Here is a 116,833-nt window from a genome sequence, read left to right as displayed (position 1 = left end):
ACTGAGGTCATCTGTACTTTCCTTTTTCCCCTGGAGCTCCTCATAGACAGTGTCCCTCAACCACACACTCATACACCATGACTTGCTGTGGATCAGCTCATCTGGTACATTTCATGGGGATTCTTATCACTGTTACTACGAACATAGCGTTATTTTCAGTTCTTGGCAGCTCCTCACCCTTAGGATGTTGACCAGCATACTTTGTCCTATTTTTCTCTCAGAATGCATAAGTTTTTTCATAAGGTTCACATTATCTACTATTCGCCTTTCCATTTTTGTTTGCTCTATTGAATAACTTCCTATTCCTTGGGACCTGACCTGACCTATGGAAGTGTTCTGAAATTCCTTTCGCAAGTACACTCCACCATCTTGTTTGACAGCTTAAGTCAGTTGGAGCTATCCTTTCTTCCCAGTCCAGATGCTTCCTCTCACATTGTGTGAATCAAATGTCTTACTCCAGGTACTCTCTCACCTGGGGGGCTATTGATCGAATTCGTTGAAACCTGTCGTAATTAAACTTTTGATTTACAGGGTAGACCTTATGGTGGCTGATAATTTTGTTGAGATCCTAATTACTTCCCCTAGGAACCTATCGTCCCTCATTATTTTGGTATAAGCTTAATCAGTTTTGGGTGTTTTTACAAATTTTTCAATTTTTTGACATTCAATATTATTTTATATTAATTTTAGGTGTACAGCATAGTGGTTAGAATTTAAGTAATTTAACAAAGTGATTCCCCTGACTCATCCAGTACCCACCTGGCACTATACATAGTTATTGTCATAGTATTAACTATATTCCCCATGCTTTACATTACATCCCCGTGACTATTTAGTAACTACCAATTTGTACTTTTTAACCCCTTCACCTTTTCCACCCTGCTCCTAACTCCTCTCCCACCTATCACCCTAAATTACCTAGTACTCATCTGATGCCATGTGTTGTTATTGCAATATCATTAATACATGCCTTATACTAAACCCTGGATCCCCATGACTACTTTGTAACGACCAATTTGTACTTTTTAATCTCTCCCCTTTTAACCCCCAGCTGGCAACCAACAAAATGTCCTTTGTATGTATGAACTTTTTTCTGTTTGTTTGTTCTCTTCTTCAATCCCACTTAGAAGCACAATCACAGTGCATCTTTCTCGGTCTGACACACTCCACTCAGCACTGTACCCTCCAGGTCCATCCACACCGCCACAGATGGCCAGAGCCCATTTCCTTCTGTGGCCAAGCAATATTCCATTGCATACATGTATCATCTCTTCTTTATCCATTCATCCATTGATAGGCTGCATGCCCATCTTGGCCATTGTAAAGAATCCTGCAGTGAACATATTGATGTACACATCGCTTCGAATTGGCATTTTTCGGTTTCTTTGGATAAATTCTCTGAAGTGGGATATCTGGGTCATTCTTCAACTCTTGTGATAGCCTTTGTTTAAAAGTCTATATTGTGTGATACAAGTATTGCTCCCACAGCTTTTTAAATTTTATTTTGTTTTCATGAAATATCCCTTTAATTTCAGTCTCTGTGTCTTTTGATCTGAAGCAAGTCTGTTGTAGGGAGCATATGTAAGGATCTTATTTTCTTATCCTTTCAGCCACCCTGTGTTTTGATTGGAGAATTTAATCTATTTACACATAAAGTAATTGTGCATAGATATGTAGTTACTGCTATTTTATGATTGATATTTTTGTTCTTCCTTTTTTGTTCCTTTTAAAGAAGTCCCTCTACTATTCCTTGTAATACTGGTTTGGTACTGATGAACTCCTTCAGTTTTTTTTTTTTTTTCCTCCAGAAAGCTCTTGATCTGTCCTATGATACTAAATTATAGCTTTGCTGGGTAAAGAAATCTTAGTTGTAGGCATGTCTTTCATCACTTTGAATATTTTGTGCCAATCCCTTCTGGCCTACAAAGTTGCTCTTGAGAAATCACCTGCTAGTCTTATGGGTGCTCCTTTACAGGTTACTAACCGCTTTTTTCTTGCTGTTTTAAAAAGTCTTTATTTGCCTATAAACTTTGGCATTTAATTATGACGTATCTTGGTATGGGCCTGTTTGGGCTCATCTTCTTTGAAATTCTGGGCTTATATGTCCATTTCCTTTACCAAGTTAGGGAAGTTCTCAGTCATTATCAAGTACATTTCGAATTCCTTCATTTCTTCTTCTCGTAGTACCCCATATGATAATGTTGGTATGCTTGACATTCTCAGAGGTCCCTTAAACTGTCCTCATATTTTGGATTCTTTTTGCTGTTCTGACTGGGTATTCTCTGCTACCGTATCTTCTAAATCACTCATTCGATTCTCTGCTTCATCTAGTCAGTTTTCATTCCCTCTAAGACATTCGCTTTTTCAGTTATTTTATTCTTTACTTATGACTGGTTCATTTTTATGTTTTCTATCTTCATTTTTATGTTTCCTATGTCTTAGTGGAAGTTCTTCTTGAGGTCCCTGAGCATCCTAATAACCAGTGTTTTGAACTCTGCATCTGATAGATTGCTTGTCTCTATCTTGCTCAGTATGTTTCTGGAGGTTTCTTCTGTTCTTTTATTTGGCATGTTTCTTTGACTCCCCATGTTGGCTCCCTCCTTCTGAATGTTTCTGTGTATGAGGTAGGACTGCTGTGTCTCCCAGGCCTATTTGAGTGGCCTTATATAGTAGGTGTCCTGTGGGGCCGTGTGGCACAGCCTCCTTGTTACCCAGAGCCGGGGGCTGCAGCTCTGCCCCTTGTGTGAGTCCTCTGTGCTCTCCTGTTGTAGTGCAGCCTTGGCTGCTGTTTGCATGTCAATGGGAGGGTTGATCCTCAGACTGTGTGGTTGTGAGGACTGACCATGACTACAGTGGAGGAGCTGTTTTGCAGGGGCTGCCCCTATAGAGCAGGATTTGCTTTAGCAGGGCACTGGTGTCTGCCCTGTGTACACTTTGGTTGTGTCTTTCTGGGAGGCACCAGAGCGGTGATGCTCCTGCTCTGTCCAAAGATGGCCACCAGGTATGTCAGCCCTAGGGACTCCTAGAAGTGGCCCACCCCCAGGCCTAGTTCAGCCGCAGCCTATGTCCTGCAGAGGGCCACCTAGCTTGACCACAAAGCAGGATGCAGATGGCTGCCACCTGCACCGGCTTTGGAGGTGCCTCAAGAGTTGCAGTTATGAACCAAAGACAGCTTCCATTAGTGCCATCTTGGGTCTACACAGCAAGAAGTAAAGGACAGCTGAGGCCACATAACGCTTGTTTAGGTTTTGTGAACCTTTGAGAGATTTTAGGCAAGTCTGCAGCATGAGCCAAGACAGGATGTTTTTTTTTTGGAAAAGTCACTGAAAGAAGCTTGGGTTGGCTCTCAAGTTAGGTGGGGCAGGTTCTCAGGGAATCACCAGGGTGGGTGGACAGTGTTAGCCAGGTTGATGTAGACTCAAGAGATGGAGGCCGTCTATGTCTCACACTGCAGCAGGTGATGGATCAGTACAGAAACAATGGATTCCACAAGCACCTCTGTGTGGGAAGAAGCTCCCCTCCAGCCATCACCCTAAAGGCAAAAAGCTTAGTTCCTCCCCTTATATCCCTGAACTACTGCCCAGTGTTAGAGTTCAGGGCAAATGAATCTGTCAGTTAGTAAGCCCATTCCAAGCCCTATAAAAGAATCAACTGGGACTCTAGCCACCCTTTTCATCTCACCCAACCAGAATGACCAGTGGTTTCCACAGCCAGAAGCTATGGGGACATCTCTCTCTAGCATTGGAATCCTGGGCTAGGATGCCTGGTGTGGAGCTGGGACCTCTCACACCCCTAGTGGACCTCGACAAGCAAGCTATCCCTCTAGACTTCTGACAGTCGCACAAGGGTCTGGCATCAGCTCGTTCTGTTTTTTCTGCTCCTCCTACCAGTCTCGAGGTGACTTCTTCTGTATGTCCCTAGAGGTAGGACGACTTTGGTTGAGCTAGACTTCAGGTGATGCTCAGTGATGATTGTTCTGTAGTTTAGTTGTAATTTTGATGTGGTCGTGAGAGGAGGCAAGCATGGCATTTACCTACTCTGCTATCTTGACCACAAATCCCCAATTTTTCAATTTTTGATACCTTAATATAATAGATTTCTCTATAAAGCTGTGATGTGACAACTCATGGAACTCACATTCATGTAAGACTCCTTATCAACACATTATCATGTCACTCATATGAAAAGTATGTTAGCAACATAATGTGACTTAATTGACAAGAAGTCTAGACAAAAATTTTTTTTCAAAGTTTCTTTGGCCACAAGAAGGACCATCAGAACAATCTTCTGTTTCCCTTGATGGGCATGACTGTCTAATGAAATTGCTTAGACCTGGCTACTGTGACTGAAAGACACCAGCTGGAAGGTACATCTATGTCATTGGTCCACCTCAGGGGTCACAATGCGATCTTATGATGGGAAATCCTAGGGAGCCTCTCCTACATAGGACAGGAGGATGGCAGAGGAATGTTGTTCTGCTTAGGAAAGATAGTGACACGGTTTTCACTGTCCATCAGGAAATTGTCATCCTGGATGACACATCAATCTTTTCTGACATCAAACTGTTAAATCTTTAAAGGCGTATGATTAACTCAAGTGAATGGAAAAAGATTAGTTTCTAAACTTGCAAAGCTAGAAGCACTATGTTACTATGTAAGGACTTGATTGGGCATTCATTTCTACTTTTACACTGGCATCTCTTTTCTTTTTCAAAATCCAACAAAGAGAAAAGTATATTCTTTTCAGGAAACATTTGCCTAATGACCCAGTATGCGTTAATGATGAAGAAAACAAATTAGAACATTAAAAGTAATTCATTCTCCAAATCTCACTAAAGGGTTTAGATTTCAAGGGAAATTTAGAATTCTGGATCAAATCATTACTCAAATGCCTGGACTCAAACAGATATTTGTAGTCCAATGTTTGTGGCAGCATAAATAGCAACAGCCAACAGTTGGAAAAACCCAAATGTTGGACACACGAAAGGATAAATGAAACATGGTGTATATCAAATGTTGCCTTTAGACTATCACAATCTTTTTCTATAAAAATCTTACTACAAAAATCATTAATTTTATGAACTGAGATTTCTTTCTCTGTGGAGAGGAATTACGTTACTCCCAGCAAGTAGTATCAACATGAATACAGTACTTTTATTAATGAGACTGTTCTTATTGTCTAAAATATCCTTATATGGTACTATGACAGACATAGAAATTCCTTTGCAGTATGACAGAAATGAAGAGATTCACTTACCAAACTTGTACCTGACAGGTGCCTGAGAAGCTGTTCGATTATGCCCACTAGCTTTTGAATTGTCAGTATTAGGTCAGTATTTTTAGCTGCAAGCCTAAAGTGAATATTTTGACATAATTATTCTCACACATTGACTTTAAAGCATACCACATAATCACTGAACAAATATCTATTGTGCAACTACATAAAATCTTACAATTTGAAAAGCGCATGATTTGGCAATTGTGCTATTTTTCTAGTTGTGAATTTTGCATAATATGCAAAATTAGAGATAATGTACACAAATTATTCTTTTCAAGGTAGCTCAAAGCTGCCATTTTGACCCAGCTTCACACTCACGTGTTTAATGTTATAACTGATCTAATGGTCATACTACACTACACATCTGCTTTATAAATACTCAAGTTATTTTCTGTGCTGCTTTAACTTATACTTTTGCACGTGATCTTGCATCTTCTCAGTGCATCGTGCATCCTCTGGATGTTGAGCTCCTGCTTCTTGCAGCTAAAATAAAGAAAAAGTTATGTTTACTGATGATCTATGACATCTGACAATTAAGTTCGCAAACTTGTTGCAATGATGTTGCTCCCCTTTTTTTATATATATGTGAGGGACTGTTCATTATGAATTTCTACCAACTGGACCCACAGTTAACCAAGTTTACTCTTTGGAATTGCTTAAAAGATTGTGTGAAAAAGTTAAGATGACCTGAACTTTTAGCCAACGACTCATTGCTCTTGCATCACGACAATGCACCAGCTCACAGGGCACTGTGTCTGAGGGAGTTTTTAGCCTGTAAACAAATAACTGTATTGCAACACCCTCCCTACTCACCTGATCTGGTCCCCAGTGACTAAATATGTCATTATCCAAAGATAAAGAAAATATGGAAAGGAAGACTATTTGATGACATTCAGGACATCAAGGGTAATATGATGACAGCAATGATGGCCATTCCAGAAAAAGAGTTCCAATGTGCTTTGAACTGTGAACTAGGCGGTGGCATTGGTGCAGAGTTTCCCAAAGGGAGCTTTGTGACCGCAGTGATATTCAGCAACGAGGTATGGAGCACTTTTTCTTGAATGAGTTCTCACAATTATCATACTTGTGGTACAAATGACCCAAGAAATCAAACATACTGTATTCCAAGCATCCCATCAACTCTAATTTTAAATATTCACATACGTGAATTACCAGGCTAGTCCAGTGATTATGAAAGTTAACAGGCTACTCTTGGGGGCAGTCAGATAGTCATGGAATAGTTTGAGGGGCAGTAACTAAATAAGAGCCAAAATGCCTGGGTTTTTATCCCAAGTCCACCAGTTATTAGCTGGGTGACCTTGAGCAAAATACTTAAATTTTTGGGGTCTCAGCTTCTTCATGTATAAAATGAGACAATAGTGGCATCTACCTCACTGGGATATTGGGAAGATTAAATTAGGGAACATATGTAATAGAAAAGGACATGGCACACAGTAAAATCAAAGGGTTTGCAGTTAGCATTATTGTTGCTGTATTTTAGGTTCTAATAAAATTTGATATTTTACACAGATGGGATGCGAATGGAAGTGGTCTCTTACACCAGTTACACTGAAATCATTCATCAAACTATCAGCAATGTCAAAAAATGGGGAGCATTAAGCCCAGAATATAACCCCAGTACTAAAATCCTTTTACCAATTCCAAGAGCCAACAGTACATTTTCTCTGCTTGTAATCATGTATACGTTCCTATGTACACTCAGTGTAGTCCATAATGAGTATGGACTACAATGCAAATACCACCTCCTGGATTGAGCATACAATTTATATGACCGTGAGAGGCAGGGTAAAGCCACTGAAACAAATCTATAAATTATGATCCTCTCCTATTTGTTCCAGTATAAGAGTTTGAAAACATACTAATTAAATTATAATCTTAGGTAAGTAACATAAAACAATTGTGATACATATGATACAGACTTCATATTGTAACAATGTAAGGTTCTTATAATTAAAGTATTATTAATATCCACTTAAGATTGTTAGTATCAAACATATTAAATATCAGCTATAAACCAGAGATTAGTATCCAAGGTACGTCTCAGCAGCAACTGATAAGGATGCCCACACCTTTTCTATAGGGAAAACAATATGGAAGCTCCTCAAAAATTTGAAAATAGAACTACCAGGTGGCATAGCAATCCCACTTCTGGGTTTTTCTCCGCAGAAATCCCAAACACTGATTTGAAACATGTATGCATCTGTATGGTTCTATTTACATTATTTACAATACTCCAGATAAAGAAATAACTGAAGTATCCATCGTAGTGGATAAAGAAGAAGTGGTACATATACACAACAACATACTACTTGGCTGTAAACAAAGAACAAAATCTTACCATTTGCGACAATGTGCGTGGACCTAGAGGGTATTATTCGAAGTGAAAAAAGTCAGATAGAGAAAGGCAAATACCACATGATTTCACCTATTGGTGATATGTAAAAAAAAAATAAATGAACACAGTAAAAAGAAACAAACTCATAGGTGCAGAGAACTAACTGATCTTTGCCCAGAGGGAAGAGTATTGGGGAACAAATTGAAAAGGTTAAAGGGTTAAGAAGTACAAATTGGCAGTTATAAAATAGTCATGTAGATGTCAAGTATAGCACGAAGATATAGTAAATAACACTGTAATAACTAAGTATGGTGTCAGGTATACCACACTAATCAGGGTACCACTTTACACATTATATAAATGCCTAACCACTATGCTGTACACCTGAGGCTGACATCATTGAATGTCAACTGTAACAGAAATGAAAAATTTTACATTTAAAACTAAAAACTTTCTGAAATTTGATACTTTATTATGTAGTTTTTAAGAATCTCTGCTTTTCACCAGAGTAAAGAAAGGATCCTGTCTTCTGCAGACACAGATCCTTTCTTTACTTTGGTCAATGCATCATGGTCAATGGGCATAAAATCTCATGGACATGTTTTTATAGGGAGCAGCTAAGAGCATCATCAGCTTTGGAGCCAAGTGGATTTTGCATCAAACCCTCAAACTTCTCCCTGGCTACTGCAAGACATGCTGCCTAGATTGCCTTGGACTCCATTTCCTTATCTCTGAACATGAGGATTCCCTTTCTTGACAAGGCTATTCTGAGGATTAAATCAGATCATGCTTGTTACAGAATAGGTACAGAACAAGTGTTGATTTGACTATGGAGTATTTCAGCATATCAGTTAAATGAAAATCTGTGTCGCTCTTGCTTATACGGACGCAGGGGCCCACGCATCAAAAACCATGTAATCAAACACGCCATTAAAACACTAAACTTGAAAAAAAAAAGAACCTCTGCTTTTCAAATTGGTTATTATTTTATACAAAACATATACTCTTCAATTAGATAAAGACATTTAAATATATTCACAATGCAATGATTTAGAACATAGTGGAATCCCTTTGTAATATGGGTTTTGAGATGGAGAACATGAATTCTAAACTTTCAAAACTTCTACTAGTATTTTAAGTCTAAATGATGAACCTGGTATACCGGAAACTAATATAAAATAATATGGAATGTCCACGGGATGTAAGTGAAAAAATAATGGAGAAAACACTCCCTCCTAACAAGTATACCATACCAACATACAAAGCTTAAAAAAATAAAACTATATGTCATATGCTATATAGTTTTAAAACTGAAAGGTATCAGGAAGAATTCATGACTGTTACAATGAGTACCTGAATCCATTAAAGATTTCATTTCGGCACGAGTATGATAAAAGTCATGCTGGTATAACGTAAAAGTCACATTAAGAATCCTTACCTTTAACCAAATTGCATATCTCCGTCACTGTGGGAAAACTCCCTATAGAATTTTACTATCACTATACATTTCCCAGACCCTTCTTTTCTCAGCTCCCATTTTCGATACTTACTAAAGTTAAAAGAACAACAACAAAACAATGAAGTGTCAAATGGTCATATGTTATAAAATGGTTCACGCTGACCAATTTTCCATAAAAAACATAAAACAATGATAGGTGGAGCACTACTAAATTTTACAACTCGGCGCTACACAAAACTAAATTAAGAGCACAACAGTTAATTTCACACAGGAGCCTTTTACCTTGGTACCAACATCGAAGAGTCCATCGTCTGACGTACACCATAAATCATCACTGCCAGGTTTCCAGGAAAGACTTCCGGGGAAAGATACACAACAGACACAAGTGAGTTCATTTCTTTACAAAGGCAGCAACAACAACAACAAAAGGAGTGCAATTCAGCTATCTGCATATGAAATGAAGTTTCTTGATATGATTAAAATTTAGACGATGTTCTAGAAAAGCTATCAGTTATCTATTGCTGCCTTCACCACTCCCAACTCGTGCAATATTTAATGAAGATACACTCTAAGTTTCCATAACAAAGAATGACAGCAAACATGTTGGCAACACCTGAGAGTACCTTGTTTTCACCAAAAGTCCTAAAGGCTGAAATGAAAATGCAATTAATAGCTGACAATAGGAACCTGAACTGGGACAAAAGCAATGAGCTAAATCAAGGTAGAATGATACACTGACCCTTCTCCACTGTCTGTCCCTGGTTCAAAGATTAATCTGTTTGGGTCAAAAACGGCAGTCTTGCTTCTTTAACATAGAAAGCAGTTACTAAACTTACCCCATTCCTTGTTTTCACTCAAAAACACTACAGTGAGGTCCCTGAAATGCATGAAATGTTTGCAACTTACATGTACAAAAGTCAAAGAACAAATATGTACGTTGTTAGCCTCCCCACTCCCAGATCACTTGTCCGCACAGCTTCCTGGCAATCTCCAACCTTGAAAACTTCAGCCTACGAAGGCATAGACTCCTGAAACAAGGTTGGGCTCAAATGACCCACAGTAGGAGTTCTCTATTTCGCTGTTCCTGGAAAACAAGCTAAATGGAGCCTCAGTCATCCACTCCCAACACAGGCATGTTACCACCTACCCAACTCCATTACTGTTTTCACAATCAGTCCTCCCACTGCCCAACCCTCCATCTCCATGGGAAGGACATCAGCGCGTTGGGCAAAGAGGTAGAGGTGACGAGACACCTGCCGTGGGCCATAGATCTATGTAGTTCAGCAATCTCCAGTGCCTTTGGACTCGAGGGGACCCCCTCTGTAATTCCGGGTGCAGGTGGAAGATACCACATTCCTACTTGCTATAAAGAGAATGTTTCCAGAGGCTCAAAGGTTTAATATGTTTTCATACAAACCTTAAATTTTGCTGGTTCCTCCAATTCAACAAACAAAACAGCAGCAACCTGTTCAGGCAGGATGCCCTTGAGCCCCTTATTTTAATCTGCTTTTTTAGACAACTACCAACATCCTGTGTCCTTCCTTCCTGTAATTTCTCTTTACCTTGTCATACCCTACCATTCTGATCTCTTTTCCCTCATCTGATCCCTAATCTCTGCTCTAAGAGCCTTATTCCTATCCCAACCTGTGTTGTTCCTTTGAAACGTGGATTCCCCTGCTAATTCCATTCTTAGCCTCTTCCATTGCATTCACTAGACCTTTCCATAATTAAAACACTCACCCAAAGGATGATAAAGAAGGAAGTGTACTGGGCTTAGAAACCTACACTTAATCTCATTTCATCACTCACTGTAGTCAAAGAAGTCACTTCAATCTCTTGGAGTTCAAACTCCTCATGTGATCAACCACTTGACCAAAACATTAATGGCAGCATGAAGTACTAGGGGTGTTTGCAATAATTAATTGATAACATTCCTTCAACACCTGGAATTCTATGTACCTTTGATTCTGTCAAGAAAAATGGAGAATACTTAGCTGGCAGAAGTGGAAAAAAAATAACACAACAACAGCAACAAAACTACCCCGAGTAAAGCAGAGAAAAAGGTAAAAAATCAAGAAAAGTCATGGAAGAAGGAAGAAAGACTCTGGAAAAAGAGAAAAAACTTCCTAGAACAAGGTAAAGGTATTAGCCAGAAGGAAAACACAGGCTGAGGAGTCAGTAAGTAGAGAAATCAATTAGAAATATCCTCTCAATTTGTGCTGAATTAGCACAACAGTCTATACAGAGATGATCTTCACTTACAGAACGACGATTCGTCCCAAGAAGTGTACGTCGCATTATACCTGAAAACATTTATCTGATTAGGTCTTGCTTATGTAAACCTGTGGTTCTGTGGCCATAGCGAACTGACATCTGCCCTCAACACTGATGGTGAAAACAAGGTTCTCGTGACTGCTGCAACTGTCAAGTACATTTAGACAGAGCTTGGGCTACCTGGGCTTGATAGGAAACTTCTAAATCACCACTAAGGCATCACTAAACGGGACTCTCTGAGGCCACCTGACGTGCACCTGAATCTTGAATCCAGTCCTGTCCAGGCACTTCTCAGTACAGGCTGAGGGACAAGAGAACGGACTTGGGAAGCCAAGCAGGCTGAAGATCACATCACGGGTCAGCCACTTGGTAACTATGGAACCAAGGGTCAATTAATCCACCTCCTGGAACCACACTCCTCTAATGAATAAAAACGGCCGAACAGCACAGCTACTTTGCAAATCTACTGTGCCGACGACCTGGGATAACCAATGTTAGGCACATAGTATAGGGTCTAGCCCAGAGCAGAACACTCATTAAAGCTTACTGGCTTCTCTCCGCAGTCTCTTAGTTAACATGCAATTTTAGAAATCCATAAAATTCTACCTGCTTGCAGGGTCGCATTGAGAACACTCATCCACTGTTAAAAGAAAAAAGTCAAATACATTGTAAATACACAATAGAAAAACACAGAACTTTGAAAGCGTCAGATTGAAGTGATGTAAAAATATTTCTTTGGGAACACCCCTGAAGACTATAGTAGAGTGAATGTTACTCATACAACTGGTGGGCAATTAATACATGAAGAACTTTTACTTCCTCTGCTCTATGTCTGTGTGTGTGTGTGTGTGTGTATTTATATTTATATATTAATATATATACACATACACATATACCAAATATATATATAAATATATACATATGTACCTATATATGTGTGCATGTATGCATATATACTCCCCAGTGTACGCTAAATACTAGTCTAAATGGAATCACACTTTCTCCTTATTCCCTTTCTTATTTCCTTATGTTACTCTGATTGAGGAAGAATGCCAATGTCTTGCTAAAAGTTATTTTATTTGGCTGTGAGTTGCGTAAACATAAAGCAGATTTTGCTACAAAATGACTGTAGGAAATTCATAACTACGATCAACCTACAGAGAGGTGGGCTAGGGTTGAACTCTTTCTGTTTTTTTTATTTCCTTCTTTGCTTTCTCTGTTTTCTTGTAGCTGTGATTCACACAATTCACGGAGCAAAGAATTATGTAAGAGAAACACACCTACAATCTGAGTCTTTCGTTTGTCTATTACGGCCATCTGTCCAAACTCTGTGGATGCTGACAGAGGTTTTCTCATTGAGTGCGTGGCAAATGGCCTTTTATCACCAAATTTGGAATCCCCGGATCTTTGACAAGTTCCATGATTGAGAGTCAAAGAAGTAGAAGCCCAGCTGGTGATGCCCTGGACGAGGTGACAGAAATACGCACAGGCCACATTCATCACACAGCCCTGCCTTCCCTATTTGAGCTGTGACACAGATACAGCAGTTTCCTTGAAACAAAGCCCCTCTGAAGGACCAGGGAAAGTCCGCACGTTGGGCCATCCTTCCTCAGTGTCTTCACACTATCAGTGTTCCACACTAAGCTTTCCCCATGATCAGGTGACCAAGCTGAGGGGCCAGAGGTCTGTGCGCCTCCCAAGCCAGCTCAGAACATTCTGGGTCGACGGCCATGTGACCACTTGGCCAAAAACAAGCTTCCCTTTAAGTGACTTACTCTGGATGAGCAGTTCATGCACATGACCCAGGAAAGTAGCCGTCTGTGCTGCTGCTTTGGTAGATAGTTCAATGAATTATGGCTCAGACCTCCCTGTGTGCAGACTACTGATGTGAGCACTCATCTGGGAAGCCTGAACTCAGGCCTGACTTAGAGGGGAAGTGGCAGCACCAGCTCTGAGTGTCCCCTTCCCTGCCCAGGGACCTCCTCACTACGTCACAGCCTCTAAAACTGCCTCATCCCACCCGACCCGGAAGAAGCAGGGGGCAGAGTCCCGTTCCTCTGAGAGGGTCCCTTACTTAGTCATAGCCAGTGACCCTCCCTGAGAACTACCCAGACCCTCGTAATCCGAGTTCTTTGCACCCACTCGAGGCAAGGGCATGTCGCACTGACCTCCCAGGAAGAACCCACACAGACACGTCCCCTGTGCACTTCAACCCATGGATTCCCACCATCTTGTGTCCATCTATTCTTAAAACCTCTGGACTAAGACTGCTGATGTCAGGTGTTGGATTTTACAACTGCAGTCAGAGGAGTTGCCCTGACCCCGACCCAGTGAAAGGGGCATGTCTGTGCCTGCGCTTGATCTATTCTCTTGAAGAATGAGTGCAAAACTGGCACTAGGAAATGCTCCACTTTTCTAAGTTTAGGGAAATAAATGTCAGCCCTCTGGTTGGAGGAATCAGAAATGTCAATTAAGTGATACAACTAAACTACAGATGAATTTATCACTCCACAGACAAATTGGGAATGGTGGAAAGGACTTTAAAAAATGAGGAAAATATTTGCAGTCAAAGGTGAGCAGCCTGCTGAAGGAGCAGCATTCAGGCGATCAGTGGGAACGTACCTCCACAGCAGTTGAGATTTCCCATCGCTAGGATCTGAGGTGTGAGAGCTTAAGAAGGTCTCACCTCTTTCCTCTCAGTACACAGAGTGACAGTTGGAAGGGAAGGCAGTTGGGCATCATCATGTGACCCGTCCTCATAGAACTTTCAGGGAGACCACTGTCTACACTACCACAGGGGCCCAACTTCTGCTTTCTAGACTAGTGTGTGTTTACATGGACACATGTGGCATTTAAGAGTGCGTGTTTGGTTTCAAACACTGAATCCCCTCATTATTATGCATGTCATGGAAATAGGTTACACGAGAAAAGTGACCTGCCCACCTAAAATATTTGATAGAGGAAATTACAGGGTGAACACGAACAAGGCCAACATGTTGATAATCACAATTAATTCCATTCATGTTTGATATATGACTCCTAACCATGTTCACTATTCCTGAGACTCCAGACTTTCTAGAAAGAACAGCTTGAAATCAGTTCCACATAAAAAGCAGAAGTGATAGAAACTCAGTTTTAAAGTCATATTTCTGTCTAAGCATATAATTATCAAATTATATAATCCTTGCCTCATTCTTTATGCATATTACTTATTTTTCTCTGCATGCAATGAAATCTATATACTTATTCATGTCTCCATCTCTGCCAATTCTCTGAACAGTTTCCTGACATTCTATGTTTTCAAGAGTGGCTCTTCACAGAGTAATTCAGAAAAACGAATCACTATATTTTACCAGTGGGTTGGGTAAATATATATAATCAATGCCTTTCTAAATGAATTTTGCCTAAGTCAAAACTCTAGGAGTCTAGATATTTTATGGTTTCAGATCTTACATTTAAGTCTTTAAGCCATTTTGAATTTGTTTTTGTATATGGTGTAAGGAGGTGGTCCAGCTTCATTTTCTTGCATGTGTCCGTCCAGGTTTCCCAACACCACTTATTGAACAGACTATCTTTACCCCATCGTACATTCTTGCTTCCATTGTCGTAGATTAGATGGGCATATAGGCATGGATTTACGTCTGGACTCTCTATTCTGTTCCATTGATCTATGTATCTATTTTTATGCCAGTACCATGTTGTTTTGATTACTGTAGCCTTGTAGTATAGTTTGAAATCAGGTATCGTTATACCTCCCACTTTGTTCTTATTTCTCAAGATTGCTGAGGCTATCCGGGGTCTTTTATGGTCCCATATAAATTTTAGGATTATATGTTCTATTTCTGTGAAAAACGTCGTTGGTAGTTTGATAGGAATTGCGTTGAATATGTATATTGCCTTAGGCAGTATGGACATTTTAATTATATTAATTCTTCCTATCCATGAACATGGAATGTGTTTCCATCTATTTATGTCTTCTTTCATTTCTTTCTTCAGTGTTGTATAATTTTCTGAGTACAGATCCTTTACATCTTTGGTTAGATTTATTCCCAGATATTTTATAGTCTTTGGAGCAATTGTAAATGGAATTGTTTTTTTAATTTCTCCTTCTGCTATTTTATCATTGGTATATACAAATGCAACTGATTTCCGAATATTAATTTTATATCCTGCTACTTTACTAAATTCATCTATCAGTTCTAATAGTTTCTTGGTGGAGTCTTTAGGGTTCTCTATATATAGTATCATATCATCTGCATATAATGATAATTTTACTTCCTCCTTACCAATTTGGATGCCTTTTATTTCTTTCTCTTGTCTGATTGCTGTGGCTAGAACTTCCAGCACTATGTTGAATAGAAGTGGAGAAAGTGGGCAACCTTGTCTTGTTCCTGATCTTAGGGGGAATGGTTTTAGCTTTTCCCCATTGAGTATGATGTTAGCTGTGGGTTTGTCATATATGGCCTTTATTATGTTAAGATATGATCCCTCTATTCCCACTTTCTTAAGGGTTTTTATCATAAAAGGTTGTTGTATTTTATCAAATGCTTTTTCTGCATCTATTGATATGATCATGTGATTTTTATTTTTCATTTTGTTAATGTGGTGTATCACATTAATTGATTTGCGGATGTTGAACCACCCCTGCATACCAGGGATGAATCCCACTTGATCATGGTGTATGATCTTTTTAATGTATTGCTGAATTCTGTTTGCTAATAATTTGTTGAGAATTTTTGCATCTATGTTCATTAGAGATATCGGCCTGTAGTTTTCTTTCTTTGTGGTGTCTTTGTCTGCTTTTGGGATCAGGGTGATAGTGGCTTCGTAAAAAGTGTTTGGGAGTCTTCCTTCCTTCTGGATTTTTTGGAAGAGCTTGAGGAGAATAGGTGATAATTCTTTTTTGAACGTTTTGAAAAATTCACCTGTAAAGCCATCTGGTCCAGGGCTTTTGTTTGTTGGGAGATTATTGATTACTGATTCAATTTCCCTGGTGGTAATCAGACTGTTCAGGCTTTCTGTTTCTTCTTGAGTTAGCTTTGGAAGGTTGTGCGCCTCTAGAAAATTGTCCATTTCTTCAAGGTTGTCAAATTTGTTGGCATATAGTTGCTCATAGTAATTTCTTACAATTTTTTGTATTTCTGTGGTGTCTGTTGTCACTTCTCCTCTTTCATTTCTGATTTTATTAATTTGGGTCCTCTCTCTCCTTTTTTTAATGAGTAAATCCCTTCTCTTTTTGACTTCAGACAGTTACAGAAACCCAAATATCTTTGGTAAGACTAGCTTCCTGAGGGAAACTCTACAGCGGCAAGGGTACATGGAACAACGTCTGTCAGCTGCTGATTTTCGGAATAATCACAACCAAAAGCATCTCGTTTCATGTTGTCCTATTATTTCCAACCATATGCAATGTACCCTCTTTTAATTTTCTTGCAATAATATCGGATGCCTTTTACCTTCCTGGTACTTCTTTTTCTGCAGTCTTGGGTTGAAGGTTATGGCCCCACAAGACGATGGGCACAAAAAACCCTGCTGGTGGGCAGGTGAATGTCTTTTCCCAGGAAGCAGATGAGACTTCAAGATAGATTTAGGCATCCTTTTCTCCCATGGAACTCTTGCCAGCGGCCATCTCTGTCTTCCCCGTGAAAACAGCCCGAAGGTAATGGAATGGTATGCAGAAAGTTCATTTGCAGCAACATGGATGGACCCAGAGAACACCATGCTAAGTGAAATAAGTCAGACAGAGAAAGACAAATACCATCGGATCCCACCCACATGTGGAATTGCGTGTGAATCCTTGATATTCTTTTTTTTTAAATTGGGGAATCTTGGGGAACAGTGTGTTTTTCCAGGACCCATCAGCTCCAAGTCAAGCCGTTGTTTTGAATCTAGTTGTGGAGGGCACAGCAACCTGAACCCTGTCCAGTGCTGACCCACGCTGGTCATGAAATGACTGTAGATGCAGGAAGCCGTGGGCTTTCCTAATTGTCCTGGATAAGGAGCCCAACTGCAAGCAAAATGCGAAACCCCAGGACGCACATAGCTGTACAAACACAAGCACTAGACAATGCAGCATCTTCCATCACCATGGATTTTATACTGATCCTCCTGAATATATGAAGTCCGGTAGCTTCCACCTGCTGCGAAGGAGATTATTAGTCTTGAAAATCTGGCATCATGTGAAGCTTGCAAGTCTTCTCCTCTCCGGAATGGGTCTGAGCGAGCAAGTCTGGGATGAAGACATTACCTTGGCTTCCGTCTGGCACGTGTACAATTGCTCCCGGATGACTGGGCCAGGCTGAGTGTGTGCCAGGCTGTTCCACTGAAAAAGGGTGAGTTCGGAGACGATCTCTTAAATTGCCTTCTGTGGTCACAGTCTGTGAATTTACAGATTTATGCAGACGCTCTCGGTCCAGGCGATGTGAAGAATAACAGCCAACCGGCATGCAAAGACTGCTCGTGCCAGGCTCTCCAAATGTAGTTATAAAAACAGAAGAGTGTGCCTGTCAGTCTGTGATGCACTCCCAAGCAGACCACTGTGACGAGGCATCACTGTGAATCTGACACTCGGGCTTCGTAGACGAGGAACACCCTGAATATTCAGGGCACGTTCCACATGCTTGGCAGCCCAGCCTCTCGTGTTCAAGTGAGTCTCGCGTGGCCAAAAAGCTCTCAGCAGAGTGTGTGGGGATGACAGGTGACTGTCTTTCGTTTCAGCAGAGGACCCCGGAACGTGGTGTTGGCGCAGGCTGCCGAGGACACATTTCCGTGCGTCTTCTCACTACACCCAGGGACAGTGCCCACGTGCAGGCCACCGCGGCTCTGCCACCACAGACTCTGGCTGCGTGGACTTGTCTGTGCTTAAACTTTCCATGGCACGCCATCGCTTTAGACCAGGTCGGCCCTGGAGTTGGCCCAAGGCTTCCCGCGTTGGTCGGCTGGGCCGTCCCTGGGGATTCTGGTGAAATGCAGCGTCTGCTTGAGGACACCTGCTTGAGGACACCTGGCCTGCGAATGCTCCTTTGTCATCGGCTGCCTGGAGGGAGCTGTCCCGGGAAGATGGCCCTGGACCACAGAGTGCGGGCGCCGTGGAAGGATGAAGGGATGAGCGTTTCTCCGTCTGTGTCCTGATGTACACTTCACCTTGTCCTCGCTCAGCGCTGGTGGCCGTAAGGAATTCATGGCCTCACGGGGTCGCGCTCTGCTTAGGCATTAGGGTGTTTCGGGATCAGCCGTCTCCAAGGCTAGGAATGAGGTTAAAAACAAAACCTGTCTCTGCGTCATCACATCCCTGGCTCTTGCTTAGTGCTGTGGGAGAGGCCAGGCGACGGGCACCCCGAAGAGGGGAGAAAGCAAAAGCCCCAGGTCAAGGCCATTTGGGAAGCTCCCTTCCTCTATTTGGCGTAAGGCAGACAGTCTCACATTTTTCAGACTCTCTTCTGCAGCTTCAGTGAGAAGTAAATCTATCCTTTCAAAGAAGGACCTGGAGACCCATCAACCAGGAAGTCTGCGAGCCCGCCAGGCTTGCAGATTGGGATTAAACAGGGAACACATTGCTCCTGGAAAAGAAATATTTGTCAGGGTCCTTTGAATTTTTTTTGGGGGGGACAGGGGATGTCAGCCAGCTTGGCCACCGGACTTAACAGTGGGTGTCTGGTGAAGGCTCGCTACGGCAGGAGCTTTACAATTGAGCAGCTGAGTCACCTGGGAAGCTCAGAGAGGTTGTGCCACCTGCCCAAGGTCACACAGCACAAGGCCGACTAAGGCCGTGAACGATGCCCAAGCACTTTCCAATCCAGTCCAGCCTTTGCAATAATACGTAGGTGAAAATCGTAGGCCTTGAAACCAAAAGGTGCGCGGCATCCGGGGCCAAAACCTAGTCCCCGGAGCCCGCCCTCGGAGACAGAGGGACCGCCCCGAGGGAGGGGAAAAGGAGAGGAACCACTTCCGGAAAACACACGCCGGGGCGCCGAGCACTTCCGGTGCGCGGCAACGGAGGGTCGTTCGTGGTCAGCGGGCTCGCAGGTGAGGGCCGCCCCGCAGGTGGCGCTAAACGGCGCACAGGCACTCAAACGCATCCCTAGGTGTCCGAAGACAATATGCCTGCAGACGCGAAAGTCCTGCATCTTACCCGCACTCGGGGACGCCCGGGTGGAGCGGCCGCGTGCGCGCCGCTTGGAGTCCAGCCATTTAAATAGAGCAGGCGGGGCCTAGCGGACCTGAGGTTACTTTTTTGAAGGAACACTAAGTGAGGCTGATGGGAGAGATGGCGTGACTTGCTTAGGGTCACTGAAGTGACCGGGTGTAATAATTCATTAAGTTCTAACAGGTTTGGTATGCTTTTCTATGGATGTGTTTTATTTACATAAAACATTTAAAAGGAAATCAGTAGTAAATAAATACATTCATGTAAAAGTCTCTAGATGTAAACATAAAACATAGACCTAAATCTATACATTCAGGGATGAATTAACCACCACTATATGTGCTGGGCTGGGAGAGGAGGAACAGGAAGGGGGCTCCTGTTCCTTGGCCTCATGGAATCCCCTGACGTTGTGCCAACTCCACCCCTCTGAGACTCAGGCCGAGGCCCCAGGTCTCGGCCTGCACAGGTATTGGTACCAGCTGTGCAAGGAGAACACGGCTGCTGGACTGCTGAGGAGTCACAGAGACGGTGGAGGGAACCTGGTGAGGGTGTGTGGGACCCAGGAGGCTCCTCACACCCCGCAGAAGTGCCCATGGGCCCTGATTTCCCCAGGGGTCAGGTTCACGGGGCACTGAGGCCTGTGTGCTGCTCTCGGCTGAGGGTGAGGTCTCTGGCCTGGACTGTCTATAAATGTCTGACAGGAGTCAACTGAACCTGGACATTTAGCCAGGCCGGCTTCAGGTGACTGGTCCCCTGCTCAGCGAGACTGATGAAGAAGAAAGAGGGGGACTCCAGGTTTAGGAAGGAAACACCAAGTACGGCCCCTCCCGTGCTCTGTGAAGAGCAGGAGGCGCGATGACAGGTGAGAGTGGTGACCCTGCCCCTCCACCCACACTCAAAGCCACCCAGCATGAGAGCAGCACAGTAAATGTGGACAGGCTCCTGGAATTCTTCCCTTTTCCTTTTTTAAATTTCAGTCTTTTTAGACTGGCTATCATCAGCAAGGCAAATATTAACAAGTGTTAGAGAGGCTGTGGAGCAAAAGGAACCCTCATACACTGTTGGTGGGAATGGGAATCTTTTTTTGTTTCTTTTAACATCCTGAAGCTTTCTCTGTGCCTTGCAATTTAAACACAATGATGTTGTGGTAATCATAATATTAATAATTATTTTATTATAAAAGAAATTTTGGCTTAGTGTAGTCTGGAGTGAAAAGATCACAGATGACACAGCTGTTTTAAATGTAATGAAACCAATTATACTTCTTATACAGACTTAAAAATTGGAAAAGAAAAAAAGAACATAGGCAGATTGTAATCAAACCTTACCATATCCTAACAGAGCACTGCCCTGAGTTTTCAATATTTTTGTATTTTGATTGATTTGTTACATATATGTGAAAATCCAATAGACACTCAACCTGAAAAATGGTGCAATGAGGTGACCCTGGCTCTCCACAGGGCTTTACAGAGGCTCAGAGGTCCCCACTGGTTGGCCTCATGTTTATTTGCACATACAGTTACAATGAACCTAGCCCACAATGAACAACCAGTTTAGGTTTTCACATGCAGAGTCTCCCTCCTCCTACCGGAAGTGGTCTTTGATGACTTGCTGGGTCAATATATCAAACCTGGCATCAGCAGGATCAAAACATATAAAGGAATTAATCTTTGGCCAATTACCTAACTGCACCTCCCACTCTCATACTTGATTTTCCCAGAGCCGTCACCTTACCTGCTTGACAACCCGATTGCTCCTTGTCCTTCACCTGCGCTGTGCATTCCTGTGACTCAGATCCTTCGTGTTGACATTTAGTCAGGGCTAACTCCATCCCTGCTCCCAGTCCGTTTCCTAGGGCCCCATGCTTGAGCTTTAATGCTCTGCCCTTGACATCTTGAAATTTGAATTCGTGTTTGCCAAGTGAAGTCAGGCGGAAGCCAGATGGGACAATGGTACATGAACTGGAAATGTGGACACTTGGCTGACAGGCTGTCTCTCTTTCTGCCATGACTCCAGAGTACCTTCGCAGCAGCCCGACTCCCATTCCCTGGGGCCCGCACCCTGCTTGGCCTTCTCTCTCGCTTCTTTACACACACAATGATGGCTGCTGCTCTCCACCCCTGACAGAGTCCTGGATATGAGTGTGGGGAGGGCTGAGTTAGGTACCAGCATTACACAGCATCTCACTGCAAGGACTGGTGTTCCCTCCACATAGGCTGGAAGCACCACCCTGCATCTGGTGGGCAACCATCCAGAGGTAGCTTCTTGAATGCCATGAGCCTCTCACCCACCCCCACTCAAATAACTAGTGTGCCCCGGTGCAGAGGTTGAAATCCTTAGGAACCATCCATCCACCAAGGGTAGTGACAATGGGCTCATGAGAAAACTCCTGGCTCACATTCCTCACACTCCTCCCCAGCTGGGGTGTGGAACGTCATTTTGGTGGCTGGCAGACTATTGCGTTTGTGAGGGTTTGCACTGGCCTTGAAATGACCTCTCTACCTGGATCTTTCAGTCCACTACTTGCCTGCAGGGATCCTTTGTTCTCCTTCCAATGCTCTTGATTCTGACCTGTGATTTTTCTCTTCTGTCCTGCTAGGTGCACCCTCCAAGATCAGACACAAGATATACATTGTTTAATTTTGCTGGTTCTGCATCAAAGTTAAATGCTCTGATATTTGCATTTAAAACCGGCATGATTTTAGGTGAACCAGGAGCAATAAAAATTCATCCTAGTAGTTTAAAATGTGAATCTTTATTTACTTAGAACAACATTAAATAGCAAACATAAAACACTATATGTCAAGATAGCAAGGCCATAGAAGAAAGACAAAGATTCATGCATACCTTTAATGACACTATGTTTTTATGGGTTTTAGAGAAGTAACTCCACAATTTATATTTGTTCTGGATCCTATAAATTACATAGTTAAATTACATGGTGTTAAATCCTGAAGTTACGTTTTAATGTTATGTGCTGCCTTGATATCTAGTAAAACTGGGAGGGACTCAATTGTTTTAACTTAAATGAGTTCTCTTCCCTATTCTGCTCCAATGGATAAGGTCCCAAACAACCCCGCCAAAGCACGGGGCCGGACACCGTTCCTGCTTATCCCTGAGTAGATTTCCCTGCCAGTCTGTGGACTTATTCACACAAGCCAATCACATCTTCCTGCAGGAACCAGGGAGCGTTCTTCCTCTAGTACTGCAAAGCCTGCCCTCCACAGCCCCTGTTCACTCCGTTCCCAAGTACAATTCCTGTGGGACCTGCATGGCACGCAATATCTTCTACCCAGCTGTGCATGCGACTCTTAAACTGTTGTTATCTCATGTTTCTAGTGTCCACTGTCATGCGCTCATTCATGCTTATAACGTTAGTCTAGAAATCTCTCCCTCACGAATGGAGCGAAGAAGTGCCAAGCACAACTGCCTGCTTTTGGTGTACAACAGAAATCATCTTTCAGCTTAGCTTCTAGTCACTGACCGTGTTAGTTTTCTATTGCAGTCTAACAAATTAGCTCCAAATCTAGTGGTTTGAAACAACAAATGTTTTTTAACTCCCAGGGTCTGTGCTCAAGAACCTGGGTGTGCATTAGTTATGTAACTCTGGTTGAAGATTTTTCAAAAGTTTGTAGTCAAACTACTGTCCAGGACTGAGGATTCATCTGGGGTTCCGCATGGGTGGATCCACTGCCAAATCCTCTCACACGGCTAGGGACTGGCTTTATCCCCCGCAGCACGTCTCTCAGTGCCTCTCCCTCCCCAGGGCTGCCTCAGGTAAGGGCAGCTTGATTCTCCTAGGGCAAGAAATCTGAGAGAACAAGAGAGAGGGGGAAAAATCCGAGATTGAAGGTGAAGTCCTTTAAAATCGAACCTCAGAAGTGACATCCTATCATCTATACAGTATATTTGTAAGAAGCAAGTTGCTAAATCCAGCTCACACTCACATGGCGGGAACTGTGTATATTAGGAGGTTAGGATCACTGGGGGCCATGTCAGTGGCTACTTACCACAGTCACCTCCCCGGTTCCCAATGATTCACGTCTCTCCTACAGGCAAAATATACTCTCTCCCTTCTAAGGTTTCTGGGCTAGTTTCCTATGGCTGCTGTAACAAAATACTACAAAATGGACGTCTTAAAACAACATAAATGCATTATTTTGTAGTTAGGCAGACAAGAAGTCTGAGTCAAGGTGTTGGCAGGGCCATGTTCCCTCTAATGCTTCTAGAGGAATATCCCTCCTTTCCTCTCCTACTTTCCGGTAGCCTGAGATGTTTCTGGTTTATGACAGCATAACTCTTACTGCCCCCATGGCTGTCTTCTCTTTGTGTGTCTCCTTGTTTTCACATGCATTTTCCTCTCCGTGTTTCTTTTCTTCTTATAAAGACGCCACTCAGACTGGATCAGGTGCCCACCCTGTCCCAGTCTAACCTCATCTTAACTCATTACGTTTATAATAAGATCACATTCTGAGGTACTACGGGTACAACATATCTCTAGGAAATACCTTCAACCAATAAGATATCCAAATATACTTTAATATTATGAAAAACAGTTTTCTTATTTTAAAAGCTTTTTTACATTTGTTTTATGTAAATTAACACATTTTACTAAATCCAACGGATAAAAATAAGGAAATATATAATAAATGTATAACTTATGAACAAACTAATAATGTAACGCCAATCAATGACAAATACATTCCAGAAGAGTTCCTGAAACTTACATGTAGATGTACCCTATATCAATATCTGGCAATCCATAATAGAAGGGAGGAATACTAACATAAACACATTCATAGTTGACTGAGAGAAAGTGGATGTTAATTCTTATACACAAATTCACACTTGACTTTTATTGAGAAAGAAGCTTTTAAAAGATAGAAATAAACGTTTACATATGCAGTAAGCCAATTTATTTAGGTTTTGTTTCAGCTAAGACTGTGTTCTGATTTAGGTAACAGAAAATCTAACCTGCAATAGCTTAAAAAACAAGTATTCTTTTTCCTCACATAACACAAAATCTAGGAGTTAACATAATTTGCATAAATTCAGCCTATCAAAGATGCCAGACTGGGTCTCGCACGGCATTGTCCCATACAAAGCTTTTAGGAATAAATGGCTTTATTCTGCACGCTTGTTACTTTTGTTCACAAGACAACTTTTCTGCTGCAAAATATACATTCATTTTCAAGACAGAATGACAGAGAAAAGAGGGCAGTGCCATGTATGTCTGCCTTGTTTTTGGAGGACAAGCAAAAGAAAGACACACTTTCTAAAAAGCTCTCACTGAAAACAGGTATGTCTCAGGGGCCAGAGTGAGTCACATGGTCACTAGACTCACTGAACTGAAGTGGCAAATGGCCACCTTCATCACCGTAGAGATCAGTATTCAGTGAAAGTGTTGATTTCACTAACTCATTCTCCAATATTTAAAACAAATTTATTTCAATACAAAATGAAGTAAAGAATAAAAACAAACAAACAAAAAAATCTGTAATTCAAAAAAGTGACTTTTTGACATATTAAGCAATTCGTACTAATGCAAATGTCATCAGTGGTTCACCTTGCGTGATAGAAAGAAGGCACTGTTTTCTAGTCCCAATATCTTGTACAATACTTTCCTGTAAGGAATATCTAGGTTCTATCACATCCCTAGAAAAATCTCAGACATTAGCCCTGAGGAGAACCTCGATGAGAGACAAAAGATGTTCAAATAAAGCTCCGACCTTCTTTGGCAAAGGAGAAAAATTGAGAATTTATTTTTGGCATATTATTGGGTCCAGGAAGAAAGTGGTGTCATGGGGCACTAAGTCCCCATGAGGCAGACAACCCATCAATATTTCAAGTTTAGAATGTGACTGAAGTTCAACAAGACAGAGTGACTGAGGATGATTTAGTCTCTCTCTCTCTCTTTTTTTTTTTTTGAGAGAGAGATTAAGCATGTTTTCTTTTGGAATAGCAAGATTTAAATTGTATTACGCAGGATGATGTTATTGCTGTACATTTTTAAAGATTTGAGTTCCTGAATAGTTTAATTGGCTAGAGTGGCTATGATTGATTGGTACTCTGTCCCCTATCCATCTTGCATCTAGTGAACTCCCCGTCACATAGAGGATGAAAATCTGAAAACTTCTTATCTTGGGTTGTTTGTAATTGGCATGCTTGGTACTAAATTGGGTTTTATCACTAAGAAGCAGCGACTAAAGTTTGAGATGACAGAACTGTCAATTTTCTGTTGCTTTTTCCTATGTCTGCAGGACATTGGATGGATTCACTTATTCCCTATTCATACATGTCCAGGGATAATTGCAGTCGTGGTGGTGGTGACGTGTTATACCATGACATCCTCATCTTTGGAGAGCAACTGCACAATGGTATGAATTTTTTTCACAAGAGTTCTAGTGACAGCCTCTGGGGAATATTCCTCCAAGGCTTTCAATAATTTTATAACCACTGAGTTCTCATATTAGATGTCTTTTGCTCCTTAATATTCTTTGGATGGTTGAGGTTTCAGTCACTGAATCCTGACGGATCCAGTTTAAGTATGTGTGTTGACATTATGGTCAAAACAACTGCAGAATGTAAACAGAATGTATATTTTTCGAGGCAATGAATGTGAGAAAACAAAATGACAAACTGCTCAATTGAAAAGAAGACAAGAAAAGAAAGGAAATATAAGAAACGGTACAAATAGGAAGTTCAAAATTTGAGTATACAGAAAGGTCTAAATGCAATACTATTTAAAATAATGGTAAATACACAGAATTCTAGATTTACTAAATTTACATTAACAGAATAGACTAAGGAAAATCCAACTACATGCTGTTTACAAAAAAAAACCTAAATATAATTTAAAATATGTGTCACTAAAATATGAGCAAAATATGTCACATAAACACCAACCAAATGAAAATTCTTATAGCTGATCCTTTATGCTGTAACATATATTCAATATATATAAATCAAAAGTTGATAGAAATACATGAATAAATTAAGAAATATATAAATATATCGAGCGATTTGAAGATAACTTTCATACCTAATTAACTCCTCGGACATACATATTAGCATATGCACAAAAACATCCATAAGCAGCATTTACAATCAAAGAACATAATTGACACAATAAATTTAATGGACTCCAAGTTGATGCCTGAAACTTCGGATAATGCCAAACCTTAAATATAGAATGATTTTTCTTATACATATTATATATACCGATGATAAAATTTAATTTAAAAAGTAGGCACAGTGAGGGATCAACAAGAACTGATAATAAATTACAATTATAACAATATACTGTAATAAAAGTTACGTGAATGTGGTTTCTATCTCAAATTATCTTGCTTCACAAATATATTTTTTTAATACCGTAGATCTTACTAACCTGGGTATATGGCTTTTTTTCCCCTTATTAAATCAAGAGCTTGCACCTTTTCACTTAAAGGGAGCACTTTACAACTTTTCTTTGGCCTATCTGAATTGCCAGCATTACTAATCTTGCACTTTGGGGGCATTCAGTAAAACAAGGGTGACTTGAACACAAGCACTGCCATACCATGATGGTCCATCTAATAATTGAGGTGGCTAAGTGAGTGATGGGGGGTATTGTATACAGTGTGATGAACAAAGGGGTGGTTCACATCCTGGGCAGCATGTGTTGGAGTGGGACAGCATGAGATTTAATCACACTACTCAGAATGGCCTGTAATTTAACTTATGAATTGTTAATTTCTGGAATTTTCCATTTAATATTTTTCTACCAGGGCTTACTGCAGGTAACTGAACCTGTGGAAAGTGAAACTTTGTGTGTGTGTGTGTGGGGGGGGGGTTGCTACCATTGTTTCATAGTAAATTTTGAAATTGGGAAGTTTGAGTCCTCCTACTTTATTCTTCTTTTTCAGGATTGATTTGGCTATGCTGGGTCCCTTGCAATTCCGAATGGATTTTAGAATCAGCTTGTCAATTGCTGCACAAAGAATTAGCTGGGATTCTTAGAAAGATTCCTGTTGAATTTGTTGATTAGGTTGTGTAAGGCTTGAGGCGAGATAATGAAGCTAAGAGAGTCAGGCAGCTTGAGAAAAGTGAGGGCTTTATTCTGCGCTCCCAGGTAAGGTTCAGCGGTCCGCAGACGGGGCTGGTGAAGTCGCTCCCAGGGCAGAGGAGGGAGGCAGATATGCGATTTGGGGGAGGGGGTTGGCTGAGTGAGGTGGCAGATGAGCAAGCCCGCACCCCCAGTGCAGATAGGGCCCCAGTGGCTGTGTCTGGAGTTGTTTATTGCACCAAGGTCTGCTGCCTCTTCTGGGAAATGCCAGGGGCCCCAGTTTCCATCATGCGAGGAGGGGTCTGACTTGGCAGAGGGGTATGACTTTGCTCCCGGCCTCGGCCTCTTTGACCATGCCCGTATCTGACCTAATAGGTTGAGGAATATGGCCATGTTAACAGTGTTCAGACCAAAATCGTGGAATATTTTCGCAATTAGGTTGTCTTTAATTTATTTCCATCAGTTTTGCAGTTTTTAGAGAATAAGTTTGGCTCTTATTTTGTTAAATATATTCCTAAGTATTCTATTATTTTTGATGCTGTTGCAAATTGAGTTGAAGTATGCAGAAATGCAATTGATTTTTATATATTGATCTTGAATACTGCAAATCTGCTGACTTATACATGCAAATACAGCTGGGCCTTGGTCAGAGTTGTTTCCTTATAACTTGCATGAGTTGTGGCAGGAATGCACCTCTTGTTTATAGCAGTCAGCCTATGGTAAAATTGGTTTCCTTATATGTGGTTTCACTTAAAGCGTAAAACTTACCCATGATGTTAAGTGAGGACTTACTGTAGTTCTTAAGCGGAATTCTCATAATGTCGTATACTACAGGTTATGTAATCTGTGAATAGAGAGCATTTTGCTTCTGTCTTTCCAATATGAATGGCTTTTATTTCCATGTCTTACCTAATTGCTCTGGATAAAATATTCAGTACAATATTGAATAGAACTGGCCACAGTTGTCATCCTTTCGAGTTCACTGTCTTAGGAAGAAAGCATCCAGGCTTTCACTCTTAAATATTATGCAAGTTATAGCTGTTCTATAGATGCTCTTTTCAGGTTTAGAGAATTATCTCACATGCTTAGTTGGTTGAGGTATTTTTGTTGTTGTTGTTGTTGATTGTTTTTGTTTTTTGTTTGTTTTGTTTTTCATGAAAAGGCATTGAATTTTGTTAAATGCTTTTACTGAAGTTGTAGCAATGATCATGATAGTGTTTTTTGTTTAATTAATATGATGTGTTACATTAAGTGATGTTTGAGTTTTAAATCAACTTTGTATTTCAGGGATATCTCACATGGTCATGGAATATGCTTTTTTTCTGTATTTTGCTGAATATGATTTGCTAGTATTTTGCTGAGGATTTTTACATCCACTTTCATAAGAAATATTAGCCTTTAGGTATATTTTCTTTTGATGTGTTTGGTTTGGAATCAGTGTAACACTGGTCTCATAAAATGAGTTGAGATACGTTCCCTTGTCTACCTTTTGGAATAGTTTGTGAAGAATTGGCATTAATTCTTTAACCTTTGGTAGAATTCAGTAGTGAGAACTTCTGGGCATTTCTTTATGACTCATTTTTCGTTACCTATTCATATCTTTACTTAATCGGTTTATTTCTTCTTGAGTCAACTTTGTTAGTTTGTGTCTGTCTAGGAATTATTATTTCATCAAGTTATCTTATTTGTTGGTGTACAGTTTTTCATAGTATTCCTTTATTATCTTTTTATTTCTGTAAGGTAATGCCCCCTTTTTTGATTATGATTCTAGAATTGAGTCTTCTCTCTTTTTCTCTTGATCAATATAGCTAAATGTTTATCAATTTTGCTGACATTTTTATTGATTTTTCTCTATTATTTTTCTCTTCTCTCTTACACTAATTTCTGCCCTAATATATATTATTTCCTTCACAATTTCTTTAGGTTTAGTTTGTTCCTCTCTTTTCAGCATTTGAGGAGGAAAGGTTAGATTATTGACTTGAGATATTTCTTTTTCTTAATATACATATTTTATAGCTGTATATTTTCCTCTAAGTACTGTTTTAGATGCATCAGAAAACTTTATTTATTTTGTCTTTATTTTTATTCACTTCAAAATATTTTTTATTTTTAGGATTTCCTTTGTGATTTATATTTTGACCGATTAGTATATATTAGTGTGTTGTTCTGCTGCTAGTTCTGCTTTTATTCCATATTGTCAGAAAACATAATTTGTGTTATTTCTTTTCTTTTAAATTTATTTTAATTTTTTTATGGCCTAGCACAATGTCTATCCTAGAGAATGTTCCTTGGGTACCTGAAATGAATGTCTAACCTGCTATTGATGTATTGTTATGGTTATTGGCTTATTTGCGTGTTCAGTACATGTTTGCATTACTTTCCTGAAGCCTATTTTTCCTCCCCCACTGTTAAGCCTCTATTGTTACTCCCCAAGGAGGTGCAGCTTTGCATGTAACTACAGTCACCATAGGATGACAATGGTTTTGGTCGTGAATTTTTGATCTCTGAACTCGAACCCGAACTCGAACTCAAACGCGGACAATCCGAACCTGTAGGAAACCGTGCTGAAGTGCTAGCAGGTATTGCTTTGTGAAATGTTGAACCTTTGACTTCCTTGAGTGGTCTGTGCCCCCAACAAGGCAAAACTTGCTACTCTGAGAACACAGAACCAGACTAGGTCAGGAAGTGTGGAGCTGGCCAAAAAACAGGCCCTTGTGTATTACCTTTATTGTAACTACTAGATTGCAGACAGTTCTGTTACTTTTTGATGCCCAGAGGATACAAGCTGCAAAAATAAACTTGGGCTGAGGCATTCTACTTAGATCTGAGGCAGTCTACTTAGAACTGCGGCAGTCTACTTAGAATTGCCTGCCCTCCCGATCCCATCTTTGTCTCTCTTCTTTTCTCTCAATCCTCACTCCCCACTTCAGGGACTGTTCCTCTCGTGGGCAGGCACCGACAAGTGGCGCCCGAACAGGGACCTGAATACTGGGGATAAAGTGAAGGACACCGCACGGAGCTGAGACGCGTCGCATAAGGTAAGGGGTGAGGTGAGATACCACGGTCAGGAGTAAAAAATCATGGGACAGGGTAACAGCAGAATGTCTTTTACTCAAATGTTAAAAAGTGTGCTAGGGGAAATCCGGATCAAAATGGCGGCGTGAGGTGAGCCTCTGTAAAGCTCTCCTGGAATTTACAACTAATTAGACAACAATAACTCCACAAAACACTCCCTGCACAGCAGACAGGCAAGACGAAGAGGTCCACTACTGAATTCACCTCCAGGTGGGTGAATCGCGCGAGCGGGGGAGGAGGGAAGGGAGAAGTGCGGGACGGAGCCCCGCGGGCGCAGGACAAAGACCTAGCTCAGTGCTCCGAGCTCGCTGCATCCCGGAACTACCGCAGCTGCGGGAAAGGGAAGGACTCGGACTGCTAGGGCTCCGCTTACGGCCCACAGGGCTGAGGGGGCAGCATATAGCACAGCTGAACCCAACGTTCACGGCAGACCTCGGAGAAAAGACTGAGGGAAGAAGGCTGAAAACTGTGATTAAGCCCTCACTGCTGAGCGGAGAACGGAAGCCTTAGGCACTGAGACTAGCCGCCCCTCCCTACCCTCCCAGAGCTCGCCCCACCCCCACCTGCCCGGTGCTAGAAGCGATAAACTAGCAGTGTCAGATCACAAGGACAGGATCTTTGCTGTTCTGAGAACTGTGGACTGCAGAAACAGATTCGCAGCCCAACTAGTTACGGCAAAGGGGAGGGAGCTGTGGAAGCAGGACCGGCTGTGGTGGTGGTCGCCGCCATTGCTCTGGGCCACCTCTCACAACTCACCCCGCCCCTGGCCCCACCTATCTGGGCGGATCCCTGCAGGAGTAAACAGAACTGCTGAAACATACGGGCTCTGAATCGGGTGCAGAAAGAGCTTTGGAACTTCAAAAGCTCTCCGCACCCCCACAGGGACGTGACGCCCTATGACCCAGGTGAACTGTTAACAGAGGAGAGGCCCGTCTCCCAGGGAATCCCCCCATCGTGTGAGAAGCTGGAAAAGTGCAGAGAAAATATAGCACTACTGTGTCAGAGAGACCTCTTCCTATCAACCTGTTGAATAAACCACTCCTGTAGATGTCTAGGAAGAGAAATAATAAATCAGTAATTGCCATGAATAACCAAGGCAACAAGACAGCTCAAAAAGAAAGTGAAAAGTCTCCAGAAAAGGAACTTAGAGATATGGAAATATGTGACTTAAATGATAGAGAATTCAAGATTGCAGTTCTGAAAAACCTCAAAGAGATGCAAGAAAACACAGAAAGGCAATTTAATGAACTGAGAAACGCAATCAAAGAACAACATGAGCATTTTACGAAAGAGATTGAAATTTTAAAAAAGAACCAAATGGAATTTCTGGAGATTAAGAACTCAATAGAAGAAATTAAGAATGAAATAACCAGCTTAGGTAGTAGAGTTGACCAGATGGAAGAAAGAATCAGTGACATCGAAGATAGAAACCTGGAAATTACACAGATGGAAGAAGAAAGAGACTTGAGACTTAAAAGAAACGAAAGAACTCTACAAGAACTTTCTGACTCCATCAGAAAGAGCAATATAAGAATAATGGGCATACCAGAAGGAGAAGAAAGAGAGAAGGGAACAGAGAATATACTCAAAGAAATTGTCAATGAGAACTTCCCAAATTTGTGGACGGAACTGGATCCTCGAATCCAAGAAGCAAATAGAACACCTAATTACCTCAATCCCAACAGGCCTTCTCCAAGACACATTGTTTTCAAGCTGTCTAAAATTAACTCCAAAGAAAGAATCCTCAAGGCAGCCAGGGAAAAGAAGACGGTAACCTACAAAGGAAAGCCCATTAGATTATCATCCGATTTTTCAGCAGAAACTCTACAAGCCAGGAGGGAGTGGAACCAAATATTCAAACTATTGAAAGAGAGAAATCATGAGCCAAGAATAATATATTCAGCGAAGATATCCTTTAGATATGAAGGAGGAATAAAGACCTTTCCAGACATACAGAAGCTGAGGGAATTTTCTAATACACGACCTGCACTACAAGAAATACTAAAGGAGGCTATTAGACCACCATCAACAGGGACAATTTGTGGCAACCGAAACATAAAAAGGGGGAGCGTAAAGGCCTGAACCGGAATATGGGAATGGAGAAAGTAAGCGTGCTGAAGAAAATGGAATACTCTAAATATCAAACTTACTTTTACATAATCTTAAGGGTAACCACTCAAAAAAATTCCAGAACTGAAATATATATTGTAATAAAAGAAGAAACAGAGGGAAACATCATAGAATACCACCACACAGAAATAATCGACAACAACAAAAAGGCAAAGAAACAATGGAGACACAGCCTTACCAGAAAACTAAAGCTAGAATGACAGGAAATCCTCACGTATCAATAATCACCCTAAATGTAAATGGACTGAACTCACCAATAAAAAGGCACAGAGTAGCAGATTGGATCAAAAAACTAAACCCAACCATATGCTGTCTCCAAGAGACACATCTCAGCTACAAGGACAAGCATAGACTCAAAGTGAAAGGGTGGAAACTGGCACTCCAAGCAAATGGTACCCAGAGAAAATCAGGTGTAGCCATAATGATATCAGATGAAACAGACTTCAGGGTGAAAAAGATAACAAGAGACAAAGATGGACATTTCATAATGGTAAAGGGGACTATACAACAAGAAGACATAACAGTCATCAATATTTATGCCCCCAATCAGGGAGCACCAAAATACACCAAGCAACTACTAACAGAACTAAAGGGAGAAATTGACCAAAACACAATTATACTAGGGGACTTAAATACATCATTGACAGCTATGGATAGATCATCCAAACAGAAAATAAATAACGAAATTGCAGCCCTAAATGACACATTAAATGAAATGGACATCATTGACATATATAGAGCACTTCATCCTAAAACATCAGATTATACATTCTTTTCGAGTGTACATGGAACATTCTCAAGGATAGACCATATATTGGGACATAAAAGCAGCCTCAGCAAATTTAAGAAGATTGAAATCATACCAAGCATATTCTCTGATCACAAGGCTTTGAAATTGGATATCAACTGCAAAAAGAAAGCAGGAAAAAACACAAATACATGGAGATTAAACAACATACTTTTAAAGAACGACTGGGTCAAAGAAGAAATTAGAGGAGAGATCAAAAGATATATAGAAACAAATGACAATGAAAATACATCCTACCAAAATTTTTGGGATGCGGCGAAAGCAGTTATAAGAGGGAAATTTATATCATTACAGGCCTATCTCAAGAAACAAGAAAAATCCCAAATAAACAACCTCATGTTACACCTCAAAGAACTAGAAAAAGAAGAACAAGTGAAACCCAAAGTCAGCAGAAGAAAGGAAATAACAAAAATCAGAGCAGAGCTAAATGAAATAGAGAACAAAAAGACAATAGAAAAAATTAATGTGACAAAGAGCTGGTTCTTTGAAAAAATTAATAAAATCGACAAACCCTTGGCTAGACTCACTAAGATAAAAAGAGAGAAGACACTAATTAACAAAATCAGAAATGAGAAAGGGGAAGTTATCACGGACACCACAGAAATACAAAGGATCATCCAAGAATACTATGAAGGACTATATGCCACCAAATTTAATAACCTAGAAAAAATGGACAAGTTCTTAGAAACATATAGCCTTCCAAGGCTGAACCATGAAGAACTGGAAAACCTAAACAGACCGATCACCAGTAAAGACATTGAATCAGTCATCCAAAACCTTCCCAAAAGCAAAAGTCCGGGACCAGATGGCTTCACTAGTGAATTCTACCAAACCTTCAAACAGGACCTAATACCAATCCTGCTCAAACTCTTCCAAAAAATTGAAGAAGAGTCAGTACTCCCTAACTCATTTTATGAGGCCAACATTACCCTGATACCAAAACCTGGTAAGGACAACACAAAAAAAGAAAACTACAGACCTATATCTCTGATGAATACTGATGCAAAAATCCTAAACAAAATTTTAGCAAATCGAATACAACAATGCATTAAAAAGATTATTCATCATGACCAAGTGGGGTTCATCCCCGGGGCACAAGGATGGTTCAACGTCCGCAAATCCATCAATGTGATACATCACATAAACAAAATAAAGGACAAAAATCATATGATTATATCAATTGATGCAGAAAAAGCATTTGACAAGATACAACATCCATTTATGATTAAAACACTTAATAAAATAGGTATAGAAGGAAGATACCTCAACATAATAAAGGCCATCTATGACAAGCCCTCAGCTAATCTCATAATTAATGGTGAAAAACTGAAGCCCTTTGCTCTACGTTCAGGAACACGACAGGGCTGTCCCCTATCACCTCTGCTTTTCAACATAGTGTTGGAAGTCCTTGCCAGAGCCATCAGGCAAGAGAAAGAAATAAAAGGCATCCAAATTGGGAATGAAGAAGTTAAAATATCACTCTTTGCAGATGATATGATGCTATATATAGAAAACCCTAAAGACTCCACCAAAAAGCTGTTAGAAACAATCAATGAATACAGTAAAGTTGCTGGCTACAAAATCAACGTACAAAAGTCCATTGCATTCCTATATACTAACAATGAAATCTCAGAAAAAGAAATACAAAAAACAATTCCCTTTGCAATTGCAGCAAAAAGAATAAAATACCTAGGAATAAATTTAACCAAGGATGTCAAGGATTTATATGCTGAAAACTATAAGACATTTTTGAAAGAAATTGAAGATGACACAAAGAAATGGAAGGACATTCCGTGCTCATGGCTTGGAAGAATCAACATAGTTAAAATGGCCATATTACCCAAAGCAATATACAGATTTAATGCAATCCCCATCAAAATCCCAATGGCATTTTTTAAAGAAATAGAACAAAAAATCATCAGATTTGTTTGGAACCACAAAAGACCCCGAATAGCCAAAGCAATCTTAAGAAAAAAGAACAGTGCTGGAGGTATCACACTGCCTGACTTTAGCTTGTACTACAGGGCTACAATAATCAAAACAGCATGGTATTGGCGGAAAAACAGACACGTAGACCAATGGAATAGAATTGAGAACCCAGAAATAAAACCACATAAATATGGACAGATAATTTTTGACAAAGAAGCTAAAAACATACAATGGAGGAATGACAGCCTCTTCAATAAATGGTGCTGGCAGAATTGGATAGCCACGTGCAAAAGAATGAAACTGGACTGCTATCTGTCACCATGTACCAAAATTAATTCAAAATGGATCAAAGACTTAAGCATAAGACCTGACACAATAAACTGCATTGAAGAAAACATAGGTACTAAACTTATGGACCTTGGGTTCAAAGAGCATTTTATGAATTTGACTCCAAAGGCAATGGAAGTAAAAGATAAAATAAACAAATGGGACTATATGAAACTTAAAAGTTTCTGCACAGCAAAAGAAACCATCGACAAAATAAAGAGGGTACCGACTGAATGGGAGAAGATTTTTGCAAATAGTTCCTCCGATAAGGGTCTAATATCCAAAATATACAAGGAACTCATGAAACTCAACAACAAAAAAACGAACAACCCAATTGAAAAATGGGCAGAGGACCTAAAGAGACATTTCTCTAAAGAGGACTTCCAAATGGCAAATAGACATATGAAAAAATGCTCAACATCACTAATCATCAGAGAAATGCAAATAAAAACCACAATGAGATATCACCTCACCCCAGTCAGAATGGCTATCATCAACAAGACAAATAGCAACAAGTGTTGGAGAGGCTGTGGAGAAAAAGGAACCCTCATACACTGTTGGTGGGAATGCAGACTGGTGCAGCCGCTATGGAAGGCAGTGTGGAGGTTCCTCAAGAAATTACGAATAGAATTACCATATGACCCAGCAATCGCTCTCCTGGGTATCTACCCCAAAAATATAAAAGCATTTCTCTATAGAGACACGTGTACTCCAATGTTCATTGCAGCTTTGTTTACGGTGGCCAAGACATGGAAACAACCAAAATGTCCTTCGATAGATGACTGGATAAAGAAGTTGTGGTACATATACACAATGGAATACTATTCAGCGTTAAGGAAAGATGATATAGGAACATTTCTGACAACATGGATGGATCTTGAGAATATAATGCTAAGCGAAATAAGTCAGACAGAAAAAGCAGAGAACCCTATGATTTCACTGATATGTGGTATATAAACCAAAAACAAGACAAACAAATGAGAAACAAGAACTCATAGACACAGACATAGTTTAGTGGTTACCAGAGGGTAAGGGGGGTGGGGGGAGGGAGATGAGGGTAAGGGGGATCAAATATATGGTGATGGAAGGAGAACTGACTCTGGTTGGTGAACACACAATGGGATTTATTGATGATGTAATACGGAATTGTACACCTGAAATTATGTAATTTCATTAACAATTGTCACCCCAATAAATAAATTAAAAAAAAAAAAAAAAAAAAAAAAAAAAAAGTGTGCTAAACAGACTGGACCCCCAGGATGAGGAGGGCCTAGATGGGGAGGGGCCAGTGAGGGTGGTAGACGGTGCAGTGACAAGACAGCAGAGTGGGGCTGAGACATGGCAGAGGGGCCGGAAGAGGCCCAAGGCCACCGTCCCGGGCGGGGCGAAGGTGGAGGAGACCAAGAGCCCGTCACTTCTCTGACGGGCCCTCCTGCTGCCACCCCGCATCCCTGGGACGAGCCGCGGGCCTCGCCTCCACGACGGCCACCGCCGAGGAGTGGGAGCCACAGTGCGAGCCTGTGAAGCGCGGGGATGCGATATCCAGCTCCGGGGCAGGGCTGCCCGAGCCGGCGGGCTGCGAGACGCTGGAGGCCAGAGGCCACGGCGTCACGGGAGAAACCCGCGCAGCTGAGCGCCCGCGAGGACTCCCGGCAGGTGCACGCGTGGTTGTGGCAGTCTTATTGCGGCCACTCACCTGGCACAGCGGCCTGGCCGCCTTCCCAGCTTACTGTGGCCCCGCAACAATGCTATGGGGCGCTGCCGCAGTTGGTCCCCCACCAGGGAAATCCATTCAGGAACTCTTCCGACCAACCCCAGGCAGCGCAGGATTGGACCTCAGTAGCGCCGCCTACACAGTACTAACACCTGAGATGGGAATGCGAGCTATTCCTACAGGGGTCTTTGGGCCTCTGCCTCCACAGACTGTGGGACTCATCCTAGGAAGGAGTAGTATTACCATGAAAGGGATATAGGTTGCTCCGGGAGTTGTGGATATGGATTATACAGGAGAGATCAAGATTATGACACATTCGCCTGGAGGCATTTCAGTGATCGATAAGGGCCAACGCATAGCACAATCATTGTTAATTCCATATGTCAAAGCGGGTAAAACCGCAGGCCGTAAATCCCGAGGCGACGCGGGCCTTGGTTCATAGGATGCTTATTGGGTCCAGGCCATTCACCACCAGGCCAGAATTACCACTATCCATTAATGGCCGTTCCTTCATGGGCCTTTTAGACACGGGGGCCGATGTCTCTGTTTTAACTGCAGATCAGTGGCCTAGCCACTGGCCAAAGCAGCAAACAGTAACCCAGTTAAAAGGCATAGGACAATCTCAGTCACCAGAACAGAGCAGTGATATATTGTTGTGGAAAGATCAAGAGGGACATGAAGGATCCTTTCAACCATACATAGTGGCAGGATTGCCTGTCAATCTATGGGGCAGACGTGTCATGAGTCAGATGGGAGTTTACCTGTACAGCCCTAATCAACAGGTCACTAAGATGATGTTCCATCAGGGACTCCTGCCTAGAGATGGCTCAGGTCCCTCTGGACAAGGGAGAAAAGAGCCTATCTTTCCCTCGCCCTTACCACAGAGAGCTGGCTTGGGATATTTTTAACGGGGGTCACTACTCCTCCTGTACCCCATGCAGATGCTATCACTTGGAAAAGCGACACACCTGTTTGGGTAGAACAGTGGCCCCTATCATCAGAAAAGATACAGACTGGAAGGTTGCTGGAACAGGAGCAACTCGATAAGGGACATACAGCACTTTCTAACTCTCCATGGAACTCTCCCATATTTGTAATTAAGAAAAAATCAGGTAAATGGAGGTTGTTACAAGATTTGAGAAAAATAAATGAGACTATGGAGCTCATGGGGGCTTTACAACCGGGATTGCCTAATCCTTCTGCTATACCCCAAAACACATATAAGAGAATCCTGGCTTTAAAGGATTGTTTTTATACCATACCATTGTGCCCCAAGGATTGTAAAAGGTTTGCTTTAAGTAACTTACAAGAACCTATGAAGAGATATCAATGGCTGGTGCTGCCTCAAGGTATGGCTAATAGCCCTACTCTATGTCAAGAATGTGTGGCAGCGGCGTTAGAGTCTACCCTGTCTCCCCACATACAATCCTTAATCACACTCTTTGTTCTAAATTTTTTAAACCTGGATGCGCGTGGCAGATCTGCCGCAGATCGCTTCTGGCATCCTAACACTCAACAAGATTATGCCCAAGTGAGATGGCAGGATCCAGTTACTAACCAGTGGCATGGGCCAGACCCAGTCCTAATTTGGGGACGAGGGCATGTTTGTGTTTATTCACAGGACAATGGAGGTGCGCGGTGGCTGCCTGAGAGGTTGGTGTGGCTTGCTGATGAGCGTCTTCGAGATCCTGCTGGTTGCGCAGATGCCTCAGGGTGAGACATACTGGGCATATGTTCCTGACCCTCCCATGCTACACCCCACTGTGTGGAACGGGCCTGAAGTCATTGGTGGGACAAATGACACTAGGCTGTTAGGACATCCATTCGCTCCTGCCGTCCTACAAGCTGTTGGATTCAATCATAGCGGCTTGGGCATAGGACTCCTCATATGCTTCGCGATAATGTCAGCATTACTGGATGTTTCCGTGTGGGCAGCCAGACAATTCACGGAGACAACCTAGGACAGAGTGTCACATTCCATCAGCCAGCAGGATGGAAAAACATCAGGGATAAAAACCCACCTCCACCACAAGCCCATGATCCTTGCAGTGAGGAGAACAGAAAAAATAGCAGATCCATCCTTTGGAGACAATGTTATAAAGAACCCGGGGAATATAGTGTCCCTGGGTTTAATCAAGCTGTTATAGATGGTCCGGAGGCCATGACACAGGTGCTGATGTCCAACACGGGACTAAGACTGGAGTGGTTGTGGGATTATGGTATACCTCCCGGCCCCAAAGACATATTTGGAAACTAGTGGGAGCAGTGGATACAGTGACTATGAGTATGGACGAGGGACGAGGCAAGGTAGAAGGCAATACCACTGCTTGTGTCAAGGCTCCATATGTGCTTATGATTGGAAATTTTAACATCACCCATATTGACAGGGTCCAGTTTAATGTATCTTGTATACAGTGTAACCTAAGTAATAGCATCAATTGGTCAAATGACAAAAGTAGAGCTGTAGTTCTCCACCGACCCTCTTTCGTTATGGTACCTGTTAACATTTCAGGTCCTTGGTACTCGGACCTCAGAGGAGAATTCCCCTCCTTTCTAGCTCTGTTCCATTTGCTACTGCCTTTTGTAATAATCTTTGTTGGTGTTCCTCTATTCATGTGGTTTACTCCGTTGCTCAGAAAGGTAATACTCAAGGGCTTCATCGATCTCCAAACAAAGGTTCATGAGTTGAGATTATCTGCCCAGGTCCACCGTGTCGCTGACACCCGTGTATAAAGCCCCTACAATGGGTCGGCAGCCAAAGATGGGTAAGGATTTGGTAAGAATGTACATAACCTAAGACAGGAACCGTTCGCTAGAGGGATGGTCTCCTATGACGGGTAAATGGACATATCTGTACCAACCACCTAAGCCAGGCGCAACCCTTGTGTTAATTTTATATAAAAAAGGGGGACCTGTGGGAAACCGTGCTGAAGTGCTAGCAGGTGTTGTTTGTGAAATGTTGAACCTTTGACTTCCTTGAGTGGTTTGTGCTCCCAGCGAGGCAAAACTTGCTACTCTGAGAACACAGAACCAGACTAGGTCAGGAAGTGTGGAGCTGGCCAAAAAACAGGCCCTTGTGTATTACCTTTATTGTAACTACTAGATTGCAGACAGTTCTGTTACTTTTTGATGCCCAGAGTATATAAGCTGCAAAAATAAACTTGGGCTGAGGCATTCTACTTAGAACTGCAGCAGTCTACTTAGAATTGCCTGCCCTCCCGATCCCATCTTTGTCTCTCTTCTTTTTTCTCAATCCTCACTCCCCACTTCAGGGACTGTTCGTCTCGTCGGCAGGCACCGACAGTTAGTGTAGCCACAGCAGTTATATTAGTGGCCAGTGGCTCACTGGTTACAGCTGACGGCCAACTAGTCACAGCTGACGGCCATCCAACCACAGTTGATGGCCATCTACTACCTGAGCCAGCACCCCTCCACGTGAGGCCGAGAGCCTGGAAACTGCTCTCTGGGGCTCTGTCGTGCGGGGTACCCTGCTCGCTGCGCCATTTGTCGTGCAGGGTCTCAGCTCCCGCTCCCCGCCCAAGAACGCAGGACACGGTAAGGCCAAAAAGGAACACCCACGGAGCCATAGATAGGGGAGTCAAACCAATATATTCTCGCTGGCGGCTGGGCTGGAGACACAGGAAGTAGGATCTACATAATCTGCCTAACAGCAGTCCGCGCTTGCCAGCCACCATCTTCTTGCTAGCCCCTATTCCTTTTTGCTAGCATAGCCACAGCCGTTATATTCGTGGCCAATGGCTTACGGGTTACAGCTGACGGCCAACTAGCCACAGCTGCTGGCATCTGATCACAGTTTATGGCCATTTACTACCCGAGCCAGCACCTTTCTATGTGAGGCCGAGAGCCTGGAAACTGTTTTTTGGGGTTTTGTCCCCACACTCCACCCCTACAGGTTCTCGCCTCACAATCTACGCGACAAGTGTCTTCCGCGAGGGTCCCTGTGCGAGGAGCCTGGAGGTGAATGCAATATCCTGGACACAGCCAGGCTCTCTGAGCACAGCCAGGGTTTCTCAGGGCACCACCAGTACTTCTGGGCACAGCCAGACTTCCTGGGCTTCTTAAGGTACCACCAGTCTCCCCGGGCACAGCCAGGGTTTCTCAGGGCACCACCCCAGTACTTCTGGGCACAGCCAGACATCCTGGGCTTCTTAGGGTACCACCTGTTTCCCCGGGCACAGCCAGCTTTTCTCAGGGCACTGCCACTCTCTCTGGGCACAGCCAGACTTCCTGGACACAGCCAGGGCCTCTCAGGGCACTGCCACTCTCTCTGGGCACAGCCAGACTTCCTGGACACAGCCAGGGCTCACAGGGCACTGCCACTCTCTCTGGGCACAGCCAGACTTCCTGGACTCAGCCAGGGCCTCTCAGGACACTGCCACTCTCTGGACACAGCCAGACTTCCTGGACACAGCCAGACTTCCTGGACACAGCCAGGGCCTCAGGGCACTGCCACTCTCTCTGGGCACAGCCAGACTTCCTGGACACAGCCAGGGCTCTCAGGGCACTGCCACTCTCTCTCTGGGCCTCTCGGGGTACCGTGCTGGAACAACAGTGGCTCACATAAAGGTGCTTACATATTATCAATGGTGGCCAGTCAAGACACAAAAGCAAACATCCGCCAGTCCCACTACATGATGGTATGTTCCCAAACAGTCAAGCGTCCATTAAATCAGGGATAGAAGGCAATTCCTCATAGTCCATAGTCATTCGCCAGGGCTGTCCTGGGGGTGAGGGATGACCTTGACCTCACCCTCATCTCACAATGAGGACTCAGCAAGCGTTTCCTCCTGGGACAAGTCCCGCATCCAGGCTGCGTCAGCAAGCAGTTCCCAGCCCACAGGGCCGCAACAACCTTCGCTTTCTCCGCTTTCTCCGGCCTCTGCTGGTTGGGGAACCATCCACATCTTCCCACCGCTCCACGGAAATCGAGCTCTCCGGCAGCTGCTCCTCCTGGTCTTCCTCAGACTGAGCTTTCATACGCACAAACTGCTCCACTGCCCTTCGGAGAGCTTTGGCCAGCACCGTATCCTGCCGACTACGCCATGTGTCATGCGGTGGACCCTGCTCGCTGCGCCATTTGTCGTGCAGGGTCTCAGCTCCCGCTCCCCGCCCAAGAACGCAGGACACGGTAAGGCCAAAAAGGAACACCCACGGAGCCATAGATAGGGGAGTCAAACCAATATATTCTCGCTGGCGGCTGGGCTGGAGACACAGGAAGTAGGATCTACATAATCTGCCTAACAGCAGTCCGCGCTTGCCAGCCACCATCTTCTTGCTAGCCCCCATTCCTTTTTGCTAGCATAGCCACAGCCGTTATATTAGTGGCCAATGGCTTACGGGTTACAGCTGACGGCCAACTAGCCACAGCTGCTGGCATCTGATCACAGTTTATGGCCATTTACTACCCGAGCCAGCACCTTTCTATGTGAGGCCGAGAGCCTGGAAACTGTTTTTTGGGGTTTTGTCCCCACAGGCTCTGTCCCCACAACATATGATACAAAAATATTTTCCTGTAATAAGGATTTCACATGCCATATATTTTGGGATACAATTAACATGTTGTTTAAACAGCCCAGTAAATACACTTGTACTATTTATATTTTAGAGCTTATACTTTTTTTTCAAATCGTAGACGATTTCTAGTTTTATATTCTCAAGTAGATTATCAATAGGTGATAGAGGAACTTTTCGATTGAATTCAGATTCAAATTCAGCAGGAACTGGAAAGAAAAAGACAGAATTATGTTCTTTAAAATACAACTAAGTATAAGTGTTAAGAAGAATGAGAAAACCTCTAGATGAGGCCACAGCTCACAACAGGAGATCATATTCAATACAGTTTGCCCACGGCTGCACACTGACTTGACTGCTATTGTGGCCAAGTATCAGAGCTTCTGGTTGTCTCATCCTTCATTCATTTATAAACAAGGTCGTACGACAAGCACTGAAGTTACAAGACGAAGATGACACGGTCCAGCCCTGACCCATCATCTACTATAAGCTGAAGGAACAGATGAACAGGCAATTTCCATTCAGAGGCCCCTATACCATACAAATGCACAACAGGACGCGAGTGGGACCCACAAAAGGGACATCCCAGTATTGATTGTCTGCTCTCTGGTGGAGGTGACATGGATGTTGATGCCTGAAGGACAAGGACAGAGGATGCCAGAGAGAGGGAAGACGCAGATGCGAAGACTAGTGTGGGGGAGAAGACTACGGAACGAGAAGTAGTCTGGTTTAGCTAGATGCTAGAGCAAAGGGGCAAACGAGGGTTGGTAGCAAGATATAGGCTGAGATGTTTGGTGAGAACTACATTGATTTGGGTGTTTTCATTCCATGCAAAGCAATGTGGAGTTTCTCCTGAGGGTACATGGTAAACTAATGACAAAGTAAATGACTGGAGATTTAAATGTCACCCATCAGGTGACAGCTACAGTGTTTCCTCCAAAAATAAGACTAACCAGAAATTAAGCCCTAATGCGTCTTTTGGAGCTATAATTAATATAAGACCTGGTCTTATTTTCGGGGAAATATGGTAGCTTGGCCCTTCTAGGAGGTACCGTATTTCCCCAAAAATAAGACCGGGTCTTATATTCATTTTTGCTCCCAAAGACACATTAGGTATTATTTTCCGGTTAGGTCTTATTTTCGGGGAAACACCATATATGAACAGTAATTGCTTAAGTATCACTAGATAAGTCTGGTTATTGGGCCTCATATCACTGGCAAAAACATAAAAGTTGATGAAGCCCCGTTTTCAACGTGCAGGTGGAAAGTTCCATAGGGATGGCAGAAGAAAGGAAGGGGACAGGCCAGAAATAAAAAGAGATACATAGACTCTTGAGATATTACTCATATGACCTTGTCTTCACTATGAATGTTTATGCTTTCACCTTTTTTATTTGCTAAGGCCAAGAAAATATTTAATGTAGTATCTATTATCAGAACATGGAAAGGGATGCCATTTAATATTTACATTTTATTCCAGAAATCAATGATATCTAACTTGAATTAATACATTTTGGCAACATACCGTCTTTGTATAGTTCTTTAGTTTTTTTTTCCTGGTACTCCAGCAGCGACTGAAATAAATCAAATCTTATTATAGCATTTAAGGTAAACAAGAGACTTTATTGTAGAAATGATACATCTTATGAAATGTGCTCTTTAAATAATGCCTTTAGAGAATAGACTTAACGTATGATTTATATAAATACAAAAAAGTTTAAAAATGAATAACATAAATTACTGCTTATTTTGATTGTACATAATAGAGACCATCTATATGAGATGCTATTTAGATTAATCTGACCAACAGTGCAATTGATATTGGTCTACCTAAGATACATAATTTCAAAAGAGTGACGTTTGATTTGATTGGTACAATGAAGTTTAAACAAGTCAAGTCATATTTTACACTGAATGCATTACTTTGCAATTTTTAGAAAAATTGTCCTTTATAAATGTTTCTTGTTCTTTGTTTTTACTTTAATGGACTTTTCCTTAAAATGAGCTTTCCATTCTTGCACTTCTAGAAAAGTAATCTTAAGGTGTATTCTAGGCTCTTCATTTTTCAGCATAGAACCTTAAAGACATAAAATGATGAAAGTGGTACTGTGCCGTCATGTGAAAATTCTACTGACAGAAACAATAACCAAAACGATTTTGCAGTCTATGACTGAAACATTACCGTATTCGTATGCACAGAAAGATTTCCGAAAAGCTGCTTGAATAAAGTATGACCTAGAGCCAGTTTTCAAATTTACTTTCTCATTTATGACTTTGTAGAGTTAGAAACAAAAAATAATATATAATTTTTAAATGTGACTTTGTTCCTTAGAAATCAGGTCCAATTTTCGAAACACTAAAATAGCTGTAGTTATAGTCTATTTAATTATGAAATGTGTGGGAGTATTTCAAACTATATTACAAGTGTCCCAGTCTAGAGTGGTCTTACTGAAACCTTTCTTCTGAAAGCTATCCTCTCACAAAATGTCCAAAGTAGTGCTTAAAATAATATCCAGAAACTAATAGACACTATGGTGACAACAATGTGACAGCCAATCCTTGTACAAATTTAGGGGGAATGTGGGAAACCGTGCTAAAGTGCTAGCAGGTGTTGTTTTGTGAAATGTTGAACCTTTGACTTCCTTGAGTGGTTTGTGCTCCCAGCAAGGCAAAACTTGCTACTTTGAGAACACAGAACTAGACAAGGTCAGGAAGTGTGGAGCTGGCCAAAAAACAGGCCCTTGTGTATTACCTTTATTGTAACTACTAGATGGCAGACAGTTCTGTTACTTTTTGATGCCCAGAGTATATAAGCTGCAAAAATAAACTTGAGCTGAGGCATTCTACTTAGATCTGAAGCAGTCTACTTAGAACTGCGGCAGTCTACTTAGAATTGCCTGCCCTCCCGATCCCATCTTTGTCTCTCTTCTATTTTTTCTCAATCCTCACTCCCCACTTCAGGGACTCTTCTTCTCGTCGGCAGGCACCGACAGGGGAAGACAAATTTGTTTTCCAATATTTGCATAACACTTTTTTTTGTGAATGGCTTGATAGAAAGGGCTTATAACGTGAATAATGTGACAACAACATCACCAGACAGGCCGTGTAAAATCAATAACTAAATACCATAGGAAGGGAGAGGACTTTCATGAAACAGTTTTAAGTTATTGTTAATCAACAATATAAAATGTAAATCACATTTTTACACGACTTGAATTAAGGAACTACCAATGTAGCGTTATTATTTTCCCCCAAAACAGCTCTTTTCTTAAATATTTACTTCAGCACTTTCTGTCGTGTTTCCCTGAAAATAAGATGTAGCTGGACCATCAGCTCTAATGCGACTTTTGGAGCAAAAATTAATATAAGACCCGGTCTTATTTTAACATAATATAAGAATGGGTCTTATGTAATATAAAATAATATCAGACCAGGTCTTATACTAATTTTTGCTCCAAAAGACACATTAGAGATGATGGTCCAGCTATGTCTTATTTTTGGGAAACACGGTATGTTTATTTCTAGGTGAGGAGTGTGTTCAGATGGTGGAAGTAGCTTGAAGTCCAACATTAATAAGGACAACATATCTGCAGTCTTATTATACTTTTCCATTTATCAAATATATAGAAAGGTGAGACAATTATACACAAAAAAATGTATCAGCAAACTTTAATTCAAAGGATTTCAACTAGAAGGATTTTCTCATTACTGGCAGTTCTTACTAGACTACGTCTCGGAGAAAGCTCAGGTTCCACTGGGGACACCCACGGGATAGCACAGCTTAGGAGTCTGCATCCCTCCTTTAGCTAGGTAGCTCTACACGTCTCTGCTTTGGTTTGTTTTGTGTTAATTGGGGACTACTGAGGAACAGTTTGCTTTTCCAGGATGTCAAATTGTTCTTTTTTTCAATCTAGTTGTGGATGGTGCATCTCACTGGCCAATGTGGGACTTGAACCGGTTACCTTGGTGTTATGGGCACCTCGCTCCAACCACTGAGCCAACAGGCTCCCCACCAGCAGCCCAATTCCAAGCTCAACCCATTGCTTCTCACGGGTCTATGTGGGAATGGAACTGTCAACCTTGGTGTTATGAGCACAGTGCTCCAACCACTGGGCCAACCGGCTGCCCACCATGGTTCATCTCCAAGTTCAAGCCATTGTTTTCAATCTAGCGGTGGAGGGCGCAGTTCACTGGCTCATGTGGGAATCGAACCCACAACCTTGTTGTTAAGAACTTGCACTCTAACCAACTGAGGCATGTGGCCACCCTTGGTCTCTGTTTTTATATACCGTGTTTCCCCGAAAATAAGACCTAGCTAGACAATCAGCTCTAATGCATTTTGGAACAAAAATTAATTAAGACCCGGTCTTATTTTACTATGATATAAGACCGCGTATGACATATGATATGATGTGACGTGATGTGACCGGATCTTACATTAATTTTTGTTCCAAAAGACACATTAGAGCTGATTGTCCGGCTAGGTCTTATTTTTGGGTAAACACAGTAATTACACAAAAAAAATTTTCTCAAAGAACGGTACTATTCTTTGATAAAAAGAATATTTTTCAGGTCTGAAAGTCACTGATTTAGTGAAAGTCCCTAATTTTGCATAAGAGGCAACCAAGACTCACAGAGATTATATAGGTCACCTGAGGTCACCAAACCAAGGAGCTGCGGGCCAGGAATGGGATAAGTCTCCCTATTGAGGCTAGCCTGCTATGCCAGCTACTACCTCATATTCCGGAAAATTCCATCAATTTCTGAGTACAACTCAAAGAAAATGAATATGCAAAACTTTGTCATGTAGCTCAATAATGTTAAAGCATGAGAAACAAAATAGTAGCTTTCTAACTCAAGTATTATCTTTAAAGTCATTATTAAAAATAAAGACAGATTAACATCACAAGTCCTATTAGCAGTAGTCAAACACACTCAATTTATAAAGCATAAACATTTCTAAACACAGAAAAGGGAACTTGAAGGAGAAAATCATGAGTTAAAGAAAGCAAACTCAAGTTGAGGAAATTCTTCCTTAAAATGACTTGTCTTTTCCTCAGAATCAAATTTGGCTGACCAATATAAACCAACACAGGTATTATTCATGGTGGGGGTTAAGTATAGCGAAATTGGAAACACAAAACAGATTTCTCTTTACCATCTAGTGCACTTGTGTCCAACCTCACATCATCACAACTGCATCAGAAGTCTTTCCAGTGTTCCCTAGTGATTTGGGACACTTATCTCTGGATCTTGACAGAGTGGGGCTTTTCCATCTCTTATTCAGCCTTGCATGATTGGGCAACCCAACGCCTCACAAGGGAACAACGTTGGCCTTGGAATGAGGGCATTGACTTTAACATAAACAATTTTCCAATTTATGAGGAAATACTGAAAACTAAACACCTCTTTCCTACCAAAAAATAATTAAAGGAAAAATGTCCACAAGCATATTCTCTCTCATTGCTTCTGCCTTTACACTCTTTCATCTTCTGATTTCTGTGGTGAAACCACTGAGAACATTTTAATTGTGCATCATGCTTAAGAATTTACAGAAGCGTTGGCCATTCACTTTCTTTTTGTACCCAGTCCTTCCTCCAGGTTCACCACTTTGAAGGACTTGGACTCCATTTAGCCGAAGGGCTGTCCGAAAATCCTTGGCTTTGTTCTCCTATGATTTATTAAGGGGAAGCTAAATGAAAACACAAGGTTGGAGCCCCATTTAGCACAGGCCTGTGCTATGTTTCTCTGCATTAAGAAGGCCACAGTTGTTAGATGTGGGAGGGGGTTGGAGATGGGGGGAAGGGTGAAGGGATTGGGGGGCGGTTGGTGACCACAGGATGGCCTCAGGGTCTTTTGAGAATTACTTTGGGGAACTTACTCAATAGTGTTTGGGGATTTTGTTGGGTGTCCGATGGACATGTGTCCTGTTTGGGAGACCACCTCAGGGATGCGGTGGATGCTTGGTCATGGCATTGTACACCAGAGACTGGACATTAATGAATGCCAACTATAAATTTATGTGTATAATGTGATGGCTCGGTGTGAGGTCGGGGTGGTGGTGGATGGGGGGAGGGGGGTTCACGTTGTGAGGGATGTAAAAATAAAATAAAACTGAAAAAAAAAAAGGAGGCCACAAAACACCATCAAAACCACAAACCACCCTGCATTGATCAAAATGGATATTCTTTGGAATGATGTAAACATCATGTCAAGAGAGACAACCCCTTTCTATCTCCACGATATCTACAACTCATCGGGCATCTATAGCCCAAGAAAGGATCTTCTGCTCAACACACTACGATTCCTTAAAACACCACGCATCTGTAAAAGGGAAGGAGGGTGCACTGGATGTGAAAGGGAGGCAGGATGGAGGAAAGCACAGGGACAGCCCACAGCTGCAGTTCCAGGGGGACAAGGCTGAGCCTGAAGCCCCAGCAAAGGCAGTGGTGGTGGAGGGGACGGGGTGCAGCTCCCACATCACTGCCCAGGGGAGGCTAAGTGGGGCACCAGCAGCATCTCCCCACCCCTCTCCAGATGCAGCAGTGCTGGCACCATCAGGGACCAGTAGCAGCAGCAGAAACAATTCTCCAGTCTCACGACCACACACAGTGCTACCAGTAGACATAGGGAACCAGGTAGCAGCTCAGTGGGCTCAAGAACACGCTCCCCTCAACCACCCACTTCCCCCACCTGCTTGGTGGTGGTGACCAGAGACCCTGGAGACCTGGATGCAGTTGCAACACCCATCTCCCTGGTCACCCAGGCTTGGACTCCCACACCCACAGCTAAGCCCCCGCCCCTGGATCCCCCATACTCAAGGAGCACCTGTGGGAGAAAACAGAAACTACACTCTTGTACCATCTACTGAAAACAAAAGAAAGACCTCTAACTATATACCTGTTTAATTGTTCAAATCGAAATGTACCTACATAAGAAAGTATTCACTACTTCAAATGTGCCTGTAGAGGAACAAGCCACTCAGCAGCATGAAGAAGCAAGGTGACATGGTTAACACTGAGAGAAGATGACACTTCTCCAGAAACCAAGTCAAAGTTACGGAAGATTGTGATCTCTGTGACCGAGATTTCAAAACAGCAGTCATGCTCTCTGCTCATCACACAGAACAGCTAAGAGACTTGTAGGAGGATGACTTGAAGGTGGGCAAACTGGGCGAGCAGGGGAAGTGGGAAGGGAGACGTGGCCCGCATCCATGGCTGCGGAGGTGCAGGTGGTCCCAGGACAGAACAGAGACCACAAGAGCCAGGAGGTGGGCTCTTTCCCTGTGTCCCACAGCTCATCTCCCTGCCCAGAGAGCAGCATATCAGAGTTTGAGGCAGTCACCTCAGCTGAGACCTCCAGCTGGGCCCTAGGTAGGACAAAGGAAGTAAACACCATACCTGGGCCCCTCCCCCGACTCTCCCAATCCTACCCCCACCCTTCCAGAGACTCACGCTGGCCCCTGATCTGAGGAGTAGTGTCAGATTACAGAGGACCCATAGTGCTCAGGATCTGGGAGGACCCGGTTTGTAGCTACTGCGACTTAGGGAAGAAGCTGGGAAGTGTGTGACACTGCTGGGCTGAGAGAGAGAAGACTCCTCCATCCCCAGTCCCCACCTTCTCTGACCTGCCCAGGGCAGGGCAATTACAACTGTGGAGACATGCCCAGGGGTTAGCAGTAGGCAGTAGTCGCAGCTCTGGGCTTTCAGCAGCTCAGAAATCTCCCACCACACACGCACACATGCACGCACGCACACACACACACACGGAAGGAGTGACCTAAGACTCAGGAGACCTGGGCACAGGGCTGGTTGTGTTACTCTCAGTGCGCATATGTGCAGGCAAGAGCAGAAACTGCACTGACTTTGTAGAAACTACCATCCAGACCCGATAGCCCCACTCATCTACATCTGCCGTCCCAGGGTCACTCTGGGCACCAGGTGACCGGCTCTGCCTGAACAATACACAGAGGACTCTCTGGTACAGCAGAGGACGGCCTGGAGATTACTTGGTGGGCTTAAGCCAAGACTGGCGCTGCGTTTTTTGTTTTGTTTTGTTTTTGTATCTTTGATATTTTTGCCTGTGTTGAGTGTGGGTTACTGGTTGTTTTCACACGTGAGTGTATTTGGTTTTGACTTTGTTGTTGCTGTTGTGCTTGGTGATTGGCTTTGTTCTGAAATTGCCCTACACCAGGGCCCAGCCCAAGAGTCACAAGATTCAACACCTCCTGACACCAACTCCAGACCCAACCAGAGTATTATTGGGTTTGACCTACAAGTGACACACCCAGAGGGAATTATCTACAGGCACAAGAGCCCATAGAGGCCAAGTCTAATTGGAGTGGTCAACCCTCACGCAGCAGATCATCCACCGAGGGCAGAGCTAAGTCTCACAACTAGGCAGCCTAGGATCAACCCCACCTACTGACCAGCCAAAAGCAATGAAAGTTCAACTTTACACAGGACAATATACACAACACCAGGGTCACCTTTGGAGCACACGCACAGGAGAATAGGGAAGTGGTGCAAGTCAGATATAAAGGACACACACTACATAAGATAACCCAGCAAAGACCGAGAATCCTAGGGGATCTACCTAATACATCGAAGCAAACATGGAGAGTCAACCAGAATGGGGAAACAAAGAAACATGTCCCAAATAAAAGAACAGAAGAAACCTCCAGAATTGGAACCAAATGAAATAGAGGTAACCAATCTATCAGAGACAGAGTTCAGAACACTGACGATAAGAATGTTTAAAGAGCTTAGTGACGACATAAAGAAGGATAGAGAAATCATAATGAACAACCAGTTAGAACTAAAGAATACAACAAGTGAAATAAAGCACACGCTTGAAGGAATTACCAGTGGGTTAGATGAGTCAGAGAATCGAATCAGCGACTCAGAAGACAAGTTAACAGTGAACACACAAGCGGAACAAAAATAAATCCACGCCTATATGGCCATTTAATCTACGACAATGGAAGCAAGAATTTACGGTGAGGTAAAGACAGTCTTTTCAATAAATGGTGCTGGGAAACCTGGACAGACACATGCAAAAAGATGAAGCTGGACCACCTCCTTACACCATATACAAGAATAAATTGAAAATGGGTCAAAAACTTAAATGTAACATCTGATACCATAAAACTCCTAGAAGACAATATAGGAAGCAACTTTACATATATTACCCGGAGTAAGATTTTTACTGATACATCCCCTTGGGCAAGGGAAGTAACAGAAAAAATATACATATGGGATTACATCAAACTAAACATTTTTTTCACAGTAAAGGAAACCATCATTACAACAAAAAAGGGTCCTACTGAATGGGAGAAGATATCTGCCATTGATATATCCAAACTTTATTAAAAAACTCACTCAACTCAGCTCCAAAAAAACAATCAAACCAATTAAAAAATGGGCAGAGGACATGAAGAGACATTTATCTAAAGAGGACATACAGATGGCAAACAGACATATGAAGAAATGCTCAACCTCACTAACCATCAGAGAAATGCAAATAAAAACCACAATGAGATACCACCTCACCCCAGTCAAAATGGTTATCATCAATAAATCAACAAACAACAAGCGCTGGCGAGGATGTGGAGAAAAGGGAACCCTTGTGCACTGTTGGTGGGATTGCAGATTGGTGCAGCCACTATGGAAAACAGTATGGAAGTATCTCAAAAATCTGAGAATGGAACTACCTTATGACCCAGCAATTCCATTCCTAGGCATCGATCTGGAGAAATCCAAAACTCTAATTCAAAAAAATGTATGCACCCCTATGTTTATTGCAGCTCTATACACAATAGCCAAGACATGGAAACAATCAAAATGCCCATCGGTAGACGACTGGATTAAGAAACTGTGGTACATTTATACAATGGAATATTATGCAGCCATAAAGAAGAAGGAAATCTTACCATTTGCAACAATATGGATGGACCTAGAGAACATTACGTTAAGTGAAATAAGTCAGACAGAGAAAGACAAATACCTTATGATCTCACTTATATATGGAATATAAGAAAACAATAAATGAGTGAACTAATCAGAAACAGTTTCAGAGACACAGAGGAAAAACTGAAGGTTGCTAGATGGGAGGGGGGTGGGGATAAGGGGGAAGGTGAGGGGATTACAAAGCACAATCGATAACCCCAAGATTGCCATGGGGATACGAAAGTCAATTTGGTGAATGTAATCAATAATGTAAAGATTTTGTAGGGTATCTGATTACACTTGTCTCATTAGGGAGAGCACCTCAGAGATGATGTAGATGCCTGACAACTGCACTGTACACCGGAAGCTGAAGCTGAACAATAATGAATGTTAATGTTAACTACAATTGTTATACACACACACACATATACATGTATGTATATATATGTTTACAAGAAGTAGAGTACAGCCTGAGGGATAGAGGCAGTAGAAATGTAATGGCTGTATGTGATGTCAGAGGGGTCGTTGATGAGGGGAGAGGGGTCATCATTATGTGAGGCATACAAATTATAAATGTGTAACTATTACATTGTTTTGTACACCTGAAACTAATAATAAAAAAAGAGTTAAAAATAATAATACTCATTCACTGAAAAAAAAGAAGACACCCAGAACTAGTTTCTGCACAGTAAAACAAACAAACAAAAAACAATAGCACTTCTTGATGACTTTCAGGCACATATATAACACCTGTCAATCAGCAATCTGGCCCTCAGCTTAAAATAACCCAGTTCAACACAGTCGAGTCATGGCCAAAGAGAAACAGGGCTGAGCTATTTTCAGCTGTAGCCCCAGCAAGAAGCTCAGTATATTATATACTATATTATATAAAATACTATATGTCAATAGTCAAAAGACATACAGTATTTACTTCTAGGGCCAAAGAGTAGCACGAACCAGGAAAAGCTTGTTCACCTGAAACTAACGACATACATTATACTTCACTTAATTTTTCAAATACAAAGGAGATAAAAGACTCTCTGCCACATATTATATACTCCCCCATGAAAGAATTATTATTTCATTATCCTTTTTATACCTACTGCTGCCTAGAGAAAAAAAATCAAACTCACTTATAGCCCTCCTCAATTTGACCTCTACTAACCGTTTTAAACTAATTTTCTATATTGTATGCTGCATATAAATTAGACCAATTGTTCCGAGCAGATGATTTGTGCTTTCCTTCCTGTATTCTCCATGTTGCTTAAATGTAATAAACATTTTGGAGGGTAAAACAAAACAAAGTAACAGCATGAAGAATGTCACTGAGATATAACAACGCTCACAAGGCAGTTCAATGAGTTCAGGAGTAAAATTAATGACCCGGAGGAGAACTTTATCAAAGAGATGGAAACTATGAAACAGAACCGAACAGAACTCCTGCTGGTCAAGAACTCAAGAATGAGTATTTTTAACAACCACGTCACACGAAGAAAACGAGTTGTGATTTTTTTTTTTTTTTTTTTTTTTTTTTTTTAGGTAGACTATGAACTTTAATGAAAAATATGTATCAATATCAGTTCACCAATTGTAACAAATGTACGATAGTATTGCTGGAAGAGGGGTTAGAAGAATGAGGGGAAGCATGGGAAGTCTCTGGGCTTCCTGCTTAATTTTTCTATAAACTTAAAACCAGTATAAACAATGAAGTCTATTAATTCAACAAAAAATTAGAATGTCTCCTGCATGTGTCCACTCAAATACCCACAAAAGGGAACAGTTTATGGACTAAAAAGCCATATGAATTTTCTTATCAACATTCTTCTCTTTAATAAAATAGGTAAACTAAGTGGAAAGAAAATAATACAATTTTCCTCCTTTCAGACTCAGCAAGGGTATTTTTTTTTCCTATTTCGGATAGAAAAATAAGTCATTGTTAAACTTTTCCTTTTCCTGAATTGGCCCATATACAAAAAGATTGGTAATCACTGATTCTAAAAGAAAATAAAAGGAAAGTTCTCCTCTGTAGGGGACAGCTACCCATTTTATCCAGGTGCTCTTGCTTGGTTCCAGATATAAAAGAATGTTTTAAAAAGTGTAAATGTCAGAAAACCCTGATACAGCTGAAAGGGAGAGGGTTGTGCCTTGTCCTGTTGACTAAAACACTTCAGTATTTTAGATTTGAGCAAAAGGACTTCTAAACTTTATCACTGTTGTGACACACATTTTATATCAGATTTGTGAGAAATACAACATTTATTAGGACCTGGGAAAAAACGCTGAGAAGCATGACTCTGTCTTGAGAGGTGATAGAGCTTCACTCTGTCTCAGATTCATTTATCCATCCACTCAGCAAATACTCGCTGAGGCACTGAAAATGAGGGCTTGAACTTTATGTGGGAGATAACAGGAAGAAAGGCCTCATTTCCGCCCTCCACAAGACAAGTGAACACTGTCTCTGACCCAGGCAATCAGAAGGTGTAGAGCAGACTGACACATCTTTCACCGTGGAGAGGGGACTAGCCTGTTTTGTTTATGCAGGAAGCAAAACGACCCTGGCTTACTAAAGAGAAAAAAATGCATGCATGAATTTGCAAGTGAGCACGAACATTACAAAATTTTATCACTTAAACCTATTTCTTTACAATATTTTGGACTCTTTGCAGTGCTTCAGCAGGCAATACTGCAATCCCAATTTTTTTTTTAATTAATTAATTTATTTATTAGTTTCAGGTGTACAAAACAAGGTAATACTTAGACGTTCATCATTTATATCCCTCATACTGTGAGCCCCCCTCCCCCCATCCACTATCCCTCCGACCTCACACTGAACCATCACATTATATATATAAAATTATAGTTGGCATTCATTAATGTTTAGCTTCTGATGTACAATGCCATGATCAGGTATCCACAGTATCCCTGAGGTGGTCTCCCAAATAGGACGCATGTCCATCGGATACCCAACAAAATCTTTACAACATTATAGAATACCTTCCCCAAATTAATTTTCAAAAGAAAAACCCTGAGGCCATCTTGTGGTTACCAGCTGCTTCCAAATCCCTTCACCTTTCCCCTTATCCCCAACCCCCTCCCACACACCCATCTAACCACTCTCGGTTTTTTCTCTGCGTCCCCCAAACTGACTCTGATTAGTTCATTCACATAGTCTTTTCTTTAGATTCCATATATAAGTGAGATCATATGGTACTTGTCTTTCTCTTTCTGACTTATTTCACTTAACATAATGTTCTCTAGATCCATCCATGTTGCTGCAAATGATAAGATTTCTTTCTTCTTTATGGCTGCGTAATACTCCATTGTATAAATGTACCACAGCTTCTTAATCCAGTCATCTACCGATGGGCATTTTGGTTGTTTCCATATCTTGGCTATTGTGTAAAGTGCTGCAATAAACATAGGAGTGCATACAGATTTTTGAATTGGAGTTTTGGATTTCTCCGGGTAGATGCCTAGGAGTGGAATTACTGGATCATAGGGTAGTTCCATTTTCAGATTCCTGAGATACCTCCATACTGTTTTCCATAGTGGCTGCACTAATCTGCAGTCCCACCAACAGTGCACTAGCGTTCCGTTTTCTCCACATCCACGCCAGCATTTGTTGTTTGTTGATTTATTGATAATAGCCATTTTGACTGGAGTGAGGTGGTATCTCATTGTGGTTTTTATTTGCATTTCTCTGATGGTTAGTGAGGTTGAGCATTTCTTCATATGTCTTCTTGCCTTCTGTATGTCCTTCTTAGAGAAATGTCTCCCCAAGTCCTCTGCCCATTTTTTAATTGGGTTGTTTGTTTTTTTGGAGTTGAGTTGAGTAAGTTTTTTATAGATTTGTGATATTAATCCCTTATCAGATATATCATTGGCAAATATCTTTTCCCATAGAGTAGGATCCCTTTTTGTTTTATTGATGGTTTCCTTTGCTGTGAAAAAACTTTTTAGTTTGATGTAATCCCACATGTTTATTTTTTCTCTTACTTCGCTCGCGCGAGGGGATATATCAGTGAAAATCTTACTGCGGGTAATGTCCATGAAGTTTCTTCCTATATTTTCTTCTAGATATTTTATGGTTTCAGATCTTACATTTAAGTCTTTAAGCCATTTTGAATTTGTTTTTGTATATGGTGTAAGGAGGTGGTCCAGCTTCATTTTCTTGCATGTGTCCGTCCAGGTTTCCCAACACCACTTATTGAACAGACTATCTTTACCCCATCGTACATTCTTGCTTCCATTGTCGTAGATTAGATGGGCATATAGGCATGGATTTACGTCTGGACTCTCTATTCTGTTCCATTGATCTATGTATCTATTTTTATGCCAGTACCATGTTGTTTTGATTACTGTAGCCTTGTAGTATAGTTTGAAATCAGGTATCGTTATACCTCCCACTTTGTTCTTATTTCTCAAGATTGCTGAGGCTATCCGGGGTCTTTTATGGTCCCATATAAATTTTAGGATTATATGTTCTATTTCTGTGAAAAACGTCGTTGGTAGTTTGATAGGAATTGCGTTGAATATGTATATTGCCTTAGGCAGTATGGACATTTTAACTATATTAATTCTTCCTATCCATGAACATGGAATGTGTTTCCATCTATTTATGTCTTCTTTCATTTCTTTCTTCAGTGTTGTATAATTTTCTGAGTACAGATCCTTTACATCTTTGGTTAGATTTATTCCCAGATATTTTATAGTCTTTGGAGCAATTGTAAATGGAATTGTTTTTTTAATTTCTCCTTCTGCTATTTTATCATTGGTATATACAAATGCAACTGATTTCCGAATATTAATTTTATATCCTGCTACTTTACTAAATTCATCTATCAGTTCTAATAGTTTCTTGGTGGAGTCTTTAGGCTTCTCTATATATAGTATCATATCATCTGCATATAATGATAATTTTACTTCCTCCTTACCAATTTGGATGCCTTTTATTTCTTTCTCTTGTCTGATTGCTGTGGCTAAAACTTCCAGCACTATGTTGAATAGAAGTGGAGAAAGTGGGCAACCTTGTCTTGTTCCTGATCTTAGGGGGAATGGTTTTAGCTTTTCCCCATTGAGTATGATGTTAGCTGTGGGTTTGTCATATATGGCCTTTATTATGTTAAGATATGATCCCTCTATTCCCACTTTCTTAAGGGTTTTTATCATAAAAGGTTGAACAGCTGTACTCTTGAAATGTTTTCTTTGGATGGGATGAAATATTTATTCCATTAATTATATATGAAGCTAAAGGTACAACTATGCATCTCAATGTGTTTCTGAGAATGTAGGATCTATGCCAAGAACAAGATTGGCACCAGTGTTTCAGAAAAGAACCGGGTCAAACAGAATCTACTTTTCAATTGCAAGATGATGGATTAGAGAGATTTCTAAAGAGGAAAGCAGATGGTCCAGGTTTCATCTTCTCCTTCCTAGACAGTGAAATCTATGGAAGAGGCTATGGATTAGGAGATAGACAAAATGAAGAAAGTTGTCCACCAAGTATCAGATCCTATTACCGACATTTGATGAAAATGGGAGTGAAAGGGAGGCACTGGGTTAAAGATTAATGTTTTGAATGAAGAAAACAAAAGGAATGAGTCGACTTTGTAAGCCTAATATCCCATCATGTCATAAGGTCACCAAGGTCTGCGGGCCACAGGCTCCATCCAGAAGCAAAACATCTCCACAGAAGTGGAATTAAAGATATTCCCCTACATTGACATTTTATTATTCCATAAGGCATCTGGTAATATGCAAGATGACTGGGGAAGAGTTCTCATAACATTTGATTTGGTAATGGCGTAAGGACAGATCTATAGATCAATGAATCAAAATTAAGGATCCGGAAATTAACCTCATATGTAGAGCCGAGTGATTTTTGACAAGGGTGCTAAAAAATCCAATTGGAGGTGAATAGTCTTTTGAGCAAATGATACTGGATCAACTGGATATCCACATGCAAAAGAAAAAATTAGAGCTCTACATCATACCAGATATAAAAATTATCTCAAAATGTAAAAGCTAAAATTATAAAAGCTTAGAAGAAAGCATAGTTATACGTCTTCATGAAAGAGTTCGTAATTGAGTGTTTAAAAAAATAGATTAACTGGACTCCATTAAAATAAAATGCTTCTGTGCTTTAAAGGATACCATTGAAAGACTAAAAAGGCAAGCTAATGAAAGGGAGAAATATTTGAAAATCCTATATCTGATAAGCGATTTGTATCCAGGATATATAAAGAACTCTTACAATTCAACAAGAAAGAGACAGTGCAATTTTAAAAGGGCGAAGGAATTGAAACAACAGTTTTTCAAAGAAGTTATACAAATGGATAATAAGCATGGGAAAAGATTGCTCAGCATCATTAGTCATCAGAAAAAACTACATCAAAACCACAATATGGAGCAGAGAGTTCACTAGTGGTTCCCTAGGGCTAAGAAGAGTGGGAAGGGCAGACTGGCACACGGTGAAGGCTAACAGCACACAGATACTTTCCAGGGTGATGAAAATGTTGTAAAACTGACTGTGATGATGACTGCATAAAGCTTTGAATACACTAAAAGTCACTGCACTGCATACTTTAAATGATGGAACTGCATGCTATGTTCATTATATCTCAATGCAGATTGGAGCCAGTGCTTTGGGGTCATGCAACGGTGTCCTTCTTGGCTTTAGATCACTAGCCAGCGTTGAGACATAGGAGAGGTAACAGTATGCCCTTTTATAGAAAAATGATATAGAAAATAAGCTATCTTTTTCACTGCTTGAGTCTGTAAAATTAAGAGAGAAATCAATATTGTACTGCTCAAAGCATTGAGTGGTTTCTATTTCCCCAAATTAAGTGATTTCTGGGTCCCAAACGGATTACAAAGTACCTTCTGTTTTAACCTAGCCATCTGAATATCCATTTCAGATTGATTGGGTTCTAAATCTCCAAGGAAACTAACCTCTCCATTTTGACTGTCATGTAGCATCCTTGTATTCTGAAAGAGGGTCTTCAGTCTGCAGAATTGTAGAAAACGAGTAAGTCAAATTCTTTAAGAGTAAATGTTTAGTAATTATTTAAAGAGATGATATGTCTATCATACAAAATAAACAAATCTATAAATTATGATCCTCTCCTATTTGTTCCAGTATAAGAGTTTGAAAGCATACTAATAAAATTATAACCTTAGGTAAGTAACATAAAACAATTGTGATACATATGATACAGACTTCATATTGTAACAATGTAAGGTTCTTATAATTAAAGTATTATTAATATCCACTTAAGATTGTTAGTATCAAACATATTAAATATCAGCTATAAACCAGAGATTAGTATCCAAGGTGAAAAGAAAAGTATAATATATGTGGATGTTTTGAAAAGACACCAAAATACCATTCGGTGCCTACTGACCGCAGTCTGCCAGAAGAAAAGAAAGTAGGTACCAACAAGAGATCATTCAAAATAGAAAGAGAAACCGGAAAGAAAAATCTGAAGTCTGAGTGGAGGGGAAAGGAAAGGGGCAGGGCTTTAGAAGAAAGGAAATTGGAGAGATAATGTGTCACAGTCTCTTCGAGTCTGTTTTACGAAGAGATCTTTGCTAGCACAAAGTTAACAAAATGAGAAGAATACAAAACAATGCAGAGAAAGACAGTGACATGGGAGAAAAAACACTGAGGAGAATCAGAGAAAAAACTTCATTCAGTAAGCAGCAAGTAAACAGAAAGCAAGCCACGTGCGGGATTCCCAGACGTTGGGAAAGATTCCATTATTATCTGAGTGAGATGATTACTCATCTCATTCTTTTTTAAGTTATACATATGGTTTGGTATGTATGACATATTTTATAACTGACAAAAAAGTAGAAAGAACATAGAAGCCAAATCAATAACAATTCTGATGTTGTTAAACAATACCACAGATAGGTTTTTAGACATTAAACTGTTAGAATGCTGAAGGGAAGAACACTACAAAAAGAAGGAAAGATTACCAAAGAGAGCACAGACATCCTGCAGAAATAAAGATTCAATGGAGACCAGGAAGAGTGCAGTTGACAGTATATGCAAAAGACACGGTCATTATAGTTTTAGGAATCATTCAAGAGTAGGTATAATATTTTGGCATTCACACAAGTTTGACTATGCTGTGAGTTTCTGATGTAAATTCGTAAGTAGGATAACTTGTTTAATTATGAAAATTACAGGTATGAAATACATTTGTACTTAGGTTTTCATAAAGTAAGAATTATAATTAAATAGTAATTAATGGTTGACATGATCTGAAATATTAAAACCTTACCTGGTAACCTCGGTCTCTAATTCATCATTTTTCTTCTTTTGTTGATTCAAATTATATTGCAGAGATTCTAACTTCTCATAGTACTTTAATTGTTCCTTTTCATCCTCAGACTTTGAAAAACATTTTTAAAGAAAGTTAATTTTAAAATTCTAGAGACTCACTCTTCTTTCTTTAAAACATTATTCCTCATGAGTTCATGAGGAATATATGTAGACAGGTGTATAAAATGTAGTTTATAAACCTGATGCCAGTAAGGGCAGATTTCAAAAACAATGACTTTTCTTAAAACAGCTGAAATTGATTTTACAGTGTCATCATTGGTTTCCTGGAATTTAAATTGCCAAACTTTCTTAAAAACAGACGTTTTTACATGTAAAAATACTAAGTGTTACAGACCTGATTTAAATAGTGGCTCTATTTACATTTCAGTTTGTAGAAATGCCTCCAGAGACATTTTCATCAACAGTTCAAAATTTTACAGGGCTTATGGAATCACATTTTTCTACGATAATCTTTGAAAACTTCCCGTGCAGTCCACCTTACATTATTGTGATAATCTGATATGAGCATCAGAGGAAGACACTCATTCTCTGTTAAGCGTTCTTCCATAGGTTTCAATTTCTGCTTTTCTAGTAAATATTTTTCTCTTTAACTAAAGTTTATCTTCTCTATATTATATAAACACATAACTTTTTCTTGATTCCTGTAACTTTTTCTGTCATCTTGTTTTTCTCCTTGGACTCTAACCCTCTTTAATGTGTGGTCTCATCCCCAGGTCCATATTTTCGCCACTTATTCTCTTCTTTTACATGAGAGCCTGACTTTCTGTCCTTATAATTGCGCGAAAACATTTTTCAGGGTCATCTCTTTTAGTCCTTGTCCTGCTTTACTTCTCAGCAGCAACTGATAAGGATGCCCACACCCTTTCTATAGTCTTCCTAGCCCAACTCATCTCTGAACAGCAGTCCTGGTGGTCAGGCCTTGACCCTTTTCTATTCCTCTTTTTAAATGCTCTCAGTTCCTTACATCCCAGTGCTTCAAACCACATTCCCTCATCTACAGTGGCAGCCTTGACCCCTTTACTGAGGTCATCTGTACTTTCCTTTTTCCCCTGGAGCTCCTCATAGACAGTGTCCCTCAACCACACACTCATACACCATGACTTGCTGTGGATCAGCTCATCTGGTACATTTCATGGGGATTCTTATCACTGTGACTACGAACATAGCGTTATTTTCAGTTCTTGGCAGCTCCTCACCCTTAGGATGTTGACCAGCATACTTTGTCCTATTTTTCTCTCAGAATGCATAAGTTTTTTCATAAGGTTCACATTATCTACTATTCGCCTTTCCATTTTTGTTTGCTCTATTGAATAACTTCCTATTCCTTGGGACCTGACCTGACCTATGGAAGTGTTCTGAAATTCCTTTCGCAAGTACACTCCACCATCTTGTTTGACAGCTTAAGTCAGTTGGAGCTATCCTTTCTTCCCAGTCCAGATGCTTCCTCTCACATTGTGTGAATCAAATGTCTTACTCCAGGTACTCTCTCACCTGGGGGGCTATTGATCGAATTCGTTGAAACCTGTCGTAATTAAACTTTTGATTTACAGGGTAGACCTTATGGTGGCTGATAATTTTGTTGAGATCCTAATTACTTCCCCTAGGAACCTATCGTCCCTCATTATTTTGGTATAAGCTTAATCAGTTTTGGGTGTTTTTACAAATTTTTCAATTTTTTGACATTCAATATTATTTTATATTAATTTTAGGTGTACAGCATAGTGGTTAGAATTTAAGTAATTTAACAAAGTGATTCCCCTGACTCATCCAGTACCCACCTGGCACTATACATAGTTATTGTCATAGTATTAACTATATTCCCCATGCTTTACATTACATCCCCGTGACTATTTAGTAACTACCAATTTGTACTTTTTAACCCCTTCACCTTTTCCACCCTGCTCCTAACTCCTCTCCCACCTATCACCCTAAATTACCTAGTACTCATCTGATGCCATGTGTTGTTATTGCAATATCATTAATACATGCCTTATACTAAACCCTGGATCCCCATGACTACTTTGTAATGACCAATTTGTACTTTTTAATCTCTCCCCTTTTAACCCCCAACAAAATGTCCTTTGTATGTATGAACTTTTTTCTGTTTGTTTGTTCTCTTCTTCAATCCCACTTAGAAGCACAATCACAGTGCATCTTTCTCGGTCTGACACACTCCACTCAGCACTGTACCCTCCAGGTCCATCCACACCGCCACAGATGGCCAGAGCCCATTTCCTTCTGTGGCCAAGCAATATTCCATTGCATACATGTATCATCTCTTCTTTATCCATTCATCCATTGATAGGCTGCATGCCCATCTTGGCCATTGTAAAGAATCCTGCAGTGAACATATTGATGTACACATCGCTTCGAATTGGCATTTTTCGGTTTCTTTGGATAAATTCTCTGAAGTGGGATATCTGGGTCATTCTTCAACTCTTGTGATAGCCTTTGTTTAAAAGTCTATATTGTGTGATACAAGTATTGCTCCCACAGCTTTTTAAATTTTATTTTGTTTTCATGAAATATCCCTTTAATTTCAGTCTCTGTGTCTTTTGATCTGAAGCAAGTCTGTTGTAGGGAGCATATGTAAGGATCTTATTTTCTTATCCTTTCAGCCACCCTGTGTTTTGATTGGAGAATTTAATCTATTTACACATAAAGTAATTGTGCATAGATATGTAGTTACTGCTATTTTATGATTGATATTTTTGTTCTTCCTTTTTTGTTCCTTTTAAAGAAGTCCCTCTAATATTCCTTGTAATACTGGTTTGGTACTGATGAACTCCTTCAGTTTTTTTTTTTTTTTTCCTCCAGAAAGCTCTTGATCTGTCCTATGATACTAAATTATAGCTTTGCTGGGTAAAGAAATCTTAGTTGTAGGCATGTCTTTCATCACTTTGAATATTTTGTGCCAATCCCTTCTGGCCTACAAAGTTGCTCTTGAGAAATCACCTGCTAGTCTTATGGGTGCTCCTTTACAGGTTACTAACCGCTTTTTTCTTGCTGTTTTAAAAAGTCTTTATTTGCCTATAAACTTTGGCATTTAATTATGACGTATCTTGGTATGGGCCTGTTTGGGCTCATCTTCTTTGAAATTCTGGGCTTATATGTCCATTTCCTTTACCAAGTTAGGGAAGTTCTCAGTCATTATCAAGTACATTTCGAATTCCTTCATTTCTTCTTCTCGTAGTACCCCATATGATAATGTTGGTATGCTTGACATTCTCAGAGGTCCCTTAAACTGTCCTCATATTTTGGATTCTTTTTGCTGTTCTGACTGGGTATTCTCTGCTACCGTATCTTCTAAATCACTCATTCGATTCTCTGCTTCATCTAGTCAGTTTTCATTCCCTCTAAGACATTCGCTTTTTCAGTTATTTTATTCTTTACTTATGACTGGTTCATTTTTATGTTTTCTATCTTCATTTTTATGTTTCCTATGTCTTAGTGGAAGTTCTTCTTGAGGTCCCTGAGCATCCTAATAACCAGTGTTTTGAACTCTGCATCTGATAGATTGCTTGTCTCTATCTTGCTCAGTATTTTTCTGGAGGTTTCTTCTGTTCTTTTATTTGGCATGTTTCTTTGACTCCCCATGTTGGCTCCCTCCTTCTGAATGTTTCTGTGTATGAGGTAGGACGGCTGTGTCTCCCAGGCCTATCTGAGTGGCCTTATATAGTAGGTGTCCTGTGGGGCCGTGCGGCACAGCCTCCTTGTTACCCAGAGCCGGGGGCTGCAGCTCTGCCCCTTGTGTGAGTCCTCTGTGCTCTCCTGTTGTAGTGCAGCCTTGGCTGCTGTTTGCATGTCAATGGGAGGGTTGATCCTCAGACTGTGTGGTTGTGAGGACTGACCATGACTACAGTGGAGGAGCTGTTTTGCAGGGGCTGCCCCTATAGAGCAGGATTTGCTTTAGCAGGGCACTGGTGTCTGCCCTGTGTACACTTTGGTTGTGTCTTTCTGGGAGGCACCAGAGCGGTGATGCTCCTGCTCTGTCCAAAGATGGCCACCAGGTATGTCAGCCCTAGGGACTCCTAGAAGTGGCCCACCCCCAGGCCTAGTTCAGCCGCAGCCTATGTCCTGCAGAGGGCCACCTAGCTTGACCACAAAGCAGGATGCAGATGGCTGCCACCTGCACCGGCTTTGGAGGTGCCTCAAGAGTTCCAGTTATGAACCAAAGACAGCTTCCATTAGTGCCATCTTGGGTCTACACAGCAAGAAGTAAAGGACAGCTGAGGCCACATAACGCTTGTTTAGGTTTTGTGAACCTTTGAGAGATTTTAGGCAAGTCTGCAGCATGAGCCAAGACAGGATGTTTTTTTTTTGGAAAAGTCACTGAAAGAAGCTTGGGTTGGCTCTCAAGTTAGGTGGGGCAGGTTCTCAGGGAATCACCAGGGTGGGGTGGACAGTGTTAGCCAGGTTGATGTAGACTCAAGAGATGGAGGCCGTCTATGTCTCACACTGCAGCAGGTGATGGATCAGTACAGAAACAATGGATTCCACAAGGACCTCTGTGTGGGAAGAAGCTCCCCTCCAGCCATCACCCTAAAGGCAAAAAGCTTAGTTCCTCCCCTTATATCCCTGAACTACTGCCCAGTGTTAGAGTTCAGGGCAAATGAATCTGTCAGTTAGTAAGCCCATTCCAAGCCCTATAAAAGAATCAACTGGGACTCTAGCCACCCTTTTCATCTCACCCAACCAGAATGACCAGTGGTTTCCACAGCCAGAAGCTATGGGGACATCTCTCTCTAGCATTGGAATCCTGGGCTAGGATGCCTGGTGTGGAGCTGGGACCTCTCACACCCCTAGTGGACCTCGACAAGCAAGCTATCCCTCTAGACTTCTGACAGTCGCACAAGGGTCTGGCATCAGCTCGTTCTGTTTTTTCTGCTCCTCCTACCAGTCTCGAGGTGACTTCTTCTGTATGTCCCTAGAGGTAGGACGACTTTGGTTGAGCTAGACTTCAGGTGATGCTCAGTGATGATTGTTCTGTAGTTTAGTTGTAATTTTGATGTGGTCGTGAGAGGAGGCAAGCATGGCATTTACCTACTCTGCTATCTTGACCACAAATCCCCAATTTTTCAATTTTTGATACCTTAATATAATAGATTTCTCTATAAAGCTGTGATGTGACAACTCATGGAACTCACATTCATGTAAGACTCCTTATCAACACATTATCATGTCACTCATATGAAAAGTATGTTAGCAACATAATGTGACTTAATTGACAAGAAGTCTAGACAAAAATTTTTTTTCAAAGTTTCTTTGGCCACAAGAAGGACCATGAGAACAATCTTCTGTTTCCCTTGATGGGCATGACTGTCTAATGAAATTGCTTAGACCTGGCTACTGTGACTGAAAGACACCAGCTGGAAGGTACATCTATGTCATTGGTCCACCTCAGGGGTCACAATGCGATCTTATGATGGGAAATCCTAGGGAGCCTCTCCTACATAGGACAGGAGGATGGCAGAGGAATGTTGTTCTGCTTAGGAAAGATAGTGACACGGTTTTCACTGTCCATCAGGAAATTGTCATCCTGGATGACACATCAATCTTTTCTGACATCAAACTGTTAAATCTTTAAAGGCGTATGATTAACTCAAGTGAATGGAAAAAGATTAGTTTCTAAACTTGCAAAGCTAGAAGCACTATGTTACTATGTAAGGACTTGATTGGGCATTCATTTCTACTTTTACACTGGCATCTCTTTTCTTTTTCAAAATCCAACAAAGAGAAAAGTATATTCTTTTCAGGAAACATTTGCCTAATGACCCAGTATGCGTTAATGATGAAGAAAACAAATTAGAACATTAAAAGTAATTCATTCTCCAAATCTCACTAAAGGGTTTAGATTTCAAGGGAAATTTAGAATTCTGGATCAAATCATTACTCAAATGCCTGGACTCAAACAGATATTTGTAGTCCAATGTTTGTGGCAGCATAAATAGCAACAGCCAACAGTTGGAAAAACCCAAATGTTGGACACACGAAAGGATAAATGAAACATGGTGTATATCAAATGTTGCCTTTAGACTATCACAATCTTTTTCTATAAAAATCTTACTACAAAAATCATTAATTTTATGAACTGAGATTTCTTTCTCTGTGGAGAGGAATTACGTTACTCCCAGCAAGTAGTATCAACATGAATACAGTACTTTTATTAATGAGACTGTTCTTATTGTCTAAAATATCCTTATATGCTACTATGACAGACATAGAAATTCCTTTGCAGTATGACAGAAATGAAGAGATTCACTTACCAAACTTGTACCTGACAGGTGCCTGAGAAGCTGTTCGATTATGCCCACTAGCTTTTGAATTGTCAGTATTAGGTCAGTATTTTTAGCTGCAAGCCTAAAGTGAATATTTTGACACAATTATTCTCACACATTGACTTTAAAGCATACCACATAATCACTGAACAAATATCTATTGTGCAACTACATAAAATCTTACAATTTGAAAAGCGCATGATTTGGCAATTGTGCTATTTTTCTAGTTGTGAATTTTGCATAATATGCAAAATTAGAGATAATGTACACAAATTATTCTTTTCAAGGTAGCTCAAAGCTGCCATTTTGACCCAGCTTCACACTCACGTGTTTAATGTTATAACTGATCTAATGGTCATACTACACTACACATCTGCTTTATAAATACTCAAGTTATTTTCTGTGCTGCTTTAACTTATACTTTTGCACGTGATCTTGCATCTTCTCAGTGCATCGTGCATCCTCTGGATGTTGAGCTCCTGCTTCTTGCAGCTAAAATAAAGAAAAAGTTATGTTTACTGATGATCTATGACATCTGACAATTAAGTTCGCAAACTTGTTGCAATGATGTTGCTCCCCTTTTTTTATATATATGTGAGGGACTGTTCATTATGAATTTCTACCAACTGGACACACAGTTAACCAAGTTTACTCTTTGGAATTGCTTAAAAGATTGTGTGAAAAAGTTAAGATGACCTGAACTTTTAGCCAACGACTCATTGCTCTTGCATCACGACAATGCACCAGCTCACAGGGCACTGTGTCTGAGGGAGTTTTTAGCCTGTAAACAAATAACTGTATTGCAACACCCTCCCTACTCACCTGATCTGGTCCCCAGTGACTAAATATGTCATTATCCAAAGATAAAGAAAATATGGAAAGGAAGACTATTTGATGACATTCAGGACATCAAGGGTAATATGATGACAGCAATGATGGCCATTCCAGAAAAAGAGTTCCAGAAGTGCTTTGAACTGTGAACTAGGCGGTGGCATTGGTGCAGAGTTTCCCAAAGGGACCGTTGTGACCGCAGTGATATTCAGCAACGAGGTATGGAGCACTTTTTCTTGAATGAGTTCTCACAATTATCATACCTTGTGGTACAAATGACCCAAGAAATCAAACATACTGTATTCCAAGCATCCCATCAACTCTAATTTTAAATATTCACATACGTGAATTACCAGGCTAGTCCAGTGATTATGAAAGTTAACAGGCTACTCTTGGGGGCAGTCAGATAGTCATGGAATAGTTTGAGGGGCAGTAACTAAATAAGAGCCAAAATGCCTGGGTTTTTATCCCAAGTCCATCAGTTATTAGCTGGGTGACCTTGAGCAAAATACTTAAATTTTTGGGGTCTCAGCTTCTTCATGTATAAAATGAGACAATAGTGGCATCTACCTCACTGGGATATTGGGAAGATTAAATTAGGGAACATATGTAATAGAAAAGGACATGGCACACAGTAAAATCAAAGGGTTTGCAGTTAGCCTTATTATTGTTGCTGTATTTTAGGTTCTAATAAAATTTGATATTTTACACAGATGGGATGCGAATGGAAGTGGTCTCTTATACCAGTTACACTGAAATCATTCATCAAACTATCAGCAATGTCAAAAAATGGGGAGCATTAAGCCCAGAATATAACCCCAGTACTAAAATCCTTTTACCAATTCCAAGAGCCAACAGTACATTTTCTCTGCTTGTAATCATGTATACGTTCCTATGTACACTCAGTGTAGTCCATAATGAGTATGGACTACAATGCAAATACCATCTCTTGGATTGAGCATACAATTTATATGACCGTGAGAGGCAGGGTAAAGCCACTGAAACAAATCTATAAATTATGATCCTCTCCTATTTGTTCCAGTATAAGAGTTTGAAAGCATACTAATTAAATTATAATCTTAGGTAAGTAACATAAAACAATTGTGATACATATGATACAGACTTCATATTGTAACAATGTAAGGTTCTTATAATTAAAGTATTATTAATATCCACTTAAGATTGTTAGTATCAAACATATTAAATATCAGCTATAAACCAGAGATTAGTATCCAAGGTACGTCTCAGCAGCAACTGATAAGGATGCCCACACCTTTTCTATAGGGAAAACAATATGGAAGCTCCTCAAAAATTTGAAAATAGAACTACCAGGTGGCATAGCAATCCCACTTCTGGGTTTTTCTCCGCAGAAATCCCAAACACTGATTTGAAACATGTATGCATCTGTATGGTTCTATTTACATTATTTACAATACTCCAGATAAAGAAATAACTGAAGTATCCATCGTAGTGGATAAAGAAGAAGTGGTACATATACACAACAACATACTACTTGGCTGTAAACAAAGAACAAAATCTTACCATTTGCGACAATGTGCGTGGACCTAGAGGGTATTATTCGAAGTGAAAAAAGTCAGATAGAGAAAGGCAAATACCACATGATTTCACCTATTGGTGATATGTAAAAAAAAATAAATGAACACAGTAAAAAGAAACAAACTCATAGGTGCAGAGAACTAACTGATCTTTGCCCAGAGGGAAGAGTATTGGGGAACAAATTGAAAAGGTTAAAGGGTTAAGAAGTACAAATTGGCAGTTATAAAATAGTCATGTAGATGTCAAGTATAGCACGAAGATATAGTAAATAACACTGTAATAACTAAGTATGGTGTCAGGTATACCACACTAATCAGGGTACCACTTTACACATTATATAAATGCCTAACCACTATGCTGTACACCTGAGGCTGACATCATTGAATGTCAACTGTAACAGAAATGAAAAATTTTACATTTAAAACTAAAAACTTTCTGAAATTTGATACTTTATTATGTAGTTTTTAAGAATCTCTGCTTTTCACCAGAGTAAAGAAAGGATCCTGTCTTCTGCAGACACAGATCCTTTCTTTACTTTGGTCAATGCATCATGGTCAATGGGCATAAAATCTCATGGACATGTTTTTATAGGGAGCAGCTAAGAGCATCATCAGCTTTGGAGCCAAGTGGATTTTGCATCAAACCCTCAAACTTCTCCCTGGCTACTGCAAGACATGCTGCCTAGATTGCCTTGGACTCCATTTCCTTATCTCTGAACATGAGGATTCCCTTTCTTGACAAGGCTATTCTGAGGATTAAATCAGATCATGCTTGTTACAGAATAGGTACAGAACAAGTGTTGATTTGACTATGGAGTATTTCAGCATATCAGTTAAATGAAAATCTGTGTCGCTCTTGCTTATACGGACGCAGGGGCCCACGCATCAAAAACCATGTAATCAAACACGCCATTAAAACACTAAACTTGAAAAAAAAAAGAACCTCTGCTTTTCAAATTGGTTATTATTTTATACAAAACATATACTCTTCAATTAGATAAAGACATTTAAATATATTCACAATGCAATGATTTAGAACATAGTGGAATCCCTTTGTAATATGGGTTTTGAGATGGAGAACATGAATTCTAAACTTTCAAAACTTCTACTAGTATTTTAAGTCTAAATGATGAACCTGGTATACCGGAAACTAATATAAAATAATATGGAATGTCCACGGGATGTAAGTGAAAAAATAATGGAGAAAACACTCCCTCCTAACAAGTATACCATACCAACATACAAAGCTTAAAAAAATAAAACTATATGTCATATGCTATATAGTTTTAAAACTGAAAGGTATCAGGAAGAATTCATGACTGTTACAATGAGTACCTGAATCCATTAAAGATTTCATTTCGGCACGAGTATGATAAAAGTCATGCTGGTATAACGTAAAAGTCACATTAAGAATCCTTACCTTTAACCAAATTGCATATCTCCGTCACTGTGGGAAAACTCCCTATAGAATTTTACTATCACTATACATTTCCCAGACCCTTCTTTTCTCAGCTCCCATTTTCGATACTTACTAAAGTTAAAAGAACAACAACAAAACAATGAAGTGTCAAATGGTCATAAGTTATAAAATGGTTCACGCTGACCAATTTTCCATAACAAACATAAAACAATGATAGGTGGAGCACTACTAAATTTTACAACTCGGTGCTACACAAAACTAAATTAAGAGCACAACAGTTAATTTCACACAGGAGCCTTTTACCTTGGTACCAACATCGAAGAGTCCATCGTCTGACGTACACCATAAATCATCACTGCCAGGTTTCCAGGAAAGACTTCCGGGGAAAGATACACAACAGACACAAGTGAGTTCATTTCTTTACAAAGGCAGCAACAACAACAACAAAAGGAGTGCAATTCAGCTATCTGCATATGAAATGAAGTTTCTTGATATGATTAAAATTTAGACGATGTTCTAGAAAAGCTACCAGTTATCTATTGCTGCCTCCACCACTCCCAACTCGTGCAATATTTAATGAAGATACACTCTAAGTTTCCATAACAAAGAATGACAGCAAACATGTTGGCAACACCTGAGAGTACCTTGTTTTCACCAAAAGTCCTAAAGGCTGAAATGAAAATGCAATTAATAGCTGACAATAGGAACCTGAACTGGGACAAAAGCAATGAGCTAAATCAAGGTAGAATGATACACTGACCCTTCTCCACTGTCTGTCCCTGGTTCAAAGATTAATCTGTTTGGGTCAAAAACGGCAGTCTTGCTTCTTTAACATAGAAAGCAGTTACTAAACTTACCCCATTCCTTGTTTTCACTCAAAAACACTACAGTGAGGTCCCTGAAATGCATGATATGTTTGCAACTTACATGTACAAAAGTCAAAGAACAAATATGTACGTTGTTAGCCTCCCCACTCCCAGATCACTTGTCCGCACAGCTTCCTGGCAATCTCCAAACTTGAAAACTTCAGCCTACGAAGGCATAGACTCCTGAAACAAGGTTGGGCTCAAATGACCACAGTAGGACTTCTTTATTTCGCTGTTCCTGGAAAACAAGCTAAATGGAGCCTCAGTCATCCACTCCCAACACAGGCATGTTACCACCTACCCAACTCCATTACTGTTTTCACAATCAGTCCTCCCTCTGCCCAACCCTCCATCTCCATGGGAAGGACATCAGCGCGTTGGGCAAAGAGGTAGAGGTGACAAGACACCTGCCGTGGGCCATAGATCTATGTAGTTCAGCAATCTCCAGTGCCTTTGGACTAAAGGGGACCCCCTCTGTAATTCCGGGTGCAGGTGGAAGATACCACATTCCTACTTGCTATTAAGAGAATGTTTCCAGAGGCTCAACTGTTTAATATGTTTTCATACAAACCTTAAATTTTGCTGGTTCCTCCAATTCAACAAACAAAACAGCAGCAACCTGTTCAGGCAGGATGCCCTTGAGCCCCTTATTTTAATCTGCTTTTTTAGACAACTACCAACATCCTGTGTCCTTCCTTCCTGTAATTTCTCTTTACCTTGTCATACCCTACCATTCTGATCTCTTTTCCCTCATCTGATCCCTAATCTCTGCTCTAAGAGCCTTATTCCTATCCCAACCTGTGTTGTTCCTTTGAAACGTGGATTCCCCTGCTAATTCCATTCTTAGCCTCTTCCATTGCATTCACTAGACCTTTCCATAATTAAAACACTCACCCAAAGGATGATAAAGAAGGAAGTGTACTGGGCTTAGAAACCTACACTTAATCTCATTTCATCACTCACTGTAGTCAAAGAAGTCACTTCAATCTCTTGGAGTTCAAACTCCTCATGTGATCAACCACTTGACCAAAACATTAATGGCAGCATGAAGTACTAGGGGTGTTTGCAATAATTAATTGATAACATTCCTTCAACACCTGGAATTCTATGTACCTTTGATTCTGTCAAGAAAAATGGAGAATACTTAGCTGGCAGAAGTGGAAAAAAAATAACACAACAACAGCAACAAAACTACCCCGAGTAAAGCAGAGAAAAAGGTAAAAAATCAAGAAAAGTCATGGAAGAAGGAAGAAAGAGTCTGGAAAAAGAGAAAAAACTTCCTAGAACAAGGTAAAGGTATTAGCCAGAAGGAAAACACAGGCTGAGGAGTCAGTAAGTAGAGAAATCAATTAGAAATATCCTCTCAATTTGTGCTGAATTAGCACAACAGTCTATACAGAGATGATCTTCACTTACAGAACGACGATTCGTCCCAAGAAGTGTACGTCGCATTATACCTGAAAACATTTATCTGATTAGGTCTTGCTTACGTACAACCTGTGGTTCTGTGGCCATAGCGAACTGACATCTGCCCTCAACACTGATGGTGAAAACAAGGTTCTCGTGACTGCTGCAACTGTCAAGTACATTTAGACAGAGCTTGGGCTACCTGGGCTTGGTAGGAAACTTCTAAATCAGCACTAAGGCATCACTAAACGGGACTCTCTGAGGCCACCTGACGTGCACCTGAATCTTGAATCCAGACCTGTCCAGGCGCTTCTCAGTACAGGCTGAGGGACAAGAGAACGGACTTGGGAAGCCAAGCAGGCTGAAGGTCACATCACGGGTCAGCCACTTGGTAACTATGGAACCAAGGGTCAATTAATCCACCTCCTGGAACCACACTCCTCTAATGAATAAAAACGGCCGAACAGCACAGCTACTTTGCAAATCTACTGTGCCGACGACCTGGGATAACCAATGTTAGGCACATAGTATAGGGTCTAGCCCAGAGCAGAACACTCATTAAAGCTTACTGGCTTCTCTCCGCAGTCTCTTAGTTAACATGCAATTTTAGAAATCCATAAAATCCTACCTGCTTGCAGGGTCGCATTGAGAACACTCATCCACTGTTAAAAGAAAAAAGTCAAATACATTGTAAATACACAATAGAAAAACACAGAACTTTGAAAGCGTCAGATTGAAGTGATGTAAAAATATTTCTTTGGGAACACCCCTGAAGACTATAGTAGAGTGAATGTTACTCATACAACTGGTGGGCAATTAATACATGAAGAACTTTTACTTCCTCTGCTCTATGTCTGTGTGTGTGTGTGTGTGTGTGTGTATTTATATTTATATATTAATATATATACACATACACATATACCAAATATATATATAAATATATACATATGTACCTATATATGTGTGCATGTATGCATATATACTCCCCAGTGTACGCTAAATACTAGTCTAAATGGAATCACACTTTCTCCTTATTCCCTTTCTTATTTCCTTATGTTACTCTGATTGAGGAAGAATGCCAATGTCTTGCTAAAAGTTATTTTATTTGGCTGTGAGTTGCGTAAACATAAAGCAGATTTTGCTACAAAATGACTGTAGGAAATTCATAACTACGATCAACCTACAGAGAGGTGGGCTAGGGTTGAACTCTTTCTGTTTTTTTTATTTCCTTCTTTGCTTTCTCTGTTTTCTTGTAGCTGTGATTCACACAATTCACGGAGCGAAGAATTATGTAAGAGAAACACACCTACAATCTGAGTCTTTCGTTTGTCTATTACGGCCATCTGTCCAAACTCTGTGGATGCTGACAGAGGTTTTCTCATTGAGTGCGTGGCAAATGGCCTTTTATCACCAAATTTGGAATCCCCGGATCTTTGACAAGTTCCATGATTGAGAGTCAAAGAAGTAGAAGCCCAGCTGGTGATGCCCTGGACGAGGTGACAGAAATACGCACAGGCCACATTCATCACACAGCCCTGCCTTCCCTATTTGAGCTGTGACACAGATACAGCAGTTTCCTTGAAACAAAGCCCCTCTGAAGGACCAGGGAAAGTCCGCACGTTGGGCCATCCTTCCTCAGTGTCTTCACACTATCAGTGTTCCACACTAAGCTTTCCCCATGATCAGGTGACCAAGCTGAGGGGCCAGAGGTCTGTGCGCCTCCCAAGCCAGCTCAGAACATTCTGGGTCGACGGCCATGTGACCACTTGGCCAAAAACAAGCTTCCCTTTAAGTGACTTACTCTGGATGAGCAGTTCATGCACATGACCCAGGAAAGTAGCCGTCTGTGCTGGTGCTTTGGTAGATAGTTCAATGAATTATGGCTCAGACCTCCCTGTGTGCAGACTACTGATGTGAGCACTCATCTGGGAAGCCTGAACTCAGGCCTGACTTAGAGGGGAAGTGGCAGCACCAGCTCTGAGTGTCCCCTTCCCTGCCCAGGGACCTCCTCACTACGTCACAGCCTCTAAAACTGCCTCATCCCACCCGACCCGGAAGAAGCAGGGGGCAGAGTCCCGTTCCTCTGAGAGGGTCCCTTACTTAGTCATAGCCAGTGACCCTCCCTGAGAACTACCCAGACCCTCGTAATCCGAGTTCTTTGCACCCACTCGAGGCAAGGGCATGTCGCACTGACCTCCCAGGAAGAACCCACACAGTCACGTCCCCTGTGCACTTCAACCCATGGATTCCCACCATGTTGTGTCCATCTATTCTTAAAACCTCTGGACTAAGACTGCTGATGTCAGCTGTCGGATTTTACAACTGCAGTCAGAGGAGTTGCCCTGACCCCGACCCAGTGAAAGCGGCGTGTCTGTGCCTGCGCTTGATCTATTCTCTTGAAGAATGAGTGCAAAACTGGCACTAGGAAATGCTCCACTTTTCTAAGTTTAGGGAAATAAATGTCAGCCCTCTGGTTGGAGGAATCAGAAATGTCAATTAAGTGATACAACTAAACTACAGATGAATTTATCACTCCACAGACAAATTGGGAATGGTGGAAAGGACTTTAAAAAATGAGGAAAATATTTGCAGTCAAAGGTGAGCAGCCTGCTGAAGGAGCAGCATTCAGGCGATCAGTGGGAACGTACCTCCACAGCAGTTGAGATTTCCCATCGCTAGGATCTGAGGTGTGAGAGCCTAAGAAGGTCTCACCTCTTTCCTCTCAGTACACAGAGTGACAGTTGGAAGGGAAGGCAGTTGGGCATCATCATGTGACCCGTCCTCATAGAACTTTCAGGGAGACCACTGTCTACACTACCACAGGGGCCCAACTTCTGCTTTCTAGACTAGTGTGTGTTTACATGGACACATGTGGCATTTAAGAGTGCGTGTTTGGTTTCAAACACTGAATCCCCTCATTATTATGCATGTCATGGAAATAGGTTACACGAGAAAAGTGACCTGCCCACCTAAAATATTTGATAGAGGAAATTACAGGGTGAACACGAACAAGGCCAACATGTTGATAATCACAATTAATTCCATTCATGTTTGATATATGACTCCTAACCATGTTCACTATTCCTGAGACTCCAGACTTTCTAGAAAGAACAGCTTGAAATCAGTTCCACATAAAAAGCAGAAGTGATAGAAACTCAGTTTTAAAGTCATATTTCTGTCTAAGCATATAATTATCAAATTATATAATCCTTGCCTCATTCTTCATGCATATTACTTATTTTTCTCTGCATGCAATGAAATCTATATACTTATTCATGTCTCCATCTCTGCCAATTCTCTGAACAGTTTCCTGACATTCTATGTTTTCAAGAGTGGCTCTTCACAGAGTAATTCAGAAAAACGAATCACTATATTTTACCAGTGGGTTGGGTAAATATATATAATCAATGCCTTTCTAAATGAATTTTGCCTAAGTCAAAACTCTAGGAGTCAAGTTGTGTTTTGTCTCTTAATGCAACACCCAATCACAATCTTACAATGTGGCCATGCACACTTGCTACAGCAAGGTATGTATCAGACCCCAAAATTTGGAACAAGTGACAATTTTAGGATAAAGATGAAAGTATTGCATATTTCAAACAAAGTGGATACCCTTCACGGTGTGAAAGGCCATAGTCCAAATCATTGCTGATTCAGGGCTAATTTCTAGAAGTAAAAAATAAAATTGGGTGGCAACGGGTCACTAATAAGTTATAAAACCTGCATTAACATACACGGTGCCATAGTTTCTCTAGGGATTACCCAAATGAGCAGAAGTGGGAAGAAAGTAATATTGTGTTGTTCTAAAGGAAGAATTTTGATGGTCTCTACTTGAAAACAAAGTGTGCCTGTGTATATGCGCACCCACAGACAGAAACCGGAGGAGGAAACGAAGACTTGGACTTGCTGATGACGGGGTATATGCCCCTGCAATTATTGGGCTTTCAAGACAGAAATGTTCGTTGGTCATCTAGCGGGAAAAAAGCCAGTGACCTGTAAGGGAAATAAAATTAGAATCTCATCCACCTTCTTGTACTAATTGGTACAAGAAGACAATGGAACGTTATAGTTAGTGAAGAACAGTGAGCCACGATCTTGTACTCAGTTAGAGGAGCACATGGGTATGGAATGCACTGACAGCTATGCCAGCAAGAACGACCCCAGATAATATTATTGTTCGCAGGAACCCCCTTCCAGGAGAATGAAAACCATCAGAAAATAAAATTCCTAGAAAGATAATGGCATAAGGACATGTGGTAAGTATTAAATTTGAGGTTACTTTTTTGAAGGAATACTAAGTGAGGCTGATGGGAGAGATGGCGTGACTTGCTTAGGGTCACTGAAGTGACCGGGTGTAATAATTCATTAAGTTCTAACAGGTTTGGTATGCTTTTCTATGGATGTGTTTTATTTACATAAAACATTTAAAAGGAAATCAGTAGTAAATAAATACATTCATGTAAAAGTCTCTAGATGTAAACATAAAACATAGACCTAAATCTATACATTCAGGGATGAATTAACCACCACTATATGTGCTGGGCTGGGAGAGGAGGAACAGGAAGGGGGCTCCTGTTCCTTGGCCTCATGGAATCCCCTGACGTTGTGCCAACTCCACCCCTCTGAGACTCAGGCCGAGGCCCCAGGTCTCGGCCTGCACAGGTATTGGTACCAGCTGTGCAAGGAGAACACGGCTGCTGGACTGCTGGGGAGTCACAGAGACGGTGGAGGGAGCCTGGTGAGGGTGTGTGGGACCCAGGAGGCTCCTCACACCCTGCAGAAGTGCCCATGGGCCCTGATTTCCCCAGGGGTCAGGTTCACGGGGCACTGAGGCCTGTGTGCTGCTCTCGGCTGAGGGTGAGGTCTCTGGCCTGGACTGTCTATAAATGTCTGACAGGAGTCAACTGAACCTGGACATTTAGCCAGGCCGGCTTCAGGTGACTGGTCCCCTGCTCAGCGAGACTGATGAAGAAGAAAGAGGGGGACTCCAGGTTTAGGAAGGAAACACCAAGTACGGCCCCTCCCGTGCTCTGTGAAGAGCAGGAGGCGCGATGACAGGTGAGAGTGGTGACCCTGCCCCTCCACCCACACTCAAAGCCACCCAGCATGAGAGCAGCACAGTAAATGTGGACAGGCTCCTGGAATTCTTCCCTTTTCCTTTTTTAAATTTCAGTCTTTTTAGACTGGCTATCATCAGCAAGGCAAATATTAACAAGTGTTAGAGAGGCTGTGGAGCAAAAGGAACCCTCATACACTGTTGGTGGGAATGGGAATCTTTTTTTGTTTCTTTTAACATCCTGAAGCTTTCTCTGTGCCTTGCAATTTAAACACAATGATGTTGTGGTAATCATAATATTAATAATTATTTTATTATAAAAGAAATTTTGGCTTAGTGTAGTCTGGAGTGAAAAGATCACAGATGACACAGCTGTTTTAAATGTAATGAAACCAATTATACTTCTTATACAGACTTAAAAATTGGAAAAGAAAAAAAGAACATAGGCAGATTGTAATCAAACCTTACCATATCCTAACAGAGCACTGCCCTGAGTTTTCAATATTTTTGTATTTTGATTGATTTGTTACATATATGTGAAAATCCAATAGACACTCAACCTGAAAAATGGTGCAATGAGGTGACCCTGGCTCTCCACAGGGCTTTACAGAGGCTCAGAGGTCCCCACTGGTTGGCCTCATGTTTATTTGCACATACAGTTACAATGAACCTAGCCCACAATGAACAACCAGTTTAGGTTTTCACATGCAGAGTCTCCCTCCTCCTACCGGAAGTGGTCTTTGATGACTTGCTGGGTCAATATATCAAACCTGGCATCAGCAGGATCAAAACATATAAAGGAATTAATCTTTGGCCAATTACCTAACTGCACCTCCCACTCTCATACTTGATTTTCCCAGAGCCGTCACCTTACCTGCTTGACAACCCGATTGCTCCTTGTCCTTCACCTGCGCTGTGCATTCCTGTGACTCAGATCCTTCGTGTTGACATTTAGTCAGGGCTAACTCCATCCCTGCTCCCAGTCCGTTTCCTAGGGCCCCATGCTTGAGCTTTAATGCTCTGCCCTTGACATCTTGAAATTTGAATTCGTGTTTGCCAAGTGAAGTCAGGCGGAAGCCAGATGGGACAATGGTACATGAACTGGAAATGTGGACACTTGGCTGACAGGCTGTCTCTCTTTCTGCCATGACTCCAGAGTACCTTCGCAGCAGCCCGACTCCCATTCCCTGGGGCCCGCACCCTGCTTGGCCTTCTCTCTCGCTTCTTTACACACACAATGATGGCTGCTGCTCTCCACCCCTGACAGAGTCCTGGATATGAGTGTGGGGAGGGCTGAGTTAGGTACCAGCATTACACAGCATCTCACTGCAAGGACTGGTGTTCCCTCCACATAGGCTGGAAGCACCACCCTGCATCTGGTGGGCAACCATCCAGAGGTAGCTTCTTGAATGCCATGAGCCTCTCACCCACCCCCACTCAAATAACTAGTGTGCCCCGGTGCAGAGGTTGAAATCCTTAGGAACCATCCATCCACCAAGGGTAGTGACAATGGGCTCATGAGAAAACTCCTGGCTCACATTCCTCACACTCCTCCCCAGCTGGGGTGTGGAACGTCATTTTGGTGGCTGGCAGACTATTGCGTTTGTGAGGGTTTGCACTGGCCTTGAAATGACCTCTCTACCTGGATCTTTCAGTCCACTACTTGCCTGCAGGGATCCTTTGTTCTCCTTCCAATGCTCTTGATTCTGACCTGTGATTTTTCTCTTCTGTCCTGCTAGGTGCACCCTCCAAGATCAGACACAAGATATACATTGTTTAATTTTGCTGGTTCTGCATCAAAGTTAAATGCTCTGATATTTGCATTTAAAACCGGCATGATTTTAGGTGAACCAGGAGCAATAAAAATTCATCCTAGTAGTTTAAAATGTGAATCTTTATTTACTTAGAACAACATTAAATAGCAAACATAAAACACTATATGTCAAGATAGCAAGGCCATAGAAGAAAGACAAAGATTCATGCATACCTTTAATGACACTATGTTTTTATGGGTTTTAGAGAAGTAACTCCACAATTTATATTTGTTCTGGATCCTATAAATTACATAGTTAAATTACATGGTGTTAAATCCTGAAGTTACGTTTTAATGTTATGTGCTGCCTTGATATCTAGTAAAACTGGGAGGGACTCAATTGTTTTAACTTAAATGAGTTCTCTTCCCTATTCTGCTCCAATGGATAAGGTCCCAAACAACCCCGCCAAAGCACGGGGCCGGACACCGTTCCTGCTTATCCCTGAGTAGATTTCCCTGCCAGTCTGTGGACTTATTCACACAAGCCAATCACATCTTCCTGCAGGAACCAGGGAGCGTTCTTCCTCTAGTACTGCAAAGCCTGCCCTCCACAGCCCCTGTTCACTCCGTTCCCAAGTACAATTCCTGTGGGACCTGCATGGCACGCAATATCTTCTACCCAGCTGTGCATGCGACTCTTAAACTGTTGTTATCTCATGTTTCTAGTGTCCACTGTCATGCGCTCATTCATGCTTATAACGTTAGTCTAGAAATCTCTCCCTCACGAATGGAGCGAAGAAGTGCCAAGCACAACTGCCTGCTTTTGGTGTACAACAGAAATCATCTTTCAGCTTAGCTTCTAGTCACTGACCGTGTTAGTTTTCTATTGCAGTCTAACAAATTAGCTCCAAATCTAGTGGTTTGAAACAACAAATGTTTTTTAACTCCCAGGGTCTGTGCTCAAGAACCTGGGTGTGCATTAGTTATGTAACTCTGGTTGAAGATTTTTCAAAAGTTTGTAGTCAAACTACTGTCCAGGACTGAGGATTCATCTGGGGTTCCGCATGGGTGGATCCACTGCCAAATCCTCTCACACGGCTAGGGACTGGCTTTATCCCCCGCAGCACGTCTCTCAGTGCCTCTCCCTCCCCAGGGCTGCCTCAGGTAAGGGCAGCCTGATTCTCCTAGGGCAAGAAATCTGAGAGAACAAGAGAGAGGGGGAAAAATCCGAGATTGAAGGTGAAGTCCTTTAAAATCGAACCTCAGAAGTGACATCCTATCATCTATACAGTATATTTGTAAGAAGCAAGTTGCTAAATCCAGCTCACACTCACATGGCGGGAACTGTGTATATTAGGAGGTTAGGATCACTGGGGGCCATGTCAGTGGCTACTTACCACAGTCACCTCCCCGGTTCCCAATGATTCACGTCTCTCCTACAGGCAAAATATACTCTCTCCCTTCTAAGGTTTCTGGGCTAGTTTCCTATGGCTGCTGTAACAAAATACTACAAAATGGACGTCTTAAAACAACATAAATGCATTATTTTGTAGTTAGGCAGACAAGAAGTCTGAGTCAAGGTGTTGGCAGGGCCATGTTCCCTCTAATGCTTCTAGAGGAATATCCCTCCTTTCCTCTCCTACTTTCCGGTAGCCTGAGATGTTTCTGGTTTATGACAGCATAACTCTTACTGCCCCCATGGCTGTCTTCTCTTTGTGTGTCTCCTTGTTTTCACATGCATTTTCCTCTCCGTGTTTCTTTTCTTCTTATAAAGACGCCACTCAGACTGGATCAGGTGCCCACCCTGTCCCAGTCTAACCTCATCTTAACTCATTACGTTTATAATAAGATCACATTCTGAGGTACTACGGGTACAACATATCTCTAGGAAATACCTTCAACCAATAAGATATCCAAATATACTTTAATATTATGAAAAACAGTTTTCTTATTTTAAAAGCTTTTTTACATTTGTTTTATGTAAATTAACACATTTTACTAAATCCAACGGATAAAAATAAGGAAATATATAATAAATGTATAACTTATGAACAAACTAATAATGTAACGCCAATCAATGACAAATACATTCCAGAAGAGTTCCTGAAACTTACATGTAGATGTACCCTATATCAATATCTGGCAATCCATAATAGAAGGGAGGAATACTAACATAAACACATTCATAGTTGACTGAGAGAAAGTGGATGTTAATTCTTATACACAAATTCACACTTGACTTTTATTGAGAAAGAAGCTTTTAAAAGATAGAAATAAACGTTTACATATGCAGTAAGCCAATTTATTTAGGTTTTGTTTCAGCTAAGACTGTGTTCTGATTTAGGTAACAGAAAATCTAACCTGCAATAGCTTAAAAAACAAGTATTCTTTTTCCTCACATAACACAAAATCTAGGAGTTAACATAATTTGCATAAATTCAGCCTATCAAAGATGCCAGACTGGGTCTCGCACGGCATTGTCCCATACAAAGCTTTTAGGAATAAATGGCTTTATTCTGCACGCTTGTTACTTTTGTTCACAAGACAACTTTTCTGCTGCAAAATATACATTCATTTTCAAGACAGAATGACAGAGAAAAGAGGGCAGTGCCATGTATGTCTGCCTTGTTTTTGGAGGACAAGCAAAAGAAAGACACACTTTCTAAAAAGCTCTCACTGAAAACAGGTATGTCTCAGGGGCCAGAGTGAGTCACATGGTCACTAGACTCACTGAACTGAAGTGGCAAATGGCCACCTTCATCACCGTAGAGATCAGTATTCAGTGAAAGTGTTGATTTCACTAACTCATTCTCCAATATTTAAAACAAATTTATTTCAATACAAAATGAAGTAAAGAATAAAAACAAACAAACAAAAAAATCTGTAATTCAAAAAAGTGACTTTTTGACATATTAAGCAATTCGTACTAATGCAAATGTCATCAGTGGTTCACCTTGCGTGATAGAAAGAAGGCACTGTTTTCTAGTCCCAATATCTTGTACAATACTTTCCTGTAAGGAATATCTAGGTTCTATCACATCCCTAGAAAAATCTCAGACATTAGCCCTGAGGAGAACCTCGATGAGAGACAAAAGATGTTCAAATAAAGCTCCGACCTTCTTTGGCAAAGGAGAAAAATTGAGAATTTATTTTTGGCATATTATTGGGTCCAGGAAGAAAGTGGTGTCATGGGGCACTAAGTCCCCATGAGGCAGACAACCCATCAATATTTCAAGTTTAGAATGTGACTGAAGTTCAACAAGACAGAGTGACTGAGGATGATTTAGTCTCTCTCTCTCTCTTTTTTTTTTTTTTGAGAGAGAGATTAAGCATGTTTTCTTTTGGAATAGCAAGATTTAAATTGTATTACGCAGGATGATGTTATTGCTGTACATTTTTAAAGATTTGAGTTCCTGAATAGTTTAATTGGCTAGAGTGGCTATGATTGATTGGTACTCTGTCCCCTATCCATCTTGCATCTAGTGAACTCCCCGTCACATAGAGGATGAAAATCTGAAAACTTCTTATCTTGGGTTGTTTGTAATTGGCATGCTTGGTACTAAATTGGGTTTTATCACTAAGAAGCAGCGACTAAAGTTTGAGATGACAGAACTGTCAATTTTCTGTTGCTTTTTCCTATGTCTGCAGGACATTGGATGGATTCACTTATTCCCTATTCATACATGTCCAGGGATAATTGCAGTCGTGGTGGTGGTGACGTGTTATACCATGACATCCTCATCTTTGGAGAGCAACTGCACAATGGTATGAATTTTTTTCACAAGAGTTCTAGTGACAGCCTCTGGGGAATATTCCTCCAAGGCTTTCAATAATTTTATAACCACTGAGTTCTCATATTAGATGTCTTTTGCTCCTTAATATTCTTTGGATGGTTGAGGTTTCAGTCACTGAATCCTGACGGATCCAGTTTAAGTATGTGTGTTGACATTATGGTCAAAACAACTGCAGAATGTAAACAGAATGTATATTTTTCGAGGCAATGAATGTGAGAAAACAAAATGACAAACTGCTCAATTGAAAAGAAGACAAGAAAAGAAAGGAAATATAAGAAACGGTACAAATAGGAAGTTCAAAATTTGAGTATACAGAAAGGTCTAAATGCAATACTATTTAAAATAATGGTAAATACACAGAATTCTAGATTTACTAAATTTACATTAACAGAATAGACTAAGGAAAATCCAACTACATGCTGTTTACAAAAAAAAACCTAAATATAATTTAAAATATGTGTCACTAAAATATGAGCAAAATATGTCACATAAACACCAACCAAATGAAAATTCTTATAGCTGATCCTTTATGCTGTAACATATATTCAATATATATAAATCAAAAGTTGATAGAAATACATGAATAAATTAAGAAATATATAAATATATCGAGCGATTTGAAGATAACTTTCATACCTAATTAACTCCTCGGACATACATATTAGCATATGCACAAAAACATCCATAAGCAGCATTTACAATCAAAGAACATAATTCACACAATAAATTTAATGGACTCCAAGTTGATGCCTGAAACTTCGGATAATGCCAAACCTTAAATATAGAATGATTTTTCTTATACATATTATATATACCGATGATAAAATTTAATTTAAAAAGTAGGCACAGTGAGGGATCAACAAGAACTGATAATAAATTACAATTATAACAATATACTGTAATAAAAGTTACGTGAATGTGGTTTCTATCTCAAATTATCTTGCTTCACAAATATATTTTTTTAATACCGTAGATCTTACTAACCTGGGTATATGGCTTTTTTTCCCCTTATTAAATCAAGAGCTTGCACCTTTTCACTTAAAGGGAGCACTTTACAACTTTTCTTTGGCCTATCTGAATTGCCAGCATTACTAATCTTGCACTTTGGGGGCATTCAGTAAAACAAGGGTGACTTGAACACAAGCACTGCCATACCATGATGGTCCATCTAATAATTGAGGTGGCTAAGTGAGTGATGGGGGGTATTGTATACAGTGTGATGAACAAAGGGGTGGTTCACATCCTGGGCAGCATGTGTTGGAGTGGGACAGCATGAGATTTAATCACACTACTCAGAATGGCCTGTAATTTAACTTATGAATTGTTAATTTCTGGAATTTTCCATTTAATATTTTTCTACCAGGGCTTACTGCAGGTAACTGAACCTGTGGAAAGTGAAACTTTGTGTGTGTGTGTGTGGGGGGGGGGTTGCTACCATTGTTTCATAGTAAATTTTGAAATTGGGAAGTTTGAGTCCTCCTACTTTATTCTTCTTTTTCAGGATTGATTTGGCTATGCTGGGTCCCTTGCAATTCCGAATGGATTTTAGAATCAGCTTGTCAATTGCTGCACAAAGAATTAGCTGGGATTCTTAGAAAGATTCCTGTTGAATTTGTTGATTAGGTTGTGTAAGGCTTGAGGCGAGATAGTGAAGCTAAGAGAGTCAGGCAGCTTGAGAAAAGTGAGGGCTTTATTCTGCGCTCCCAGGTAAGGTTCAGCGGTCCGCAGACGGGGCTGGTGAAGTCGCTCCCAGGGCAGAGGAGGGAGGCAGATATGCGATTTGGGGGAGGGGGTTGGCTGAGTGAGGTGGCAGATGAGCAAGCCCGCACCCCCAGTGCAGATAGGGCCCCAGTGGCTGTGTCTGGAGTTGTTTATTGCACCAAGGTCTGCTGCCTCTTCTGGGAAATGCCAGGGGCCCCAGTTTCCATCATGCGAGGAGGGGTCTGACTTGGCAGAGGGGTATGACTTTGCTCCCGGCCTCGGCCTCTTTGACCATGCCCGTATCTGACCTAATAGGTTGAGGAATATGGCCATGTTAACAGTGTTCAGACCAAAATCGTGGAATATTTTCGCAATTAGGTTGTCTTTAATTTATTTCCATCAGTTTTGCAGTTTTTAGAGAATAAGTTTGGCTCTTATTTTGTTAAATATATTCCTAAGTATTCTATTATTTTTGATGCTGTTGCAAATTGAGTTGAAGTATGCAGAAATGCAACTGGTTTTTATATATTGATCTTGAATCCTGCAAATCTGCTGACTTATACATGCAAATACAGCTGGGCCTTGGTCAGAGTTGTTTCCTTATAACTTGCATGAGTTGTGGCAGGAATGCACCTCTTGTTTATAGCAGTCAGCCTATGGTAAAATTGGTTTCCTTATATGTGGTTTCACTTAAAGCGTAAAACTTACCCATGATGTTAAGTGAGGACTTACTGTAGTTCTTAAGCGGAATTCTCATAATGTCGTATACTACAGGTTATGTAATCTGTGAATAGAGAGCATTTTGCTTCTGTCTTTCCAATATGAATGGCTTTTATTTCCATGTCTTACCTAATTGCTCTGGATAAAATATTCAGTACAATATTGAATAGAACTGGCCACAGTTGTCATCCTTTCGAGTTCACTGTCTTAGGAAGAAAGCATCCAGGCTTTCACTCTTAAATATTATGCAAGTTATAGCTGTTCTATAGATGCTCTTTTCAGGTTTAGAGAATTATCTCACATGCTTAGTTGGTTGAGGTATTTTTGTTGTTGTTGTTGTTGATTGTTTTTGTTTTTTGTTTGTTTTGTTTTTCATGAAAAGGCATTGAATTTTGTTAAATGCTTTTACTGAAGTTGTAGCAATGATCATGATAGTGTTTTTTGTTTAATTAATATGATGTGTTACATTAAGTGATGTTTGAGTTTTAAATCAACTTTGTATTTCAGGGATATCTCACATGGTCATGGAATATGCTTTTTTTCTGTATTTTGCTGAATATGATTTGCTAGTATTTTGCTGAGGATTTTTACATCCACTTTCATAAGAAATATTAGCCTTTAGGTATATTTTCTTTTGATGTGTTTGGTTTGGAATCAGTGTAACACTGGTCTCATAAAATGAGTTGAGATACGTTCCCTCGTCTACCTTTTGGAATAGTTTGTGAAGAATTGGCATTAATTCTTTAACCTTTGGTAGAATTCAGTAGTGAGAACTTCTGGGCATTTCTTTATGACTCATTTTTCGTTACCTATTCATATCTTTACTTAATCGGTTTATTTCTTCTTGAGTCAACTTTGTTAGTTTGTGTCTGTCTAGGAATTATTATTTCATCAAGTTATCTTATTTGTTGGTGTACAGTTTTTCATAGTATTCCTTTATTATCTTTTTATTTCTGTAAGGTAATGCCCCCTTTTTTGATTATGATTCTAGAATTGAGTCTTCTCTCTTTTTCTCTTGATCAATATAGCTAAATGTTTATCAATTTTGCTGACATTTTTATTGATTTTTCTCTATTATTTTTCTCTTCTCTCTTACACTAATTTCTGCCCTAATATATATTATTTCCTTCACAATTTCTTTAGGTTTAGTTTGTTCCTCTCTTTTCAGCATTTGAGGAGGAAAGGTTAGATTATTGACTTGAGATATTTCTTTTTCTTAATATACATATTTTATAGCTGTATATTTTCCTCTAAGTACTGTTTTAGATGCATCAGAAAACTTTATTTATTTTGTCTTTATTTTTATTCACTTCAAAATATTTTTTATTTTTAGGATTTCCTTTGTGATTTATATTTTGACCGATTAGTATATATTAGTGTGTTGTTCTGCTGCTAGTTCTGCTTTTATTCCATATTGTCAGAAAACATAATTTGTGTTATTTCTTTTCTTTTAAATTTATTTTAATTTTTTTATGGCCTAGCACAATGTCTATCCTAGAGAATGTTCCTTGGGTACCTGAAATGAATGTCTAACCTGCTATTGATGTATTGTTATGGTTATTGGCTTATTTGCGTGTTCAGTACATGTTTGCATTACTTTCCTGAAGCCTATTTTTCCTCCCCCACTGTTAAGCCTCTATTGTTACTCCCCAAGGAGGTGCAGCTTTGCATGTAACTACAGTCACCATAGGATGACAATGGTTTTGGTCGTGAATTTTTGATCTCTGAACTCGAACCCGAACTCGAACTCAAACGCGGACAATCCGAACCTGTAGGAAACCGTGCTGAAGTGCTAGCAGGTATTGCTTTGTGAAATGTTGAACCTTTGACTTCCTTGAGTGGTCTGTGCCCCCAACAAGGCAAAACTTGCTACTCTGAGAACACAGAACCAGACTAGGTCAGGAAGTGTGGAGCTGGACAAAAAACAGGCCCTTGTGTATTACCTTTATTGTAACTACTAGATTGCAGACAGTTCTGTTACTTTTTGATGCCCAGAGGATACAAGCTGCAAAAATAAACTTGGGCTGAGGCATTCTACTTAGATCTGAGGCAGTCTACTTAGAACTGCGGCAGTCTACTTAGAATTGCCTGCCCTCCCGATCCCATCTTTGTCTCTCTTCTTTTCTCTCAATCCTCACTCCCCACTTCAGGGACTGTTCCTCTCGTGGGCAGGCACCGACAAGTGGCGCCCGAACAGGGACCTGAATACTGGGGATAAAGTGAAGGACACCGCACGGAGCTGAGACGCGTCGCATAAGGTAAGGGGTGAGGTGAGATACCACGATCAGGAGTAAAAAATCATGGGACAGGGTAACAGCAGAATGTCTTTTACTCAAATGTTAAAAAGTGTGCTAAACAGACTGGACCCCCAGGATGAGGAGGGCCTAGATGGGGAGGGGCCAGTGAGGGTGGTAGACGGTGCAGTGACAAGACAGCAGAGTGGGGCTGAGACATGGCAGAGGGGCCGGAAGAGGCCCAAGGCCACCGTCCCGGGCGGGGCGAAGGTGGAGGAGACCAAGAGCCCGTCACTTCTCTGACGGGCCCTCCTGCTGCCACCCCGCATCCCTGGGACGAGCCGCGGGCCTCGCCTCCACGACGGCCACCGCCGAGGAGTGGGAGCCACAGTGTGAGCCTGTGAAGCGCGGGGATGCGATATCCAGCTCCGGGGCAGGGCTGCCCGAGCCGGCGGGCTGCGAGACGCTGGAGGCCAGAGGCCACGGCATCACGGGAGAAACCCGCGCAGCTGAGCGCCCGCGAGGACTCCCGGCAGGTGCACGCGTGGTTGTGGCAGTCTTATTGCGGCCACTCACCTGGCACAGCGGCCTGGCCGCCTTCCCAGCTTACTGTGGCCCCGCAACAATGCTATGGGGCGCTGCCGCAGTTGGTCCCCCACCAGGGAAATCCATTCAGGAACTCTTCCGACCAACCCCAGGCAGCGCAGGATTGGACCTCAGTAGCGCCGCCTACACAGTACTAACACCTGAGATGGGAATGCGAGCTATTCCTACAGGGGTCTTTGGGCCTCTGCCTCCACAGACTGTGGGACTAATCCTAGGAAGGAGTAGTATTACCATGAAAGGGATATAGGTTGCTCCGGGAGTTGTGGATATGGATTATACAGGAGAGATCAAGATTATGACACATTCGCCTGGAGGCATTTCAGTGATCGATAAGGGCCAACGCATAGCACAATCATTGTTAATTCCATATGTCAAAGCGGGTAAAACCGCAGGCCGTAAATCCCGAAGCGACGCGGGCCTTGGTTCATAGGATGCTTATTGGGTCCAGGCCATTCACCACCAGGCCAGAATTACCACTATCCATTAATGGCCGTTCCTTCATGGGCCTTTTAGACACGGGGGCCGATGTCTCTGTTTTAACTGCAGATCAGTGGCCTAGCCACTGGCCAAAGCAGCAAACAGTAACCCAGTTAAAAGGCATAGGACAATCTCAGTCACCAGAACAGAGCAGTGATATATTGTTGTGGAAAGATCAAGAGGGACATGAAGGATCCTTTCAACCATACATAGTGGCAGGATTGCCTGTCAATCTATGGGGCAGACGTGTCATGAGTCAGATGGGAGTTTACCTGTACAGCCCTAATCAACAGGTCACTAAGATGATGTTCCATCAGGGACTCCTGCCTAGAGATGGCTCAGGTCCCTCTGGACAAGGGAGAAAAGAGCCTATCTTTCCCTCGCCCTTACCACAGAGAGCTGGCTTGGGATATTTTTAACGGGGGTCACTACTCCTCCTGTACCCCATGCAGATGCTATCACTTGGAAAAGCGACACACCTGTTTGGGTAGAACAGTGGCCCCTATCATCAGAAAAGATACAGGCTGGAAGGTTGCTGGAACAGGAGCAACTCGATAAGGGACATACAGCACTTTCTAACTCTCCATGGAACTCTCCCATATTTGTAATTAAGAAAAAATCAGGTAAATGGAGGTTGTTACAAGATTTGAGAAAAATAAATGAGACTATGGAGCTCATGGGGGCTTTACAACCGGGATTGCCTAATCCTTCTGCTATACCCCAAAACACATATAAGAGAATCCTGGCTTTAAAGGATTGTTTTTATACCATACCATTGTGCCCCAAGGATTGTAAAAGGTTTGCTTTAAGTAACTTACAAGAACCTATGAAGAGATATCAATGGCTGGTGCTGCCTCAAGGTATGGCTAATAGCCCTACTCTATGTCAAGAATGTGTGGCAGCGGCGTTAGAGTCTACCCTGTCTCCCCACATACAATCCTTAATCACACTCTTTGTTCTAAATTTTTTAAACCTGGATGCGCGTGGCAGATCTGCCGCAGATCGCTTCTGGCATCCTAACACTCAACAAGATTATGCCCAAGTGAGATGGCAGGATCCAGTTACTAACCAGTGGCATGGGCCAGACCCAGTCCTAATTTGGGGACGAGGGCATGTTTGTGTTTATTCACAGGACAATGGAGGTGCGCGGTGGCTGCCTGAGAGGTTGGTGTGGCTTGCTGATGAGCGTCTTCGAGATCCTGCTGGTTGCGCAGATGCCTCAGGGTGAGACATACTGGGCATATGTTCCTGACCCTCCCATGCTACACCCCACTGTGTGGAACGGGCCTGAAGTCATTGGTGGGACAAATGACACTAGGCTGTTAGGACATCCATTCGCTCCTGCCGTCCTACAAGCTGTTGGATTCAATCATAGCGGCTTGGGCATAGGACTCCTCATATGCTTCGCGATAATGTCAGCGTTACTGGATGTTTCCGTGTGGGCAGCCAGACAATTCACGGAGACAACCTAGGACAGAGTGTCACATTCCATCAGCCAGCAGGATGGAAAAACATCAGGGATAAAAACCCACCTCCACCACAAGCCCATGATCCTTGCAGTGAGGAGAACAGAAAAAATAGCAGATCCATCCTTTGGAGACAATGTTATAAAGAACCCGGGGAATATAGTGTCCCTGGGTTTAATCAAGCTGTTATAGATGGTCCGGAGGCCATGACACAGGTGCTGATGTCCAACACGGGACTAAGACTGGAGTGGTTGTGGGATTATGGTATACCTCCCGGCCCCAAAGACATATTTGGAAACTAGTGGGAGCAGTGGATACAGTGACTATGAGTATGGACGAGGGACGAGGCAAGGTAGAAGGCAATACCACTGCTTGTGTCAAGGCTCCATATGTGCTTATGATTGGAAATTTTAACATCACCCATATTGACAGGGTCCAGTTTAATGTATCTTGTATACAGTGTAACCTAAGTAATAGCATCAATTGGTCAAATGACAAAAGTAGAGCTGTAGTTCTCCACCGACCCTCTTTCGTTATGGTACCTGTTAACATTTCAGGTCCTTGGTACTCGGACCTCAGAGGAGAATTCCCCTCCTTTCTAGCTCTGTTCCATTTGCTACTGCCTTTTGTAATAATCTTTGTTGGTGTTCCTCTATTCATGTGGTTTACTCCGTTGCTCAGAAAGGTAATACTCAAGGGCTTCATCGATCTCCAAACAAAGGTTCATGAGTTGAGATTATCTGCCCAGGTCCACCGTGTCGCTGACACCCGTGTATAAAGCCCCTACAATGGGTCGGCAGCCAAAGATGGGTAAGGATTTGGTAAGAATGTACATAACCTAAGACAGGAACCGTTCGCTAGAGGGATGGTCTCCTATGACGGGTAAATGGACATATCTGTACCAACCACCTAAGCCAGGCGCAACCCTTGTGTTAATTTTATATAAAAAAGGGGGACCTGTGGGAAACCGTGCTGAAGTGCTAGCAGGTGTTGTTTTGTGAAATGTTGAACCTTTGACTTCCTTGAGTGGTTTGTGCTCCCAGCGAGGCAAAACTTGCTACTCTGAGAACACAGAACCAGACTAGGTCAGGAAGTGTGGAGCTGGCCAAAAAACAGGCCCTTGTGTATTACCTTTATTGTAACTACTAGATTGCAGACAGTTCTGTTACTTTTTGATGCCCAGAGTATATAAGCTGCAAAAATAAACTTGGGCTGAGGCATTCTACTTAGAACTGCGGCAGTCTACTTAGAATTGCCTGCCCTCCCGATCCCATCTTTGTCTCTCTTCTTTTTTCTCAATCCTCACTCCCCACTTCAGGGACTGTTCGTCTCGTCGGCAGGCACCGACAGTTAGTGTAGCCACAGCAGTTATATTAGTGGCCAGTGGCTCACTGGTTACAGCTGACGGCCAACTAGTCACAGCTGACGGCCATCCAACCACAGTTGATGGCCATCTACTACCTGAGCCAGCACCCCTCCACGTGAGGCCGAGAGCCTGGAAACTGCTCTCTGGGGCTCTGTCGTGCGGGGTACCCTGCTCGCTGCGCCATTTGTCGTGCAGGGTCTCAGCTCCCGCTCCCCGCCCAAGAACGCAGGACACGGTAAGGCCAAAAAGGAACACCCACGGAGCCATAGATAGGGGAGTCAAACCAATATATTCTCGCTGGCGGCTGGGCTGGAGACACAGGAAGTAGGATCTACATAATCTGCCTAACAGCAGTCCGCGCTTGCCAGCCACCATCTTCTTGCTAGCCCCTATTCCTTTTTGCTAGCATAGCCACAGCCGTTATATTAGTGGCCAATGGCTTACGGGTTACAGCTGATGGCCAACTAGCCACAGCTGCTGGCATCTGATCACAGTTTATGGCCATTTACTACCCGAGCCAGCACCTTTCTATGTGAGGCCGAGAGCCTGGAAACTGTTTTTTGGGGTTTTGTCCCCACACTCCACCCCTACAGGTTCTCGCCTCACAATCTACGCGACAAGTGTCTTCCGCGATGGTCCCTGTGCGAGGAGCCTGGAGGTGAATGCAATATCCTGGACACAGCCAGGCTCTCTGAGCACAGCCAGGGTTTCTCAGGGCACCACCAGTACTTCTGGGCACAGCCAGACTTCCTGGGCTTCTTAAGGTACCACCAGTCTCCCCGGGCACAGCCAGGGTTTCTCAGGGCACCACCCCAGTACTTCTGGGCACAGCCAGACATCCTGGGCTTCTTAGGGTACCACCTGTTTCCCCGGGCACAGCCAGCTTTTCTCAGGGCACTGCCACTCTCTCTGGGCACAGCCAGACTTCCTGGACACAGCCAGGGCCTCTCAGGGCACTGCCACTCTCTCTGGGCACAGCCAGACTTCCTGGACACAGCCAGGGCTCACAGGGCACTGCCACTCTCTCTGGGCACAGCCAGACTTCCTGGACTCAGCCAGGGCCTCTCAGGACACTGCCACTCTCTGGACACAGCCAGACTTCCTGGACACAGCCAGACTTCCTGGACACAGCCAGGGCCTCAGGGCACTGCCACTCTCTCTGGGCACAGCCAGACTTCCTGGACACAGCCAGGGCTCTCAGGGCACTGCCACTCTCTCTCTGGGCCTCTCGGGGTACCGTGCTGGAACAACAGTGGCTCACATCAAGGTGCTTACATATTATCAATGGTGGCCAGTCAAGACACAAAAGCAAACATCCGCCAGTCCCACTACATGATGGTATGTTCCCAAACAGTCAAGCGTCCATTAAATCAGGGATAGAAGGCAATTCCTCATAGTCCATAGTCATTCGCCAGGGCTGTCCTGGGGATGAGGGATGACCTTGACCTCACCCTCATCTCACAATGAGGACTCAGCAAGCGTTTCCTCCTGGGACAAGTCCCGCATCCAGGCTGCGTCAGCAAGCAGTTCCCAGCCCACAGGGCCGCAACAACCTTCGCTTTCTCCGCTTTCTCCGGCCTCTGCTGGTTGGGGAACCATCCACATCTTCCCACCGCTCCACGGAAATCGAGCTCTCCGGCAGCTGCTCCTCCTGGTCTTCCTCAGACTGAGCTTTCATACGCACAAACTGCTCCACTGCACTTCGGAGAGCTTTGGCCAGCACCGTATCCTGCCGACTACGCCATGTGTCACGCGGTGGACCCTGCTCGCTGCGCCATTTGTCGTGCAGGGTCTCAGCTCCCGCTCCCCGCCCAAGAACGCAGGACACGGTAAGGCCAAAAAGGAACACCCACGGAGCCATAGATAGGGGAGTCAAACCAATATATTCTCGCTGGCGGCTGGGCTGGAGACACAGGAAGTAGGATCTACATAATCTGCCTAACAGCAGTCCGCGCTTGCCAGCCACCATCTTCTTGCTAGCCCCCATTCCTTTTTGCTAGCATAGCCACAGCCGTTATATTAGTGGCCAATGGCTTACGGGTTACAGCTGACGGCCAACTAGCCACAGCTGCTGGCATCTGATCACAGTTTATGGCCATTTACTACCCGAGCCAGCACCTTTCTATGTGAGGCCGAGAGCCTGGAAACTGTTTTTTGGGGTTTTGTCCCCACAGGCTCTGTCCCCACAACATATGATACAAAAATATTTTCCTGTAATAAGGATTTCACATGCCATATATTTTGGGATACAATTAACATGTTGTTTAAACAGCCCAGTAAATACACTTGTACTATTTATATTTTAGAGCTTATACTTTTTTTTCACATTGTAGACGATTTCTAGTTTTATATTCTCAAGTAGATCATTAATAGGTGATGGAGGAAATTTTCGGTTGCATTCAGATTCAAATTCAGCAGGAGCTGGAAAGAAAAAGACAGAATTGTGTTCTTTAAAATACAACTAAGTATAAGTGTTAAGAAGAATGAGAAAACCTCTAGATGAGGCCACAGCTCACAACAGGAGATCATATTCAATACAGTTTGCCCACGGCTGCACACTGACTTGACTGCTATTGTGGCCAAGTATCAGAGCTTCTGGTTGTCTCATCCTTCATTCATTTATAAACAAGGTCGTACGACAAGCACTGAAGTTACAAGACGAAGATGACACGGTCCAGCCCTGACCCATCATCTACTATAAGCTGAAGGAACAGATGAACAGGCAATTTCCATTCAGAGGCCCCTATACCATACAAATGCACAACAGGACGCAAGTGGGACCCACAAAAGGGACATCCCAGTATTGATTGTCTGCTCTCTGGTGGAGGTGACATGGATGTTGATGCCTGAAGGACAAGGACAGAGGATGCCAGAGAGAGGGAAGACGCAGATGCGAAGACTAGTGTGGGGGAGAAGACTACGGAACGAGAAGTAGTCTGGTTTAGCTAGATGCTAGAGCAAAGGGGCAAACGAGGGTTGGTAGCAAGATATAGGCTGAGATGTTTGGTGAGAACTACATTGATTTGGGTGTTTTCATTCCATGCAAAGCAATGTGGAGTTTCTCCTGAGGGTACATGGTAAACTAATGACAAAGTAAATGACTGGAGATTTAAATGTCACCCATCAGGTGACAGCTACAGTGTTTCCTCCAAAAATAAGACTAACCAGAAATTAAGCCCTAATGCGTCTTTTGGAGCTATAATTAATATAAGACCTGGTCTTATTTTCGGGGAAATATGGTAGCTTGGCCCTTCTAGGAGGTACCGTATTTCCCCAAAAATAAGACCGGGTCTTATATTCATTTTTGCTCCCAAAGACACATTAGGTATTATTTTCCGGTTAGGTCTTATTTTCGGGGAAACACCATATATGAACAGTAATTGCTTAAGTATCACTAGATAAGTCTGGTTATTGGGCCTCATATCACTGGCAAAAACATAAAAGTTGATGAAGCCCCGTTTTCAACGTGCAGGTGGAAAGTTCCATAGGGATGGCAGAAGAAAGGAAGGGGACAGGCCAGAAATAAAAAGAGATACATAGACTCTTGAGATATTACTCATATGACCTTGTCTTTACTATGAATGTTTATGCTTTCACCTTTTTTATTTGCTAAGGCCAAGAAAATATTTAATGTAGTATCTATTATCAGAACATGGAAAGGGATGCCATTTAATATTTACATTTTATTCCAGAAATCAATGATATCTAACTTGAATTAATACATTTTGGCAACATACCGTCTTTGTATAGTTCTTTAGTTTTTTTTTCCTGGTACTCCAGCAGCGACTGAAATAAATCAAATCTTATTATAGCATTTAAGGTAAACAAGAGACTTTATTGTAGAAATGATATATCTTATGAAATGTGCTCTTTAAATAATGCCTTTAGAGAATAGACTTAACGTATGATTTATATAAATACAAAAAAGTTTAAAAATGAATAACATAAATTACTGCTTATTTTGATTGTACATAATAGAGACCATCTATATGAGATGCTATTTAGATTAATCTGACCAACAGTGCAATTGATATTGGTCTACCTAAGATACATAATTTCAAAAGAGTGACGTTTGATTTGATTGGTACAATGAAGTTTAAACAAGTCAAGTCATATTTTACACTGAATGCATTACTTTGCAATTTTTAGAAAAATTGTCCTTTATAAATGTTTCTTGTTCTTTGTTTTTACTTTAATGGACTTTTCCTTAAAATGAGCTTTCCATTCTTGCACTTCTAGAAAAGTAATCTTAAGGTGTATTCTAGGCTCTTCATTTTTCAGCATAGAACCTTAAAGACATAAAATGATGAAAGTGGTACTGTGCCGTCATGTGAAAATTCTACTGACAGAAACAATAACCAAAACGATTTTGCAGTCTATGACTGAAACATTACCGTATTCGTATGCACAGAAAGATTTCCGAAAAGCTGCTTGAATAAAGTATGACCTAGAGCCAGTTTTCAAATTTACTTTCTCATTTATGACTTTGTAGAGTTAGAAACAAAAAATAATATATAATTTTTAAATGTGACTTTGTTCCTTAGAAATCAGGTCCAATTTTCGAAACACTAAAATAGCTGTAGTTATAGTCTATTTAATTATGAAATGTGTGGGAGTATTTCAAACTATATTACAAGTGTCCCAGTCTAGAGTGGTCTTACTGAAACCTTTCTTCTGAAAGCTATCCTCTCACAAAATGTCCAAAGTAGTGCTTAAAATAATATCCAGAAACTAATAGACACTATGGTGACAACAATGTGACAGCCAATCCTTGTACAAATTTAGGGGGAATGTGGGAAACCGTGCTAAAGTGCTAGCAGGTGTTGTTTTGTGAAATGTTGAACCTTTGACTTCCTTGAGTGGTTTGTGCTCCCAGCAAGGCAAAACTTGCTACTTTGAGAACACAGAACTAGACAAGGTCAGGAAGTGTGGAGCTGGCCAAAAAACAGGCCCTTGTGTATTACCTTTATTGTAACTACTAGATGGCAGACAGTTCTGTTACTTTTTGATGCCCAGAGTATATAAGCTGCAAAAATAAACTTGAGCTGAGGCATTCTACTTAGATCTGAAGCAGTCTACTTAGAACTGCGGCAGTCTACTTAGAATTGCCTGCCCTCCCGATCCCATCTTTGTCTCTCTTCTATTTTTTCTCAATCCTCACTCCCCACTTCAGGGACTCTTCTTCTCGTCGGCAGGCACCGACAGGGGAAGACAAATTTGTTTTCCAATATTTGCATAACACTTTTTTTTGTGAATGGCTTGATAGAAAGGGCTTATAACGTGAATAATGTGACAACAACATCACCAGACAGGCCGTGTAAAATCAATAACTAAATACCATAGGAAGGGAGAGGACTTTCATGAAACAGTTTTAAGTTATTGTTAATCAACAATATAAAATGTAAATCACATTTTTACACGACTTGAATTAAGGAACTACCAATGTAGCGTTATTATTTTCCCCCAAAACAGCTCTTTTCTTAAATATTTACTTCAGCACTTTCTGTCGTGTTTCCCTGAAAATAAGATGTAGCTGGACCATCAGCTCTAATGCGACTTTTGGAGCAAAAATTAATATAAGACCCGGTCTTATTTTAACATAATATAAGAATGGGTCTTATGTAATATAAAATAATATCAGACCAGGTCTTATACTAATTTTTGCTCCAAAAGACACATTAGAGATGATGGTCCAGCTATGTCTTATTTTTGGGAAACACGGTATGTTTATTTCTAGGTGAGGAGTGTGTTCAGATGGTGGAAGTAGCTTGAAGTCCAACATTAATAAGGACAACATATCTGCAGTCTTATTATACTTTTCCATTTATCAAATATATAGAAAGGTGAGAAAATTATACACAAAAAAATGTATCAGCAAACTTTAATTCAAAGGATTTCAACTAGAAGGATTTTCTCATTACTGGCAGTTCTTACTAGACTACGTCTCGGAGAAAGCTCAGGTTCCACTGGGGACACCCACAGGATAGCACAGCTTAGGAGTCTGCATCCCTCCTTTAGCTAGGTAGCTCTACACGTCTCTGCTTTGGTTTGTTTTGTGTTAATTGGGGACTACTGAGGAACAGTTTGCTTTTCCAGGATGTCAAATTGTTCTTTTTTTCAATCTAGTTGTGGATGGTGCATCTCACTGGCCAATGTGGGACTTGAACCGGTTACCTTGGTGTTATGGGCACCTCGCTCCAACCACTGAGCCAACAGGCTCCCCACCAGCAGCCCAATTCCAAGCTCAACCCATTGCTTCTCACGGGTCTATGTGGGAATGGAACTGTCAACCTTGGTGTTATGAGCACAGTGCTCCAACCACTGGGCCAACCGGCTGCCCACCATGGTTCATCTCCAAGTTCAAGCCATTGTTTTCAATCTAGCGGTGGAGGGCGCAGTTCACTGGCTCATGTGGGAATCGAACCCACAACCTTGTTGTTAAGAACTTGCACTCTAACCAACTGAGGCATGTGGCCACCCTTGGTCTCTGTTTTTATATACCGTGTTTCCCCGAAAATAAGACCTAGCTAGACAATCAGCTCTAATGCATTTTGGAACAAAAATTAATTAAGACCCGGTCTTATTTTACTATGATATAAGACCGCGTATGACATATGATATGATGTGACGTGATGTGACCGGATCTTACATTAATTTTTGTTCCAAAAGACACATTAGAGCTGATTGTCCGGCTAGGTCTTATTTTTGGGTAAACACAGTAATTACACAAAAAAAATTTTCTCAAAGAACGGTACTATTCTTTGATAAAAAGAATATTTTTCAGGTCTGAAAGTCACTGATTTAGTGAAAGTCCCTAATTTTGCATAAGAGGCAACCAAGACTCACAGAGATTATATAGGTCACCTGAGGTCACCAAACCAAGGAGCTGCGGGCCAGGAATGGGATAAGTCTCCCTATTGAGGCTAGCCTGCTATGCCAGCTACTACCTCATATTCCGGAAAATTCCATCAATTTCTGAGTACAACTCAAAGAAAATGAATATGCAAAACTTTGTCATGTAGCTCAATAATGTTAAAGCATGAGAAACAAAATAGTAGCTTTCTAACTCAAGTATTATCTTTAAAGTCATTATTAAAAATAAAGACAGATTAACATCACAAGTCCTATTAGCAGTAGTCAAACACACTCAATTTATAAAGCATAAACATTTCTAAACACAGAAAAGGGAACTTGAAGGAGAAAATCATGAGTTAAAGAAAGCAAACTCAAGTTGAGGAAATTCTTCCTTAAAATGACTTGTCTTTTCCTCAGAATCAAATTTGGCTGACCAATATAAACCAACACAGGTATTATTCATGGTGGGGGTTAAGTATAGCGAAATTGGAAACACAAAACAGATTTCTCTTTACCATCTAGTGCACTTGTGTCCAACCTCACATCATCACAACTGCATCAGAAGTCTTTCCAGTGTTCCCTAGTGATTTGGGACACTTATCTCTGGATCTTGACAGAGTGGGGCTTTTCCATCTCTTATTCAGCCTTGCATGATTGGGCAACCCAACGCCTCACAAGGGAACAACGTTGGCCTTGGAATGAGGGCATTGACTTTAACATAAACAATTTTCCAATTTATGAGGAAATACTGAAAACTAAACACCTCTTTCCTACCAAAAAATAATTAAAGGAAAAATGTCCACAAGCATATTCTCTCTCATTGCTTCTGCCTTTACACTCTTTCATCTTCTGATTTCTGTGGTGAAACCACTGAGAACATTTTAATTGTGCATCATGCTTAAGAATTTACAGAAGCGTTGGCCATTCACTTTCTTTTTGTACCCAGTCCTTCCTCCAGGTTCACCACTTTGAAGGACTTGGACTCCATTTAGCCGAAGGGCTGTCCGAAAATCCTTGGCTTTGTTCTCCTATGATTTATTAAGGGGAAGCTAAATGAAAACACAAGGTTGGAGCCCCATTTAGCACAGGCCTGTGCTATGTTTCTCTGCATTAAGAAGGCCACAGTTGTTAGATGTGGGAGGGGGTTGGAGATGGGGGGAAGGGTGAAGGGATTGGGGGGCGGTTGGTGACCACAGGATGGCCTCAGGGTCTTTTGAGAATTACTTTGGGGAACTTACTCAATAGTGTTTGGGGATTTTGTTGGGTGTCCGATGGACATGTGTCCTGTTTGGGAGACCACCTCAGGGATGCGGTGGATGCTTGGTCATGGCATTGTACACCAGAGACTGGACATTAATGAATGCCAACTATAAATTTATGTGTATAATGTGATGGCTCGGTGTGAGGTCGGGGTGGTGGTGGATGGGGGGAGGGGGGTTCACGTTGTGAGGGATGTAAAAATAAAATAAAACTGAAAAAAAAAAAAGGAGGCCACAAAACACCATCAAAACCACAAACCACCCTGCATTGATCAAAATGGATATTCTTTGGAATGATGTAAACATCATGTCAAGAGAGACAACCCCTTTCTATCTCCACGATATCTACAACTCATCGGGCATCTATAGCCCAAGAAAGGATCTTCTGCTCAACACACTACGATTCCTTAAAACACCACGCATCTGTAAAAGGGAAGGAGGGTGCACTGGATGTGAAAGGGAGGCAGGATGGAGGAAAGCACAGGGACAGCCCACAGCTGCAGTTCCAGGGGGACAAGGCTGAGCCTGAAGCCCCAGCAAAGGCAGTGGTGGTGGAGGGGACGGGGTGCAGCTCCCACATCACTGCCCAGGGGAGGCTAAGTGGGGCACCAGCAGCATCTCCCCACCCCTCTCCAGATGCAGCAGTGCTGGCACCATCAGGGACCAGTAGCAGCAGCAGAAACAATTCTCCAGTCTCACGACCACACACAGTGCTACCAGTAGACATAGGGAACCAGGTAGCAGCTCAGCGGGCTCAAGAACACGCTCCCCTCAACCACCCACTTCCCCCACCTGCTTGGTGGTGGTGACCAGAGACCCTGGAGACCTGGATGCAGTTGCAACACCCATCTCCCTGGTCACCCAGGCTTGGACTCCCACACCCACAGCTAAGCCCCCGCCCCTGGATCCCCCATACTCAAGGAGCACCTGTGGGAGAAAACAGAAACTACACTCTTGTACCATCTACTGAAAACAAAAGAAAGACCTCTAACTATATACCTGTTTAATTGTTCAAATCGAAATGTACCTACATAAGAAAGTATTCACTACTTCAAATGTGCCTGTAGAGGAACAAGCCACTCAGCAGCATGAAGAAGCAAGGTGACATGGTTAACACTGAGAGAAGATGACACTTCTCCAGAAACCAAGTCAAAGTTACGGAAGATTGTGATCTCTGTGACCGAGATTTCAAAACAGCAGTCATGCTCTCTGCTCATCACACAGAACAGCTAAGAGACTTGTAGGAGGATGACTTGAAGGTGGGCAAACTGGGCGAGCAGGGGAAGTGGGAAGGGAGACGTGGCCCGCATCCATGGCTGCGGAGGTGCAGGTGGTCCCAGGACAGAACAGAGACCACAAGAGCCAGGAGGTGGGCTCTTTCCCTGTGTCCCACAGCTCATCTCCCTGCCCAGAGAGCAGCATATCAGAGTTTGAGGCAGTCACCTCAGCTGAGACCTCCAGCTGGGCCCTAGGTAGGACAAAGGAAGTAAACACCATACCTGGGCCCCTCCCCCGACTCTCCCAATCCTACCCCCACCCTTCCAGAGACTCACGCTGGCCCCTGATCTGAGGAGTAGTGTCAGATTACAGAGGACCCATAGTGCTCAGGATCTGGGAGGACCCGGTTTGTAGCTACTGCAACCCAGGGAAGAAGCTGGGAAGTGTGTGACACTGCTGGGCTGAGAGAGAGAAGACTCCTCCATCCCCAGTCCCCACCTTCTCTGACCTGCCCAGGGCAGGGCAATTACAACTGTGGAGACATGCCCAGGGGTTAGCAGTAGGCAGCAGTCGCAGCTCTGGGCGTTCAGCAGCTCAGAAATCTCCCACCACACACGCACACATGCACGCACGCACACACACACACACGGAAGGAGTGACCTAAGACTCAGGAGACCTGGGCACAGGGCTGGTTGTGTTACTCTCAGTGCGCATATGTGCAGGCAAGAGCAGAAACTGCACTGACTTTGTAGAAACTACCATCCAGACCCGATAGCCCCACTCATCTACATCTGCCGTCCCAGGGTCACTCTGGGCACCAGGTGACCGGCTCTGCCTGAACAATACACAGAGGACTCTCTGGTACAGCAGAGGACGGCCTGGAGATTACTTGGTGGGCTTAAGCCAAGACTGGCGCTGCGTTTTTTGTTTTGTTTTGTTTTTGTATCTTTGATATTTTTGCCTGTGTTGAGTGTGGGTTACTGGTTGTTTTCACACGTGAGTGTATTTGGTTTTGACTTTGTTGTTGCTGTTGTGCTTGGTGATTGGCTTTGTTCTGAAATTGCCCTACACCAGGGCCCAGCCCAAGAGTCACAAGATTCAACACCTCCTGACACCAACTCCAGACCCAACCAGAGTATTATTGGGTTTGACCTACAAGTGACACACCCAGAGGGAATTCTCTACAGGCACAAGAGCCCATAGAGGCCAAGTCTAATTGGAGTGGTCAACCCTCACGCAGCAGATCATCCACCGAGGGCAGAGCTAAGTCTCACAACTAGGCAGCCTAGGATCAACCCCACCTACTGACCAGCCAAAAGCAATGAAAGTTCAACTTTACACAGGACAATATACACAACACCAGGGTCACCTTTGGAGCACACGCACAGGAGAATAGGGAAGTGGTGCAAGTCAGATATAAAGGACACACACTACATAAGATAACCCAGCAAAGACCGAGAATCCTAGGGGATCTACCTAATACATCGAAGCAAACATGGAGAGTCAACCAGAATGGGGAAACAAAGAAACATGTCCCAAATAAAAGAACAGAAGAAACCTCCAGAATTGGAACCAAATGAAATAGAGGTAACCAATCTATCAGAGACAGAGTTCAGAACACTGACGATAAGAATGTTTAAAGAGCTTAGTGACGACATAAAGAAGGATAGAGAAATCATAATGAACAACCAGTTAGAACTAAAGAATACAACAAGTGAAATAAAGCACACGCTTGAAGGAATTACCAGTGGGTTAGATGAGTCAGAGAATCGAATCAGCGACTCAGAAGACAAGTTAACAGTGAACACACAAGCGGAACAAAAATAAATCCACGCCTATATGGCCATTTAATCTACGACAATGGAAGCAAGAATTTACGGTGAGGTAAAGACAGTCTTTTCAATAAATGGTGCTGGGAAACCTGGACAGACACATGCAAAAAGATGAAGCTGGACCACCTCCTTACACCATATACAAGAATAAATTGAAAATGGGTCAAAAACTTAAATGTAACATCTGATACCATAAAACTCCTAGAAGACAATATAGGAAGCAACTTTACATATATTACCCGGAGTAAGATTTTTACTGATACATCCCCTTGGGCAAGGGAAGTAACAGAAAAAATAAACATATGGGATTACATCAAACTAAACATTTTTTTCACAGTAAAGAAACCATCATTAAAACAAAAAAGGGTCCTACTGAATGGGAGAAGATATCTGCCATTGATATATCCAAACTTTATTAAAAAACTCACGCAACTCAGCTCCAAAAAACAATCAACCCAATTAAAAAATGGGCAGAGGACATGAGGAGACATTTTTCTAAAGAGGACATACAGATGGCAAACAGACATATGAAGAAAGGCTCAACCTCAATAACCATCAGAGAAATGCAAATAAAAACCACAATGAGATACCACCTCACCCCAGTCAAAATGGTTATCGTCAACAGATCAACAAACAACAAGCGCTGGCGAGGATGTGGAGAAAAGGGAACCCTTGTGCACTGTTGGTGGGATTGCAGATTGGTGCAACCACTATGGAAAACAGTATGGAGGTATCTCAAAAATCTGAGACTGGAACTACCTTATGACCCAGCAATTCCACTCCTAGGCATGGATCCGGAGAAATCCAAAACTCTAATTCAAAAAAATGTATGCACCCCTATGTTTATTGCAGCTCTATACACAATAGCCAAGACATGGAAACAATCAAAATGCCCATCGGTAGAGGACTGGATTAAGAAACTGTGGTGCATTTATACAATGGAGTATTACGCAGCCATAAAGAAGAAGGAAATCTTACCATTTGCAACAATATGGATGGACCTAGAGAACATTACGTTAAGTGAAATAAGTCAGACAGAGAAAGACAAATACCTTATGATCTCACTTATATGTGGAATCTAAAGAAAACAATAAATGAGTGAACTAATCAGAAACAGTCTCAGAGACAGAGGAAAAACTGAAGGTTGCTAGATGGGAGGGGGGTGGGAATAAGGGGGAAGGTGAGGGGATTACAAAGCACAATCGATAACCCCAAGATTGCCATGGGGATACGAAAGTCAATTTGGTGAATGTAATCAATAATGTAAAGATTTTGTAGGGTATCTGATTACACTTGTCTCATTAGGGAGAGCACCTCAGAGATGATGTAGATGCCTGACAACTGCACTGTACACCGGAAGCTGAAGCTGAACAATAATGAATGTTAATGTTAACTACAATTGTTATACACACACACACATATACATGTATGTATATATATGTTTACAAGAAGTAGAGTACAGCCTGAGGGATAGAGGCAGTAGAAATGTAATGGCTGTATGTGATGTCAGAGGGGTCGTTGATGAGTGGAGAGGGGTCATCATTATGTGAGGCATACAAATTATAAATGTGTAACTATTACATTGTTTTGTACACCTGAAACTAATAATAAAAAAGAGTTAAAAATAATAATACTCATTCACTGAAAAAAAAGAAGACACCCAGAACTAGTTTCTGCACAGTGAAACAAACAAACCAAAAAAAATAGCACTTCTTGATGACTTTCAGGCACATATATAACACCTGTCAATCAGCAATCTGGCCCTCAGCTTAAAATAACCCAGTTCAACACAGTCGAGTCATGGCCAAAGAGAAACAGGGCTGAACTATTTTCAGCTGTAGCCCCAGCAAGAAGCTGAGTATATTATATACTATATTATATAAAATACTATATGTCAATAGTCAAAAGACTTACAGTATTTACTTCTAGGGCCAAAGAGTAGCACGAACCAGGAAAAGCTTGTTCACCTGAAACTAACGACATACATTATACTTCACTTAATTTTTCAAATACAAAGGAGATAACAGACTCTCTGCCACATATTATATACTCCCCCATGAAAGAATTATTATTTCATTATCCTTTTTATGCCTACTGCTGCCTAGAGAAAAAAAAATCAAACTCACTTAAAGCCCTCCTCAATTTGACCTCTACTAACCGGTTTAAACTAATTTTCTATATTGTATGCTGCATATAAATTAGACCAATTGTTCCGAGCAGATGATTTGTTTTTTTTTTTTTTTTTTTTTTTTTGGATTGGAATATTTTTTATTTCTTTTTTTTTTTAATTAATTAATTTATTTATTAGTTTCAGGTGTACAAAACAAGGTAATACTTAGACGTTCATCATTTATATCCCTCATACTGTGAACCCCCCTGCCCCCATTCACTATCCCTCCGACCTCACACTGAACCATCACATTATATATATAAAATTATAGTTGGCATTCATTAATGTTTAGCTTCTGATGTACAATGCCATGATCAGGTATCCACAGTATCCCTGAGGTGGTCTCCCAAATAGGACGCATGTCCATCGGATACCCAACAAAATCTTTACAACATTATAGAATACCTTCCCCAAATTAATTTTCAAAAGAAAAACCCTGAGGCCATCTTGTGGTTACCAGCTGCTTCCAAATCCCTTCACCTTTCCCCTTATCCCCAACCCCCTCCCACACACCCATCTAACCACTCTCGGTTTTTTCTCCCGAGCAGATGATTTGTGCTTTCCTTCCTGTATTCTCCATGTTGCTTAAATGTAACAAACATTTTGGAGGGTAAAACAAAACAAAGTCACAGCATGAAGAATGTCACTGAGATATAACAACACTCACAGGCAGTTCAATGAGTTCAGGAGTAAAATTAATGACCCGGAGGAGAACTTTATCAAAGAGATGGAAATTATGAAACAGAACCGAACAGAACTCCTGCTGGTCAAGAACTCAAGAATGAGTATTTTTAACAACCACGTCACACGAAGAAAACGAGTTGTGATTTAAAGACTCCCTAGCACTGCCACCTTACTCATCAATTACCCAAATGCTGTCAAGACATATAGACATAAGTGAACTTCATTTTAAAAATTCAATTATTTGCTTAATGTCCCTATTTAGAATATGTACAACTGTGAAGCAACTCATTTTAAAACACTGAAATAGATAGTGCTATGAATAAAATAAAAATTAAGGATATACTCTCTTGTTAGAAGATAAGATTAACCATAAAAACAGAGACTAATCTTTCTGCAGTATTATAAGTTTGCTGAATTAATAAAAAGGATTATATCTGTTTCATTTAATAATAAACATCCATTTGTGGTTCGGTGTTTGGCCGGCCATCATTCACTTACACTTAGGGGAAGAAAAACTGGGATGCACAAAACTTTAAAATTTTTATGAATCATCTCCAACTAAAACCAATTAAGAAGCCAAAGCATCTCAAAGCATACCATTGGTTATTAGGCAATGATATTTAACATCTGTAATAAAATTTAAAGGCAAATTTTCAAGCATTTTAAATGTATCACTTTAGTTACATTTATTAAATAATAATAAATAACTCTTAACACATGAGAGCTCTAGGGACTTAAAAAAAGATTGTAAAATTTCTATCTCCTTTCTATGCATATTAGCACACATATTATGCCTTTTACTTCGTGTGCATTAGTCAATGAAACAACTCAAAATTTCATCAACGACAAACAAAGAAACAAAAACTCATAGACACAGACAACACTTAGTGGGTGAGGGGGGAGAGAGAGAGGTAGAAGAGGGAAAAGGGGATCAAATACATGGCGATGGAAGGAGAACTGACTCGGGATGGTGAACACACAGTGAAATATATACATGATGTATTATGGAAATGTACACTTGAAACCCATATGATTTCACTAACCAATATCACCCTAATGAATATATAAGACAAAACAAAACAATATTATATCAAAGAAATAAAAAAGAAAGAAATCTGAAATGCAAGGGAAAGAAGCTAATATAACTAACCTTGGGACAGTAATACCCCATGATGTCATTTGAAGCCCGTGCGGTTGACTTAGGAATCACCAAATTTTCTCTTGGAGCAGGATTTCCACTGAGGAGTAACTCAGTATTCAAACTTCCAACACATGGTGGCTCAAGGACTCCCCTCCTAAGAGCAGTGCTGAGAAACTCCTTGGGCTGTTCCTTTGCCTGAAGATCGGTTCTAGCCTCTGCCAGTCTTTCATTAGCACTGTGAAGATTGTAAAACACAAAGCTTTGAATTTTATTTTTCCTGAATGACTTGCATTTTTTTCAAGCTGCCATAATAAATAGTAAAAGAAATTTCCCATTAAACAGCATTTTAACATTGAAAATGCGTCAGGGCAGACCTAGCATGCACAAGGATAGGTTTCAAATTATCCTAAACAAGCACATATGTTTCTATGGGGACGCCAGACTAAGAAGAAATTCAAAGTAGGGAGGGGAGGAAACGGGCTATCAGTGACATCCACGGCTTCACAGATAATACTTGCTGCCTTCTGCAATGGCTGAACCAATAAGATTCTTGAGGATTGCCATGAGACGTACATAGCAAACGAGTTTAGAATTTTTTAAAAATCCCACCAAGATATTTTCAAGCCTTTGCAGTCACCGCCCTTGGGTAGCGCCCTCATTACCCTGAGGACTGAAGTGTCATGTAGAACAACAGCCTCTGGGGGAGAAGGAGGGAGCCTGGTGGGTGACCCTACTGAACTGAAACCGCTCCGCAGGCATGTAGCTTATAATATAACACTGTGACCAAGGCGCTGGGCGTGGGCTCTGCCCTTTCTGTCTTCCACACACCCCCTCAGGCTCACCACCTTATCTTTTTAGCCACTTCTTGGGTTATACTACCCTCACCCCTACGTTGTTAACCCTCTGCTATATTTCACATGTATGCCTTTGTGGACATCAGAAAGACTAGAAAGAAGAGCTTGTCTGAAAGCGACCTCCAGAGATAATAACACAGAGCACAATGGAGACAGTACATGTACCAAGTGCCAGAACATGCAGAGTACTTAACCCTTTGGGTTTAAGTTGTTATCTTATAATAAATAGTTACCTCATTAAAAACTATTTAGGGGAATTCTGACAAGAAATTTTATAAAAAATAGCGTTGTCTAAATCATAAAGCTTCAAAAACACTTTGCTTAAAGACTGGTAGATCAGATTAACTCTATGAAAACCGCGGGAGGAAAAATACAATCATGTAAAACCAAAAATGGGGAGAGATGCAAATGTCCTGAACTAACTAACATTTTAAAAGTAATTTATTCACTAACATCATTTTCCAAAATTATACTATTTAGTAAGCTTTCATTTCCTATCAATCTCGGGAATCTGCCTGGATAAAAATTATACTTTAGAGGCAAATTAATGAGCTCGATTGATTTTCTCTGACTTTGTTTGGACTTACTTGTTTAGTTTGTTTTGCAATGATGTGATAAGTTTTAATTCCTCTAGGTAGAGGTGTTCATATTCTTCCAATTCTATTTCATGAGAAGTTTTCATTTTGGAGAGTTCAGATTCCAGATATTTAATTCTTAGTATGTCCATGTCACTTACGGAAGCGCCATCATGGTCATTTAACGGGTGTACGTTTTTTTGAGATGCTGTTTGTTCCTAAAGCCAACAGAAAGGATACATTTTAAAAATAAATATAAACTGAATAATTACAGTCTATTTGTATTCTTTAGTTTTAAGTCAATGATTTGGAGGGCAATTTAAATGAAAAAAAAAAGCTGAAGTTTAAAATATTTACCATCAATACGGAATGAAATAGATCTGAATCACGAAAATATTTTGAATCATCTCATCTAACTATTCCAATAAGAGAATCAATTTTAAATTTTAAAAATTGAACAATATGACTTAATAATCTAAGAATATGGTGCATTTTATTTTCTTTATTTCCTAATAGTCTCGTTTTATATCAATTGGTCTTAAAAATCAAATGATTTTTCAGAAAGAACAAATCTCAAAGATCAACTGAGTGACAATAATGATGGGAACTGAAATATTAAAAAGGAGAAGCAGATACCACCTTAGTTCCAGAAATCTAAAAAAAATAAAATAAAAACAACTGCCGTTAAGGGGAGTAGAAGAATCACATACACTATGCATATCGAAAACGTAATTTGCAGCAAAATGAATTAAGGCGTGTTAAAAATCAATGAATTAACCTGTAAAAATAGATTTAAAAAGCTTTTTCTACTACATCCTGTCTTGCTCAGTCTTCAATATCCCAGAATTTACTGTGTTCTGCTTCACTCTTTTTTACCACATTCGTGACTATATGAATTTTGAGGTTTAATAATTTTTATCTCCACTCTTTTTATTCTCTACTTTTTCACATGATATTTGTACTCCTTTCATAGATAATAACTCCTGTTTAAGATTGATTTTCTTCAACAAGGTATAGATATCTTTTTTTAAAAAAACTTTTTAAAACAAATTTATTTTTTATAATTGGGGAACACTGTTTTTGCCAGAACCCATCAGCTCCCTGTCAAGTAACAGTTTCCAATCTAGTTGTGGGATGCGCAGCTCAGCTCCAAGTCAAATTGTTCTCTTCAATCTACTAGTTATGGAGGGTACAGCTCACTGACCCATGCGGGATTCGAACCGGCAACCTTGGTGTTATGAGCACTGCGCTCTAACCACTGAACCAACTGGCCGGCCGCCCACTGGGGGCTCAGCTCCAAGCTCCAGCCATTGTTTTCAACCTAGTTGTGGAGGGTGTAGCTAACTGGTCCATGTGGGAATCGAACCAGCGACCTTGGTTACCAAGGATTGGAACCAGCACGATGCTCTAACCATTAAGCCAACTGGCCACCCCACAGATGGAGACATTCTCAAGATGCAGTTTCCAGTTTTGCTTTGAGAGCATCATTCTGAATGAGTAAGATAGTATGATTTGGTTACGAAGGAAGTTGACTGAGAATAGTCTAACCCCAAACCAGTATCAACTTGTGAAATAAACTCAGTTGCCATAAAATGTCATCCATACTGTAGTAGAGTCTTAGAATGTGGAAACTTGAATTACTCAGAATGAAGAACAAAGAGAAAAGCACCAGGAGACTCAAAAATGTATCCTTTATTGTCATCGACTTTGCCACACAACATCTGTACTTGATTTTCTACGATTTCCTGAATGATTGGTTCATGTTTTTCTTCTATAAAATGACTGTAAGTCACCTCTGAGTTGATAGTCTCTCACCTGTTCCCCATTTTAACTCTCCGTAATTTCTTACAAAGTTGTAGGGAGTTACAAGTAACTCATCTTGAGATAGTTAGGCCTCCGTCAGCTACAAATGTTTCATGGTAATTTGAATTGCTTTCAAGAAGAAATGATTCCCAAGGTTAAGGAGAAATCACATCTCACACTGTGAATGTTTAGTGAGATGATCGCTACATTTTTTCAACAACAAAAAAGTGTCTTAATTCGATAATGCTATCTTGTAATCCTCTCTTTCCACAATATACAAGAACATCCTAAACAGCAATAATAACAACAAATCTGCTGGAATTTCAGTGATACTGAGTTGGGTAGAACTGCTTTCCTGTAGATACAATGCTTATTTGGTAAGATGAGGTGAGTGGATGGATGTAGTGTTTTTAAAACATGGCTACAAATTCTTGACATTTCTCCATGAAATTCCCTCCCTTTTAATATGTGCTGGCCTTAGGATGTAACTGGATTCTAGTGCATGGAATAGGGCAGAACTGCTGTGAGAATGCTATGCCTGCGGCAGAAAATGTGATACAGCTTCCATCTGACTTTCTCTCGGGAAGCTCGCCCTGAAAACCCAGCCACCATGTTGTGCAGATGAAGAAGCCCAGGACACACAGCGAGGCCTCCTACAGATGTTCGCGCTGAGACGGCCCCAGTGGGCGTCCCGGCCAAAACCCCGCTTCAACTGCTACACGTGAGTGTAACAGCCTTTAGATGATTCTCATTCGCAGCTTCATGGCAACGCAGCTGATGCCAGGTGGAACAGAAATGAGCTAGTCTCACTGAGCTTCACTCAACTGCATTACTGGTGAACAAAACAGATGCTGTTTTGAGCCACTAGCTTTTGAGTTGGTTTCTTGAGCAGCAATGAACAACTGCATTGATACTGATATTCAAAATGGTGTGAGGCCACAAAGAAAAGCAATCTAAAACCTGTAGGAGTGCCTTTCCACCAGGAGGTAGGTGGAACCCGAAAGGATGTGGAGAAGAATGAGAACGACACCCACAAGAGCCTCCAAGAGACGGTTATTGGGGGCTTGCGGGCCCCTAAAGAGGATGGCCACAAAGACTTCTCAGCTAGTGAAGAAAATGAGTCTGAAATCTGGATAAAAGGGGACTCTTGCTGTGAAGTAACCAAGTAAAATCCATGAGATACATGAGCTAACGAAAGACTGTGAACTGTAAAGGAACCAGGACTTATTGTGTTCAAATGTGTTTCCCATTTACAGCCTCTCCCACATGCCCTGTTGTCAAATCATGCTAAAATGAAGAAATGGCTTCTGAGTGAAGATCAAATTCGCGGTGCTCCCAGGAAGACATGATCTACGGATGAGGATAAGAGTGTAAAGCCTTCCTCAAGACTTCGAAAGAGTTAAAGTGGGGCCTTAAATTCCTGGAAGGCTCTTCCGAGGAAAAGAATTTTATAGGCATGGTCCTACAACAGCTACAGGAAGCCCAAGAGCTTATCTCAAAACGATGTATGACGGTGGCTTTTCTAATGGCACGAACCCCAATAAACTCTCACGCAACTCCAAGTTTTTAGGATAATCAAGTAGCAAAAAACCACCTTGTTACCTTGGACTAATAAAAACCAAGAGAGTGAAAAATAGAGGAGGCCTGTAGGTCTTAGACATTTGGGTGGAGGAATGACGCTGAGGGATGAGCTGCAAGCACAGGTCATTTCTTATGAAAAGGACAGAACAAAGAGCTCACAGGGGACAGCAAAGGGCCATGGAGAAGCATTGGCATGATTAGGACTAAGTCCTAATCAAAGAACGGACAGCACACATCAGGCTGTATTTCAGAATTGCTATGGACTAACGTGCCTTCCACTTTCTATTTCTGCAGGGGAAACTTCAGCAGTCGAGCAGAATGTTGGGTGTGTGGGTGGTAGATAACTTGTCTCTTCCTTTCTCATGTTTTCATATTGAAAGGAATTGTCCTCAAGGGGCTTTATCCTAGAAACCAAAACCCAGGCCCTTCATCCCCATTTGCACCAGACTAAGATGGTAAAATCTTAGATTCGAACCTGAGCCTGATGCCATTAAATTGAGACTTGTGGCGAGTATTGTGTAGGGATGAGTGTATTTTCCATGTGGGGGGAACGTAAAGAATTGTGGCCAGTGGACAGATCAAGGTGGTTTTTAAATGTGTCCTTAAATTTTGAAATATTCATTGCATAAAACCACTACAATATGGGTCAACATTAGTGACTGGCTCCTAATGAACAGAATATGTTGAAAGACATTCCCTGTGAATTCCAAGACTCCTTCACAAAGGGCAACACAACTCCTGTTGGTTATGTCTCTGAGGATCTGAACCTTGGAATCCAGCCCCGTGTTGTGGGGAGGCTCGGGCCACAATGCGAGCCGGGTGTTCAGGTGTAGGTCTTCCTGCTGTCTGCCCCAAACAAATCTTTTACTTGTTTCTGATTGATTAATTACTTCCTGAATTTTAACAGCTGTACTCTTGAAATGTTTTCTTTGGATGGGATGAAATATTTATTCCATTAATTATATATGAAGCTAAAGGTACAACTATGCATCTCAATGTGTTTCTGAGAATGTAGGATCTATGCCAAGAACAAGATTGGCACCAGTGTTTCAGAAAAGAACCGGGTCAAACAGAATCTACTTTTCAATTGCAAGATGATGGATTAGAGAGATTTCTAAAGAGGAAAGCAGATGGTCCAGGTTTCATCTTCTCCTTCCTAGACAGTGAAATCTATGGAAGAGGCTATGGATTAGGAGATAGACAAAATGAAGAAAGTTGTCCACCAAGTATCAGATCCTATTACCGACATTTGATGGAAATGGGAGTGAAAGGGAGGCACTGGGTTAAAGATTAATGTTTTGAATGAAGAAAACAAAAGGAATGAGTCGACTTTGTAAGCCTAATATCCCATCATGTCATAAGGTCACCAAGGTCTGCGGGCCACAGGCTCCATCCAGAAGCAAAACATCTCCATAGAAGTGGAATTAAAGATATTCCCCTACATTGACATTTTATTATTACATAAGGCATTTGGTAATATGTAAGATGACTGGGGAAGCGTTCTCATAACATTTGATTTGGTAATGGCGTAAGGACAGATCTATAGACCAATAAATTGGAAAAGATGATCCAAAAATTATCCCTCATATATACAGTCAAGTGATTTTTGACAAGGGTGCCGAAAAATCCAGTTGGGCATGAATAGTCTTTTGAACTAACGATACTGGGTCTACTGGATATCCACATGCAAAAGAAAAATTAAACCTCTACATCATACCATATATAAAATTATTTCAAAAGGTAAAAGCTAAAACTATAAAAGCTTTGAAGAAGCTTCATGTCTTCACGACTGGAGTTGGCAATTGTGTCTTAGATATGACAGTACCAAACAAAAGTAGATAACTGGACTTCATTAAAATAAAAAAAAAAAAACTCTATGCTTTAAAGGACACCATTGAAAAACTAAAAAGGCAAGCTAATGAAAGGGAGAAATATTTGAAAATCCTATATCTGATAAGCGATTTGTATCTAGGATATATAAAGAATTCTTACAATTCAACAAGACAAAGACAAACCAATTTTAATGGGCAATGGAATTGAATAATCAGTTCTTCAAAGAAGTTATACAAATGGACAATAAGCATGTGAAAAGATAGCTCAGCATCATTAGTCATCAGAAAATACATCAAAACCACAATATGGAGCAGAGAGTTCACTAGTGGTTCCCTAGGGCTAGGAAGAGTGAGAAGGGCAGACTGGCACACGGTGAAGGCTAACAGTACACAGATACTTTCCAGGGTGATGAAAATGTTGTAAAACTGATTGTGATGATGACTGCATAAAGCTTTGAATACACTAATGTGGGAAACCGTGCTGACGTGCTAGCAGATGTTATTTTGTGAAATGTTGAACGTTTGACTTCCTTGAGTGGTTTGTGCTCCCAGCAAGGCAAAACTTGCTACTCTGAGAACACAGAACCAGACAAGGTCAGGAAGTGTGGAGCTGGCCAAAAAACAAGCCCTTGTGTATCCCAACATTGTAACTATTAGATTGCAGACAGTTCTGTTAGTTTTTTGAGGCCCAGAGTATATAAGCTGCAAAAATAAACTTGGGGTGAGTCATTCTACTTAGAACTGAGGCATTCTACTTAGAACTGCATCAGTCTACTTAGAATTGCCTGCCCCCCCTTCCCCCCTCCCCCCCCCCATCCCATCTTTGTCTCTCTTCTTTTTTCTCAATCCTCACTCCCTACTTCAGGGACTGTTAGTCTCGTCGGCAGGCACCGACAAGTGGCGCCCGAACAGGGACCTGAATACTGGGGATAAAGTGAAGGACACCGCAAGGAGCTGAGACGCGTCACATAAGGTAAGGGGTGCGGTGAGATACCACAGTCGGGAGTAAAAAATCATGGGACAGGGTAAAAGCAGAATGTCTTTTACTCAAATGTTAAAAAGTGTGCTAAACGGACTGGACCCCCAAGATGAGGAGGGCCTAGATGGGGAAGGCCTAGAGGAAGCCGGTCCTCGATATCATGACCCTGAAGATTATAATGGGGTGGTTCAGACAGAAACAGGTGCTAAGACAGGACATCTGAATCCTCTCCAGGCAGAGATTGATGGATTGCAGTCAGCAATTGCCTCCCTCTCTGTGCAGGTGCAGATGGTACAATCGAGGCAGGCAGAACAGACTTGCCCTCGTGATTCTCCTCTGCGTAAGGTTTTGCAAACCGCCTGCAAGTTAGGGGAAGATACTGGAGATTCTGGGTTGGCATTTCCAGTGATAGAAAGACAGGACGCACAAGGAAATCCTGTCCGAGACCATGTGCCTTTTGCATTCAAAAGTTTAAAAGAATTAAAAATGGCATGTTCTCAATATGGTCCTAATGCCCCGTTCACCCAGGCCCTGCTAGAATCACTAGCTACAGAAGCCCTGCCGCCTAGTGATTGGAAGCAACTTGCTAGGGCTTGCTTATCAGGAGGGGACTATATCTTATGGCAGTCTGACTTTGCAGAATTCTGTCAGAGTACTGCAGAGATAAATCAGACACAAAACATTCCTATCTCCTTTGATATGTTGGCAGGTGAAGGACCTTATAGAGACTTGCAAACACAATTAAATTTTTTTTTTCATAAATTTATTTATTTATTAGTTTCAGGTGTACAAAACAAGGTAATACTTAGACGTTCATCATCCATATCCCTCACACTGTGAACCCCCCTCCCCCCATCCACCATCCCTCCGACCCCACACCGAACCATCACATTATATATATAAAATTATAGTTGGCACAATTAAATTTTGACCCGGCTGCTTATGCACAAACAAGTGCTGCCGCCAGGCGTGCATGGAAAAAGATTCCTATGCCTGGAAAACGTTCTGAGGACCTCTCTAAAATTATCCAGGGGCCTGATGAGACTTTCCAAGACTTCCTTTCGCGATTAATGCAGGCGGCTGGAAGAATTCTGGGAGACTCAGATGCCAGCATGCTGTTAGTTAAATAGCTCGCTTTTGAGAATGCT

At 41.4% G+C, this 116,833-nt stretch overlaps 1 protein-coding gene across 4 annotated transcripts; it reads right to left on the bottom strand.

Moving 5' to 3' along the window:
* Positions 1-41,133: 41,133 nt before the first annotated feature.
* Positions 41,134-108,807, bottom strand: LOC308495670 (ankyrin repeat domain-containing protein 26-like). Of its 4 annotated transcripts, XM_081080643.1 has the most exons (4): positions 108,724-108,801; positions 108,071-108,296; positions 44,600-44,648; positions 41,134-43,283 (listed from the first exon to the last, which is right to left on the bottom strand). In XM_081080643.1, the coding sequence occupies exons 1-4, from the start codon at positions 108,741-108,743 to the stop codon at positions 43,165-43,167; spliced, it is 414 nt and encodes a 137-aa protein (XP_080936769.1). In that variant the 5' UTR covers positions 108,744-108,801; the 3' UTR covers positions 41,134-43,164. The 4 variants fall into 4 exon arrangements, 1 of the variants encoding a protein (XP_080936769.1); XR_013993025.1 differs by lacking the exon at positions 44,600-44,648 and having other exon boundaries at positions 108,724-108,807; XR_013993026.1 differs by lacking the exons at positions 41,134-43,283; positions 44,600-44,648 and adding an exon at positions 93,174-95,323 and having other exon boundaries at positions 108,724-108,807.
* Positions 108,808-116,833: the final 8,026 nt, after the last annotated feature.

Source organism: Rhinolophus hipposideros (genome assembly GCF_964194185.1).
Source record: "Rhinolophus hipposideros genome assembly, contig: HAP1_SCAFFOLD_204, whole genome shotgun sequence".
In the NCBI taxonomy this organism is placed as follows: Eukaryota; Metazoa; Chordata; class Mammalia; order Chiroptera; family Rhinolophidae; genus Rhinolophus; species Rhinolophus hipposideros.
This window is presented reverse-complemented; position numbering and strand designations above follow the sequence as displayed.

Coding starts and splice junctions, on each gene's coding strand:
- LOC308495670 (XM_081080643.1), bottom strand. CDS start 108,743: ATGACACTTCAGTCCTCAGG. Junction 44,649..108,070: donor TGGGGTATTACTGTCCCAAG/GTTAGTTATATT, acceptor GATTTATTTCAG/TCGCTGCTGGAGTACCAGGA. Junction 43,284..44,599: donor TAAAGAACTATACAAAGACG/GTATGTTGCCAA, acceptor TTTTCTTTCCAG/TTCCTGCTGAATTTGAATCT.